The sequence below is a fragment of the Brienomyrus brachyistius genome, unplaced genomic scaffold (genome assembly GCF_023856365.1).
Source record: "Brienomyrus brachyistius isolate T26 unplaced genomic scaffold, BBRACH_0.4 scaffold67, whole genome shotgun sequence".
NCBI lineage: Eukaryota > Metazoa > Chordata > Actinopteri > Osteoglossiformes > Mormyridae > Brienomyrus > Brienomyrus brachyistius.
Genome location: NW_026042342.1, coordinates 1,173,304 through 1,294,702, shown reverse-complemented (window position 1 = coordinate 1,294,702; position 121,399 = coordinate 1,173,304). Strand labels below are relative to the sequence as shown.

Sequence of the window (121,399 nt, the reverse complement as noted above, 5' to 3'; positions counted from 1 at the left end):
TAACACCATCAATCTTAACGTCAAATGCTTTCGGTTGAATTATGCACATATACCTTTGAGTTGCAATAATATTTTCATTGGCATGTCATTGCTGCAGAACTACAGCCTACAAGTTTACAAAATTTAAACAAAATAAGTTTCACTTGGTTTTGCTTTGGGTCAGTGCTTTGAGTAGAGAAAATAGCTGCAGTTACGTCCCTAATTCATTATCAGGTGATGGTACTGCTTTTGTTATTCTGTACCATAAAGTGAAAAACAAAAAGGAATCAGTATTGTGTACTGGTGGGTATCGGGCATTGCGAGAAGGACGACACTGGTGCGGATCGAGTAAGGAAAAGGGTTTATTTTTCTTCAATCCAGAAAGATCAGAAAAATCCAATTCTTGATCCGAGGGCGTGGTCGTTGGAAAGGCAAAAGTCAGGGCAATTGGCGTTGGCAGTCTTGGAGGTTTCGGAGTCGGTGGACAGGCTGGATGTCAGGCAATGTATGTAGATGATTGGTGGGCTAGACAGAACTTGGTGTCAAAAAGGGCTGAGTCTGGATCTAGAACACAGGCTGACTCAGCAGGCGGGATAAGGGCATTTGGGGGATAACGCTCAAACTCTCAGCAAGTTATGAAGATCTCGCATCTGACGGCCGTACCGAAAACAATTAAATAGGAACGCCAGTTATGTGCTTCATGGCCTTAGCTGGAAAGGGCGAGGCCACCAAAGACAAACACTGGTTAATCAGACTACCGGCAAGCCGGTGCTTCCCCGGGTGGTGCATCCAGACAGCCAGGATTTCCTGGGAGGTGTGGTTGACACGCTGCAGAGAATCTGCCTGACGTCACTCCGGAGCCCCAGGGCGATCCACAACAGGTTTGGGTGTAAAGATGAGTTCCTACAGCAGACTACAGCCATTTTAAGCGAACCCAGCTAACTGATGAAAATGGGGGAATATGAAACCAGATGCTGTAGATGTGGATAGGACTTTTTCTTTTAGTTATACCAACACATACAGATGGTTTCCTGGATATATATATATATATATATATATATATATATATATATATATACACACACACACACACACACACACACACACATATATATATATATATATATATATATATATATATATATATATATATATATAGAGAGAGAGAGAGAGAGACATACAGTATATATATATAGAAATATATATCTAAAGCCTATTTTTGTGATGTGTAAATGTCAAAGGGTTGTATTCATGTATTTCCTGGAGTATTTATCTGCAATTATGATTTTATCTTAATTGTGCAATGCACCGTCTACAGTCATTGCATTTCTGTACTGTTAATGTGCCCAGGCAGCTGATTTTAGAAGCATATATTGACTACCCATGGGCAGTAATGCATTTCTGTTTTGTCTTACAGTTAAAGGATGCTGTCCTGTTTTTCCCAAAATGTATATTTGTGAGGGTGCGCCCTGCGACCGAATGGCATCCCACCCAGACTTTGTCCAGCTTCATGCCCTGAGTTTCTTGGTATTGGCTGTAGATTCATCATGACCCTGCTCAGGGTAAACATACAACGAGAGATAGAAGCATGCGATGATTCACACATGTGAAAGATACTGCGCCACACCTGTCTTGCGCCCTGTGAAAGACTCCAGTCTGACTGTGTCTTGTCACTGTTTATTCAGTATAAACATCAGCGACACTCGCTAAGCTTGGTGCTACTGAATAGCTTTACGAAAAGAAACAGCTCAGGCCTGTATATACATCGGATTTATTGCCAGAAGACTGCAGAGAAGAGCAAAATATCTGCGCGTCGATGTGAAACACAGCTTATCAGGAGTCTTCGAGATATTTAAGATTCACAAACAATCCCCAATCTTTCACAGTTGCAAAGAAACGAAGATTAAAATTACACCGGATTATTCAAAACTATCAATTTACGGACATTCTAGATATTTCTTAAAAATGCTTTTGTTCAGACGTTTCTATGACATTCTTATCTCATTTCTTATATATTTCAGATATATACATCATCAAATATCTCCATTGATAAAGTTCCTAAAATATATACACAAACATAACGTTTTTCAACATAAAACATGCAGTTACATTTTATACTCTGTTCCCTTGTGCTCCGCAAATGCATTTGCGTAAAATGTTGGAATCAACATATAAATCTCTTAAAAGAAATCTTTGCAAGGACGAGACTTTCTATAAAATACATACTATGGTACATTTTCAGTTTGAACCTGGGATTAAATACAAAAGGAGCAACACCAAAAAGCTAAAAGTTCTCTGTTCCGGTGGGAAAAAAATGGCTGCAGAATTTCCTCAAACACCTGTCAGATACCATACAAGTGAGCCGCGAATGTTCACGTAAAGTCTGCTAAACTCCGGGAGATAGTAGGCACCCTGCTTAAAGTTTACCAGGGTAAAGTGCATGACATGCGCCAGCACATAAGTTAATTAGATGTCCTCCAGTCTTCCGGACAATCTCCATACAGCTGGCTGCCGGATTTCACACGAGGTGAAAATACCACACAAGCAGCGCATGACCTAGTAAAGGACACATTTCCGTCTTGAGCCGATCTGTCCCTATACCACAGTCCCACCTCAGGACATAAACTGCGGTTCTGTCACAAGTCCTTGCTGGTGACACAGGTGAGAGAAGGCTGACTTAGTTGCTTTAGTACTAATAGATGCTTTTCAAAGTATAAACACCGTGGGTCAAACCACCCCCCAATACTTCCTCGTTGTCAAAAATACGTTGTTTCCAAAGGATATTACAAATGCATACGAATCTTTATTTTACATGGTTCCTGAATCTGACTGTGCGTTTCAAATGAATCATTCTCAGAAAAAAACTGATCCGTATCAAAATTCTTGCAATGAAAGCAATATTCAGTTTCAGATTTTAAACTGAACAGTCTCAAATTACACTACAGCCACATTGATGAACAAATGTGTTCAACGTAAGCGTCCTTACTTGTAGTAGTAGGCTACTTAGAGTAATTAAAAATATCAGGCCTACTGAAAATCTTTCAGCATCTTAAACAAAGTTGTACACGGTAAACAGCAAAACCTGCATAAGTAATGAAACTAAAACATCATTGGCTTTAACTCGAGTCAATCCTACAATCGTTACATATAGCATGCAGGAAGATCAGGCTTGTTAGTCATTCTGCCATATCCCTATAATTGTTAATATTTATTGAGTGTCCTTATCTAGTATCTCTGAAAAGCCAATTTGCTATATATTTGTGAATAATTGAGCGACCTGATAGAGGTAAATAAAGCGTCTAAATAGAACAAGACGTTTGGATACACTGGCGCATTCCTTAGCCCGTCCTCATGCTGTTGTGCGTACTCCCATCCTTAGAAGAACTTCCTGGTTGCATAACGTCGGCCTAATTGCCGTGTCTCGCTGATATTTAGTCTGACAGTTTATCGTCAGTCATTTCCTTAATTAAATAAACAATAAACAATAAAGTTTAGATTTGCAACCCTTAAACCCACAGGGGCTCGTTGGGCCTGGGAATGGAAAGCCTAGCGATTAAGACGACCTCCTTGAAGTAGGCGTCAGGGGACGCGTACATGTTCAGTATAGCAGAAGAGAGCACGTGGTGATACATCCAATCGGCTCATTGCTGAACATCAGCAGGCCAAAGACCTGCTAGCTATTGCCTCCTTCTGATTTTCCTTTGACGTACCGAGATCAAATATCTCTTTTACTGACTAAAAAAGGCGAGCCACCACAAAATCCGCACAGCTGGTCAATCCAGCAGAACCTACAAGGAAAAAATTATGAGTATCAGTCTGAGGAAAACGGAATAGCAAAAATATACAGATTGTCTATATATGTTTTGATATATACGTTTATATGTACATATATTTATATATAACGAAATTCAGTGCCATATCATACACATAGTATAATCGCGTACTGTCAGTGTTCAGTCCAATTTATTTAAATCCAGCTTATGAACAGCTGCGTCAAAACCGGTGTTCTTCCTGAGCGACACTGTACTACACTGGATTCAAGACAAGTCCGCACGTAAAACAACAGTCCCTCAAAAAAATAAATCTGTTGTGCTTCATACGCACTTATTACGAGTGTCGAAATGCATTGTACACACAACGTAATCCTATTCTACGACAATCCAAAACAATAAAGAAACCTATGGTTAATCCATACAAAACACGTTACTGCACTGACCCCTAACTGGTCTAAATCTAAAATACACATACACTGTTTCGCACAGTGCCATACAAATTAGCTGATCTGAGAGCAGTTTTTGCTTTTATGTTCGTTGTTAAGCCCCATGTTGTCCCCTGTGTTAACAGCAATAATATTAGTTATCCAAGAAATGTCAATGTTCTGGATGAGCTCTAGTAGAGAGAAATTGGATACAGACATCCATCTTCTCTATCTGATTGTCCTATTCAGGGACACGGGGGTCCAGAGCCTATCCTGAAAGTACAGGTGCCAGGCAGGAAATAACCCAGGATGGGGCACCAACCCATAGCAGGGCACGCACACCATTCACACCTACAGGGAATTTAGCAACTCAAATTCACCTATTTTTTGGACTGTGGGGGGGGAAACTGGTGGAAGCCGACGATGACAGAGCGAGAAGATGGAAAAACGCACGCGTGTCTAGCCAGAAGCGTGACGTAACTCTGCTTACCACTGCGCAACCACACTGCCCTCTGGAGGCAAAACAGATGAGTCTGATCCAACTAGTACATTTTATAACTCCTAATTGATTTAATGAAGAATATTAAGTCTTAGGCTAATGTATCGATTTCCGTGGTGATATTGGGGCGCAAAAAGACCAGGTAAATTACGGTATATTTATTTTGGCAATGCCTTTTAACATAAATTATTGCTAACCTCTGTGATTTATAATGACATAAATGGCATGTAGGTTAAAGATTACTTATCAAATGTACACAATGCATGTGTTTGTCAGGTGATATGTGGGATATTGCTCTTGGGTTTGTTTGGCCATATTTTCATGCTGCTCCTGTATAATTTCCCTTCTTAGTTGACAGGACATATTCTGACTTTCGAAATGAATAACATGCTATTAAAACTTGTTCTGGATCAGTTTTGCATTTTGCACGGGGGGAAAATTATTAAGGAATACTTTTTATGTCTCTCCAAGCAAAAGTTAAATTAAGTAATCATGCATGAGAAGCAAATGTATGAATCAAGTGTTTACATTCTATAACAGGAGACCAGAGGGTAATTATTTTAAAAGCAAAAACTACATATCAGCAGAAGGTACTTCTAATTTTTCATTATCAAATGGCAACAATTTTTCAAATATAAAACAATTATTCACAGAAATACTTGCAATTTCTACTGACAGCTTTTACAACATTCCCCAATAATGTGCCAATAATGTAGACAATTCACCAAACATGAATTATATTCCTACATATGCTTTATAACAATACATAATACATATTCTTTCACTAAAAATCATTTAATCCTAAAAACGAGCGAGAGAAAGGAGACCAGCAGTCTAGGAAAATGTGAATCTGAATATTGTACTTTTGCAGTAACGTTCAGTCCCTGGAGCGAGACCTGAAAAAGAAGAGGAATCCAGTTTGAAAGCTAACAGATATTCTGAGTAGTTCTCCAAGCCCCTGCATTGGCGGGGGGGGGGGGGGGGGGGGGGGGGGGGGCAAACACCCATGGACGAGTACTGCCGCTTTCCCCGCACATAAATCCAAATCTTGCTCGACCATAGAGTACCACTCCCGCTGAGATGCTTTTTGATAGATACTAGTTGCCTGGCAGAGATACTAGTTAATGCCTGGCAGCTTGTATTACATCATAGACTTACTCTCCTTTCTGCAGACGTGTTTTGGAAATAGTGGTGCGCCACAATCCAGACTTACAGACAGCAGAGAACCTGGATGCTTGTGAAAACTTCACAAAAGGTAAAAGGGTTATTATACAGGCAGAAACAGAGACGTCACAAGGCATGTCCTACAAATCCGTTGCATAAAAACCTCTGTACAATAAAGTGGCAGTGCGAGACTTAAACTGCAGAGAGATCTCGTCTTTGGGACAGCTTTCAGAGGGGACTGGTTACTTTTTTTTTTTTGGGGGGGGGGGGGAAACAAGCGAGATCAACGACATAAATAGTTTTTAATAAATTAATAAATACTGTGCCTCGTAGCAAGGCAAAGAGAGGAGAGCAAAACCAAAAAGAAAACTACAAATCTAAATTACTGGCCATGACAATTAGTTACAGCCAGGCTACTGGCAAACATTTACAGCCAATGCTGCCCTGTACAGCTGCGCTTTGAACAGCAGCGTTGGTTGCCTCGGAAACCACGACCTGGCTGCCGCCATCCAGCCAGTGTCACGCCATTGCCCAGCATGCACCACCTAACCTGGCTCACCTGCTGCGGCAGCTTAGCTCAGCTGGAAGGCTGCAATGCTGCGGTTACCAGGAAGAGGGCGCCAGAGCTGCTTTAGACACATTGACGCTGTCTAGAAATATTTGTATCAGGTCACCTGTACCTTTCATACTGTCACAAACGTGACCTACTGATAAAACAATGATAATAATAAACCATACTATTGAAAAAGTCACCGTCATCCTGTATATCTTACTCTTCATAATAATCAAGTATTCCATTATGTTCTGACTGAGATTTCCTCAACCGGTTAGCAGCCTACAAAAAAAAAAAAAATCTAAATGCAAAATATAGTTGTGATGATTGCAGTAAGAAAGTTCCATCGATACAAAATTCTAAAATGTTTCAGTCCACATCAAGCAAGAAGTTAGTGGACAAAATGTCATCCTCCTGCGTGGCTTGATTCCTCAGAGACTCCCGTCTCCTGCTGCTGCCATTCTCCTTTCGCCCACCAGGGGGCGTGCCGGACTTCCGCTCATATCGCACCGAGGATTAATCCCAGATCACCTAAAGTAACACAAATAAACACAACAGAAGATCTGCCTTGTCGGGACTTAGATGCGGGCAGGCATATTCCCGGATCGGGGGGGCATGGCTGGAGGAGTGGGCGGCCCGTCCACCTTCAGAGCAGAACCTCGCGACACATCGGCAGGTTGACGAAGATGAAGACGTTGAACTCGATGAGGATGGAGAAGCACAGGAAGACAGCATACATCAGTATGCACATGATGCCCAGTCGACGGTCCAGGGTCCATTTGTTGAGGTGCACACCCAGAACCTGGGCAGAGAAGGGGGGGGGGGTGATGCTCTTCATCCTCCATCACTATCCACTTAATCTTTTTGCAGGCGTGCCATGCTAATTATTCGCTAATACAATCCATAACCATGGTGCTCAAATCTGATTGGTCAGAAGGGGAGCCAGTTATTTGTCTTGGATTGGGGGTGAAGTGTCGGCCAAGTGAGTCAGTCGTAAACCAATGCGCTATCAAAATACTTCATTCTAACTAATGTTAATTAAAATTCCAAATGTAGAACGCAATTTAAAGTTAATGTAAAGTAATCAGAGATGTTTCCTCGTCGGCGGAAGAAAGTAGTTCTACTAATGAATGCGTTTTTAGCTTGTGAACGACTTAAAAAATGGCTTTAGGTCCAAAAGTTTAAGCCAAGTGGGTGGTGACTGTAGTATAAGAGGATTAATGCACTCTGAGCTGTGTGTTATGTTTTAAATGCACTCTGCTGCCTGTGGGGTAGTTCTTCGCCTCTGCAGATATGTGCTTAAGGGCGTATAATGCACGGCTTGGAGTGCATTACCTATTATGCAACTAACAGGTAGAAGGGGGAGTCAGTGAGCTGCATTGTCACTTCACACCAGGCTGGGGGTTTAGTTCCCTGTGTGGGTGGAGCTTGCATGTCCCCCCTGTTTCCTCCCCCAGTCCAAAGACATGCAGTTGGGCTAACTGATGTCTCTTGCTTTTAGTGTTTGGTTGTGTGTGTTTGAAGTTGCTGCCCTGCCATAGAATGGCATCACATCCGGGATAAGCGGTTTTAAGATGGATGGATGTAACTCCATAAGTTACATTGTTTACAGTGGAATCACATGCACTTAGGTAGCTTAACTGCCAGGGTCTCTCTCTTTGCCTTTCCCCCCAACTCCTGGTAAATCGCACTGCGTGGTATGCTGGCCCTGTTCTTAAGCTAACTGAACAGCATTCACCCGCAGAATGCTGCCCCCGACAGCCAGTGTGGGCCCTTTCTGTGCCACGCGGTGTCTATACTCACGGTGAGGAAAACGGAGGCCAGCAGCAGGGCAACAGAGAAGATGAGTCCTTTGCTGTTCAGATGAATCTGCAAGGAATGAAAGGGAGGAATGTGTGCAGGAACGTATGTGTGCATATGATAGTGTTTCCCGATGTGGTACCCGGGGACCTGCAGACAGTCCACGTTTTCGTTCCTACCGGGAGCTGGTAGGGAGCAGTTATGTGGACTGTCTGGCAGGGAGCTGGGAGGGAGCAAAAATGTGGACTGTCTGGTAGGGAGCAAAAATGTGGACTGTCTGGTAGGGAGCTGTGAGGGAGCAAAAATGTCGACTGTCTGGTAGGGAGCAAAAATGTGGACTGTCTGGTAGGGAGCTGGGAGGGAGCAAAAATGTGGACTGTCTGGTAGGGAGCTGGGAGGGAGCAAAAACATGAATCATCTGTAGATCCCAGAGGAGTGGATTGGGAAAAACTGGCATTTAAATACAACCTTTCAGGACCTTTAATTACAACAGTAGGTTAGCCACAGACCTCTGGGTTAGCCACAGACCTCTGGGTTAGCCACACTGACCTAAAACTGATCATTATTCATTTAAATGTTTAGTAAGCAAATAAATGACATTATTAAATTTGGATTTATTGCGCCTTATGCTGCCTGGGATTGGCTCCAGGGCCCTGGTGACCCTGACCTGAATACACAGCTGGAAGGTGGATGGATGGAATTTCCATTCACATTTATTTAATAGCTTTTGGCTCAAGCAACTGGAAACACAAAAACACACACAGAGTAAGTACAGCCTAAGAGAATATTACACACAATCAAAATAAGCAGCATCGCTCCGTGCAGACCACTGGGGACACAGTAAGATCACACAGAGTGACACGCACAGTAATATGGTGGTGTTAGAAATACTGAAACTATGCACACAAGTAGGCTATGAGTACGTTTTTGCTAGCTATTCATTGGGGGGAGAATTCTGATAACAAGAGCCAATTGGTACTGCGTAGATGTCTTTCAGCTCTCTGCTGCCCCCAGTGGGCCAGCAAAGTATTTACATGTCATCAGCACCTGAATTTTGATTAGAACTCTATTTATAAGAATGTTTGTCTGAAATGCATTGCGGGTTTAAAACCGGGACTTTTCGGTGAGATTGCACGGCTTATCTCTCAAGTTCTCTACACAGGAGTCTAATATCTCGAACAATCAACTGCGTAAAGGCACACGGGGTGGCAGCGTCATCAGACACTGTCACAAAGGGCTGGGGCTTGGGATCAAGGAGATGCAAACTGGACTATGCTATCCCCATACAGACTAGCCCAGGTTAGCATGCGATTTAAACGGCCACAGTCAGAAGATATAAGTTTACCCATAATCCTTTTGGGTCCTGAATGAAGCAGTTTAAACGGAACATTAATGTTACATAAAAGACATATGATTTATTATGACATTTATGACATTATCAAAGTAACAAGACAGGCGTAATTTTTTAGACAAAAAAGAATTAATAGGTACCTACCACAAAATAAGAGATGGCTTTAACTATATTTAACTATAAGTTAAGTTAGTAAGGGACAGTTCTATTCATATCCAAGGCCAGAGGTGGGTTGAGTATAATCTGAGTACTTAGCTGGTTGGTTGAAATAAAATCTATGTCTAAACTTTTACTCTGTGGACCTGAACTACCCACCTTTGTCCAAAGCCTAAAGGTTTATCTCTCTCATTTGGATATCGCTTTGCTTAAAAGTGTCCATTAAATAACCATGATCTAATTGTGATCTGTTCCCACAAGAGGGCAGAGTTGAGCCAAGCTGCCATACTGTAGTACTCACATAGGATCCATAGTCAACGGCCAAGGTTTGCAGCGCCCATGGCAAGCCCAGCCCCATCAGGATGTCAAACACGTTGCTGCCAATGGAATTGGAGACGGCCATGTCGCCAAGACCTTGGGGGCAAGGAGGGGGATAGGGTGACCGTGTTAACACAGCACACGTGACTGACAGAGGAGAAAAGTTGCTGTTCAAAAACCAGCTCGTCTTTTAACAGCACTTCCGGAATGAATATTTCATACCCGCGCGACAAAGCGAGCACGAAAAGGTGCAGGTCTGGCACCGCGGCCGCCTGGGGCGGGGCCTTTTCCCCGGAGTCGGTGAGCGACGAGCCTTCAGGCGCTGCGGCTTCCGTCTTCAAAGCCACCCCCGCCCCCCTCCCCGCCCGCTAACACCCAGCAGGCGAGCCACTTTGAAACCTTTGCACACTCTCTGATCGCGACGCCGCGATCGTGGGCGCCAGATAATCGTGGCGCGGTATGAAAGTCGGCTTTGAAAAAAAAGCAACGCAGTGGGGGGAGGCGGGCCCTACCCTGACGCGCCACGATGAGGCTGGCCATGCAGTCGGGGACGCTGGTGCCGGCTGCCAGGAAGGTGATGCCCATGATGACGTCGGGGATGCCCAACGTGTAGCCAATCACAGTCACCTGCGGTGGCACAATATCGCTTAGCCCCGCCCCCCAGAGAACAGCCATCTGTACAACACATCTGCAGCACTCCTTAACCCTAACCAATCACAGTCACTTGTGGTGGTACATCACCGTTTAGCTCCGCCCAGAGAAGAGCCATCTGAACGACACATCATCAGCACACAGCATACATTAAATTAAGCCAGTTGGGCTTTATTGTCATAGCATTGATATACAAGTATAAAGCGGCATGAGATAATGTTACCCCGGGACAGCGGTGCGGCATACAAGCAGCAAGTTACAAATGGAAGGAGGAACAATAGTTTAAAAAGTACAAAAACTCAAGCCTGAGGGCAGAGGTGGTAGCAGGTCCTTCCCTAAATTATATGACATCTGAAGCAGGTTTAAAGGATGGGTGGTGGCCTGCATTAAACAAAAAATGAGGGCAGAGCTGAGGTGGAGAGCTGCAGGACGATGACCCTATTCAACTTGTCCCTGCAGAATCTCTGCAAACGTACATTAATTTATGGAGCAGACACCTTTGTCCACATACAAGTGATGCAAACTTGAGGTCAGAGAACAGGGCCAGTCAGCATCCCAGGAGCAGCTGGGGTTAATGGCCTTGCTGAAGCTATTTGCTCTGCAGGCACATGGGATTGAAACCCATGACCTTCCGGAGACGGGCTCAGAACCCTAACCGAGAGCGACACACTAGCCAGTTATCCAGACGCCTGAGTCACTGCTGAGGGAGTAGAACCTGTGCTCTCAAGGATGGACTCTCATGTGCTCACCATCCACACCATGATGTAGGAAAAGGAGGCGATCCAGATGGTGGAGTTGACGAAGGTCACCATGAACCAGCGCTCCCAGCGCGGTTTGGCGCAGTTGGGCACGGTGAAGAAGAGCAGCAGGCAGAGTGGCCAAGCCGTCACCCACTTCACCTTGTTACAGACCCCGGCTGGAGGCAGAGCAGAGAAATTTTACTAGTGTTGTTTCATTGGTCATGGTCCACAGCTGTATTTGACTTATCCATCTCGGGCTCCACCTGTGTCATGGTAGATTAGATGCCAAAACAGAGTTACCTCGCATCAATGCTTTCCTGTATAAGGTACCATGCTGGCTGTTCATCCATGCGGTATGTCAACAAACTGCCACCCAAGGCTGGTCTTCTTGAAAACCAGAGAGGAACTTACATGGTACATGAAAGGGCTCTAACGGTCCTTCGTTGTCATCTTCCTCCTCCTCCTCTTCCTCCTCCCCGTCGTTCTCGTTGTTCTCGTTGTCCTCGTTCTCCGTGTCGTTGCCGGCCTCCACTCCGCCGCCCTCGTCCTCGCCCTGCCGCTTTCCGTGCCCGTTGAAGCCCCTCTCTGGCCCGCTCAGCCCATTCTCCAGGCCCCGCCTTCCCAGGGCCCTGACCACGCCCTCCGAGTCGCCATTACTGAAGGGCCTGCAGTTGCTCAGTCGCTGTCTCTGTGGTGAGAAAGACGCTCCGTCTGTGAAGATCTACGCGCGTCAGGTGGCACCTTCTCATCAAAGGTTTGCATTCTTATGTGGCACCTTCAGCGAGGTGTTGATCCAAGAACGGGAAGTTTCAGGAAACGTTAAATTCGAATGAGCAAAAACGGCTTGCTACTATAATCTCGTCGTAAATAATAATGGTGTCTTTGGAATGGTTTAGCGCAAAGACTATTCCAGAACGTCAGACCGCCCCCCCCGTTACCTCCATGATGAGCATGCGAGAGGCCATGGTGAGGCGTGTACGGGGGGAGAAGTGGCTGGTGATCATGATGCGCATGCCGGCCTCGGAGAAGGAGAGCTGGTGGGGGTAGGCCGACAGGAGCTCGTCCACCATCAGCACGGAGGGCCTACAGTGGAAATTAGCTGTAGTGGGAGGGGGGGGTATTTATAATTAGCAGCCAGGTATGTCACCATCTCACAACAAAAAATACTTTGGATTCCGAAGCCCCCATTATGGCTGCATTAGTTCGTTTTGCGATGGTAGACCGAAGCGAAGCAGAACTGAACCACCAAAGGCACAAAAAAAAACAACATTAATGAAGGATCCAGCAGCCAGATACAAACAAAGACAACAGAGATGAGTACAGATATCACATATAGACATTTTATTGTGGAAATATCTGTATTTCTACACTCTATTTCTTTTTACTGCTGTCATTTATTGTTACTGTCTGTGTCTAAATGACTTTTAACTGTCTAAATGTATTTCTTATGTGGTTTATGGTAGATGCTGAAATGACCAGCTGAGGTGGCAAGTTCTGAGTACACACTGGGGGGCGTCTGCTTGGATGGGGGTCCCAGAGTGGGGGGGGGGGTGTTACCTTTCTTGAGCAGCACTGCGGTGGCATCACAGCCGGCCTCGTCAATGTCCGGGTTGCTGGTCATCCCGTTGGCCAGGTTCACCGTGCTCCTCTTCCGCCTCTCGAAATAGCGGTGTGCGCGGGAGTTGAACCTGCAACACACACACACACACACACACACACACACACACACGCGCACACACACACACGCGCACACACACACACGCACACACACACACACACACACACACACACACACGCGGACACGCACACACACGCACACGCACACACACGCACACGCACACACACACACACACGCGGACACGCACACACACGCACACACACACACACGCACACACGCGCACACACACGCACGCACACGCGCACACACACGCGCACACACACGCGCACACACACACACACGTGCACACACACACACGCGCACACACACACACGCGCACACACACACGCGCACACACACGCGCACACACACGCGCACACACACGCGCACACACACACACCATACAAACATGCACGCGCACATAAACACACACACACACACACACACACACACACACACGCGCACACACACACGCACACACACACGCGCACACACACGCGCACACACACACGCACACACACACCATACAAACATGCACGCGCACATAAACACACACACACGCACACACACACACACACACATAGGTCAGCAGCAACACAGATGAGAGGTTAGCGAGTCCCCCCACCCCCCCCCCTCACTGGACGGAAATGCAGGTGAAACATCTGTCTAATATTTCCAAATACTGCATGTTCAGCATGTTTACAAACGCGTGGTGTTTGGTATATCTGATACGGTGGGATGGATACTTACTTCATGATCAGAATGTAAACCAGGTACATCACAATCAAGACCAGGGACTCCCACCTGCAACAGCAGACACCCCGCCCCCAGCCCCGGTGAACACCCCTTCTACAGTGTGTGTGACACAGTATGCCAGTCAGCCACGTCCCGGGAGTGAATGGGGGGGGGGGGGCTCATCGTCTTCAGGGACATTGCACACACCCTGGTCTGACAATACGGGACCATCTAGGGAGCCTGGCCTGGGACTGGACTGGCCAACTGGTACACTGGGAGCTTTCCCAGTGGGCCGATGGGTTACAGGGCTGGCAAAATGTATCCTGTCCTGAGTCGAATTTTAATCTCCATCCCTAACCCCCCCGCCCCCCAGAAGCACAGACAAGCAAAGATCATCACTGTTCTCTCCTCAGCAACACGCCACAAGGGAAAGATCAGCTACGTACCAGGAGACCTTCTCATCATGGATGAACTATGGAGGGAGAAAGAGAGAGAGATAGAGAGCGTTTATTACAGTGAAACCCAGCCTAGTTTTTGCTCTTTCGCATCTTAGTCCCCATCCCCCCAAGTCTTTGAGCACGTCATTGATACTGCTCCATAGCAACAAGTGACACCGACAAGAGAAGTTGAGGCAGGTGTGCCAGTCGGGCGGTTCCAGCCCCGCCTCCAGCCCCGCCTCCTGCCCCGCCTCCAGCCCCGCCCTCTGAGGCGACTCCCCACTCAGGCACGTCACTGCCAACTCTGGCATTGACTGGCAAGCTGTGGGCACACGGGGAACGGAGACCAAAAGCAGAAACAGACAGAGGAGGAAGAGTGAAGGATTTCAAGGAAGTGGGATGAGGGCCGATGACGTCAACGTCAACCCCGGGGAATTCTGGGTAAAAAGGAATCCTCCAAAAAAGCAGGGAATACACCAGCTGGTCCAGAGACATGACCTTGCAAAATACCACTATGCATGTTTATTTACTCACTTATTTTTATCCATCCTAAACCTGGCCAGGACTTTTATTCCTGTTATCTGAGTCAACGTCGGCCTATGTTCGGGATCGTCACCTTTTTCTCATTACAGCATTTTCATTCATTGTTTTTTTTTTTTGCATACTGTTACTGGAAGTGAATACCGTCTCACAATTACCGGTCTGCTGTAGGCCAATGCGACCCACGGGACCGCGAAGACTGTAGGGATTCTGCCTTGGCAAGAGCAGCAGAATGATTACAAAAGATGCCTTGATCCAGTCAATGGTTCTCCTGGCTCTTCCAGCTGTCTCTCACTGTCTGTCTTTAACAGTGTATGACTATTTAGCTTCTGCACTCAAGGTATTCCTGAAGATATGTTTTTTTGGCTCCCATAAAGAGGTTGACTGTGCAGTAGTACCAATCTGCCACTAGGGGGCAGAGGTGCACCAGAACTTGCAAATAGCAGCAACTGGAACCAGTTGGGCTTAACCTACATAAAAGGAAAGAGATAGAATAATGATTTCACACAGCCTTTATCGTTGATCTGGAGTTGGGCATAATTCTGTTGTGAAATACCCTAATCAATTTCAGCAGTGTGATGTGATGGAGCAGAGTGACCCCAGACTTGGCAGAATAGTTATATTGATATTGGTCCCCAGAGCAAGGCCCTTAACCCTGCCGGAAACTGCTCCAGGGGCCCCAGATTAATGGCCTGACCCTGTGTTTGTACCCCAGGCTTTGCTCTTACCCAATATTGGGGAGAAACTAGTTACAAGGTGTTACGTAAATAAATTACAACATAATTGTAACTGTAGTCAAGGGAAACAAGATGTAATTAAGTTACAGTCACTAATCAAAATATTAGTGATTACAAAGGGGTTACATCCAAATATATTCTTTTAGGTAAAAAGCTTATATGAATAACATAACATTTATTTTGTTACTTTGTATCTTTTCACTGTTCAGAAATGCCTTCTTTGGCATATTTACAGAAAATGAAGGTCAGCAAAGCCGCTGGGACATTTCCAGCTTTAATGCGTAGTTTAAAACATTTGGGGAAAAGTAATAAAAAAGTATTCAGATGTAATAAGTTACTTTGATGAAGTAATCAAAATTGTTACATCAGTTATTACATGTTTAACCAGGTAACAAGTAACCTATTTGATTTCAAAAGTAACCTTCTTAGCACATGTGTGTGTTTGTATGTTTCAGGCAGAGTAAGATGGGATAAGCGAAGAGAAACATTGTAACGTACCTGTATGTAAACAAATGGCACATAACATATCATTTAATTACTCAGATGTAAGCTACAGTGATCACACATGTTCCTCTGGAATTATAGGGCAATATTTAATCTACGATCAGTCTGATGTGTTTTTATTTCAGCGACTGCAAACTGGATTCTCTGCCACTATGCTGTGCCGTGTTGTGTGCATAGGATCCTGTCATTTGGCCCAGGGACAAACTCACCACTCACACACCTGCTTCAAGATACAGGACCTGCACTGCATCTGTGCTGGATTAGCGTGGGGGCCAAGCGAGAGTCAGCCCCCAGTAACATGCAGAAAGCTGCCCCCCCCCACCCGCCGGTCACCTCATCTGTGTACCAACCCCACCGCAGCTACAGGGACGCATACGACAGCAATTATTGTCAAAATGATAATAGCGACAATAAAAATAATTACAGGACAAGAACCAAGAGTTATCTGTCCTCATTTGCAAAAATCAAATGGAATCCAGGAAGATCATTTGACGGAGACTGTCTATGTTAAACCACTCAGCATGACCCCATAATTATGACATAAAGAGCTACACCGAAGCAACTTCACCACCCCCACCTTCTTTATTTACCTGCTTCTGGAAGTTTCTCTTTGTGACATCACCTGCTTTGGTTGATCATTCACAAATTGCTCTCCAAACGTCATTCATTACTGGGCACCAATTTCACTTAGTTTCACTACGTTATGAAGCGTTTCATTGATGTTCCTTAAGTGTTTGAGGTTTTGGAAGTTTGTCATGCAGCTGGGAGCACGCAGCAATTCCAGTACGTACTACTAGGGGGCGATCTTTAGGCCAAGTCCAGATCTGTGACCCACGGCCACACAAGGGTGGGAACATAAGTGATCTGTGACTGTTTTCTCGGGGAGGCTTATTTTATATATATATCCACTTCCCAAACACTCATCCACTGCAGTGTCACGGTGCATTATTTAATACGTGTTTGTCAGAACGTCCTGGTGCACATCCAGGAAAACTTGGAGAGGGAGAGCTGCTATATTAAACTGTTCTGATGCTATCGTGAAAAGAATGAAGGTTTTCTGGGCTGGTGTTTACAGCTCGGCTAAACAAATGACCATGTAGGGCATGTTAGGGGTAAAACATGTGTCCCTGCATGCAGAAATCCCGACTGAACAAGCCCAGTCAAAGCAGTCCCATCTGATCCAGTGTGTGTGTGTGTGTGTGTGTGTGTGTAAATCTCACACCAGAATATTCTTTGAATTCACTGTTCTCCTGAATGGCTTATTTCAACATTCATATCTTAAGTTTCAAAAGGATATCGATTATATTTTTCTTTTTAAGTTTTCTTTTTGCTTATATATGAACAACTACCTCTATTTTTCTAAAAGGCAATGGAAAAAAGCTTTCTGAACCACAATCAGTTATGATAACTGCAGCAAACCATTTATATTTATATCCATTAATTTGCTATTTTCACGCTTCCATACTCTATCCCAGGGAAAAGTGCGCTCAAACATCATATGTCGATGCGTTTCCATGGGTCCCATAAAAGAGCATAACTTCCTTACACCTCAAACAGGACTGCAGGCGTTTTGTGGGCTCAGGATTTGACGACAGAACCCACCACTTACGAAAGTGAACCACTTTTCTGCACCGAAATTCCACAGGGTGACCAATCAGAATGGGCCGCCAAATCCCCCAGACATACGGTCGGGACTTTCTGTACGGAATGCCTTTGCCAGGGCTGATTAAATGGGCTGATTTAGTGAACGGGTGGCAGGCCCTTATGTGCCCACTCTGCTGATTCGCCGGCCTGAAGAGGCCTCGCACGAGCATCCCAGCCCTCCAGTAATCAGGGAGACAGCCTGGCACAGTTGGCATAGAACCCTGTAAACGGCAGACATCACCGCACTAGGTGCTGACTCTCTCTGCCACCGATATATTCAACTTGAAAACTCGAGTCATAAATCCTAAAATAAAAAGCTTTCCACCACAGTGTACACACTTAACTGCATCACTTGTAAACAGACTGCGAATGACAGCCTTCCACTTTGTTAGCATAATGATGGCAAAAATCCAGATGGATGTCATCCACCAATGAATCCCGAAAATGCTAATGTAACGCTCAGACAATGCAAAGCAAAGCTAATGTGATGCTAAGCTAATCTAATGCTAAGCTAGCGTTTCAAATGTATATCTTTTTTTTGCTATTTTGAATTCTTCGAACCACCTTTGCTGATGGAGCAAAACATGACATGCACTTCCTTTTTAAAAATGTAATTAATCACACAACATACATGCACATTAGATGCCATATTGTCGTGTGATTTGTTCGATGAGAAGATTACAATCAGCCACCAGCTACTTTTCCCCATTCTGGCGATATAGGATACAGGGCTCTGCACATGTTATATGTCTGATTTAGCAACCTCTTAGGCAAGGATAGGCACCTACAGTATCCCAACCCATCACTGGGCAGATATACACATACAGTATTGTGCAAAAGTTCTAGCCAGTCAAAGAATGTTTAAAGCATAGAATTAAACAGCATAGAAAATGTGTATTTTCTCAGAAAAAAATATTAAATTTCACTTTAGAGCATATAAATAGTGCAATAACACAATAAAAATGAATAAGAATTTCTTGTGTTCTCTGAAAGGGCACAGATATCTTGTTGGATGACTGAACGTTGGATAGATGAACACCGCTTTGGTTCCCAAACCTCTCCTCAGGGGCACCTCAGCCGTTCCAACAGCTCAGTTAATTAATCACTGTAATCAGTAAAGTAACTAGATGGAGTATTGGTTAGCCAAACATGGTGTGTTAGTGGTCATCAAATACATGGGTGTATTGTATGGTTGCTGCAAATACTGGGGTGACTTTAGGAGAGGTTTTGTAACGCTTAAGCTGACACACTTTGACAGACATAATATCGTAATTTTACACCAATATCAGGATCATTTAAACATCAATTCCTTTGACTGCCTGAGATGTTTGAAGAGCACTGTACACACTCGTACACTAAGGGCAATTTTGACATATGACTTTGTACTGGATAAAGGGCTGAAAAATGGATGGATTGACGGATGGACTAATGGAGGATGGGAAGGGGTGGGATATCCCCAGCTGGTGAATCAGTGATGGGATGACAGAAAAATGTACCCTCAGCCTCTTCAGGGGAACTTAACAGCGGCAGCTGCACCTTCAGCTCTTTGCCCATGTGACTTACTAGCTCTATATACTGACACAAACACCAATGTGTGGATATAGTCTAGATTTACTGACAGTGAAAGGGCAGTGGTTTTAATTTTAGTTATTGCATTGCAAGATAAGCCCATTGAACAGCACATTGCAACTATAACTCATTCAAGTCAAGGGAATGAGTTTTCAACTTGCGTGAGTTCAGTTATATGTCATACAGACATGTTTCCCAGATTAGCTCCAGGTGTTTGAAAGGGCAACAGATTTCAAATGCCTCAGGTCCTAAAAAAGATAGGATCTAGTGTGTCCGAGGGATGCAGGGCAGGTCCGCAGGGCTAGTGAACAAGAGAGAGATACGCAGTCGGCGAGCAGCAGAGCAAGCACTCACCGCAATGAGGGCCGCCACGGACAGCGTGTAGAAGGCGGAGTCCCTCATCAGCGTCCACTTGGAGAGCCGCACAGCCTGGCGGGGGCCATGGGGGACAAGGAGAGGTCACAAGGTCTTAACAAAAAGAGGCCATCTTACCTCCCCCACCCCCGAGGTTTCCTATGGTGTCTGGACTGCATTTCACTTATAATTTAAAAGGTAGATAAAAAAGACAATGGGTGGCATGTTTTATAATAGAGGTTCACAATAAGCTAAACTTCTAAAATGTACCCCCCCCAAGTCAAATGATTTTACTGCTAATCTTTGCAAAACATGTGTAGAACCACCAAAAATCTTACGAAACATCAATATGGATTTTATGATTCCGTATAACGACACAAGGCCTTTGCATTAGGCTGTCCTGGAGTTCTGGTAATTCTTGGCAAACAGTGAAGACCAGTAACCCCACCATATGATACAGGAAGGTAAAAACATGCTCTCTCTGAACTAATGGATACAAATTCCACCTGCAAGAATCCCCATTAAAACAGGGCGATCTGACATCACACCTGCCCCAGGTAGCTGTAAAACTCTAGACCAGACTCAAAGTGCTGCTTTTGACTGTTAACAAGGCCCTTGGCAGGCATGTTGTAGCGTACCTCAGTAGACCCGCAATCCCCCTGTAACCTTTGGGGTATTTTCAATAAGAAAATTCAGCTTGTTTCCAATTTGAACCTGACAGGACACAGGCATGCTGGAGTTTGGACCGGCATCGATCCTCCAGAGCATGTCTGAAGGTAACTTCTGTTATCAGCTATAAACGACATTGAGTCGCTACGTAAGACATAGCATTAGCATCTGCACTTTTGGTTAGCATTAGCGGCTGGCCGTGCTCCCGCGAATCAAAGCACTTAATAACTAAAGAGAGCTACATTTCCATGCCCCCCCCCCCCCCAGTTTTGCTTACCCAGCACAGGGCTAAATATTACGCCATGCTGTCGCTTATTTGCTGCTGAGATTACAGCGTGCCGCACTTAATAGAGTCTTAAAATTTCCACTTACATGGACCTCTGCTCTAATCCCACCTAATCTTTCTCTCTCTAGCCCATGCCCCCCACCCCCCACTGTGGCATTTCCACCAGGCGGACATCAAGTCAAGAGCCAGATAGCAGCATTCTGTCCAGCATCTGCTGACAGCTGGAATTCCAATCACTCTCGTTTCCTTGGAAACCATCACTGTCTCACCGGCAGCGGTCTGCATCCAAACAAGCGGGTCCGAAGTTTCTGCTGGTCTGCGCAGCCTCGGCCTGGGCTACACCTCCCCAAACGTACGCGATCTCAAAATCTGTATGCGTGTCCACTGAATACCCGCTAAATATCAAGATATTGGCAATGGTCTGATGTGTCAGTCTCGACCGATATTGCCGGCCAATATTTAACTTTAATAATATGAGTTACCACCTAAAGACACGACTACTAATATAACGAAGATGATCGATTAGGACAATGTTACCCCTAAGTTTCACTGCCAGCCCACCACCCTGACTGAAGTCATGGAGTCATGGGCAGGAAACCCCCTTTTTCTCCCCTATGGGCCCCCCGTGTAGAGGAGCTACTTTTAGACAAGCAGCTCACCCCCCCCCCCATCACAGCCCCCTCCTTGTTCCCCCCTGTCCATCATCCTCCTACACCCCAGACTGCGGAGCTCGGTGGGGGTGCCTTCAAATCCCTTCTGCTTTTAATTTCACGCAATCACTTCTGTGTCGCAATCTAGGAAATGCTCTGCACAAATTACCCTCTGAATGCCGTCTGATTGTTTGTAATTGCTGGGGTGATATTTATACAGCTCCGCTTGGAAGCGCGGTGTTTGAGCGCCGTCCCATTGGAGATACGGACTTGGGCTCGGTGCGAGTGCAGTGACACCACTGTGGCCCTAAATCTCCCCTAAGTGCCCAAACAGTTATCAAGGGCCCACTTTCCCCACTCTCAGTTCCCCTGCTATGCAAAGCCTTCTCTGCATTCATGTGACCCGCATTATTATTAATACAACAATAATGGGCTTTTATGGCTCTTAAATAAATCATAAAGAAACCCTAATAGTATTAGAGCAGTTTAATATACTTCTGGCAGGCCCTCAATCCTTACATAATGTGTAATCTGTATTCAATTACTACTTTGAATGCATTTTAGTCAGCTTATCGTTGACTCTCTGCATATGGAATACAGCCTGAGGGATGCCATCCGAGTTATCTTATTTATTCAGAGGCTTGGCCTTCCGTATACTTCGCAAGGATCCTGAGACCCGAGGCCAGTGCAAGCAAAGTGCAGGGAATAAACCAGAACGAAGTAATAATCCAGTGAGGCAGCGTCCCCTGGGAAGATGGAGATGCTCATGGGAGGTTTATATACACACAAATGTTCTGAGGGCAGAAATAAAAATGAGGTGGGTCCAAACAACTGGAGGAGGTGGAACAAACCAATCAGATGTCTTAGTCCCGCCTCCTCTACAATCTGATTGGTTATCTCTCTGAATCAATCATTTTCCTTTCTGCCCTAAGAAAATTTTATTGTAAGTAAAACTCCCACCAGCACTGAAAACACCTGCGTCGATGTTGAGGTTGTGGGGATGCGGGTCACAGCACCCAGATCAGAAAGGACACACCAGTGTGTGTGATCCTTAAAGAGGACCAGTAATCATGGATCTATCCTCCACTATCCCTCCTCCAGACCAGGGAATTTACCAGGCTGGTTCATTGGGTCTGTTTGCTGGCCATCCCACTGTATGCAAACTGCATCTTGCTGGGGATCGGTACACTGAGTTAGGTGCTGCAGGCTAAGTATTAGGACTTGAGTTGTCTAGAGCAGGGGTCTCCAACTCCGGTCCTGGAGGGCTGTCCAGTAGGTTTTCTATCCTACCTGGCATCTGATGAGCCACACATGCTCTCAGGTAAATACCAGGAACAGGTGCGGCTCATCAGAAGCCAGGTACTATAGAAAACCTACTGGACCGGAGTTGGAGACCCCTGCTCTAGAGGGTGCCTGTCCGATCTGACACATGGATTTCGGGTGGGATTTCATAAAATTTGTCCCAGGCAGTATGGGAAGTGTGTCTGTATCAAACCTCCAAATGCCACAATACATGAGAAAATTCAAGCAGGAAGACAAAATAAAGATGTAAAAAAAAGAAGGTATTAAGTTTTGTAATCCAGACTGGCTTAAAGGCAACAATGACAAAGATGCTAAGACCCCACCTCCAATCCTTTTGTCAAGTTGACCCGTCAAGCCCTGCAGCATCCAACGTCTAGTTTTGGGGCAGGGGTCTAAGCTCTGATGAGCAAGCAGTTTGAGAGAGGGAGGAGACAGGATACATCTGACACATCTCTGAGAGAGGTCTCCGATGCCCCCCTTCCAATGCCTCCGGTGAAGAGTGGAGCTACATTCCTGCTACTCCCACTTGGCAATGAATGCAAGGCTTTAGCATGACCGTATAAGCTCGATGTCGAAGATGGCTGTCTTACCTGGCCTGCGAAAATGCCACACACCCCAATGATACAGAGGACGTTGAAGACTGCCGAGCCCACGATGGTTCCCACGCCAACGTCACCCTTGGTGATAAAAACACCTATGGAGAGGACATGAAGGAGGGTTCAAAACCTTGCTGTGCACATGATCTCCCACATGTACAAGAGCAGGACAGCAGACACTTCGTACGGTTTTGGTAAATAAAAACCTGGATTAACAGGAACACATTAGCTTAAAGTGTCTGATTTGCAATGCGGCTTGCTTTGTTGAATTATTCTACAAAGCTGTGAAGAGGTTCAATGTTCTGTAAGCATCATCTTCCTGCCGTATTCGCCTCCGGGAGCGAAGTTTACTGTTCTAATGTCGCTAATGCTAAAGTAGCAGCGGAAGATTGTCACCAATGACGGAGGTGAAGAGCTCGGGGGCGGAGCTGCCGGCGGCCATGAAGGTGGCCCCCGCCACGTCCTCGCTGAGGTGCAGGCGCTGTAGGTGGAAATGTGGGAAGCGTATCAGAGCAGCCGTGTGTGGTCTCAGCGCTACGCTGCGCAGTTGCTAACCGGAATGGATGTCTCTCCAAACGTATGAGAAGATGGTTGCGCTGCAATGAACCCTCACAACACCCAGCTTCAATCCAGACAACCACTTGTGCATGTTGTTCCCCCCCCCTACTCTCAGCTGTTAATTAATTCATGTTGATTGAGCCATTGCTTTAATTAATCCACAATTCCAAACACATTAAACCAACCGAATTTCATTAGTCGACGGCCAGCAGTAATTTTTCTTCCACGTTAAAACAATTTGCCGTCAGCTAAGGAGTGGCCTACCTGCCGTAATGGTGAAATTATGTTTGCTCAAAATAAATTAACGCAAAAATTTATATAGATCGATCCATCTTTGGCTACTTAATTGTTCGTGGGCTGGGAATGATTGTGTGATCGCTGATTAAGTGGAGGAATGAACATTCATCTATCTATATCTTTTCAGTGGAGAAACAAAGCCTCTGGACTTCTTAACGAGCTCGCTGACAGCTGGTGGTTAATTGAAGTGCAGACAGCTGTTCGCTGTAGATTAGCTGTTCCAATGGCACTAGTTCTCCCAGCATGCAACACTTTCCTTTAGCATGGTGATGAAGCAGTTGTACCACAACCCACGACCAGGTAGCAGCAGACCATGAGCCAATCAACCACTTTTGCCCCCCCCCCCCCCCCCCCCCCCCCCCGTTTTTAAGCCACAGTGAGTCGGCCAGCTCAGGGTTCAATTTACCTCGCTGATCTTCTCCAGGGAGGGAACGAAGTAGTCATCGCAGACCAGCGCCAAGGCGTAGAACATGTACATGGCCTGGGGAGGGGGAGAGCAGCGTTGGTGAGCAGCGCACATGGGAAAAGGCATTATGGGTAAGGGGTACATTAGCAAGCGTGAAACATGACAGGCTCGTGGAGATGGGGGTGGAGCCTATGTTAGGATGAGATAAGGGGAGGGATTCAACCCCCACCCAGAAGTTTTTAGATGACAGTCTAACACTCTGAGCCACCATACTGCAATTATACAAAATGTGATATACCTTAAGACTCATATTTTTGCATATTTTATATATAAAATGTTACACACACACAGGTTTGTAATTATATCTTTGTGGGGACTCTCCATTCATTTCTATGGGGAAAACTCTAATCCAAACATGACGACCTTAACCCCTAACTAACCCTAACCTTAACCATAAGTAACCAAACAAAATATGAGACTTTTGGAATTTATACTTTATTGATTGCATTCACAGATCTTTGTGTCTGTTGTCCTTTAACTTTAAATGCACCAGTTAACTGTTTCATCCCATGAAACAGAGCAGTATTTAATGTCCCTTGTGGAAAGAATGTCAAATGTTCTCTGCTGTTATAACTGCTAGAGGAAGTTACTTTGATGAATCAAAGATATGATTCAAGCATTTTCCTGCTAATACAGGTACTGAAATGGTGGACATACTGTAAATTTATTTGTTAGCAAAGAATATTGAGTGTATTTCTGGTAAATGTTAAGTGAGTAACATGCAAATGTAGAAAATCTCAGTGTGTGCAAGGAGCCTATGCTAGTACAAGTAAGCTCAGTATGAAAGAATGTGCACCGGCATTCAGAGATGGCGAGCGGGAAGGAGCAGACTGAGCGCGCTCAGAACATCACGTGGCCTGACGCTCACAAGGAGGTCAGGCTGCACTCTGAGCGCCTCCTGCAGTGACCTACGTTGGCCATCAGTGGGCGCACTGGCTCTGCCGAGCTGGCTGGTCGCTTTGCTCCAGCACCCGTGCTCCTGCGGGAGCCCAGAAACCTCTCACTCAGCTGCCTGGTGCCACATTTCATGTTCCTGAAATACGCCGTTCAATGCGTTTACATAACAAAATGCGTCGCCGTGCCGACCAGAGGAGGGCCTGGTGCACAACAAATGCGGCTGCCTGTCCCTATTAAACAGCCTGCAGAATAAGGTCGGCTTTGAGCCCGGAGAGGAGCGGGACCCAATGAGATAGTGGGATACATCCTTGACCATCTCTAACAGACAACGTGATTGGATCAGGCGTTAGAGAGGCGTATGCTTTCTTTTACAACTTATGTCCCTGCATTCAGGAAATTAGTTTAGACATAATAAAAAAGTAAATATCTTGTATTGTTATTCTGTTGCTTGGCAGACTGAGTAATTTGGACGTGCTGTGATACATAGTGCTGGTACACTAGTAGGGATCCTCACAGCCCTGCAGGCCCCCTTAATGTCCTGGGGCAGCTACAGGCTGCAGGCTGGACAGTCATTCATGCCGTATTATATTATGCTGTAGTTCACGCACGCGCCAAGCTCTTCCATTAATGCTAGCAGAAAATGCAGTCACCTAACTATAGGGGCTAAAGCACTTCACTGAAAGGCACCAAACCCTGCCATACGTTTGTCTGCTTGCATTATCGGGATTCCAGAAAGTTTTCCCCAAATTGTTACCAGCGAAGCTAAATTCTCCCTGGCAGCGCCGAGTCCTAATTCTCTGACATCGGTCAAGGTTTCGTTCCCTTCCGAGTCTTTAACAGCTGGAGATGGTTTGCCCTTGTCACCTTTCGAACCCAGGACTTTTTTTTTATGAAACTTTATTTGCCATTTGCACGAGTACAGGTAGATTTGAATGCTTATTTTCACATCTTGATCTCCATGTGTGAGACAGACATACACACAGACACACAAACACACTCACACACACACATGTTGGGTAAACATATCTTTATGGAGACCCCCCCCCCCTCCACACACACACACACACACACACACACACACACACAGAGCTGAGAGCAAAGCTTGGGGTCCCAGCACAGGGTCAGGCCATTTATTCAGTGCCACTGGAGCATTTTGTGAGGTTAAGGGCGTCGCTCAGGCACCTAACAGACATGTGACCGTTCAGCTGAGGATTTGATTCAAACCGGCAACCTTCTGATCAGAGTCAAAGAGGAAAATGCAGTGACCCAGACACCACCCACAAAGGGAGATGCATGGGTCAGCCAGGAGGTCATAGGTTTTGTCCCAGACCCCCCCAGACCTCACACCCCCCACCCTTATGCCATGTAACCGCTACCCCATGACTCTATTTCAGGAAAATTTACGGAAAATGGAAACATTAAAAAAAAACAACCACTGACAAGGTTTTCGCTGTTTTGTTGTTGAGCACCTGTGTGCTGCTCTATCCTCCCTCCTGTCACTGACTGTCAGGGGGTGTCCTGTCTGCCTCTGTCTGCACAGCAGCGCCCCCTACATCCCACCTCCCCAACTCCGCATGCTGCTTTCTGCTCAACCACCAAGCTCCGCGGCTGTTTACTTAGCGACGGTTGCCAGCAAGCTATGTTTTCTTTACCCTATTAAATTATTTTTATCCTACTGGAAACATAAAACTGTCGAACCCTGCAGAAATTTTACTTTGAATTTCATGATGCATGCAACTAAAATACTGACACTGGGTGTAATCCAAAGGCACTTTAAAAATCACAGTTCTTTTTTAACCTATTAAACAGTTAAGAACTTACAAATGGAGCTAATCAGACAGGAAATATTACATCCTGCACGATTTATGCATATTTGGGTTACAGGCTACATTATTTTTACACTCTTTCTCCTTGAGCTACTTTTTCTATGAGGACCTAAGTATCTGAAGACGAGCACCTTAGCTATCAGCTCCTTATTTTCTCTTCACAAGAGCGACATGAGATTTATTTATTTATTAATACTATAAAGAAATATTCACATATATAAACCCAGGCTAATACTGCGCAACCCACATTGTAATGCGCTCATCGCATGTCATGCCATAATGCTTCTGTGGCAGAAGCTTCCCCAGTTCCACCACTGCAGTCAGTACACTGGGGGTCTCCAACTCCGGTCCCGGAGAGCTACTGTCCAGAAGGTTTTCTATCCTCCCTGGCTTCTGATGAGCCACACATGTTCTCAGGTAAGTATCAGGAACATGTGTGGCTCATCAGAAGCCAAGTGGGGCAGAAAACCTACTGGATAGTAGCTGTCCAGGACCGGAGTTGGAGACCCCTGCAACACACATGTGCAGACTGCACTTTAACTTCCATCCATTTTCTGAAACCATTTGTCATGTTCAGGGTCGCAGAGGGTCTTGAGCCTATGGGTGTAAGGCAGGGAACAACCCAGGATGGGGTGGTAATCCATCGCACGGCACACACACGATTTGGTAACTCCAATTAACCTCACCATGTTCTTGTACTCGGGCAGGGGGCACTAGAATATTTGGGGAAACCCCAGGACGACACGGGGAGAACATGCAGACTCCACACACATGGAGTCATGGCGGGGACTCAAACCCGGGTCCCAGAGGCGTTTCTACTTGTAGATTGCTTGTGTATAATCTATTTATGTTTCTATTTATGTCTTGCATCATCTTTTACCTTGTATGTCTCTTTCTGTTGACACTTGACCAATCAAGATCCTGATTCTAATTCTGATCTCAGCATACGGATCTCTCATTTTCCTATGGTAAAACGTTCACATACGCCTGCATTTCTTGGAGCTTATCCAATGAGAGTCATCATGAGGAGCATCATGTCTGATAAATACAGACGCTCGTAAGGGAGCTGTTTGTGTAACAGGTCCTTTGCGGAATTAGCGATAGCAGGGAACTTGAAATGGTGGCCAGGATGAGTTTGTCATCGTTAGGTGTCATCTAGCTGCTGCTGCCCATACAGATGGCATTTCTCCAGAATGTTCTGTCTCCGGTCTGGGTCTCCAGACACTTCAAAGTCATGCTCTAGATGAGTTTAGACCAGTGCTTCTCAGCCCGATCCTCGGGGTCCCCCAGCCAGTCACAGACACGTACCCATGTAGTAAAATTTATTAGCTACTGATTAGACAGTTAGTTAGGAAAATTACGATTCTGAGCTCTACTCCAATTTTGCATCTGCTCCGCTGGTTCTGGTTAGTGAAATGTAACTAGGGGGAGTCCTGCAACCCCGGTCTGTAAAACAATGAAGAACAGACCAAACAATCAAGAACACTGAATACTTGTTACTGTTGTGCTGGGAGGTGGGAGGGAGCAACAACGTGGGCTGTCTGGGGGCCCCTGAGGACCGGGCTGGGAAACACTGGTTTAGACAAACCAAAGCACTTGAATAATGCAGACAGTAAGATACTTCTCTGGTATTTGTTTCCCTTTCGGACTGCTGGCTGCACCGTCTCTGTGCCGGGAAACCCTTATGGGGTCGTCCTTCTCATGGCCGCCCTGTGTGTGACATGCATGAACAGAGAGAGGTGGGAGGGACGGAAAACTCACACCCAGGACGTGCAATGCCACGGCTCCCTCTGTGCGCTCCTTGTGCGAGAAGAGGTCTGTGGGGAACTCGTGCAGGGCTGCGGGGAGCAATGGAAGACAGAGGACATCAGAAGGAGAACAGGACAGAGGTCACATGTCCAGCTCCCTCTGTCCTGCTTATGCAACAATGTTACGATGTTGTTGTTACAATCGTTACAAGGATTACAATTATGATCTGCGTGGAGGACGTTTCTGTTCTTAGTCATTTTCATGAATTGACATGTGTTTTATTCATTTAAACAGATTATTCAGGCGAATCACATTAAGGGCTGGAAATTCCATGAATTTCAACCTGTTGCATTGACGGGCTAATTACTTAACTTCATCTGCGCACCTGCCGTTTCGGGTTTAATTAGCTGGACCCCACCCGTTCCAGTAAGAACCCAATTTAAATATAGCTACAGCGATCTGGAGGGGGCCTGTAAGTGAAGGCAGGCTATTGCAGAACTGTACTATAGGAGAACTGGGGAACTACCAATATAGGCCCTGGTTTTATAATCGGCTAATAATGTCTTCCACCTTCAAGGCAAAAATGACTACAGGAAAAAATGACCATGGAATAAACTGAGTGTGGGACCTAGTATTATTTAATGTGATACGTTCATTGGCGAATGAAGCGTGTGATTGTTTACGGTTCAACACATCATCAGATGGGAAGGAGAACCAGGATTATTACTGAATCATCGACCTGTGAATCTCACATTATTGCAGTAACTGGGGAGAGTAACTGGGGAGAGTAACTGGGGAGAGTAACTGGGGAGAGTAACTGGGGAGAGTATGTATGCACTGCCAAGCAACATCAGAGCAATTCCTAAGGAGGAGGTCCTGCAGCCACGTCTTCATTTCACTGTATAAGTCACAGTAGCGGCCAGTGTAGTGCGTAGTCACAGCAACAGAAATGCACTGATGCTCGAGGGAGAGCAGATGGAGGAAGCAGGGCCTCTGTCAGAGCAGGGCACTCCAGTCTGCTGGACATGCAGTGAAAATGCAGGCGTGTATACATGCGACGTCTGCATGCGTGCAGGACACAGTGCTCGAGGTAAATGACGAGGTGAGAAGGGAAACAGGGCCAGTGTCCCCGTGGCGGCCTGAGTGTGACCGTGCGAGTGAGTGCAGGCAGGGAGGCCGCTGCTGAGGTTACACAGCAGCCCGGGGCTGGCGAGCGGTCAGCACACATCAGGCAGGCCACAGGAAAAGGAGGGCAGGAACAAAAAAGAAACTGGAGCGGCCTAGTAAGGCTGGAGGGGGTCTGGACTGCAGTGTGTTGAGGGTGGGGTCAGGACTGCAGTGCGAGGGGGGTCTGGACCACCCTGCGGGGGATGAGTTGCTGGACCAAAGTGCAGGGGGGTGGTGTCTGCACCTGTATGAGAAGTCCAGATTGCAGTGCTGGGGTGGGAGGGTCTGGGGTGCAGTGCTGAGGGGGTTTGGACTCAAGTGTAGGGGGGTTCTGGACCATAGTGTGGGGCACATTGCAGGGCGGGGTGGACCAGCTGGAACCCAAAGGAGAAAGGGAAGCCTGGTTATGCTGAGTCTGAAGGAGCAACACTGAGGAGTCAATGGGCCGAAGTCCCCCCCCCACAACAGGGGCTGGTCAGGGGATATACAGTAGACTGAGAAGGTAAAGCTGCGTGCTTTATAGAACCAGCGAGGCAAAGCGAGGGCCGAGTCCATGTCCAACCTGATCCGGCGCTTTGAACTGGATGCCAGCTCTGCAGCTCTCGGTTTCAGACAGGAACTGGAGACACACACCTAGAGCCTTTGATCTGGCAACAGAAGCAGCGCTTCACTCTCCATCCTTTCCTATTACTATCTCTTAGCTTCTGGTAAATGTGAGGATCCCTCGGACGAGTTTTTTAAACGCCCCCTGCAGCTCTCCTGTCGCCGTTTCTGAGGGATCACACTGTTCATTCCTTGAGTGACTTTGACTCACATCAGTTTAATCCTCATTTCTCACGAGAAAACTGCACCAGCGATTTAGCTGCAGGGCCCAGCCAATCGGGAAGCCCACGACAACAACAACAAAACACCAAAAAGAGACCCAGAGGCGGGTGAAAGGGTCAGCTGAAGCTAAGAAGCTCCTTGAACATGGAAGGTCACCAGGAGCAGTTCAGGGTTCCTGTTAGCATGGAACAGCAGGTCCTTATCTGGGAGCCCTCACATGTTTATGCTGCTGGATTGATCCAAATAAACAATTAGACAACAAATTAGCAGTCTGACATACATAGTGGGGCGGAGCATAATGTGTACAGTGGAAGGTCCCACCACGAGCATGCATCTGATTGGCCAGAGCAGAGATGTACTTCCTGAACTACTACTGCCGACGCAGGTGGTAGTGGTGGTGGGGTGACCTAACTAGGGGGCACTAGGGGTTCGGCGGGGGGGGGGGGCTGTTGAAGTACCCTTGTACCATATCAGTTCAAAATAAAGTTGGCGTACCATGGTAAGGCATTGATGTCCTAAGGCATTGATGTTCAAGGCCTTACCTAGAGAGAGAGATATCTAGAGATAGCAAGGACATCGGCAGAGAGAACATTGTGATACCCGTGTTAAAATAACTGTATCCGGCAATTTCGGGCCACCTGTGCACTCCTGGGCAGTCAAGGAGAGTGTGGATACAGGATATGTCTCATATGGTGAGAATTTCACACCAGTACTTATGTGGATCAGAACCTTCTCCAAGTCGGTCACCGTATGCCCCACACATGTGAAACATTAATACGCAGGTACCTGTTATTCAATATATTCATTATAACTGTTTGGTACATGCGATAGGAGCTGTGTAGTACAGACCCAAAAATTAACCAAACCATCTCGGCCCCCCCCTCCCCGGTGCCCACCCAACATCCCCAAATGCCCCCCTCCCCCAGGATAGCACCCTAGTAGCAGCAAGCACTGCTTGCAAACCCGGAATCTGGGTGCGTTTGATATTCCTGGCCTGCGTTGCGTGTGTCCGCCGAAGCATCTCATCCATGTTGATCCCAGTGACACGGAACACGGAATTCTCATGGCGATTAAAAAAAGGGAAAAGCTATTCTTAGACAGCGCGGGAGTGACGTTCCGGGCTGGCAGCCTCGGTGCCTTTCAGACTCACAAACGAGCCCTGCCCTCATTACGGCGCTGTAAGAGCAGGGGGGTGTACAAAGCACGCCCCCCCCCCACCCCACCCTACCCTGATCGCCCAAACACAGCTATTAATAAGTAACAGCCTGCTTCGTCCTGTTATAATTCTGGAAAGACATATTGGCTGCACTACTTCTGCACTTTTATTTGACCCCCGATATCTTTTTAAACCCCTGTTTCAGGCAGGCGCCACCTCCCACACTGCATGTGCAACAACGCCCACTCCTTACGCGCACTCCCCACTGCGAGGCGCTCAGGCAGAGTGCGGCTGGAATCCCCAGGCCCATTAAACCCTCCCCAGTGGAGAGACGGTAATTATTCCCTGCCGCCACAGGACTCCCGCTCACAATCAGCTGGCCAATCAGGTGCCTGCAGTCAGCAGGTCCGGGAACGGCTGCTGCCGCCCAGCCCACAATTGGGATGAACTCTGTCCCTGACTCTGCCTTGAGGACACTTTATAAGTTAAATTCAATGCCAGCTTTCATTATTTGCTGTTGCTAAGTTAAACTTTTAATGGGAATTTACCCATAACTGCTGTTTATTCTTCTACAGGTGTAGTGAATAAACTAGTGGACTGGGGACGATTGTTGAATCGAATCTGGTATCTATTTACTTGTTAACCTGTTTACTTTTAGCGTGACATATTTCATCATCATTAGAGCTGCTGCAAAGAGCCTTTAGCTAGCAGATCCAGGCGTGTTTAGCTGGGCTTCTCTGTTGAAGTGTGTTAAACGTCCGTTCAGCAACTGCAGGGTTGCCAGCTTTCACGCATCTGGTGTGACACTCACACTTTCAGCCTCTCACTCTCACACAAGAAACCTTATGGCAAATCTAAATTTTTTCATGATAAGCCTAAAATTAACCACATCAAAAGCATTGTGGTAGTTCGCAAACTCTACAGACTATTTACCAGGTAATAAAACTCTTACATATATGTATATATGTAAATGCGTGTACAGACTTTCCTCAAATTAAAAATCTCACTCCATCCCGCTGACCATAGCTGGCAACCCTGCAACTAAAATTACTCATCTATCGTCCCTAGTCTCCCCTACTGTGTTTAAGGGACTTGAACCCACAACCTTCAAGACCTTATCTCTATTACATCTCGGTAATATACAAAATGCCTCCTACATCCAGATAAAGAGCTGACCCTTCACTTGACTGCCGTGTTCTTTATCAGGCTCTTTTCCAAGGTGATAATGTAGCCTTCTTATGCCCTCCTTCACAGCATGAAATCCTTTGAAATCTGTGTACCGGCATCCCTCTGAATCGATCCATGGAACTGTCATCCTCTGACCAGTGCTAACCTTCGCACCCAGCTTCCTCCCATCTGATGGGCCTCTTCCTCTGTCGTCCTGCAAACCACAACCCTCCCCCCCCCCCCCCAACCCTGTGATGTCGAGGAAGTCTTTGGTGAGAAACAAGGCTGCAGATCAGCCCGGTGCTGAACCTTCTGAGATGCAAAGCAGAGGTACTTCCTGCCCCCCAGGCCAATCACCTTGCAAGAAATGGAGCGCAGGAAGAAGGGAGACAAGGCAGATGGGGCACCAGGGGTTGGGCAGATGGGGTACCAGGGGATGGGGCAGACAGGGTACAGGGGGTGGGGCACCAGGGGGTGGGGCACCAGGGGGTGGGGCAGACAGGGCACTGGGGCGGGGCGCCAGGGGGCGGGGCAGACAGGGCACAGGGGGCAGGGCACCAGGGGGGCGTGGGCAGACAGGGCACAGGGGGTGAGGCAGCCAGGGGGGCGTGGGCAGACAGGGCACAGGGGGTGGGGCACCAGGGGGGCGTGGGCAGACAGGGCACAGGGGGTGAGGCAGCCAGGGCACCAGGGGGCAGGGCAGACAGGGCACCGGGACGGGGCACCAGGGGGCGGGGCACCAGGGGGCAGGGCAGACAGGGCACAGGGGGTGGGGCACCAGGGGGCAGAGCAGCCAGGGCGCCAGGGGGCGGGGCACCAGGGGGTGGGGCAGGTGGGATACCAGGGGTCAGGTCAAGACAAAGTTCAGTTGTTGCAGTTTAATGTCCCAGGAGAGTCCCTGTTGTACTCCAGGGCAAACACCTGAGTCGTCTAGATGAGTAAAAAGTTAATATGGATAAAAATATCAGCTTCACAGTAAATGTGCTCATTACTCTGACCACACAGGCTGGTGTCAAGAGCTTTCAGCCAAGGCTGTGTAGGAATATTTCATAAAAAAAAAAACTTCTGTGTTGAAGCTACACTATATCTCTTCTATAAAGGCTGAATTTATTAAAATCATTATGTTGTCATTTCTTTAAAAATGTTATTTGAAAAGCATGGTCCACTTTTAGCATCCTCTGCTTTTTCAGAGAACCCTGACAATTCCTGGAAAACACATAATCTATACAGATTATGTGTTTTCACAGAGAGTAGGCAGACGGTAATTTATCCTTCAGTGAGATAATGGAGTTTCTGACACAGCAAAGATGAGCTGACACACAGAACAAAGTCTATCGCTAAGCTATATACATACATGTATTGCTTGCGGGCATGCAGTGATGCTATCACAGCGATAGTGTGCAGTGCCCAGTGTTAAGACGCACAGCGGCTGTCATGTGACTGCAGTGTCCAGTCACTCGCACCCTAAGGCATCATGCCATAGTAACGTGTCGGAATCCTCATGCAACCCTAGTGACAAGGCCGCCCCACACACAGCACCAATGCAGCGGCCACCTCAGCTCAGATGGTCCTCCATGAATCTTGACAGCTCGCAGGCCTTGCAGACAGGGGTGATTTACTCGGAGAGAGGAAGGATGGATGGATGGATGACTGATGGAAGTATAGATGGGTGGATGATGGATGTTGTGGAAATTTCTCATATTCTCTTTCTGCGAGCTGGAGAGTGGGGTGACGGCTGGGTGTGGCAGAGTGTGGAGGAGGGATGGTGAAGCGGGAGGGGGCAGAAAGGGAGGGGCGGGTGGCTGACCTTGTGAGGGGTTCCGGGGAGGGTGAGGCACTGAATCAGGGCCCCGGCCCCATGAGCTGACGCTGAGGGATTAGACTGGAGCAGCTGTGTTCTGTGTCCAGTGTTCCATGTACCCCAGCATGCATGAGAGCACACTAGCACCAGGGCGTCCTAAGCCCCTTACGTAAGGATGCACTGATCAGGCTCCAAGGACGTGAAAATACGTTTGTTAAAGGTACAAAAAGCTGTAGGAGGGAAACACTAACTTCCAAAGAAGAATTCCCCTTTTAAACTTACAATTTCTGTCTTACGTTATAAGTTAATTAGATGCTTAACGGGCCAAGGACAAAGTCATCAAAACCTGTTTCCAGCTTAAAGGGTCTGTGCGGATGATCTCTAACTCTGACGACCAGGAAATCGCTGGTGAAAGCTCTGATCGCTGTACTATTTTAATGGACATGAACTTTCAAGGGCACCAGGCAGGCATCTGCACCCCTGCATCAGCCTGATGCTTCTTCCCAAACATTGTCAGAGCAGTATCACATGACTTCAGTGGGCAAATGATTTATGATGTAGTTGTTCCTTCAGTGTCATACGACACCATTTACACCAGCAGTCTGCCTGCCCTCGTCAAGAGACAAAGGGACAACGGCTTGCAGGGTACGTCCTGTCTGGACACTTAGAAAGGTGAAGGCCAATTGTGAGGGCCACTTCAAAAGGTCACTTAGGTCTCTGTAGACAAAATGGTCTCCTAAATTAATAAAATGTAATATAACCAGCGTGATCTCTGAAGCATAATGGTACTGGGACTTTGTGGTTAGTTTAAGTCACTGAGAAACAGCCACACAGTCCTCACACTGACACTGATCCCGGTGTCAGACAATGAGAAGCAGCTGCACGATCTTCACATTGACACTGATCCCAGTGTCAGTCATTAAGAAAGAGCAGCACAGTCCTCACACTGACACTGATCCCAGTGTCAGACAATGAGAAGCAGCTGCACGATATTCACATTGACACTGATCCTGGTGTCAGTCACTAAGAAAGAGCAGCATTGTCCTCACACTGATACTGATCCCGGTGTCAGACAATGAGAAGCAGCTGCACGATCTTCACATTGACACTGATCCCGGTGTCAGTCACTAAGAAAGAGCAGCACTGTCCTCACACTGACACTGATCCCGGTGTCAGACAATGAGAAGCAGCTGCACGATATTCACATTGACACTGATCCCGGTGTCAGTCACTGAGAAGCAGCTGCACAATCTTCACACTGACACTGATCCTGGGTCAGTCACCTTGGTTGATGCTCCAAACCATAGCCCATCTGCTCTCATTCTGTTCATCGTCTGAGGCTAGCATGGCTAAAGTGTGTCCCTCAAACCTATGTTTCAGTCCAAACACTGGAATCAAAGCTCCACATGGTCTTAGCCAGACGCATTCAGCATTACTGCTGCTTCATAAATTATCAGGAGAACAATATTACAAATTTGAGGTTTTCCATCCATTTCCTGTAATCACTTGTCCTATTCAGGGTCACAGGCACCTGGAGCCTATGGGTGCAAGGCAGGGAACAACCCAGGATGGGGTGCAATTTGGGAACTCCAATACACCTTAGCATGTTTTTAGATGATGTGAGGAAACCAGAGTGCCCAGAGGAAACACCACAATGACACACGGAGAACATGCTAATTCTACACACATGGAGCCTTAGTGGAGACCTGAACCCTGGTCCTAGAGGTGTGAGGCAACAGTGCTAATTCACCATAGGAGCCATTATTTTTCAGGCTAAATGAAAGCCATGGGGTCTGCTGCTCTTCATTCTGTCAGAGATCTCAATTTGTTTCACTCTGTTATGATAATAATCAGGACAGTTGGCTTGTCAGGGATTCTACAAACTTCATTAAGGGGCCCTAAGTGTAATTTATTCACTCCTGTGAGAAACAGGTGACATTGCAAACAACGACACAAATTAATCAATCGAGCGCTTGGCGATAACAGGAGCCCACAGATCCTTTGAGTGTGATTCGCCGCAGCTGATCCGTTTGACAAGTGAATCATTTCTCTGGGCAGCACAGTGACTGACTGTCTCAAGCTTCCAAGGGAGGGGTCTCTAATGCCATCCAGCTGCCAAACACATACCTGGTGTTTATCGCATGAGTGCGTATGTTTCCCCCACATAACATGGGTTCCTGCTTGCAGTCCAGAGCTAAAGCCTTTAAAAATTAAATGGCGTTTTCAGACACTCCCTTATGCTCAGAGACAGATTGAATGAAACCGGTTTCCTTCAAAAAAATCTGATTGCAGATATAGAATCCTAACCGGCAGAGTCATACACTACTGACACAGACGCATGAGTGTCTCTATAGGATTTGAATTGTCTATCTTACAAAGGCCTACCATTTCCTTCAGCGTGTCCCTGTCCATCCCAGGATAGACCCTGCACTGGATGAGCAATTATGGGAAATAAAGAGAAGTCAATAACATTATATAAACAGCACAAATGAAACACGATTTCAGCTGTGACGGGCAAAGGGAATCCAACCTTTAGGCATGAAATCATTTCAGGGGCAGGTTCGAGCTCTGGAAGCAGGCAGTGACATTTCAGTGACATTTTTGGGATAACGTGTTGCTGTGAGGACGAGGGAGAAAAGTGAACACGGTGGAGTGGTACCCTGCTGGCCATGGCTGGTTATCGCTCTCTGTCACACAGTGTTAAGGACACACCCCTTTCAGGCATGATGTCATACAACGCGCTTTTTTTGTAGATAATATTCAAGAAGCCATCTATCCAGAAGTCCTTTGCATTGTCCTTCACTTATAATGTTAGGAGATAAAATTAGAAGAACATCATGCAAAAACATTGGTTAAATGAAAACGTGAATAAAATCTGTAAAAAATGCTGAAACAGTCTCTACTCTTTTTCGCTGTCATATACATCCATCCATCCATTTTCCAAACCGCTTATCCTATTGGGTCGCGGGGGGTCCGGAGCCTATCCCGGAAGCAATGGGCACGAGGCAGGGAACAACCCAGGATGGGGGGCCAGCCCATCGCAGGGCACACTCACGCACCACTCACGCACGCATGCACACCTACGGGAAATTTAGCAAGTCCAATTAGCCTCAGCATGTTTTTGGACTGTGGGGGGAAACCGGAGTACCCGGAGGAAACCCCACGACAACATGGGGAGAACATGCAAACTCCGCACACATGTGACCCAGGCGGAGACTCGAACCCGGGTCCCAGAGGTGTGAGGCGACAGTGCTAACCACTGCACCACCATGCCGCCCCTCTGTCATATACAATACATTTTTATTTATATAGCGCTTTTACATAAACAGATAACACATTATGAATATGGAAGGTTAAATGCCTTCGATACAGACCTTCACACACACGAGGACAGCAGACTAAAATGGAGCAGAATTGTGATCACGAGGCTGTAAGATCAAAAGGCCATTTAGAGGAACCCTGAGAATCACATTTACAGGAACCCTGAGAATCACATTTAGAGGAACCCTGAGAATCACATTTAGAGGAACCCTGAGAATCACATTTAGAGGAACCCTGAGAATCACATTTACAGGAACCCTGAGAATCACATTTACAGGAACCCTGAGAATCACATTTACAGGAACCCTGAGAATCACATTTACAGGAACCCTGAGAATCACATTTAGAGGAACCCTGAGAATCACATTTACAGGAACCCTGAGAATCCCATGCACTCGTATCCCTTTCACTTAAACGCCTTTAGTGAACAAGACAGTTCATTCGATAGATAAGTCTGAGGTTGGTATTTTAATCAACATTCAGTGCATATCTGAATTTAAATATATACTTTAATAACAGACAGTATCTTAGGTGAGACAGTTCATGACAGGATTGGTGCATATTAAATGCAACAATATTTTCTTAGGCATTTATTCGTCATATGAAATGAAAACATTGTATTGTTTTAATTTAAATGGATGCACCACTGTCTGTATAATTAATGCATCCATCTTCCAGCTACGTAGCTAGTCTCAGAGCCTGCAGCTCATCCCAGGCAGCACAGGGCAAGGGAGACAACTGCCAGTCTATTGTAGGGCTCCCACTCATACAATGGTCCATTTAAAGATGCCAGTTTGCCTCAGAGAATGCTTTTGGATCGCCTGAGGGAACACACATGAGCTGGGGGAAACGTGCAATGTCCACACACAGGCGAGAGCCAACAGTGCTCCCTGAAAACAGAGAAATCTGTAGTGTGTGAGATTATTCTCCGAAACGCTGCTCTATTTTGATAGCTGGGTAGTGACTAGAGGGTTAGAAAACTCCGTATAAAACAACCAAAAGAGTATGCACACTGACATCGGTTTCCTGGATAATCCCTAGAGCACCTGGGATTAAGGGCCTTGTTCAGGGGCCTAACAGCGAAATCACTGTGCCGAAACTGGGATTCAGACCAACAACCTCCCGATTACAATCGCAGCTTCCTAACTTGGTGTGCTACACATCAATGCCAAGTTGATTCCAGAGGAGGAGGATCATGAGATCTATATCCCATTTTACAGAGGACTCAGAGGTTTTGGATTAATGGAGTTATTTTCGAGTTTCAATCCTCTTTAATTCCGCCCAGTGACTTCTATACCTCTGTTTCAGAGCCCACAGACTTGTTCGCATTTACGAACACCCTGTTTTTCAGTTAAGTCTAATGACTACAGACAGAGATTGATGTGTGAAGGAGGCTCATGTGTGTGAGTGCCCTGCCTGTGAAGAGTAACGGCTCATTACGCCGTGGATTATTAATCAGCGAGGGCATCGGTGGGCCTCCGAACGGTGTGATTTAGGAGAATAAAGACGACAGGGTGTGAAGTCGCGACTCTGCTCTAAGAAGATGGCTGGAAGGGGGCGCATAGAGCAAGGAAAGTACAAGCAAAAAGATATCTGGGCTCTTTACAGGGATTTGAAATAAATGAGAGAAGGTGGAAATAAACTGAAGCTGAAGCAAGATCCCTAAAAACAGTATGAGGATGAAGTTTTGGTTAGATTCACCTAGCCTAAGGGTACAACAACACACCCCCTCGCTAACAAAGTACCAGTCTAAAGCCATTTGGGGCCCAAGGCTGGCTTCACCACACTGCCTGACACAAAGTGATATTGGCTTGCTAGGTCAGTGCCTCCCCAGAAGATAGTGCTCTAGGTGGCCACCAATGTCGCTCAGCGGGTTGACTGGCCCTGCCATCCCGTGGCTATGAGTCCGAGGCCTTAATCACCAAGGTACTGGCTCCCCACACCACATTTGCTGCATTTTGTACCAGAATAAACAAACGATAAAAGATGCTAATGTAGTAAAACTTGCAGAGGCACGCTTAGCCACAAACAGACCCCTGATACCACGCATGCAGTTAGACCCTGAAAGCAGAGGGAGTTAAATTTCTGCTGGATCGGGGGCTGGATGGAGCGGATCCACCCGCAAGGCAGGAGTGCGGATGCTGCTTACGTAAGGCTCAGATTGTTACATGATCGTTGGAAAGTGACCGGGCCCCTGTTCTACACCATTAAAGGCACAGGAGGGGCTGCTGTTCTCGGGAACACAAGTCGTACCCACTCCCGTGAACACCAGATGGACACTAGCCCACAGCTGGCAGCGTGAAGCACTCTCTCTGAAAGGACAGCGGTAACACACAGCGACAAAGGCATCACACTGACACGCGGACGCAGCCGCTGTCCGCTTTAGCTACCATTATGTCAGGATTATCTGATAATTTAGCTAAAAGAATCCCTACCTAATCCTAACAGTGCTTAGATTAGATAACGTTTGTCTTTGGGGGTACCTGGTTACTGCCTGGAACACATGGTCGCAGAACTTATTACCCATAATTCCTGCAGTTCTGGATCAGCTTCGGTACAAACTAAAGCCAAAATCTTACAGCTATTCTTATCAGGTAAAAGCCCTCCAGTTGTAGCTGGCTTAAAGACCTTAATGTCTGATTTCCACAAGCCTGATTTAGGGTTAAAAGTAAACCAAACAAACAAATAAATAAATCCATACTGGCCTCATATCTTTTTATTTTGATTCCTTGTTCAGATTGTTTCTCCTCCAAGAAAAGGTGCTGAAATCCATGTACTTGTCATTTAATGACTAAGCCCATTCGGATATTATGTGGTGCTAGCCCTTCTCTTGTACATTATACATTTCTTACTCATAAATAATTAATTACCATATTGTTTCGCAAACCGTCTTCTGCGACACCTTACAATGCTCGCCTTTGGTTTGCGTACCTGTGTTGCTCAGAAGCTGTGTGTGACGCCCCCCCCCCCCCCCCCTAATTGGAATTAATCTGTATACAAGACGCAGGAATGCGTCACGATACACCCGTTTATAGAGCCTTGGGGTGACTCTGTTGTGAAAGGCGCTATATAAAGAAAATGAATTACATTATATAAGAAGCAAAAGCCTGAGTTATTATAAAATTGGTTTATATATCCATCCAGGGGGCGGCATGGTGGTGCAGTGGTTAGCACTGTTGCCTCACACCTCTGGGACCCGGGTTTGAGTCTCCGCCTGGGTCACATGTGTGTGGAGTTTGCATGTTCTCCCCATGTCGTCGTGGGGTTTTCCTCCGGGTACTCTGGTTTCCCCCCACAGTCCAAAAACATGCTGAGGCTAATTGGAGTTGCTAAATTGACCGTAGGTGTGCGTGTGTGAGTGATTGGTGTGTGAGTGTGCCCTGTGATGTGCTGGCCCCACCTTCCTGGGTTGTTCCCTGCCCCTAGCTTCCGGGATAGGCTCCGGATATCCATCCATCCGTCCTCCATCTACATGCCATAGACACAGGGACAGGGACCACGCTGATTCCAGGCAGCACCAGATAGGGGAACACATTCAACTGGATGCCCCTCCTTCACAGGGCACACTTTAGAGATGCAGAGCTAGAACTCTCCCATCCGTGGAGCTGTGAGGCCACCACTGCTTATACATAATTACTGTAATCATATTCCTAAGCTACAAACATCCTATCCAAGGCACTGGGAGCCTGTGCAGGACAAAGGGCTATGGAAGATGAATGGATATTTGCAAATTTAATTTCACGTTAAATGTAAAATGTTACTACTCTAATTTAGGACTACTTCATTACTTAAATAATGGATGGATGTTACACAATGGTGCAAAATTGTTGTTTTAATATTCTGTTTTAGTATAATGGTCCAGTTCAGTCCCTTGGTGAAAGTTAGCATAATTAACTAGCAGCCCAAAGGGTGAGAAGGCTGCAGTTTAACACGCCCACTCCACCTTGCCGGTGAGCCCCCCCCTTGGCGCTCTTCCGCCAAGCGCACCGCTGCCCGTGGTGACAGACGACACTCCTCAGCAGCACAGGACTCTTCCTGCCTCCTCAGGGGCACCAGGAACGTATGGTTGGGTTCATTTATTTTCCGTAAGTGACCGCTGGGGGCTCTCTTATTCAAAGTGTCAGGCAATTGCCGAGGGGCGGGGCCATGGTACTTCTCGGCTCCGCCCCCCTTGCCAGTTACATGGAGATGAAGCACTCAGCTGTTAACTTCATCTAAGCAGTCAAACTGTGTTAGTTATGTCAGAGGCCAACACACACATGCACATACGCATATGCACACACACATGCACATACGCATATGCACACACACAAGCAAGACCTGAAACACGGAAAGTTGCAGCTGGTGGGGGGGGAGGCGCTACAGATTTCAGGCTCCATGAAAATATACCATATTGGCCCCCCAACCCAGACCAATTCAATTATGTTTGAATTTTTTTTTAATCGTCCTAACTTTCCCATCTTTTACCACATTTCTGACTACATTAGTACCAGAAGGGTAAAGATGGGTAAGGCCACAGCACCACTGGCCAGTGCTGGAAACTGATTGGCCCCCAGAGTACCCCAGCCTGTTACTCAACGATTCAAAACACATCATTGGTTAATCATAAAGTCGCACCCTATGATGTCCCCCTCCACTTAAAAAAGTCCTAGAATCACCCCTGAGCAGTACCCACAATGCACCATGCTGCCTTTCACAAATACACACAAAAAATACAAAGAAATAAAGAGGAGATCAAATAGAGGAGGGACAAGCTGAGATCATGAAATAGTATGTTTCCAGTAAGGATCGCAATTACTGCCATTTGTGCTGTGGGGGGCGCTGTAGCCCCCCCACCCCCCATACCCGGCACGTGGACTCCCAACATCCGGCTACAGCCTCTGCAATCACACAAGTCGGCACTTCCTTCCAAGCCCCAATCAGCAGCTGCCAATCCTCAGCCCACCTCCTTCCAAGCCCCAATCAGCAGCTGCCAATCCTCAGCCCACCTCCTTCCAAGCCCCAATCAGCAGCTGCCAATCCTCAGCCCACCTCCTTCCAAGCCCCAATCAGCAGCTGCCAATCCTCAGCCGCTTGTTACCCAACCAGCACCCCTTATGGCAGCCCCCCCCATCCCATGTGGGGCTCAGGCCCAGGATCACACACACAGTTCAGGGACAGCACGTTTACCTCATCCCATTATTGGAGGGGGGGGGCACTTCTTCTTCTTCAACAGGGAGAGAGAACCACACTTTGAACACTTATATATGTAACTGATGTTCAAAACGGCCATTTTAATAAAGAAAATATGTTAATCCCTTTCGGGGCTACCTTAAGTAAGGGTTACGCTTCGAAACGCACAGCTGTAGAGGTGACAAACCACCCAGTGCACAGTGTGGAGTGCATTTAAATATCTAATGTAGGGCTTGTAGTACATTATCCTGCTTATAGCAAAGTTACTACACATTTGAACAACACAAAATGACCTAAAGACAAAATTTTCACATTTACGAGCTGAAAATGCATTTAGCAATGGAAGTACTTTCTTTCACCATTTCCGTTTCATCTGTGTTCCTTTTTAATAGTGTTCTACATCTGGAATTTCCCGTAATGTGAGAATTAAAGATTATAATAGCACGTCGTTTTCCTACTGAAATTCCCCAAGGTGGCATTACATGTGTGGTTACAGAAAATTAATCAACACCCTTCTGAGGCCTGTATTCAAAGGCTTCCCTGTTAACTGACAGGTAAATATTCACACAGTGCAAACCTATTGGCAGGGTTGCCAAATTCCACGCATCACGCGTGACACTCACACTTTCAGACTCTCATGCTCATGCAAGAAATCTTACGGCAAATCTATATTACTCCATTATAAACCAAGAATTAGCTACATCAAAATCGCTGGTAGTAGTTTGCAAACCCTACAGACTATTTACAAAGTAATAAAACTCTTACATGTTAGTGCGGGTACAGATTTATCTAGAAAATTTCATGCCAATCGGCTGACCAAAGTTGGCAATCATGCCCATTGACTACAAACTTCTAGAAACTTAGAAGTTAAAAACACATAACTTTCTCAACCTGACGACTTTCTCCAACAATCCCTTCCAAGACATAAAAGCTAACACCAATTTATATAGCTAAGTATAAATACTTTTTTGCATCTACCACCCCAAACTGCTCCCGGCGAAAACTCATATTCAGTGCTGTTTTCATATCGCCGTCATTCCACGATGTACGTCGATTCCGTTATGGTGCATCTTAGCTGACTGAAAGCTGATGAGAAGCTGATGTATGGGGAGTTCATTCCTGGCCACTTTCCCTCCTTCCATTTATAATAGCTGATTATCCAAATAGATCCGCAGCCACATGGATGCTTCCGGATAATTCCTGTGATTTGCAGAGCTGTCATATTCACGACTTATTCTGTCAGATGCTAAGGTCAATCTAAGGTCACGACTTTATCTGAACTGCGCTGTGACATTAGCATATGAGCCAACTGCTAGTAACTAAACACTGGATAGTACTCACTGCACAGTGATGTGAAATATGTGTGCTGTTGCGTACAGCCCAAGAGGGCAAAGCCGGTTCTTAATAATAATTCCAGTTTTCAAGTCCATTGCAAAACATCCATTTGTAGTGAAAGATCAGAAAAACCACACAAGGAGCGAAATCTAGTCAAACTGTGAATTTCCACAGAAATTAAAATTTTAAATACTGAATTTAGCAATCACGCCCCCCCACCCCCCCGGAGAGAGAAACCAAAATATAAAGACGAACACACACACACGAGACACAATGTGACTTTTGCCAAGCCGCTGAAGCGAGTTCGCCTTGTTTTGTCAGTCGACTTGGCTCGGTCTCTCAGAAAGCAGCTCTCTGGTGCAAACTGGGGTCAGGCAGGGAGTCCAGCCTGAACGCTGGTGCTAGGAGAGCGGCGAAATGCACGCTCCACTTAAACGCTCGATGTTATTCTGTATGAGCAATTATAAGCTTCAAAGCAGGCTGGCAGGAAGCGGCCTGGTCCCGTTTAGCTCATTAGCATCTTGCTTTGTTCCAGGCCGGCGCCGTTGATTCAGCCGGTTCATTCATACATCCAGGGTAATTTTTATTGATACGTGAGTTAAAGTCTCAAATTTCTTTGATTGGGCCAGTCACACGTGTGTGAAGCCAAGCAGGAGCGTCAGGACGGCTGGATACTGGCGGAAATCTGCACGAGGGGAACGGGAACACCATCAAGGGACTGTTACACTGCTCTGCCTGTGTTCAGGACGACTGTAGGCTGGTCCTGTCGGGTTCACATATATAGACCAGCTCTGTTGTTTCACACTGTCCTGAAGTGTTTCTGCAATTTAAGTATCGTGAAAACCTCCCTCTGTCCCTTTCTGTCTGTATTTCATATCATGGTCCTGGGTCACACCGCTGTATACCTGTATATGGGTGGTATGACAGTAAAGCCCATTTGACACTTGAGAGATGCTCAGGCTAAGTATCGCTCAAGGGTCCAACAGCAGGACTAAGATGAGAACCAGTCGTACCTGTCAAAATGTTTTGCACGTCACAGCTTTTTACCACTTGTCCTTTTATTTCATAAGCTGCCGATATTATATTCTTGTTACTCATCGGAAAGTTGAGTGAACAACTATAAATGAAAATATAAAACAAGTTCCCTTTATAACATGGGAAGAGTATCTAACAGTGGATGTCTGACACCCTACTACCTGGTTGTGTGGTGGTGGCAGAGTCAAATTCTCAGCTGTCCTTTAACTTTAAATGCACTAGTTAACTGTTTCGTCCGATTAAACAGAGCAGTATTTAATGTCCCTTGTGTAAAGAATGCCTCAAATTGTCTCTGCTGTTATAACTGCTAGAGGAAGTTACTTTGATGAATCAAAGATATGACATTTTCTTGCTGATAATGATATTGAAATGGTGGACATATTGTAAATTTATTTGTTAGCAAAGAATATTGAGTGCATTTCTAATAAATATTATGTGAGTAACATGTAAATGCAGAAAATCTCAGTGTGTGAAAAAACATTTGACTGCTAGTGTATGTTAAATACCATTAGCCAGCAAGTCTTACTTGAAGGTCATATTTGACACTCTAAATGGAGCAGAGAGGCAGTAGGGGCATGCCTAATACAGAGGAGCTATGCTCAACCTGGGGGGGTTAGTTCTGAAGTTACTAACGTGGGGGTGGGCCTTTCTGCAGTCACTTCACGGCCTGATATACTGTGATGCGCGAGGCGAATGCGTGGAAGGTTGCACGCGCTGTGACACGACACCTGCAGCTTATCGCTTGTTAGGCAGGACGCCCCAGCTAAACGTGACCATGCAGTGTGAGCCCTGGGGGGGGCTGGCATCGCTGCACACTCAGACTCCGCCACGACGTGATTGATAGTGCACAAGCACGGCATCTAGGGAAAGGGCAGGACGCCATGTTCTGACGCGTGTGTGTGTTCGTGTAGACGTCAGAATGCAGGTTTATCACATCCAAACATACAGCGGAAGACAAATCAAATCCTCTGGCTGAACAAAAACATAATAGGATTAGAGGTGGAAAGTCCAGATACACAAAGTACAAATCCAGACCAGGGTTTCGTTTCAGCCAAGCAGTTGAGTACTCTGTGACTGTGGCAAAATCTTGGTCTGGATTTGTACACTGAACTTTCCACCTCTGAATAAGATGTCTGTGGGCATTTTACAATGATTAATGATTACGATTTTAATCATGTGTGGATGTCATACCAGCTGGTAACTAGGTGAAAATTAGTTATACTACCAACAAAAACAAACATGTAATCTGCTGTAAAACGTCATCGGGGAACCTGCATCTCGCCGATCACGATGGATGATTGATCCAGCCGTCTGCAGAAAATGGTGGCGTCTGATTCCGCAACTTCCCATGTCGAGCAGCATGGAGGACGAGCTGCGCGATGTTGACACTGGCTCCCAGCAGACACCAGGACTCTGGGGATACCGTCAACCCCAACGCAACACCGCCGGCAAATCATAAATCATGTATGACAGATAAGAGGTCGGCCTCACGGCAGTCTAAGACAAGTGTGTGTGTGGGGGGGGGGGGGGGCTCTCATGCAAAAAACGATCCAGCTGGGGGACGAAGGAAAGGTGACATGAAAATTCTGGCATTTATTTTAAACAGCCAAGAACGGTGAGAGAAAAAAAATCCAGGCCGCTCCTCCAGTGTCATTTAAATGGAGCATGATTCAGGGCTGTGTCCACGTCCGTGATGAGCTCAGTTTGGGGACAAAGACCGCAGAGTGAATTTCGGGGTCCAAGGTCGCTGACGTCAGCATGGCGCCTCGCTCGACACATAGGCACGAGTGACCGAACTTCGTCAGCTTCGCCCAAGGACTCTTCCACAGCTTCATTCTACAACATCCATCCATCCATCCATACTACTTCAGTCTACTTGGAGTCATGTTTAATTTTAAAGACAAACATACACATACTTCACCTACAGCCAATTAGGTTACCCTTCCCTGGAAGCAGAATTCCCTTCACTGGGATTTAGACCGGGGAACCAGTAAATCAGTCGCTCGCTAAACGGTTTCCGTAAATCCCAAAGGCATCTGTGGCGTAAGAGCAGGGTACAGCTGGGGGGCTGGATGCCCCCCATCATCAGTGGCTGAATCCCCACCACAAAGTGGGCTGCCAAGGTCAGGTTCTCAGCCAAAGGCGAGGGGCGCGTTGGTGTCTCCGTGGCCGCAGCCCACATAAAAACAAGCAAGACAGAAATGAGAGCATGTGAGCTCTCAGTCCTGACTGACATGCAGAAGCGGTTTAGTGTCTCCTACCTCTGCCATCCTGGACGGCAGATCGGCTCAGGCTGAGCTTAACAAGCGAGAGTTAAAGGAGCTGAAGAGAGAAAACAGTGCTTCAAAAGCAGGGTGCGTTAAAAATAGGAATCAAATCTCTGCAAGGTCCTCAGGAATCCAGTGACTGCTTACAATTAAGCACCGGACATGTCATGTGACCAACCAGCATCAGCATTAATTGACCCAGTGACGTTTTAAATACTTAATTCTCCAATTAGAATAGACACAAATGTGCACTGGACCCCAAAGATTCAGTATTTCATGTACACAAGTGAGGAAAAAGCTGTACATAATATTGCTAGCCATACAGCTCGAGACCCTGTTGTGGTTCTTATTGGGATCCGTGGTTGGTCACATGACATGCCCGGTGCTTAATTGCAAACACATTTAGGTCGAGGGAATGGAATGCTTGTAAACCTTCCTGGAAGGTCTACACCAAAAAAAAAAAATAATAAAGAGAAAAAGAAGAAAAACAGCCGTGTCTGTATATAATGCGTGAGCTGAGGTGCTTTTATGAATGCTGGGGAAGCCACGTTTATCAGTTTGTACTGAGTTGCGGAGAGGCAGCCTGGCCAGGGGGGCTGGGGACACGTGACAGAGAGTAGGGCACACCAGTTCACCCCTCCCCCGGCCAGTGTTGGAATGTATGAATATGCCCTTTCCCTTGGGGGGGCATCAGTGAGCTCCATATCAGGAAGGCCGCTAGCCAGGCTATGGCTAATGGACTGTGCAGCCCCGATTCCTGCCAGCTACCGGCATCGACCCCTTGGCACGCACTCAGGGTTTGACTCTTCCTGAATATTAATTATATATAAAATGTGCCTCATGCAGCGTTGCGGGGGCTTGAGGAATAGCATATCTGTCTCACGCCTCCAGGGTTGTGGGTTCGACTCCCTCTTCTCACTTCTGCCCGAATTGGCATGTTCCAAAAGCATGGTGATTCTGAGCTACCCATAGCGTGTGCATTATAATAAGCTGCTCTCCTGTTCTGAGTGGGATCCTGTGCATTATTGCGGGATGGGCACAGAGGCTCCTCGCGACCCACGATCCCCTGCTGGCAGAGCCGGTATAGCTGCCATTTTCACGTGATACGTCCTGCGCTGGTGGACTCTCATCCCTCTAGGATACGATAAACTCATCTATTTAGAAACGAAGGATAAAAGGGGCGCAAAGAAAATGTGTCTTTGGGGACTGGAGCAAACGACGGAATGTCTCATCCATCCACATACTGCGCGGTTTAAATATAGTTCACGTCATCATTAGTCTCCGCCTGGCGGGACGAGCGGTAATCTCCCTCCACATGGATGGCGGGAGAAAAGAACCCGATACAACTTGAATATTTCAGCCGTTAATCAAAACTAATTCATCAACTCGTGGCAAAACCCGCTAATGGCACCAAGTTCGCTTTCCGTAACGCGCCGCGAAATCGGAAGGCACCGCGAGTACCATCGCTCTTTCAAATGGAGCCGTCTTCCATTACCGTAAATCACAGGCGGTAGCGGATGCGACGCACTTCAGACGGCTTCAGTGCAGGCAAACGGGAAACTTTAGTTTGAGTATGATCATGTAGCACATCACTAAGATGCAACTGTCAGGTGTCACCGTAGTAATCCTGGTGATTAAATAGTTACGTGGAGGGTGTAGGGTGACCCGAGTGTACAGTTTCGCTTTCCTTTCAGCTTGAGAAGCCCGACTTACACTCACGTACTAAAGATGCCGCCCTGCTCCCACCTGTTTTGTTACGAAGTTTTGTTGAGTGCATTATTTCCAGTGAGTCACCACAGTCCCAGATAGCTACAGAATTGTCTGGATTTTATATCAAGGATCTTAGGTTGAAGGAGTCACTGGTAGCTACAGCTACGTTCTCAGGATATAGAAAATTGCTATTATAACTGCTAATTAGCGTGCAGCTCCATATGTTGCTAAGTCATTTGACTATTTAGATTTTCATGAGTTGTAATTTTGATTTTAAAGATCATGAGTATGATTTTGGTTACTGCCTCAAAATGGGAAATATTAGAAAAGATTAGAAAATACTGACTTACTGTACATTTTCCGAATATAAACATTTAACAACAAAGTGCAGAAATACAGAACTTCATAGGTGCAGTTGTTTCTAATAAATAAGTAATCTTAAGGCCTTCATACTTAATGATGGATAGTAAGTCGCTCTGTCACGAACATGGAAGGCAGCTGTGTGAACATGTGACCCTCCCCCCCCCCCCCCACACACACACACACACACACACGTGGTTTAATCAGCTCAAACAAGCTGTGTCTCGCATATGTATATGAAATATTTCCTTGCTATGTAATACAGAAAAGTTTCTTACAGTTTCTGGTTTGAAGTCATTTTTTAAGAGGACAGCGAATGTACACCACCAGTCAAAAGTTTTTGCACACACTGAGATTTTAAACATTTGCATGTTATTCACATAATGTTTACTAGAAATGAACTCAAAAGTCTTTGCTAACAAATACATTTACAATATGTCCACCATTTCAGTACCATTAGCAGCAAGAAAATGTCGTATCTTTCATTCATCAAAGTAACCAACTCTAGCAGTTATAGCAGCAGAGAAAATTTGAGACATTCTTTCCAGAAGGGACATTAAATACTGCTCTGTGTTCATGGGATGAAACAGTTAACTAGTGCATTTAAAGTTAATGGACAGCCGAGAACAACCACACAACCAGTTAGTAGGATGTCAGACATGCACTGTTAGATACTCTTTCCATGTTATAAAGGAAACTTATTTTATTTGACTTACATTCTCATTTATAGTTGTTCACTCAACTTTCCGATGCTTAACAAGAATAAAATAATCTGCAGTTTATGAAATAAATGGAACAGTGGTAAAATCCTGTGGTGTGCTAAAACCTTCGACTGGACATGATGTCCATCTAGAGGATCAGTCCATATCAACAAAAACAGACCACTCTCCCAAGGCGTCACCAAATACCACCAGAAGAGCCGTTTACCAGACTAAGGTATGGTGGCCAAGAAGGGACAAAATGACAGCAGTTACACCCTGAGCTGAAAACACCCAGGATGTTCGTGTAGTAGAAAGCTGAAACGGACACATCCTTCAAAGCAGCGACTCTCTTTACCGACCTGGTAATTAAAAGCTCTCAAACACTCACAGTTAATTAGAAAGTGGGTTATCTTATTTATTTATCCTGTTGTAGTTCTTACTAAATCATGGAGGCGGGTATCTGTCTAAAAGGGACGAGCTCTGCTGCCAGAGTAGCACACCCTCAGTCACCGAGACGCTGCATAAACATTCAGTCGCTCGGCTGCTTGTTTTTATCTGGAGCATATAAACACAAAGGATCTATTTCTGTTCTTGCCCGCCAACCCCTACATTCAAGAATTCACTGTAATTAAATCCATGTTGCAACCCACTGATAACTTTCCCGGAAATTCTCATTAAATGATGTTACTGTCTTTGTTTACTCAATTCCATTTAAACTGGGAAGTCGGAATTTCCGAGATCCTGCTTGGAAATTTCACCTGGAACACCCCCCTGAAGTCAGGGTCCCGCCTCGGAAAGTCGGAGGAACTTCTACAACGCCGACCTCAGAATTCAACATGGCTGTTATATACGTTCATTAACACTTATGTCTTATTTGTGACTCATCACATCGATCGTACACACTGTACTATCCAGCATTTATCTGTGGATGTGTTGCTACGATGTTCTCATGCGCAAAATATCACGTGATGCCTTGTTATCAACTTGTATTGCTAGCAGTGGCTAACAATGAACTTAGCTAGAACTGGCGCTGCTAATGACTAAGCTGGCTATTTGTACTGCAAAGTGGTTAACTCAGGTGTGATGTCATTCCCAGTAACCACTTCTGAAGTATATGACACGTAGCATAAAAGGGAGGCTCCATGGGAAACACCCCACGGGAGTTTTACTTACACAAAAATGTTCAGAGAGCAGAAAGAAAAACGATTGGTTCAGAGAGATAACCAATCAGATTGTAGAGGAGGTGTGAGTAAAACTCCCAAGAGCAGACGCGTTCTCCCTGTGTTTCCTATCTAGATGCTGTAGCTTCTACCCATATCCACAGACATACAGTCAAGCCAACCGCTATCTCTAAATTGCCCGCTGGATGTGTAAGAGTGATACGGCAATACTCAGAGGTGGAAAGTTCAGGTTCAGGAAACACAAATCCAGACCAAGGTTTTGTTTCTACCAACCAGTTGAGAACTCTGTGACTGTGACTCTTTATACTCAACTGGTTGGTTGAAACAAAATCGTGGTCTGGATTTGTACTCTCTTAACCTGAACTTTCCATGTCTGGTAATATTTGCCCATCCATCTCCATACTGGCAATACTGCAATTCTCGGCATTTCTTTCAGTAATATGCATTTCAGCAAAAATATTTAATATGGAAGTGATCAAATGTCAGTTATAAAAATTACATATTCACATATCTGATCCACTCCCACAGGTTACGCATGTTGGCAGAAAGAATTAATTTAATGAATTAAATTATGAATGGATAAACTGAAGCAGTAATGAAGTGGTAGACAGAGAAATCTGAAACAATTTAACCAGCATTATGCAGGTGATGCGCTGTTCCATGCGACAACTCAGCCACATGCACTTTGTGGAAGAAACACTGGCGGCGATGTCATGCTCTGCCAGGTTGTCGTGGAAACGAACATGGTCACAAAGTTGACTGACGTCAATCAAAGAAAGAAGTGAATGCGAGCTGAGGTGGAAGTAACAACTAGGTTTCAAACCCTTGATGTGTGTCATGGAAGCAATGCAGTTCAATGTAAGCCTGATCCGGCCGGTACACAGAGAAACTAATGTACAAACAGTAAGTAGTTCCTCGTACTGTTTTGATTTTTCTGAGCGGCAGGGTAAAGATTACAGCAGAACATTTAACGCTCTAATGCTTGATAAAATGGCAGAAAATTCTTTTCTTTGGATAGTTTTTTTCTGCAATAACACAAGACTAATTTTACTGCCCACTCTATGTTCCAGTTAACTTTAACTCCTGTCTTCCTACAAAATTATTCTTTTTCTTCACTGTTCAAACAGGCCAGGTATGAAGCATATTAGTGAGAATCTACTGTTTTTAGCTTTCATTTTTTTTGCCTCATATGTAAACAAAATGTGCATGCATCAGTGATGTGTGTGAGTGTGCCCTATGATGGGTTATTCCCTGCTTTGCGCCCATAGCCTCCGGAGATAGACTCCAGACCCCCTGCGATCCTGAATAGGATAAACGGTTGCAGGAAATGGATGGATGGATGGATGGATGGAAACAAAATTGGTTTATAAAAGAGAAGAGGGACAGTGTACTGTGACCTGCGGAGGATGAAATCGCAGGACTTTTTTTAGACCGAGCTTAAAGCAAAGAGGCTGACATAACCTTCTTGTTTTATTCCTCATGTTTCATTCATAGGGCTGTGTGGAATGAGGTGAGGGGCATTCACAGGGACAGTCAGGCATTCACAGGGACAGTCAGGCATTCACAGGGACAGTCAGGCATTCACAGGGACAGTCTGCATTCACATGGACAGTCAGGCATTCACAGGGACAGTCAGGCATTCACAGGGACAGTCTGCATTCACAGGAGCAGTCAGGCACTCTGATCGCCATCCACAACAATGAATGACCCCCAGTGCATTTAGTTACCTCTACAATAAGAAACTAAAGGTTCCAAAATGTTTTAGTGGGAGGGGCAGCTGTATTAAACCATGACTGATTTCCCAAAGATACAAATTATATAATATTCTGAACTATCAGTGGCTGACATCTTTTTGTTAATTTTCTGTCTATCAAGAATTTTTTTCAAAAACAAATAATTGGTATTTATTCTGTCGCATTTTTCCTTTATAAGTACTACAGTGCTTGCCTGATACTGCTTCACCATAGAGAGAAAGGAGATTACAATGCCTCTGTAGCTGGTCAACTCCCCTGTGTAAACCGTGTTAATTCTTGCAGTAATTCAGGTCCATCAGGGAGCCCACAACGCTGTTTAAATTTCTGTCGTTTTGCTTACATACCTTCCTCTCCTTTGCTCAGTCGTCCACAATTAAACACAGTACGGACACGGCGGTTATCTGATACGTACATCTCACAACGCATTTGTTCTCCGTGGTTTTACAAGTGATATCGCAGTACCAAAATAGCGGCTCCAAGACGGCTAATTAAACCCTGATCAAATTAAGTTTTCTATGTTGAATAGCATTTTCTGTGTGTGTGACTAACGGTTGAAAATGAATTGCAGTTAGTCAGTGTACATCTTACATAAACTTACTACCTGTTTCGTTGTCGATTTATGAGGAAATAGCATCCTCGTAACGTGGAATTTAAGTGAAGTCGACCCATTTTAGACTGTACTGTTCCTGCACTCTGTATTTTGTTTGTTTCCAGATGATGGCTCTGCTGCCCTAGATTGAAGCCAGATAGACGTCTGTATCTAATAGCTATATTATAAAGAGACTGCCCGTCAATTATATATGTATAAATATTCAATAGGAATGGCCACGCTTGTTCATTTTGGGATTCGTGCTACAGGCAGGGGCGTCGGAGAGACTTGGGTACCCTGACAGATTCTGGGGGCCAAGAATGTCTAGCTACTCCGCTGGGTACAGGGATATTTTGGGTTATAGGATTTTTTGTTGCAACTGAATGAAACAAATAGAAAGCAGATCGCTTTCATTTTGGTTAGTTACTGGAAGAACACTGTCCCACAGTTTACTGGGCATACTCCCCAGTATATGCAATGTTCGACTTTTATAATATGCAACACAGCCATATACAGCTCCATGATCAACTTACTATTTATGTTCTGTTCCTTGGATGCTTAATACCCGACGAAGCTTCTCTGTATGTGTAGCAACAAACACTTGGACCGGTTTCGGGTAACTAATGGTCAGAGATAATAAAAAACAGTCAATCTGTTTTGACTGACAATCAGCAGTAAAGCGTATTGCTGTTTTACTCCGGTCTGTTAGAGACTCGCCTCTGTTGCCTCATGCGTTAGCGACAAAAGAGTATGTCATACTGCGCTGGAAATGGCGATAATGGCGTTTAGGTGGTAAAGACGCCGTAGACGGGTAAAGGGGTCTCACGTTGACCCAGACTTAGGACGGCGATACGGTGGTAAAGCAGCTGTCCTGCAGGAAGGCATTATTGGACACTCGGGACCCGTTCAGCTTTGATATATTACAACACTAGATACTTCACACAGCAGACTCGCTATAATAAATTCACTGCAAAATAGCTCAGGAAACATGGCGATATAGATCTCTTTCCAGTAAGCGCATGATTATTTGATACTGATCCAATTGTTTAGAAAAGTAAATGCGCATTAATTTTACATCTTACTCTCCATTTTAATTACACTCAGTAGGAGAGGTTTATACTGTTCTCAGATAATGGAATGTCTGCAAACTTCATTAAACGCAAACAAAAAAGCTGTGTAATTTGATTGTTTGATTTTAAATAAACAGAGTAGAAAAATTATATGTATGCTTTTAACCAATGCCCTTACAAACTAATAAAATGGAAATAAAATAAAAAAAACGAAAAAGCTATTAGATTCATTCAGAAAGCTAGGCTATATTACCAAATAATATAAAATAATCTAGTATTCCGAAAAGCTGTCACAAAGTCAAATAGATTTCGATTTTTTAAGTCAATAGGATAACATGAAGAATGCTATTTCCCACCAAAAGCCATTTCAGCAGCGATCTATGACGTTCTGAGGAATCTCTGATTTGATTCTCGCGCCCTGACTCAGTTTTTGTCAAGTCAGTCAGAGGAAAGCCTGAACTTCACCGATAACTCCTGCATGTTTTCAGATTAATTTGATTACTGTGAATTTACAGGCGCTGTACTTGCATTCTTGTTGACAAATTATATGGCATATAATTTTCTGAAACCTGAAAACGTTAACTGCCTGCCATAGGTTTTTAAATGCCATTTACTTGATAATTCTGTAAGTGCAAATACTAAAATATCAAACAGAGATGAACACATTTTACTTATAACACTTAATAAAAACAATGCTCAAAATAGTTAACGCATTCTCTTGAAATCACCCAGCGGTCTTAACAATATTCATCCTTTCTCTGTGGCCACACTCAGTTTAATATCCAAAATGAAAACAGTCCCCCTTTAAAAGCCCTTCTTGCCAGAACCCTGCAGAAATCAACATTTTTCCCTTCGCTGAGCCTGCCAAAATGCAGTTTTGGTATGTGGTGCCAGAATGCGCCATTAAAACTAATAATTTCCCCCGTTTTACTTATATATTTTTTGTAAATAGTTATGCGATAAGTAACAGAGCATTTGATCGATCGACGCGGTGAGTCCGCCTGACTCCGTTGCGATGCGTTTTGCGAATAGCCCGGGGCACATTGATCATCCCTACAACGCAGAAGGCACATTAAAGCCTGCAGTCGCTAATACCGCGGCCTTAAACCGCAGGAAATGTCAAATTGCTGCCATCCAAGTTGCCAGATGGTATTACAGCTAATTTTATTTCACTGCCATTTTCGAAATCTTATTAAAAGACCTGCTGTAAAGGGGTAGATGACAGGTAAAGGCAGTATTAATAAACCGGCTGTAAAAACGGCATTTGCTTTTACAGTCTTGTATCGGAATAGGGGACTCCGGGATGCCTACGCCTGGTTATATATCCCGACTATACAGAGATATCTAAATTCACACGGCTTCCTTTACTGCCCGAATCTTACAGCAGTAACACATGACATGCCCGAGTCAGTACATTTAAGACCCTATCAGCCTAATGCGGGAAGCCCCCTGTGATCGGTGCGTTCTTTGTGTTTTTTACGAAAACAGGCGCAGAATATCTTACAGTTAACAGAGAAGTACCAACGCTCCAGCAAACAAGAACTCCAAATACGGTCAGTATGCATGCTGCGATTTGCCTCAGTCTCTATATTTTATTATATTACCACAGTCACACTGATTAACCCGATTATCCTTCTAAAACAAGGTAATACATTCTGAGAGCCGAAAGGACACGCAAATGGGGATAAATATTAAGACGATGGAGTTAGTAAGATCGGAAAAACAGCAGCAACGAGCCGAAGGCGAGACCCCAACTGCGACAACGGGGGCGTCCACACTAGGAGCCACCGCAGCAAAAATCTATGCAAAACGGCGGCGTGAGTCAGCTGAGCATTCATCACACTTAAACAAAATCAATGCCTTTTCCTCAATGCACTAGTTTTGTTAGCTTAGAAACAGTAATACTCAACTTATTGCCAACTAATACCCTAACTCACGATTAACTAGATATGATGTTGGATTATAATATGAACATGTACTGTGGAATTATCTTTACAGAATAGTAAAATAAATAGCAACAACATTTCTTTCATTTTGAGATCATAAACAATCTGTTATTTACCATAATATGTGTTTAACATTTTGTATGTGTGTGTGTCTGTGTGTGTGTGTGTGTGTGTGGGGGGGGGGGTGTATACATTACATTGTGAGGACCAAATGTCCTGTTATTTTGATCTAATGGAGACCATTTTTTTCAACCCCCCCCCCCACAAGGGAAACTCTTAAGGGAAAATTTTATAAAAAGCTGTGACTGCAATCAAAAACACTACAATAGCCAAAAGTCTTGTATTTTGTGTGGTTACTTATGGTTAAGGTTAGGACTGGGTGGGGGTTAAGGGTGTTGTTGTTGGGATTAATGTTTTGCCCATACTGTATGCATGAATTGACAGTCCCCACAAGGATATGAATACAAATGTGTGTGTGTGCGTGTGTATGTTTTTGTGTGTGTGTTTTTGTGTGTGTGTGTGTATGTCTGTGTGTGTGTGTGTGTATGTCTGTGTGTGTTTGTGTGTCTGTGTATGTCTGTGTGTGTGTGTGTGTGTGTGTGTGTGTGTGTGTGTGTCTGTGTGCGTATCTCCCTTTCACTCATTATGCTGCCCCTGTACAGGATAAGCCACTGGAAAATGGATGGATGGATTAGCAATAAAAAGTAATCAATATTAATATAAGACTAACCATCATGTCCTAACCCTCAGAGCGGTTCAGCCATGTGGACGCGTCTCCAGAAAGCCCTGGGCTGTGTCATTCGAGGGCTCCCAGCGGCACAGCAAATTGACTTCGCTCCACTACAAAGAGGGAGGGAATTGGCCTGCATCCATTCCACCGGCTGCCCGCAGCACGCAGCTTCATTAAGCCAGCCAGGTGCCTGTAAGTCAGCGGCTGCCGGCGGTGACGGCCACCGTGCTCCTGCGGCTGCCCACTCCAAGCCGGACACGGTGCCCGCTAACCGGGGCCGCTGAAGGAGTACAGGCTGGACATGGACTCCAATCAGAGGAGCTCCACGCAGCTCCCTTCCGCTCCTCGCTCAGTGACAGTCTGCAGACATGCTGAGGTAGGAGAGGAGCAACAGCAGGAGCTACACTAAAAGAAGGGATTCCGTGCATCAAACTTCTGTGATTGCAGATCAATTACAGAGTCTCAGTGAGCCTGGAGCCTACCGGGAAAAGTACAGGGCATGAAGAATGGGACACCCTGGAGGAGATGCCTGTCCTGCATGCACACATACATGCACACAGACACAGACACACACACACACACACACACTCTATGCACCCACTGGATGTCTTTTGACGGTGGGAGAAAATGGTTCATGGGAGTTTTACTTATACAACGATGTTTTAAGGGCAGAATGAAAATTGATTGGCTGAGAGAGATAACCAATCAGATTGTACAGGAGCTGGGTCCAAGCAGCTAGAGGAGGTGGGACCAACCAATCAGATGGAGTTACTAGAGAAAACCTGCACAAATCTGAATAGAACATGCAGACTCCACACATGCAGAGAACTGAGGGTATGACCCTATATCCCACTAAGCCATCCTGAAAAGGACAAGCAAACAGATATAAATAACACAGCGACCCATCCTTGCTCTGACTGCTTATCCTGGTCGGGGTCACAGACAGGTTGAAGCACATCCCAAGCAGAAGAGGGTCCAAGGCTGGGAATCAGCCTGCACAGGACAGCAGTAGAGCACAGAGCACCTGCATGGACGCAAATGGAGTAACATCACTTGTATGAAAAGAAAAGAGTTTTTACATGTGTAGCCCAAATACATTCAAGCCAAAACATGTCAGGGAGGTTGTGGAAAGGGCAGAAGATAAGAAAGGACAGCTATTCAAGGGATTAGGTCAGAGGTATTCATTTGTATTGCACTGACCTTGGTGTCATATAATGACAGGCATATTATGTGTTCAAAAGATTTGTAATATAAGGTTGCAATTTTGAAATAGATCTGTCGCCACCTCACACCACCCACACAGTTCTCTTTTTTTTTCTTTCACTTGTCCCCTCCTCCTCACTGGGGGGGGGCGTGCCTCACAGTTTGGATAATGATCCAGCAGCATGAATCCTGTCAGATGGGACTGAAGACCCAAATCCTTATACAGCTCTATTCTGAATGGATTACTATAGATAGCATGGCTAGGCCTGGAACTTTTAACTCATCAAATGGTGGGAGAATTTTTACATCCTTCAGTGTTTCCCAGTCTGATCCTCAGGGGTCCACGATTTTGCTCCCTACCAGGTAGTTCACATTTTTATGAGCTGGCAGGGAGCAAAAACGATAGGAAGCACTGCTTAATGTGACTTGTTTTTCGTGAAAACAGCACTGTGTGAACGTGCCCAGGATATCAGACAGGAACATGACAATACTTGTCAGTCTGAACACCATGCTCAGCAGTCAATCTCATAAAGTCTGGCCTTCCAGAGTGTTCTGCAGCGGTCGGGATTCCCCCTGATTCCCAAAGCTGCTGGCACTGTAACTGTGGTGAGTGACATGACATTTAAGATGTCCTTCATCCCACATGGCTGTCATGGATTTTGTCACACTTAACTAGCACAAGTAACCCATGGCTGGCCCAAGAGCTTGTGGGTACACGCCCAGCAGACATTTCCTTATCATCTCCAGAAAACCCAGCCTAAACTTTTTGGGATTAAATACTCAAAAGTATTTTTTATTTATTTGGCAAAGGTTCGTGTCCTAAGCGTCCCGGGAAATAATAAAATACTAAATACTATATAATAAACATACAATGAACTAAAAATGCTTTGACAGAAAGAGACTGTAGAGTCATCTCTTTGGGATACAGAGCCCAGTTAATATTCTTGTAGTCTTTAGATCTCCAGATTTTGGCATTAACACATAGACAAACAGAGCATATCAGTCCTTTGGGTTCACTCATCAATATCTGGGAATAGGTATGTGTTCAAAGATATGTATTTATCATACAGCATTATCATTCTGTACAGAAAAAAAGACCCTTGATAGCTCCAGGGATTGACTGACCCTGCTTCTGCAATTGAAGTTAGAATGAAGTTAGAGTGTGTAGCCAATAAAATGGCCTGAGCTAAGGAATCGCAGTCTCTCTTGGGATTGACTCGTAGGATCCCCAAACCTTGGGCGGACGGCCCGCCCTTCCTGCTGTCTGTCTGGGGTGCTAAGAATCTTTGCCGAACCATTTGTGTGGACTTGTTTGCTGCAAGTGCGCCAAATGCAGTGACGAGTAGAGTACTACTCAGTAGAGTAGAGTAGAGTACTTGTGACTAGAGCGGTGGTTCCCGCTCCAGTCCTCGGGGACCCGCAGACAGACCACGTTTTTGCTCTCTCTCAGCTCCCTAAAATGAGGACTGTCTGGCAGTGAGCTGGGAGGGAGCAAAAACGTGGACTGTCTGCAGGTCCCTGAGGACCGGATTGGGAAACACTGGCCTAGAACATCACGGGGAGCCCAGGAGCTCGTCTGCTGGCACAGTGGGTTTCCTGCCGGTTCCTAAGGAAACAAGTTGCCGTGGACACCCACCAAGAAAACAAGACGACGAATATGCAAATGGTCTCTAATGCGTGTCCGTGAATAACAATATCAAATATACACTCCTTTTATTTTTCCTGGAAATACTACAGGATATAAATAACTGTTTTCCCCCTTAAATAAAGAAGGTCTCCCTCCTTAAAATCAAACATTACCAATCTAGCAAACAGGTTTCACCTGAGGGTGTCGGTACCGATAGGATAGTATACAGAATGAATAACTGTAATGCTTTAGTATTTCTGCACGATGCAGGAGCTGAAGCACGGTGGAGTGTTGGATGGTACAGGAGGGAAACCAGGCCATTGTGTGCTGCCCTCCGACTCGCATAACGAGGATCGGGGTTTCTCTGTTAGTGGGGGGTTAAGCTAAAATGTTACGGTTCCTTCTAGCTTGATTATAATGATAACTCGTGTGGCTAAAATAATTCCAATGTAACGCATGCAAACAAATAACTATATATTTAACCATACTAGGAATTTTTTTCTACTTTTCCCTGGAAGCAGCACAAGGTGTCCTGATTAAAGAGACGGCCTAGTAACTGCAAGATGGAACATCCTCAGAAAATATGCAGCTGGAGAAAAAAAAACTGACAAAATGTTTAAGACTTACCTTTTACCTTTATAACCTGCTCTGGATATTAGCTTAAACTAAGTGAGCAAATACTCTGTGTCCTAAATATTTATTCCCAGAGCTGGAAATAAATAGTTTTAAATATGATAAATCAATCCCTCTGATAAAAGCTTTTCCAAACAGAGTTTTAGACATCCATAGCCAATCCCAGAATGCACTAGGAGCAGGTAAAGTGAACGTTGGATTGGTGTATCACACATACAGTCACACACTAAGGTAGAGTTACCACTTAATCCATGTGAGGGGGACGCTTTGAGCTAAGACGGGATTTGTAAACTTCTATTTCAATCTAAAGGACCTGGATTTCACTTAAGCACTGAGATCTTGCTGCATGCTGATTGGTCGGCCTCCTACAATCATGCACGTGTCACTAATTTTAATGTGAAACACCTGAATGTGTCTTTCAACGAAGGAAACAAACCAGTAAAGGTAGAAAAAAGAAAGAACTGAACTATTTAGCTAAGCACAGGAGCTTTTCAGTTTTAAAACCTGAAGTAGCTCAAAGTGTCCTGTCTGACATGGATTACCTGGTCAGCCTACAATTTGGAAACATCAGTTCACCCACAATGCATGTGCCTTTTAAAATGCACACACCTTTCAGAAGTTCACGAGCCCTGGAGGTGTGAGACTGCAGTGCTCCCTGTGGGCTCTCTCTGTAGCTGTATGCCTGTATGCACTGTGTGTGTGTGTGTGGCATTTAGACCTGCTCTTATTAAGCTAATTCTGGGTTTTTTTCTGCTTTGTTATGTCTGCAACAGAAGTGTAAAAAGAGCAGCACGGCTGCATGCTTCTGGGTAAAATATGAATCGCAGTTTTATTCCACTCAGAATCGAGTATCGTGTTTTTCTGCCATAGTTCTTCAGCAAGATTCTTCTATCTTTATTATTATTTTTGTAGTGCATACTGCCTTTATGAAGATGAAACAAACCATATGTAGAGATGCGAGATATGTTGGTTAACATACAGATATCGCAGGCTGATAGGCCCAGGGCCGTTACGCAAAGCAAATTTGTGAGTAAACACCTTTTCAAAAACCACATTAAAGACATAAAAACACAATGCAGATATTTCCTGCAACGGAGATGTGAGTCGTGAATGTCATGGCATGGCAACTCGTTGATGACGTGTAGAGTTATCGGTAGAAGACGGAAATGATGAGTGATGGAGGAGGGGATTAAGAGATGCGATCTGATGGAGGAAACTCGCTCATTGGGCAGATTACCCTGGGAATGATGAGGGAGGAGGGCCGGGGATTAAGAGATGCGATCGGATGGAAGAAGCTCGCTCATTGGCCAGATTACCCTGACTGCAAGTTCATTGCAAGTCTAATGACATGTTATTTACAATGTAGTCATGTTATTGGGTGAGTGAATAATTACTTTATATGTTACCTAAACTGATTGACACAACACCACTGGGTAAGGCCTGCTTAAAGTTTATCAATATACTAAATTATCAGCACCAGAGCTACTACATTAATGGAGATTACTGCCCTGGATGATCACTCATTGTCCAGATTGGAAGACAAGACTACAAAATGCTGTATGATAAATACATTCCTAAGAGCACATTCCTGTTCCCAGGTACGGTATGTGTTGCAGGACTGGGAGACGACTACCCTCCAGGCGCTCCTGGTATCCCCGTCATAAATGCATAGCAAAATGTTTCTAACAACAGGGAAGTAGGCAGAGCAAACAAAAACAACCATCGCTCTTGACTAAGACACTGCAGGGGCCGAGTGGCACCCGGCTTGCTATAACCCTTCAGAGAAGGGATCCTTCAGACGAGCTTACGCTCACCTGCGTTTTGGCTCAGAGGGCTATATCTCAGTGCTGGTGAACTGATTGAATCCCATGCTGGACAAAATCGCCATTACGCACTTGGGCAAGCACCCAAAAGTGTTCCAGGGTTGCTGGTCCTTATGTGTTAAAATGGAGAGCAAGATTACATGTATAAAAACTAACACATCACAATGTACTTGTGTAAACTAGGTTTAATTTATATATCCTGTAAATATGTTGAAATGAGACAAGCGAATGAGAAGAGAGATATCTGACTTGGATATCTGGACACACTACAAGATATCTGACTTTTGGATAAAGGGACCTGTTAATCTACAGCAACAAAAGCTGTTAGCGATCAGATTGACCCATTTGGGCCCTTGATGAATGCTTTTCCTACAAAGGTAATGGAGGAAGTTCAGAGCACCTCTGAGTTATTGTTTGCAGTAAACTTGGTCTCTATGTCGGGCTTTCCCGTGCTCCAGTTCCCCTCCAGCAATGGTTTATGGGGGGGGGGGGGCATACTGTTCGTTTTATGCAAGCAAGATCTTGGCCTTCAGGAGCTCAGAGGATCAAAACCCATCAAACTCCTATATAGCCTGGACCTCAGTTGGATCTGCATGTTTCTCCTGGGTTTGGCTAACTTTCGGCAGCTCTGTTTCCTTGAAACCTCTCTCTCTTTCAAAAAAAAAAGTTGTAAAAAATAAATGGTACAACACAAAAGCCGCCAGCAAGGTGGTGGGTGGTGATGAGGTACGGGAAAGGAGTTTTAGAAGCGGCTTTAAATTTTACCATCTCAAAGACATCATCTGAGGCCGGCGTTCTGGAGAAACCTCAACAGGCAGCTACATGAGCTGATTAAGACAACAGTAACAGCCCGCAATCTTTATGCTCCAGGAGGAAAATGGCCTGGAAAATATGCAATAATTCATGGCTGCTTTGTGAATTCTTATGACATGCAGTGTTTTATGGATATAGATGATACATACGTATGAAAGTGTGTCAGACCGAACAGAAGCAGGACAAAGACAATGCCTGTGATTCTGCCTCCAGTTAACTGCGACGTAACGTGCGGCAGCTGGAAGGCAGAAATGAGAACTTCTCAAACTATTTTGGAAGCAAAAAACTAAACCAAACAACCGAGATACACAAAATTCAGATGCTAGTGTTTCAACAGGGCAGACTATTATGTTTATTTGTTTGCCAGGATAAAGTTAGTGGCCAGTGATGGACAAAAGGAGGATAAAAGTATGTCCGTGTGAAGCTGTGCTGTGTTACATGTAGATACAGCTCTGTGATCCTTATTCTGTCAGTCGCTGTACTAGAGACTTTAGGGGTTTGCTCAAACTGTCACATGTACTTGTGATCAAGAACAGGTCGAAGATGCACTGCATTGCTTAAGGTGGCCTTGTGTTTAAGTGGACGGCTGTGATGTAAGCACTCTGAAACAGAGATCTGAGCCTCTCTTTTGAGACAGGATAGAGATACTTTATTACCTCAGGGGGAAATGGTCTTTTTGCCAACTGCATCTTGCCCTCCATGAGTTACAGATATATATTACAGCTTGATTGGGGGTCACAGCACAGGGTCAGTCAGTGTCAAGTAAAGTGTAAACAACTGGCACTTGTTCAAGGACTCAACATTGTCATATGTCCGTTGGCCCTGGGATCTGAACCTGCAACCTTCCGAACCCAGGAACATAATTCGAACCTGCTGAAGTACAACCCAACCCCCCAAAAAAAGACTGGCATGCCTCAGGCTTTTGGGAAACAAATGAATAACCTTGCTGCACTCAGTTGTCCTGCGCCACTGGATATGGACCAAATATCCACTGGATATGCTCCCCTGTTTTTCATTTACTTTTAAAATCATGAAAATTCCTAGGGTGAATAACACTGCTTTAAGTTAATGCAGTGCAAACATCTTTGCTGCACTATGGAGATAAAACATCAGTTTGTTACCCCTACAAGAAAGAACTTTTAATCATCTTCTCCCAGGACATCATTGATTTGGGGTCCCTGAGGTATATGTTTGCAACAGATGAAAACATTAAAGCAAACAGAGAAGCCAAGGCAAGATCTACAGTGTGTATCGCTGATTAATTATCGAAAGACGTGTTTTAAGGATTCGTCCTGACAGCTCCTGCAAATGTTCCTCAGAAACGGCCTCTAAAATATTTAACAATTTGCTTGTACGAGCAGAGCACATCAAAAAAACGCTTTCCAAAGCGAATTTCGGTAATTGGTCAAGGATGAAAGGACGTAAGCTCACCCCGTACTACATGGGTGTGAGCTTCCTTATTTTTGACCTTAAAACATTCCATTTTCTGTAAATGCTCCTCTCGCATTCGTACTGGCTCAGGGGCCATTGCGGTCCACTCCCTTCGTTTGGAAATTAGGAGATGGCGAATAAGGAGAGAGAGGTATGCATTGGCTTTTGATGTGTTCATTAGGCGCCTGCTGTGTCGACTCGCCTGCTTTCCCCGTGTTTCCCAGAGGTGCCTGACAGGCTACTTCCTACGCACCACCCCTAACACGCCTCCCCGAATCCCCTCTTTAATTAACCACCAATCCCTCGATGACAACACCCACCCACTTGGCACCCTCCAATATCAATGCAACCCAACCCAAATAAGTACAATAAAGCACACAGGCCTAGTGCCATCTGATGATAGCAGATTCACTGATGTACCACGATCGATGCCGGGCTGTTCCCTCACGGCTGAGCTTGAGGATGAATAAATGAAGTCGATGAATTAATAATGCGAGTGCGGGGGGAACCGGAATGGGGGGTTTGAAAATATTCCTTGGCACTGCTCTGACCAAACAATAGCTCTGATGCTCATATTCCAGAACCTGTGACCTTTGGGTCTGTTACTTTCTCACTGGTATCCTTCCAACCCTGTAACAACACATTATGTAATAAATGCTGCATTATGTAATGACTCGACAAAATGTAACAAGTTTTCATCTCGTAATGCGGTGTTATTACATAATGCAGTGTTATTACATAATGCAGTGTTACATGATGTGTAACACACTATGCAGTAACGCATTATGTAATAACTCGACGAAATGTAATTACTTTATAGACTACATTATGATTTTATATTCTAACATTACCCTATTATTATTATCATTCAGTTCAATACATTTTGCAGAGTTATTACATGATGTGATGTTATTACGTAATATGTTGTTACAAAACTTCAATTTTTCCTTTAAACAGAGATGGAGAGAAGAAAACCACATCAAGACAAGCAGAAAGCAGAGGAATGAACATTTTTACTTTTCCATTCAAGCGGTCAACACAAAGGATCTAGCAGTCAAGCCTGTGCTTGACAGAGCTACCCTGAAGAACTTAGAAAGAAAGCTCAATGAATTAAGATCAAAAATGCCTGGGATACAGTATTTCCTGTGGCTCTCCTTGGATGTGAAAGCCGGATCATGGCAAAGCAGGACAATAAGAGTACTGACATTGTTGTTATTTCAGAATAGTGTGAACTACAAAGAAAACAAGGACGCGGATCTTTTCGTGGCATCTAACAAACCCCATCATCATAGGAGCGAGATTAAAGGCAGTTATAAACAGAACGTCGGCTTTTTTAATGACCCACAAGTAAGCAAAAGCAAATCTCCCAAAATTCACCAACAAGCAACAATAGATCTCGCTATTCAAACACAGCTTCTACTATGGGGAAGTCATGGGGACAGTCACATCTCACACACATGCTACGCAAACATAGGGATGGATAGGATATGGAGGTATGAACTGCAGGTACAGTGAAATCCCTAAAGCAGACACATCTAACCACATGCAGGGTGGGAGGAACGGCTCACCGGGAGTCAACCCATACAAACATGGACAGAACATGCAAGATCCAGACACAGTAACAGCGGTGGGATTCAAACCCAACCCAGCAGGACAGGAGACCTCCATGCGAACCCTCAGCATCAAACACACGTGTCATTCATCAATGCTGTATTTATGTGGTAAATTAACAGAGATTCAGGGTAAGTATTACACAGGTGCCACTTACAAGGTAACACTTACAAGTAGCTTAGTAACACAGCTACTACTCAAGTACAAATCATGGGCAAAAGCAGTAAATGCATGAAATACATGAACCAGTACTATTGATTAATGATGAACAAACGAGGGATCAGTATGTAACAATCACTTAGTTTCTGATTAATTAATCCATTAAGTAAGAGCACTACTACATTATCTATGCCCCTTCAATGGTGTCACTAGAGTTCTTTTTGTTTGAGGACATTATCTCCTTAGTGTGTTGTTTTCTAACAAACCTAGTAAAGAAATAAAGGAATAAAGAAAATGAAATAATAGAGAAGCCTAGTCCCCGCGACCCAGTAGGATAAGCGGTTTGGAAAATGGATGGATGGATGGAGAAGCCTAGCGTGTGGCCATGGTCACTGTATAGCTTCCATTCATACTCTGAGGCATCCTTTAATTCCACATGTCATTCTGAGCAATACCTGCCTACCTGCAGCTACTCAAAGAACCCAGAACAAGCAGAGTCGTTTCTTTTTAAGAGGCAGAAAATGATCAGACAGGGAGCGTGGGTGTCCCCTCCGCTTAATGGGAGAGCAGGGCAAGCTGGTGGACGGGGGCGGGGGTGATTTCATGTGCCGTGCTCGGTGTTCGCGGAGAGCGGAGAAACGATGTCGTTCTCCAAGGCGGATTGTAACCGGGACTCACCACTGATTAAATCGTCAGATGGCGCGCATTCCGTCGCAGGGGAGCGGCGATGCACACGTCAGCCTTGGGCTGTCCGCGAGTCCCCCTCCCGGCCCCTCTGTGTCTGTGGCACTACTCCAAAGGTCACGTACTGTGTGTGTCACTGTCTGCCCGCCTCTTTGAGTGAATCTCAAATACCGTAAGTGGGTGGGCTGCCTTTTAAGGGTAGGAACTGGATGGGCACCTGGGAGGGGGCTGGGGGTTCCAAGGCAGAAAAGAGAACATCGAAAACTCATTAAAGGGAAGCTACAAAAGCATGCGGAAAATGGTAACACGGGAGGACAGGAAGAGGAGGCACATCCTTCAAGGCAAAGAATCGCACCTCCTGAATGACGAGTGTGACCTCAGCAGACCAGGGAATGCGTCAGTCCACCATCATGCCAGTCATTGAGTTCCTATGTCTTCTCAGTTGGAATTGTATTCATAGACTTTGGTTTGTGTTCATTGACCTTGTGTCACCAGTCCTGTGCTTCTATCTTCCCTGTTTGTGGATTATGGGATGTCTGAATTTCTACGTGACTAGTGCAACACCACATAGACACTGACAAATATGACAGCACAGTAAATAAATGTTAATATTTCATTGACAATTTAATCTTCAACTGCGGCACATTGGTCACATTACCCTGGAATGTCACATGACACGTGCATGATCTAAGCCACGAACTGCTGTACCGTTTTACATGTTAATTCAGGCATAAAGGAAACCGGCAAATGCAACCGTATTGAGCAGTAATTCCACAGGTTTATGACTGTTTGCGCATTAAGGTCTTGGCTGTGAACTGCTCTGATCTCGATTCACTCCGATTTATGCACACATCCCCCACGGTGTCACGTGGAACAGGTAGCAGCACACATACAATGTCAGTCAAAAATCTGGACACATCTACCGAAATTCATGTATTTTCCCCAAAACCATATCGAGCTGGTTTGAGATGAGTTGGATCGAAGAGTAAGAGCCAGGTAGCTAACTTGTGCCCGGATCTTGTGGAAACTCCTTCAGGATTGTTGGAGAAGCATTCCAGGTGGCTACATCTGGAAGCAAACGGGTTATTTTGAGATGTCTAAAATTAGAACAAAAATTGACATATTGAAAACTTCTTTTGTTAATGCAATATTTGACATATATTACTTCATTACCTCAAGGTCTTTTACAGTAAGTTGAATAACATAGCTGAAAAAGACGGGTGCATTAAAAGCAGGTGTATCCAAACTTTTGACTTGTACTCTATCGGCGCCTGATTTTTCACCTCGGAGTAACATGGCTGCAATGGGGATTTGCTGGGAATTATGTTCTCAGTAACCGTATAGCAACACCTATGCGGAGGTGCCCAATTAAGGTCAAAATCCTGACCATTTGGCTTCAAAAGAAAAATGCAAATGGTTGGACAGAGAGGTGAAAAGTAGTGATGAGCAGGAACAGGCGGAGGGAGCGTTAAGAGACGAAGTACAGAAGGAACCGTCAGGCACTCCGCTGTGCAAAACAGCAATAATAATCCCAATTAAAATAATTACAGCATTTTGGCATGGAAAGCATAATTAAGGAGAAACAAGCCATTAAGTATTTATTTCTAAATATAACTTATTTAACATTTACATGAATCAAATATAAAGCATTATGTTTACAGGGAACCGTGACTGTGCTGTACTAAACAGGCCAGTTAAAATTACTCAGGGGTCTTTTTAACAAACCAACAATCTAAAAGGAAGAGAGGAAGATGATCCAGAATTATGGGCGAATTCTGGAACAGCCTCGGGGTAATGCAAGACACGGTTACAAAAAACACGGTTACAAGCGATTCACGATTACAAAAGGGGCTTATTATGCTATTTCGTGATCCGTTGCCATGGAGTTTCTATATGGTGTCCATGGCGAAGACGGCTGTCATGCAGAATTCCGCAAGAGAGCCCATGTGTCGGTGGGCAGAAAGGAAGAGGAAGGTAAAACCAGAACTTTTGAGAAATCAAATGGGTATACCTCAGTGCCGTAAAGCTTCTTATAGGGGAGACCGCCAAAATGAACACTAATAACCCTACAGGTAGCACAGTGATGAACAGGTGCCCCTCCCAGCCTGCAGGATGAACATCAGTAGTACGGGGCCACTTTCCAAGGAGCCATCAACCTCCTCTGTCCTACCCAGAATTCATCATTAGGACTCATAAAGAGCTGGGTAAATGTCACCAGGTGCAAACAGATGGTCACTTTTTAGAAGCAGCACAGCAGGTCTACGTCACATGGTTGGAGAAGCTTGGACATCATGTGACAGGACTGAGTCATGTGACGAGTGCCAGGTTGCAGAAAATACAGCACAGACTTGAGTTTCATTTCACAGTCCCAAGAACACCCCCCCCCCAAGACCCCACACCATTTTATTCTCCTGTTGTTCTCCTTTTCGGAAAAGTTAAACTGCTCTCTTTTTTCCGTTGCTCTCCGTAATTTCCTTACATCTTCACCCAAACACAACCTCTCTCCCAACCAAGGAAAAATAAAATCTGGCATAAATTCATGTCACATTAGATGTCACAGCATCCATTTTCCAAACCGCTCATCCTTCTGGGTTGGGGGTCCGGAGCCTATCCCGGAAGCAATGGGCACGAGGCAGGGAACAACCCAGGATGGGGGGCCAGCCCATCGCAGGGCACACACTCACACACCATTCACTCACACATGCACACCTACGGGCAATTTAGTAACTCCAATTAGCCTCAGCATGTCTTTGGACTGTGGGGGGAAACCGGAGTACCCGGAGGAAACCCCACGAGGACATGGGGAGAACATGCAAACTCCACACACATGTGACCACTGCACCACCATGCCGCCCCATGTCACAACATGTAAAATTGTATTTAATTTAATTGAGAAATGTCACAAATACTCAAAGGATCACTGACTAATACCAAGTGAAACACGGCTCCGTATGTGTATGTGTATATATATATATATCATGGGGCATTCAGCCCAGTGTGTCAAACAGCAATCAGGATACAATCAAATGCTTACAATAAAGCACTCTGTAGTTACATTACTAATTCAGCATCAGCCCCCAGCCTGACCCTTTCACCTGTTCCCCCATGTAGAGTCCTCTTATCTGTGAGTCTTTTCATAGCAGTGACACTGTCTTGTGTGACCTGTACAGTAACTTCAAAGGAAGGACGCAGAACAAAGGAATCTACTGAAACAGCATTATCTGAAGGCAAGGCAGACCTTGCCTCTGGTCTGTATTTCAGGTGATGCATTAATACCATAAGCAATCCCTCAGAAGGAAAGTCTTACACCATGATGCAGGTTTTGGCTGAACAGGTGTTGCCTTCACATAATACATGTCAATTTGCCCCCGTCTAACATAAAGATGCTCTTCACTTTACGATGATTCGACTTACGATATTTCGACATCATGATGATGCGATAGTGATGCACATACAGTAGTCAACTTTGAATCATAATCTGTTCCTGGGGTGGCAACATACTGTACGTTACAAGCCACTGACGCCGGACGACGGCAGCATCCACGCTTCCAGTCTCTGTAGCAATCGTGAGTATAAACATGTAATAACAGCGTATTGTACTGTGTTGTATTTTGTATTTAACCAAATAAATGTGTATTACATTTTATTTACAAATCAATTACTTAGTGTTAGTGAAGGTAAACGGCGTATCGGTATTAACTGGGGTCCCTCATCAATGCCTGTGAGATGTCTGGACGGGTAGGAACTCTACGCTCCTCTGAGGAGTCTCAGTGAGCCCCGGTACATTTATAACAGTGTCTCTCTGACTCCAGTCTCTCCACCTTTGGATGCTCTGCCATCTGGTCACCGTTTGTATCCCGGCAACAGCAGCCGAACCCATGTCAGCACATGCCTCCAGACAGCCAAACAGAGCGGCTAACCAATGAGCGGGGAGAGAGTGGGTGAGGTCCCAGTGCCTGTCCTCATCTTGGACCTGCATGCCAGCTCCCAGGCTGATTCTCAGGGTGTTTGGATACCCCCCCCCCGGGTACGGGAGAACATTGAGTAGCTTTTCGATCCTGCGTCTGCGAGTCCAATGAGCACCATGTCAATAATCACAGCAGCATCCCCTCAAGATGTCTGTCAGATCGACGCGTTGGCCAAGCCAGGTCTGCCTGACAGAACCCAACGCCAACATCGATTCTGCTCAAGTGAGACTTTGACACTTTTATTTTCAAAAAACAAAATAAAATCACCACAAGCTACAGACGGGTCTCATGTTTAGGGTGGTGAGATGACCACAGTACAATGCCGCCCCTGAGCTGTGGACAGGAGGCTGCTTGCCTACCGGGCTCTGTGCAGTTTTTAGAGTGCCCCCACTCCTCCGTGACGTTGCTGTCCAGCTCCTGCAGTAGCCTCCGTCTCCCCCATAGGTGGCGCTCTTCAGAGGCGTGACCAGACACGAGGAAACCTGTGGGATAGACAGCCGTGCACTCATTAAAGGACGCAACGTCCTCTCAAACGGCGCTTCCATTTTCTTCTGTGTGATGATGACTTTTCTACTAAACTTATACATGCACCCTCGCCATCCACACCTACTTTCAGTCCAGCTGGAGTAAAACTGAGAGAGTTATTAGCTAAGCAGGCACGTCACACTGTTATCTTTTATCTTTCCTGCTAAAACCCATGATGCACAAACTGTGATGAATCCATTATGGACCAAGACGTTTCAATCAAAGGCCAACATCGGTACACAATCCAAAAATACTCCTTTCTGGCCACCATCAATTCCACCACACCACAACCAAGCAATGTGATCCTACAGGTCGCACTAACGGTGAACAGCGAGGGAGTGTGACGTTGAGGTGTGCTCTCCCCCTGATCCCAGTTACTCAGACAGCTGTATAACTGTATCTCCTCCGCCTCACTGGAATCTTATCCAGTCCATGAAAGCACTGCTGTCTGGACTCTCTCCTCTAACAGGAATAATTACAGTGAGCATGTTCCACAAACAATAAAATCAACACAGAGAATGTCACAAAACTGATGTCTCTATTTCCCTTTCGCTTGGTCAGTTCAAGAATAAATTTTCTCCTCCATATGTGGGGGTGGTGAGCGTCTCTGTGTTTGTGAGCTGGAGGTCCCTGGTTTAAAACCAAAGCCCTGGAGGAATGATTGCATGTGCGTGCATCTTTGAGCAAGGCCTCTGTGGGCAGTGGTAGTTTAATGGTTAGGGAAGTGCACTTGTGATTGAAATCACCCAACCTGCAAGGCAACACTGAGGTACCCTGAGCAAGGTACTGCTCCCCGGGCGCTGAATTAGCTGCCCCCTGCTATATCACAATGTCACATATAGGTTAAATGCAGAGGATACATTTCATTGTTGTGTGCTGTCGTGTGTCAACAATGACCACTGATCACTTACTTCTAAAGTTCTTCACTTTTTCCATTCATAAATGCCTACTGTCTTCTCTTTCTTGTGACTAGGCTTCTAATCTATTTAGAATTGTCTTCTGATTTAGATTTCCATCTCCTTCATTATTTACTCAGCGACTGAATCATTAGCGTAGCTATTTGTTTTCTAGATTAGAGACTCCCCAGACCCGGATTTAAAACACCGATAACTGGTGCAGTGTGTCCCCTGTCTTTACAAAGCAAGGTTCTGTGGAAGTAACCGCAGTGCCACTGAGACTGACATTAAAACACACTGTCTCTTTTGTGCCTGTCTACCCACATCATGTGCCTACATGAGGGACAGTGTCCTCCGGTTCTTGACTAAGGCGCTCTTTTTGTCTGGATGTGTTTCTGAACTTCAAAGCCCAGGACAATAACGCTGAGAACTCACAAAGTGCTGAGCCTAAAACAGAACTGTCCTTCTTAAACAAATATCAATGAAAAATCACAACAATTAAACACAACAAAATGTATAAACAGAAGACAGAAGTCGGCGGAGGAAAAAAATGGTCTGTACAGGACACTTTATTCCTGAACTGGAGAGAACACACATGAAAGTCCGTTTGTTCCGGAGTGCCTAAAGTCTGTAGGCTTCCACATATAAAGAAGCGTACAAAACACTTAACGACTCGGTAGCTGGGTGGCTTCGAATGTGTCTGAAATTCCGTTCTCAGCTGTGACAAAGTGTTGCCACGCAAAGCAATTCCGGCACACAATTAAAATTCCCATAAACAGGCAGTAGAATATTATTCGCTTTTTTCTTCCAGAACTGTAGCAATATTTCAGCATTTCCCTTTTTAAAGGGGCATTAGCAACTGTGCAGATTATGCTGTTACGGCATTTAATCCATCTTCGGGCTGCTAATCCGGGCTGGAGTCACAGGGAGCTTGGAGCTAATCCCAGGCAGCAAGGGGCACAAGGCCGGGGTACCACCCGATTGGGATGCCAGCCTATCGCAGGGCACAAACAATTAGAGATGCCGATGAGCATGAGTGCAAGTCTTTGAACGGCGGGAGGAAACTGGCACGGGGAGAACGTCCAAACTCCACACACCCAGAGCGTAGGAAGGATTTCAGTCCCCAGTCCTAGAAGTACCAGGCAACAGCCCTACCCAGTGAATCACAACACCGCCTTACAGCCTTTAATACTAAACTAAATGACAACACAAAGTGCCGTTCAGCGAGGCTCTTCTGTTTAACAAAGACCGGCTGTAAACACTGTTGTTTCCCTGGGACACGGGGACGCGTTGTTAAGTCACTAAATCAGAATGAGCATACTGGGTGTTCCATGGTTACTATGGAGATGTGGCGTAAGTGCAGATATTAGGGTTAGCATTCACAGAGAGAAAAACACACTGTAAATAGCATGTCCGCCTTCCTTATTCCGTCAAATGTATTCATTTTCCAGCCTCTATCCTGCTGAGGTACTTTTACAGCAAAGTGAGCTGGGTTCTTGAGCGTAACCTTTACCTGAGTGGGATGGGATATCTAGGAAATAGAGGTACTTACTGTACTTTACTGCTGTGACTGTAAACACATCTCTCCTCAGACCACTGAAATAAAACGTACGATGCAAAACATGTGGTGTGTGTCTCAGTGGGGTGGGTCTCCGTACCCGCGATTGAGGTCCAGACATGCTCCAATGGTGGCAGGTAAATATCCTGCCCTGATACCAGTCTTCAAGTATCAATCTCAACTGTATTTGTGTGTCTTAAAGGTAAGCAAGTTGAGAATGTGGGGGGGAGGGGAAAGCACATATAAGCTTATGTAAATGTCTTATATTTGTTATGCGATCTGTGAATGATACATTGCACTAGTACTGTTGTGCAATGTTTTGTCTTGGAAATGAAAATTTAAATGGCGGAGTACTTCATGTTTGCGTCACAAGGACATTGTGGACCTTCTGTTAAAAACCTGCTAAAAAGTTGACGAAGCTCATAGAGCAATAATAAAGGCAACACAATTCATTCAACTACTTCCCAAATCCTTTTCAGACCTAGCGATATTCTGATCAAAGCAGAAGCGAAAAAGGAACAACAACAACAACAACAACAACAACAATAATAATAATAATAATAATAATAATAATAATTCTGAGATTTACTCAGGGTTACTGCATAATCAGCTGCTTAGTGCCAAGACATGAGACTCTCTGAGGGAGTATCGCTGCAATAAACGGTTTCGCTGCCGGACAATGCGCCTTTCATAAGCGCCTGACACCGATGCGACCGTGGCGGGGGTTCCGGCGCTCGGAATGCGCCCCCCACTCCGCTTCGCAGCGAGTAACGGACGGCGAGGTGTCCGACCCGAATCTGCCCGCGGTGGCCGATTTCTCATGGCAGAATAGAAGGAGCGAGCATCCCACCTGATCTCCGCCCAACGTGCCAGCCGTATTAAGTAGCCTGACCCCATAATGCCACTGCGTTATATTTAAAGCTCACATCTGTGTTGCGCTTAATAACACATTTGTCTTTGTTGTCAGTACAGGTGTAAAGTTAGGCCACGTAAATTTGCTGGGGCACTTGTGCGCCTGTTTTGGAGCAGAAGCCAGAGTAGTATGACGTTACTGTCAACTATCAGGGCGTCATTTCTGCAAAAAAAGAAATCACCGAATGACTAAAATAACTTAATAAAAAACGGAATGTGGCTTGCTACCGCAAAATGGATGTACTGAGAGAAATGAATTTTTAAGGTAACATTTTCATACTTGGTTTGAGCCAGCAGTGGATGAAACAGTGTAGTCAGCAAAACAGATGAGGGGATATTCTACTGAGCGCTAAAAGTCAGCCGTAACCCACCTGATATCTCAACACAGTAAAAAACGTCATTTCAGGTTTGTCACAATAGCAAAAAGAAAAAATAAAACATTAAACATGCGCAACAGTCAATGCGTCTTCTCTTACAGCTGGTCCCTGTGTTTCAGTATAAATCCAGCAGCAGAAAGGCTGCTCACTGCTGATGGAGATTGTGCTGGGCCAGTAATCCCGATCTGCTGCCTCTGCTACATATTAGGGTTTGCGCATTATCTGACATTTAACCCTCATGCCCCCCCAGCTGTCGTTTTAAGTGACACACTCTTCTGAACATGACATGTTCAGTCTAGACGTGAAGAATCTCTCGCTCACACCAGCCCCTCCGTGTACTTTGGGGGCCAAAAATTCCCTAACCATACAGTACTGGGGTTTCCAGGAAAAGCGGCGCCCAGAAATATTTATATTTTAATCAAGAAGCACCTGAGAGGAGAACGACTGGAAAACATGGCCACAGTTAATTAGCCTACAGCGCAGTTGTAATGCGTTAGATAGCCACCTGACCTTTACATCCATTTATCCTGCAGTTAAAAGAGCAAAACTGATTAAATAAAAAAAAAAATCATATGCATAGTTAAATATGACACTGCGGCTGTGTCTCGCAATAACGGATGGAAATGCGTATAAGTCCGCACGTCATAAATAATCTGACACATTAAAAATCACACTGCCTATGAGTTTTTCGGGACCTGAATTTCCTAAAGAGGAGGCAGGTACGGAGATCGATGGAGCATTATTAGAGACTGCAGCCTCTTGCCTGCTGTCTTCGCTGGTGATCAGCGTGCTGTGGGACGCCGACAGGCAGCCCGGGAGCACACGGAAGCCACGATGCTGCACTCCCCTATGCGGAAATAGCGGGTAATAGCTTAGGATATCCCCAGGCGACGCTCAGCAGCTTTCTAATTGCAGCCACATCGGTAGTAATTGAGCGGGCTCAGGTGAAGAGAGATCTGGCTGGGTAGGGGGCAGCTGATGTCATCGTTAGCTGGTCACCCGCCCCCCTCCGTGGCTCAGTGGCCGCGGGACTCATGTTCCGACTGCCCGAAACAGCTCCCAGGGGAGAGTGTGTCAGGCAGATCTAACGGGGATTTTGCGGACCATTAGGCATTCTGTTTGAACATTAATATTAGTGTGGGAAACCTTGAGCGTCATCCCAACTGAGTGTGCCATCAGTCTAATTATCCTTACAAATTAAACTGACATTAACGTGCCTGCGTTTTAACTTTAGTAAAGGTTTTAAAGTGAATTTTGAAAAAGAGCTGGGGGAGATATCATAACATGTTTTTTTAATGCAAAGGTCAAGGTGTTTTAAAACAATTTTAAGTCTCCAGGGATGCTGTAATGTCATACAACAGAATTCAATCCACATGTATTGTCTCCTACAATAGTGCTATAAGGGGATTTAAACGGCTTCTTTCACCACAGACTCACTGAGCAAGTGAAAAAAAGTACCCAAAAAGGGCGCTAGACATTCCAGCTACAGTCTCTAGCTCACTAAACACAAGTTTGACCTGGGTTTTTGGATGCTAGAGTATCTTGGCAAATAGAGATTGTCTGATCTCTGGGAATATCACAACAAGACCCTCCTGTTTCATAAAAAATGAACTGCAGTTTGAAGCATAAATTTGAAACAGTATTAATGTAAAAATATACAGTACGTGCATAGCAGATCAATGATCTTGGTGATATGAAGGTACAGTAAAATTATGCATTGCAATAATTTCTCACATTTTTAAAAGACATCAAAATATCTTACTACCCAATTATACCACTGAAACAATCGATTTCACATGTCAAGTGTTATGGCGAGTGTAGGCGAGAAAGCAAGCAGGCAATGGAACCCGTAAATGCGGGCAAAAAGGGTTTATTCACCGGACAAAGACTTCGCTAACAGACAATGTTAATGACAGACCTAGGGAAACGTACTCCGACGCGGACTGAAATACACAGGACAAGCCGGAAATAACACCAAACTGCTGGGAACAATCAGGGTTTCACACGAGGTTAATGAGGGGGCGTGGCACACAGGAGGATCGTACGAGCAGGTCGTGACATCAAGAGGCAGGAGTGCATGCTGAACACATAATGGTATGTTTTAACCCCACCAAGACTAATTAGAACCACCTCCTTTAAATACACCCACAAAACTTAACATTAGCATTAAACGTAGCACTGTAAAGTTTCACGAACCACAGTCAGGCAAATAAAACTTGTATTTATAATAAGAATGTCTTTAAACATTCACATGTTCGGGTTGCCACAGATACATTTCTGTGTTATGAAGATACCTGATACTGGTAAAGACACCAACACAATCTAAAACGTGTGTGTTCATTTTGGGAGTGTTGGGCATTTCAGGTCCAGAAGCTACCAATCCAGACCAAGCTTTTGTTTCTACCCACCAGGTGAGGACCCTGTAATGGTGACTTTATGCTCGGTGGGTTGGTAGAAACAAAATCCTGGTCTGGATTTGTAACATATGGACTTCAAGCACCCTGCACTGCATTTTGGTCAATGTCACACAAGCAGACCAGTGCAAACCTGAGAACTGGTTCCAGATCACCACAGGGGGGTGTCTAAACCAGGGAGAAACAGATCACTGACAGCCAGCAGCGAAAGCTGTGGAGATGTCTCACCAGCAAGCTGTGATAAATGCCACATTCCCCTTTGAGCTTTCCTCCATGCTCTACAGCACTAGACGGCCTCTAGTCGAGGCATCGACGTCAGAGCTAGGGTCTGCAGCGACGAGGAATACCGACAGTTACGGGACCCCATCAATGGTCTGCTTACCACATCCCAGCAGGGTATGTTTACCTCAGTCAGAGGCAAGACAAAAGACCTGCATTATTTCTCAGCATGAGACAGGCAAAAAGCTCTCCATGTGAATTACTCGTCCTCGTTGCAGGTTCTAGGAACCGGAGGCCTCTGCTCGGAACCTCGGCTTTTCTTCCACAGATGTGCGTAGGTCTGGAACCTGTTCCCCTCTCGCTCCATCCAAAGGGGCCTCATCCCTTTTTGGCCCCAAAAGTGGGCCTTGGGATTTATTTACAGTTTTGGTTTGACCAGCTTTCAAACAGCATGTGGTCTTAAAAATCATGTTTCTGCAAACAATTGCAAATATTTTAAGCATGTGAAGTCAAGCGAGCATGGTACTGTGATAAAAACATTCCAAATCTCCTACAAATACAGAACAAATGCTCATCCTTGGATCCCTAGAGGCAGGGACAGAATTAAAATCAGTACTTACTTAATTCATTTTATACTGTATATACTTTTTCTGTCTAAAAATTGAACTCACTTTCTTTTTTTAACCATCCCCTAAAATGTGCAAAAAACAAGTGGGCAGTTACGTAATAGGACTTATCGACCATTCACAGCCAGGCTCTGTATACATTTACATTTTCATGCGGCCGCCCATAACGACCCCGTCATGAAATTTCTCCAAAGCTGCTACAAAATACAATTCTGGGGCACTTCCAAGGCAGTCACGTGTCCCTGTGTGAAGGACCGATCATTTCATCTGTCGGCTGGTTGACGGGAAATAGAAGTAGGAGTACGGAATGTAAAGGCAGTCTGTACTGTAAAGACTCCCGTTCCTGCAGACACCAGCCTTCATCTGTCCGGCTTTGGCTTCCCTGCCATCGGCAGTCTTGCTTTGGAGAAATTCTCCTCCACATTGCATTTGACATTTGCTAAAAAAAATTAAAGAAAATTCACGGGACACGTGAGAGTACATTTGCCTGAGATACAACTATCAGAAAAATTGAATAAAGCAAATCGTGTCCTTTGATTTACATAAAAAAAATACAGGATTTAAAGGAGGACTCAGATAACAAAAGTGCTAACATTAATTGACCAATTGATGTTATTTTAGTCGCAGGATTTTGATTTCACTGCTCTAAGTAAGCCTTTTGAGGAGAAGTAGACCCTTGGAGAACCTGTTGGGGCTGATTTTCTAAACAGTCTTATAGTTTTGCGAAAATCTACTCCTAATGAGTTACCGTGGAGAAATGCAACAATAAAGCCAGTAGACTGCAACCTTCACTGTTTCACGACAGACGTGCTACTGGGGTCTGATAAAGGTGCGCCAGATTTCGGGATCTACATTGCGAGGTGCTGACGCTGAGAGCTTCCAACTTTAGGAGACCGATAGGAGACTGCAAATGGGAAATATTAAGCGGGTAATTGAAAGAGACTCGCTTTACATTCTCACGCCATTCGCCATGATTATTTAACGCTTATTTATTATTTAACATTATCGATTATTTAACATTTGCTCATCTAAGGATGCATGAAATATGAAAATTCTTTCGAAACGTTTATGTACGTAGAAACAAACCAAAAAGAAGATTCCACTTTCATGTGGGTACGTAGCAGCCTATATTATCTTCAACAGCACCAACCTCTAAGCAAGAGAATACTCTTTAAATGCACATACGGGATTACTATTTAATTTCTTACATGTTTGTAGTGAAGTACAACAGAGCAGCCATTAAAGTTCATAAACTGAATTCTTTCTGATCCTGTTATTTCAACGGGTACGATTAATTACTTTTATCACATAGATGAAGATTGCGGTGAGTAAATCAAATTCGGGCATTTCTCTTCTGTTCGGCATCATACGAAAATCCGAGTAGCCTATATTTCAGCAGGGGTCTGTCGTTAAAGAAACATAAAAATCAAATGAAGACATTCCTCTGCGAAGCAGGGATTCGGCACATATGGACTCTAACTATAATAGTTACACGTCATAACCATATTGAATCATTAAAAGCACATTTGGTCAGCTTTGCTCCAGTAAAGCCAATTACTTTAAAGATTGCGTAATTCCCGGCGTGATAAGTGTTACATTCCCAGTGAAATATCCACATAAATCTATATACAGTACAGGTCAGCGATGTTAATAGTAATATATCAACAAATGCAAGCTTTAATAAACATGAATAAGCGCTGATCGAAGGTGTAGAATTAAACGGAATACCCAGCGCAAAAAAACATGAAAATTATATTTAACGCGCTGAAAATCCCTGTGTACGATGTATACTGCATGAGAAACTATGGATGTTATTTCTGTAGAAATAAAATATACTATCCACAGTTGGGTCCGCAAACAGCATATTACAACTACGGGGGACTTTCTAAGCAGTCCCGGGAGCTCACCTGTGTTTTCCGCCAGGCAGGACAAACCCGTTACAACCAGAAGCAACCCCCCCAGAAAGCACATCTGTATGAAAAACAACTCCTTTCGCTTTCTCCTTCTCGTTTTGGTCTTGCTCCGGCCGATCATGACACGCAGCGGCCGACTTGGTGCTCGGACAGCTGGGGACATCACACCGGCGACCACTCCATCCATATAGGTCTTGGGCAAGAATGCAATCTTTGGGGGAAAAAATATATGAACGGAAAGAGACAAAACACGGTGGTGGGAGCGGGTAAACGAGGGCTGGGAAAGTTTCAAAACAGAGTCATTTGGAATGCGTCGACGCGTGAAATAAAGACTCGATTCCCTTCGCTGCCGTAGACGTTTCCCCCTTATATCATTTTAACGATAATATTGAGAAGGGGCGCTGGGAGCGGAAATGGTGCGCCATGGATGCGGCAAAGTCGGTGCCAGCCCTCGCTCGACACGGTCTGCCGTGGAGTTGTGGATGCTGATGTGGTACAGGGGGAAAGGAGAGGGAGATAGAGGGTGAGAGAGAGATCAAACTGATGCGGAGCAGCTGTTTGACGGCGGAGAGGTGAGAGAGCGACTCTGAGGCGAAGCGTGGAAATGCGAGCGTATCACCGCCCTCTTCTGGAGAGTCTGGTGTGCGACCGGGATGTGGAATTACCCATTGATCCCTTATTGTCTTGGGACTTAAGACTTAAATAGTTCACGGAGGTTGTGTGCAGCCAAATGATAAGACAAATACCAAGAACAAAGCGAGCTTCCTTCTAATCCATCAGGTACTGCCGACATTAGTTTTACTCCTTTGTAGCTTTTCGGCAGTCTGGAATCTCCTTTAATTTATTAAGCCAGGTTCCACTGGTTCAAGTAACATTTTGATGAAATATTTCTGACCAATGAGTCAGAGTAATATAAGACAGTGATGCAGGGCTATGCCATGCTGTGGTGGAAAGTCCTTACTTCTGCTTTCATCCCAGTGAAATGTGTGGAGCAGAGAAACCAAAATTGCAGAGGAAGTTCATCAAGAGTAGAAGCCAAATATTCATAGCATAATATAATAATATATAGGCCTATCATTTATTCCCAAGTATTTTAACTGAAGAACAATGCAAGTAACAAAGATTCCCATTAAAGCTTTGATCTTTTTTTTTTTTTTTTACCTATGGAGTATGTCCCTTTAGTACATTTCCTCATTGTTCCAAACACAAACGCCTTTAATTGCAAAAGGAAAAGCATGCAGGTATATTTGCGGGCTTCCTGACACATGTTGACAGATTGGACCTAATATGTGCTTGGTGCTTAGCAAAATCGTCTATTTGGAATGCCAAAATAAATTAATATATAAACAATTAAACTAATACATAGTCGGAGCAGTAGGATTACCGTGAAAAGCCCATCGATCTAAGAATTGTCCTTGACCTGTGTACATGCAGAACTCTGAGCTGCCTCAAACAGCTGGAAAGCTATGTCATTGTCTAATGCAGTGTCTCCCAGTCCAGTCCTCGAAAGCCCGCAGCCAGTCCAAGTTTTTGCTTCCTCTGAGCTCCCTGCCAGACAGTCCACATTTTTGCTGCCTTCCAGCTCCCATGGCTCAAACACAGGTACTTCATACCAGTGAGTACCGACCCACTTCAGGCTCTGATTCAAACACAGGTACTGCGTACCAGTGAGTACCGACCCACTTCAGGCTCTGATTCAAACACAGGTACTGCGTACCAGTGAGTACCGACCCACTTCAGGCTCTGACTCAAACACAGGTACTGCGTACCAGTGAGTACCGACCCACTTCAGGCTCTGATTCAAACACAGGTGCTGCGTACCAGTGAGTACCGACCCACTTCAGGCTCTGATTCAAACACAGGTACTGCGTACCCGTGAGTACCGACCCACTTCAGGCTCTGATTCAAACACAGGTACTGCGTACCCGTGAGTACCGACCCACTTCAGGCTCTGATTCAAACACAGGTACTGCGTACCCGTGAGTACCGACCCACTTCAGGCTCTGATTCAAACACAGGTACTGCGTACCAGTGAGTACAGACCCACTTCAGGCTCTGACTCAAAAACTGGTCACAGGCAGAAAACTAATATGGTAAAAGTAATATGGGTGCGACATAGAATATAATCTGAAATGGAAAGACACTGTACTGCAGGAGTCTGACCTCATTTCTCTCTGACAGCAAACCCATTAGTTGAGATCGTGAGCTTGGGGCATCTTCTCTGCAGATGTTTCATTCCTCTGCTTCTCTAAATATGAAATTCTGCCCGGTGCTGCTCACCTGCTAATCTGCAGACGACTATAACGCTAGTCCACGTCAGCCTTGAAATATATGCTTGTAGCCACTTTGCCGTTCAATGACTGTGTCTTCACCTTCGTTGACACCCCCCCCCCCCCCTGACAAACAGCAGATTCATGCAATTTTGTGTGCTATTCCACAGATTTTGTCAGCGAAGTACCTGCTAATCACATAGGGGAGTGTATTCCCATCTTAATGTCTTAAATCGGCCTCTGCATGCATCCATCTTGGGTGAGCGCACCATAGACACGGTGAAGCCTGTTTACAGACACGTGGCAGCAAAGGCATGGCTGGGCCAGCTGAAAATTCAGTTCAATTCACTTGGAGACTAAATCACTCTACAGAATCAACTACTATTTTTAAAATCAGTTTTTAAATGACCTGTGGGATTACTTAGACCAAATGAACAAAGACAAAGAAAAATCGATTTGCCTACCCGATACCTAATCTCGTGCACAGGCACCTGCCAGACAAAATCATTTTATTGTACCATATCACTCACCGTGAATGCTGAATGGGGGGCCCTGGGGGGGGGGGGGGGGGGACAGGACCACCAGAGATGTATATATTTCAGATTCTTGCTGGGGGACAACCTAGGGACAGATATACATGTAAATTGTGTCTATAGTTATTTTTACTGGCAATGAACTCAGCCAATATAAAACTATTGACTACAACTTAATCCAGTCCTCAGGGGCCCCAGACAGCCCACATTTTTGCTCCATCCCAGGTTCCAACACACCTGTACCAGGTACTTGGTGATCTTGATTGTTTGTTTTAGGTGAGTTTGGAGGGAGCGAAAATGTGGGCTGGCTGTGGGTCCCCAAGGACAACCCAAGGAGATAGGTTGTTATAGACCTTGCATCAGATTAGAGTTGTACACGGGTGGGGAAACATGTTGGTCTTGCGAAGATTATTGGCATAGTGTTCTCTGTCAGTCATGTGATTTATTTCTGTTCTCCTCATTGGTGTAACCCAGAACACGCTGCCGTTTAAAGTGCCGCGATCCAGTTTTGGTCCAGCTTTGTCCAAGAGTGCCTTCCTTGTAGGGGCGGTTCCAGAATAAGACCATCTTTCCCTTTGATCAGTTCAGAGGGCTGTTTGTTTACAGAGCGAGGAAGGATTTCACCGCCACGATCCCTGGCATGTCATCCGCCATTAAAATGTTAATAAACAGCTGTGGTATTCCTCGAGCTGCTTCGGGCACGCTTCCAGAACCAGCCGTGGGCCTTCTGCTTTTTTACTTTTGCAACAAAAAAAAAGACATTGCAAAGAAGACGATCAGTGATGCTGCTTACCATCACTTTCAGTGATAGCAAGGTGGCTACAAGTCATTTTCATTGACAAACAAATTGAAGCCATTTGTTGTAACAATTTACAGAGCATCCTGCTTGGATAATCAATCGTGATTTAAGCAGGAAGCCTCAATGAAACGCTTTAACGGATACACATAACGATGGCACGTCAAAAGCTGAGAAAGATTGCATTTTGATATTCCTAGTAAGGAGACTTCCATTTACTTTTATCGAGCTACCGTTTTGGTGAGAACAATCGAACATTCATATCAATCAAACATGAGAAAGTCACCGGGGACACGTACGCCTGCGAGAAGCTGGCCGATTCTCTCTTTATCGGGAACCCGCAGCCGGCGGCGTCTCGTGGGTTTCCCCGCTGCTCGCTGACGACATCGCGTTTTCATATCGCCCGGCTGACAGGCAGCGCTGATTGCCAGCCCTAAGTGTTCTTATAAATAGCCCTGGAAATTTTCCAGCAAGAATGGAAAAAGCCGCTCTGCTCTAGGCAACGCGCCCGCAGTTAGCCTTTAACTCTTTCATGCAGCTATTCCTTACAGAGAGGAGGGGGTGTAGTTGAGCATGGATCTGACGTACAGCAAGTCTTAGGCAAGTACATATTTGCTCAGAACAAAAACCCCTATTTAACATTATAGCATAGGCAAATTAAGAGCAACACAATAAAAGCTGACAATATATTTCTTTCCGTTCTCCGAAAGATCGCTGATACCTTGCTGGATGGCTATATGAACACCACTTCAGCTCCCAAACCTCTCCTCAGGGGCACTTCAGCCATTCCATGGACTCCTTAAATTTCACCACCAGTTCAATTAATCCATCCATCCATTTTCCAAACCGCTTATCCTACTGGGTTGCGGGGGGTCCGGAGCCTATCCCGGAAGCAATGGGCACGAGGCAGGGAACAACCCAGGATGGGGGGCCAGCCCATCACAGGGCACACTCACACACCAGTCACTCACACACGCACACCTACGGGCAATTTAGCAAGTCCAATTAGCCTCAGCATGTTTTTGGACTGTGGGGGGAAACCGGAGTACCTGGAGGAAACCCCAAGACGACATGGGGAGAACATGCAAACTCCGCACACATGTGACCCAGGCGGAGACTCGAACCCGGGTCCTAGAGGTGTGAGGCAACAGTGCTAATCACTGCACCACCATGCCGCCCCAGTTCAATTAATCAATTACATTAATTACTTAAATAACTCAATGAGATATTGATTACCCCCATAACATAGTATGCTAGTGGTCGAGTGAAGAAAAAAATAACGTTGATGTATTAGATGCTTGTTGTAAATACTGTGATGATTTCAAGAGAGGTTTTGAATTGGCTAAGCCGACACACTTTGACAAACATTACATCATAGTTTTAAACCAACATGAAGATCATTTAAAGATCATTTCCTTGACTGCCTAAGACTTTTGCACAGAACACTTTATTCACACGTCAGGGAGGAACAATAGGAGAACACTTACATTGTACTAAAACAGTACATTGTAATTTACTGTTAATTGATTACACAGCTGCTCCAATCAACAATCAAAATAGACAAAATAGACAAAACAACATGTTAGCCTAATATTAATCTTCAATTAGTAAAGTTTTGCTTTCAGGAATAAGCATTGTTTTCAGCTAAAAAAGCCACACCAAATGAATAGTCACAGCAGAGGTGTCATTAGGTCTACTTTAGCTCCTCTAAAATGCTCTTTAGCCTCCCCCAAATAAATGTACACTAATTAGTTTAAATAATGTAGGCCGTTTGCATCAGACCCCCATAATAAAGGCTTAGCCCCCTCCTTTCATAAATCTCTTGCAATGCTCCTGAGTCACAGTATAGTACAGTTTGCTGCCTGGTGATTCTCATAAATAATGAAATATATTAAATACATAGGATACAATTATCCTCCTGTTATCCAACTCTTGCCATCTGAATACTCAAAATAGTGACTTGCAAAGATTACACCCACAATCTGCTGTCGGAAACTCAGAATAACAAGAAAAATTGCTCGGCAGCAAAATCGTTTGGGTTTGTGAGCGCAGGCGACAGGATGCAGAGTATCTTGCGGTCTTAACTCTGCCGTAGATTCAATAGGATTGCATATCCGATTAACTTCATGCGTGATAAAATCAAATAACAGTCAGCAAATTTATGTGCCTTTGTGCCTTTAACATGATTCCATTGTTTATCTGCATATACAGTGAGGGAAATAATTATTTGACCCCCTGCTGAATTCTTAAGTTGACCCATTAATAAAAAAAATTAGAAGTCTGTAATTTCACTGGTATGTTTATTTAAACAGCAAAAGATAGATTATTAACAAAACAAGAAAGAAAAAAATCATTATGTAACAGTTACAAACCAATTTGTCATTTATCTAGGGAAATAAGTATTTGATCCCTTAGAACACATTCTTTAGTACTTGGTGGAATAACCATTGTTTGCAAGCACAGCTGTCTGACGTTTCTTGTAGTTGGTCACCAGGATTGTGTGCAGATCATCAGGAATTCTCATCCACTCCTCTTTGCAGACCTCCTTCAAATCTTTAAGGTTTTTAAAGCTGTCACTTGGGTAGATGAAGCTTGAATTCCCTCCATAGGTTTTCTATGGGATTAAGGTCCGGAGACTGGCTAGGGCCCCCCATGACCATAATGTGCTTCTTCTTGAATCACTCCTTTGTTACCTTAGCCGTATGTCTAGGGTCGTTGTCTTACTGGAAGACCCACCCGCTGAAGGGGTGGCTGAAGGGAGGAGGTTCTCATCCAAGATTTTACGATACATGGCCCCGTCCATCTTTCCTTCGATGCGGTGAAGCCGTCCTGAACCCTTGGCAGGAAAACACCCCCAAAGCATAATGCTTCCACCTCTGTGTTTGACAGTAGGGATGCTGTTCCTGGGGTTATAGTCACCATTCTTTTCCCTCCAAACACAGCGAGTAGAGTTGATGCCAAACATCAGCTTGATTTTGGTCTCATCTGACCACATAACATTCTTTCAAGCCTCATTGGAATTATTCAGGTGTTCACTGGCATACTTCAGATGGGCCTGAACATGGGCCCTCTTGAGCAGGGGTACTTAGTAAGCACTGCAGGATTTCAAACCGTAACGGTAGGATGTGTCACCGATGGTTTGCTTGGTGACTGTGGTCCCTGCTGCTTTGGAATCATTAACGAGCTCCTCCCATGTATATCTGAGGTTAGCCCTCACCATTCTTAATATCAGTGATGCTGCATGAGATAAAATCTTCCTTGAGGGAGATTGACAGTTATTTTGTCTTTCTTCCATTTGCGAATAATTCCACCAACAGTTGTCTCTTCCTCACCAGGTTGTTTGCTGATGGTAATGCAGCCGATTCCACCTTTGTGAAGGTCAACAATCTCTTCTCTGGTGTCCTTAGACGTCTCTTTGGTATTTCCCAGAGTGATAAGGTTGAAGATGCAGACAGGTTAGTGACCCAGGAAGACTATTTAACAAAGCAATACCATTAAATGACAATGATGGCTTGGTATCTGTTAATTCCAAGTAAGTACTACTTGTGTTGTGTTAGTGCACATGTACTTGACCTAATTTCTTGCTGGCTTGTAGGGGATCAAATACTTATTTCCCTATATAAATGACAAAATGCTTTGTGACTGTTACATAATGATTTTTTCTTGCTTGTTTTGTTCATAATCTATCTTTTGCTGTTTAAATAAACATACCAGTGAAATTACAGACTTCTCATTTTTTTATTAATGGGTCAACTTAAGAATTCAGCAGGGGGTCAAATAATTATTTCCCTCACCGTATGGTCATTATAGTGCAAAGGGAAAACATAATTCCTATTCAGGACTGAATACTATCGTACACAAACACCAACTGATGAGTCCATTTGGTGCTAAATAAGTTTCCAATATTTTTTTTTAATCCTTTATATCATGCATAAATCCTTGTGACAGAGGTGTTTGAGATCCTATTTGTGATATATAGGGAAATGGGTTGAGGTTTTGGGATGGACTGGAAATGCATTGCTGTTTTTCCTATTAATAGAAGTGGGATTATTGACTCCAAATACCTGAAACTTCCTGAAAACAGTTTCAGGAACAGATTAGATTCAGATAAAGAAGCACGTCTGTACTTGATATGCATAGGTTCATGGAACAGTCCAATCAGTCACCTTATCCAGAGTCTGTTAGCTTAGCTTCCCCTGCTCTGGGAAGGCTGCACTCACCATGTTGAAACAGAATGAGATGGATTCTCAGCAGTTTCAAAGGCTCACAAAAGGAAAGAGAGAAGGAAAAAAAAACACAACAAATTAAGTCCAGCTAAATTGTTTTTCCATAGCCAGTGGGCTTGGCAAAGGGAGTGGGCATACACACACACACACACACACACACACACACAAGATGCAAGGCAGAGTGGCAGAAAAGACGGACCCAGAGCTTAAGAGAAAATAAACTGGACCCTGGGAACGTCACCCAGTCCAGTCCAGAGAAAAATCTCAGAAAGATTCAGAAGACAAAACTCCTTACGGCATTAAAAACACGTGTTGGTGTCGTGATGCTTTTGAATTCTGCATCTCTTTACTTCACCTTATCCAGGTCCAAGACTGAGGCTGAAGATACTGTCTCTACTGTCGCTCCTGCAATACTTAAAAGGTAGTGAGACAGAGCTGTGACGGTCCTCCTAAAAGCTTGCATGCCAACACGGCTCATTGGCTGCCTCTTGTAATTAACTCGCATGGATTGGTGCAATGTTTCAAGGCCTGCCCCCTTTTAATGAGTGTCATAATACTAACTGATCCAATTATTTCACTTATATATCCTCTTCCATCCAATGGTAATTTAAGATAAGGATGGTTGTGTCCAATACAATTACAGTGTTGTCCAGAAAATGTTGCAGATAATTATTACTCAGGAAACAGATCTTAACTAGGAGCAAGACAGATTTTTATTCTTAATTGTACATTTTGGGCAATTCCTGATTCCTGCTGTCATGATGGTCCTTGAAACCGAAACCATTTTCTGTCAGCTGAACTGCAGGGCTTCTCTGATAGATGGTGGGGTGTGTTGGGTCTGCTTTGCGTACTGACTGCAGCTGTCTTATTAAGCTAACATTGGGGAGGGAGGGGCGGGGTCATGTGAGCACAGGCACATTTTCACAGTATCCACTCAAAAACTGAAGGGCTGAATTCCCAGGCACCAAGGTAAGAATTCTGCAGCCTGTATTAAATATGGCAGCTGAGCTTGTGTAGGATAGATTCGGTGGGGGGGCAGCACTTTACAGGGGCCTCTGAAAATAATAAAAAAATATATTTATACACTTGGGAAACACTAACTCTCCTCTCAATTATTGAATGTGGCATCTCTTGCAGGGGGCCCAAAGTGACATTTTATCAGGGGGGAGGGGGGCTAATTCCTAGCCATTCCCCAGTGTATCCATTATGGGAATGTATGGAGAGAGAGTGAATACCCCCATTCCCCAGTATATCCATTATGGGAATGTATGGAGAGAGAGCGAATACCTCCATTCCCCAGTATATCCATTATGGGAATGTATGGAGAGAGAGTGAATACCTCCATTCCCCAGTATATCCATTATGGGAATGTATGGAGAGAGAGCGAATACCTCCATTCCCCAGTATATCCATTATGGGAATGTATGGAGAGAGAGCGAATACCTCCATTCCCCAGTATATCCATTATGGGAATGTATGGAGAGAGAGCGAATACCTCCATTCCCCAGTATATCCATTATGGGAATGTATGGAGAGAGAGCGAATACCTCCATTCCCCAGTATATCCATTATGGGAATGTATGGAGAGAGAGCGAATACCTCCATTCCCCAGTATATCCATTATGGGAATGTATGGAGAGAGAGCGAATACCTCCATTCCCCAGTATATCCATTATGGGAATGTATGGAGAGAGAGCGAATACCCCCATTCCCTCCCCGACATGCAGCCTCTCAGAGGCCATCAGCAGTGGCTCCACATCACACGCCTGCGTCTCGTTATGTTACAATGCAGCCAGTGGCGGCGGGCACAAAATCCCCCCCCCCCGCCCCCACCCAGGAAAGGCAGGAATGTGACGCCGTCAGCTGTTCCGGAACGAGTGGAATTCCACCCCACTTACTGCTTGTAATTCTCTGCAGGACACGGATCCCTTAACAGGTACTTTAAGTAAAACCTCCATTCATTCATCTGTTCCACTTCAATAATCAGTTGTTACCCTCTGGCATATTGCATGGGGCTCCGACCCCCAAATCTGCTGCTCAGTCTTCGAAACTCCCCCCCCCCCCCCCGCCAGATAAACACACATACACCGGAATCACAACTGCGTATCTCTAGCTTGCTGAAGAGAAGCAGGAGACTTTGCAATCTTTGCAAACACAGGCCGCATCCGGGGGGGGGGGGGGGGGGGGGGGGGGGGAGATGCTGTGGTCCAGGCTTGTCGCTGAACTGATGCCCTTGTGCACACTGAGGACCGTTTCCGGTACAGCAGTACTGATGGTAGGTTGCGTGAAGAGCAGGTCCCCTCTCTCCAGCGTTCGGGGACGAGGCACAGTGACGTCCAGGTCACACGAGGGGGGAGGAGGGCCGCATACGAAAATGGCCTACTTAGCTGCACCTGTGTCTCTGCGGCCTTTCCACTGGGCTCTCACTCCAGTGCTGTGGCCTGGGCACCGCTCAGTGCATCCCTCTGCCCGCCAGTGGCACCAATTACACTCAGCTCGCACGTTAACTTCGCCATTGTTCGACATTTACAGGGGGTACATGCGGATGGCTGCCTAAGTTCCCAATCGGGTTGCCTGTTCGCTCCTTTGCAAAACCACAACACAGTAAAATCAAAATGTGTGTGTGTGGGATCTCTGCCCCATTGGGGGAACAATAAGTAACAGAGAAAAACGGCGCGAATGCAGCAGGCAACTCTAGCAAAGGCAAGCTGGCAGAACACGAGCGAGACGGAGGAGCCGATCTGACATCCCGATTACTCTGATCTTGAGACAAGAGTGGCAATGCCAGCCTTTATTCCTGTTCTCATTGTGGTTCTAGCCACTAGCTATGAATATAACGCTCTACTATTCACAGATCTACACTGTGCGGTCAAGCTTCATGAATACATTTAACTGTACAGTAAAGAGTTTTCAGGTCAGTAAAACGGATAAAGAGATGATGTAATAAATACGACATGATTAAGTTGCATAAACCTCACTCACGTCGCTTTACTGGTGCAATGGCAGCCCGGGAATTACATCATTCAGGCAGAAAAAAGAGTGCGCTAGCTAGAAAAGTGAAGTGACAACATGAGAGTACCGCATGAGTACAGTGTGAGTATGATGCGAGTAGAGTGTGAGTACTGCGTGCATCCATCCGAGCTCTGGCTCACTGCACTTTTGGAAAAAAATCAGATAAAGGGATTTCCAGTGAGCCCCACTGGATGAGAAGTGCTGACTGGGAGAGATACCTGCAAAGCCAGTGTTTTGTTTGATTGTTTTGTGTCACCCCAGAATGTGGTGAAAGGAAAAGAAACAAAAAGTATATACTACTATGGGTATTAACCTGCTACAAGTTAGACTGCTATTGTTTTAACCTGTTAGGTAATTTTAGATTTTTTTTAATAGAATTATGGTCTGAATGCCCTGCTCTGAGGGGCGGCATGGTGGTGCAGTGGTTAGCACTGTTGCCTCACACCTCTGGGACCCGGGTTCGAGTCTCCGCCTGGGTCACATGTGTGCGGAGTTTGCATGTTCTCCCCATGTCGTCGTGGGGTTTCCTCCGGGTACTCCGGTTTCCCCCCACAATCCAAAAACATGCTGAGGCTAATTGGAGTCGCTAAATTGCCCATAGGTGTGCATGTGTGAGTGAATGATGTGTGAGTGTGCCCTGCGATGGGCTGGCCCCCCATCCTGGGTTGTTCCTTGCCTCGTGCCCATTGCTTCCGGGATAGGCTCCGGACCCCCCGCGACCCAATAGGATAAGCGGTTTGGAAAATGGATGGATGGATGGATGCCCTGCTCTGCCAAACATGTCTGTTTTACCATGAGGGGCTCTACAAATGGGCCCCTCATATTGATCGATTTCTTTACCTTCCTGATAGACATTTTTGATATGAAATAGAAAATATAAATATCAGTTTTCACAAAATTGCATGTGAATGTCAATTAATAATAAAGTATCTATTTACATTTATAAGACCTTCTATATTTCTAAAGAAAAAAAAAAGATATGAAAGAAGGATATTATAATCTTTTTCTGTGTTTTGTAGTGTCTGCATTGATATTTTTACTTGTTGGTGCCGTCAAAGAAAATACAGTTTTTGAATGACACCTATTTGCCAGAATGAACTTTGGCAAAAGAGCTAAAAACACAGTTTTATTCTTCCTGGAATGACGATGAGCTTCTTATAACAAAGACCATATACTTCAGATCTGCACACAGTTCTTGGAAAAGTCCTCTGGAACTACCTGCCGTGACCTTCTGCACTCACGAGTTCCCCCGTCATGCCTAACTGAGAGTAAAGATGGTGCCCACAACAATAACACAAACTGCAATGCCGCACTCACCGTAGGAACAGGACAAAAGATGGCCTCCTGGGGGAAGGCTCATAGATCTGCGGAGCGTTCTAGAATCCTGCACACCAGACGTCCTGATCCACGCCATTAATTGGTTCTGGGATACTTCAGCTGTGTCTTATTGCTGTGGAAGTCTTGGGGATCGTTTTTTTTTTTTTTTTGGTTAAAAAAAACCCACCGCATTCTTTCCACATGGACAGCAAGGATGGTGGCCAAGCTATTCACAAGAACCACAAGTGCAAGACATACATCCCATCCTATCCACTTTCCAAAGATTTGGAGCCCTCTTCCGATCGACTAGCCAGCCTGCTCTTCCATTAATGCAGATATTACAGGCACCTGTTAAAGAAGCTCATGGGAGTTTCATTTAAAGAAAAATGATCTGAAGGCAGAAGGAAAATGGATTGGTTTAGAGAGATAACCTATCAGATTATAGAGGAGGTGGGTCCATGCAACTGGAGGAGGTCTTGGCCCCACCCACTCTACAATCTGATTGGTTATTGATTGGCTAGACCAATCAATTTTCCTTCTGCCCTCGGAACATTTTTATGAAAGTAAAACTCCCGAAGCTGTTAAAGAAAGCATGAAAAACTGTATCAATAGAAACTGGGAGACTGGTTTTTGGTGATTTATGTAGTCCTTCAGTCATGTGATTTATGGGGTTCTTTTCTCCTGGAGAACTGCAATTCAGCTTGTAAAGAGCTGTACTACAATCCACTTAAGTTTGCTGGGCAAATACATGATTATATATTCCAACCTCTTGTTCTAGCTGTTTACTGCCGACCCCTTCAAGGCGAGTGATATTTTCAAGAACTGCCGAAATGCGTAACCAAGTGTGGTGGACATCTTTTTGAGACAAGCCTACTATGAACGGTACCAGTGATGTAAGGCAAGGAAAGTGAAACGTCACTGAATTAAACCCGATCTGCTTTACGAGAAGGATGCAGGTAGAGGTTTTGGATTCATTTCTGGCTTCAGATGCACAATAGATGGTTTGTTAACACTGATGAGCAGGAACCTGGTAGCTCTGAGGCATGAGGCAGGAAGACCTAGATAAACTGAACCGAGGGAGTCCTACATTAAAACCACCCAGCTTACACAATGCATTACATCACAAGGACACAGAGGCGCAGGGGTTTATGCAAACATCTCCCTCTGACGCACTGTCTTTGTGGGCACATGGAAAGTGACTTCTAATTCCTACTCATCAGTGGCAAAAGACAGCTGCCCCAGTTGCAGAGGTTCCTGCAAAGGGGGTATCTCCATCTGCATACCTACGATCTCAAGGATTTCCTACCATACAGGAGTCTGCCTCAACAGCTTCGGGGTTCGATTGCGTCACTCAGTGGATTTGGGTTTGTGAGAGGTTTGCTTCCTAACACAAGATGCCAACACATGTAAATGTGGTTTGTCATTGGCCTCAATGATACCTGATATCTAGATATTACTTTCACCAGACATTGAACACAAAATATGTAGAGTATAATGCATAAATAAAACGAGTTGCTCCTTGAATTTTGATTTAAGTACCACCCCCTAAGGGTAATGGGGTCCCTGGCAGGAATTTAACAACTGAAAGAAAAACATGAGGCCCTTCTCAAGATCTGAAATGTGCCCGATTGTTACCGACGCACTTAATGCAAGAAAACCAAACGATAACTTGAGCTGCATTTATTACCTTAAATTAAGCCAACAAAAATATAAAATAAGTGTGTACAGGACACGGAAAAAGGAAGTGAAAATGTGCAGTAGCTTTAGGGTTGTTGAAGAGAAGCTATTTAGAGGTAAGTATGCTAATGCAACACCAATGGTCTGAAAAGAAAGTAGGTTAGTGTTCAATGTTACGCTCCAAAACAGGTAGACAGAAGGCAGGGCGAAGGTAGGGCATGCATGCTTCTTGGTGGCATGTGATGTCAACCATCACAAGTGGACAGGGTGGCAGCGACTCATGGGGAGGCCAGCTTTATACTCAATGTCACTCCCTCAGCTTGTTGTGCTGCTAAGGTGCCTAGCATAGGGTTAAATCGGAGGGGGCCTGTTCGTCTGTCTGCCAGGGGGCCATGCAACCCAGATTTTGTATCCCCCCTCTGCAATTGCCTATCACTAACAGAAAATAAGTTAAATTTACATGCAAAAAAGGCCTATATCACAAAAGGGATCAAGGGATCCACATTTACTACACCATACGCACAGAGGCTATATCACAAAAGGGATCAAGGGACCCACATTTACTACACCATACGCACAGAGGCTATATCACAAAAGGGATCAAGGGACCCACATTTACTACACCATACGCACAGAGGCTATATCACAAAAGGGATCAAGGGACCCACATTCACTACACCATACACACAGAGGCTATATCACAAAAGGGATCACAGAAAAGGGATCCACATGTACTATACCATACGCAGAGGCTATATCACAAAAAGATCAAAGGAAAGGGATCCACATTTACTACACCATACACACAGAGGCTATATCACAAAAAGATCAAAGGAAAGGGATCCACATTTACTACACCATACGCACAGAGGCTATATCACAAAAGGGATCACAGAAAAGGGATCCACATTTACTACACCATACGCACAGAGGCTATATCACAAAAGGGATCACAGAAAAGGGATCCACATTTACTACACCATACGCACAGAGGCTGTATCACAAAAAGGATAAAGGGAAAGGGATCCATATTTATTACACCATACGCACAGAGGCTATATCACAAAGAATTTAAGGAAAAGGGATCCATTACTGATTGTCAGGCTTTGAACTTCTAGTGTGAAGTTTACTAGCACATTTTTTCAATTTTCAGTACATACTTTCCAGAATGAGGAACGTAATTAGCGAACAGTATGATGTGTATTTAGTATGCACACATGTATAGTAAATAATGCTAACTAATAATACCTGTAGGTCACACAGTAAACTACACACAGGCAATTTTATGTGATAAATAACTGATTCAGAAGCTTTTATTTTTGTGCTGAAAAATCAGAAGAGAGCATTTGATTGGAAAAGGAGCAAAGCTGGTCCCAGGTCTTACCGCCCTCCAGAGTTACAGTCCCCCAGTGGCCCAGACAGACCTACTCAACTTCATGCACAAACACAGAAGGCTTCACTACACACTGCAGGGCGTCACAACACAAAGAAGCACCATGTGTGTCTAAGCCAGTAGGCGCAAGATCCTACATCATAGGCAATGCTTAAAGAGAGCCGCCACGTCCCTCCCAGGCAGCAGGGGGCAGTTGGGGGGGGGGGGGGGGGGGGGGAGTACAGCTTAACCTAGAAACCACTGAGCATGTCTGTGTGTTTCTCGGTCCTTTGAGCCAGTGTAAGGCTTCCTGAGTTGGGAATTAGGCTCGATCTCACACACATGCACACAGAGCAAACAGAATACAGCCCATAGTAAGACAACTACATAGTTGCACATGATGAGAGCTTCCTATGAAAACAACTCAATGCTTTTCAGTATAAACAAAACCCCTTCGTAAATGTGGGAAATGGGCAGGTGACCTGTCAGTTTAGCCATCTGAACTGAAGCGTGCTTAGCATGGACTGGACTGTTCTGTGCTTTTTGGTGATGTAAATTTTAGATGTTGTAATAAATCAGAAATTAAGGATCATTATAAGAATCACTTTTTGAAATATGCAGGTTGGCTGAGAAATCAAAGTATAGTTAGAAATGAATGCCATACCAAAGACCTTAAAAATATTGATTTGGTCAGTATTGTAACATAAGCAATTGCCCTAATAATAAATTTTAATGATAGGAACAGTCAATATTCCTGCCAGACATTAGTAATATTTTCTAATTATTATCTAGTCTACCACATGGAAATTCAGTGTTATTCATGGCTGCCAGTAGCATAACCGAGACAGAATGTTCTCAGGTCTCAAACTGCCCATTTTACAAGAGCCAACATAACATCAATTAACAAACAAAAACCAGGACCTAAATAAGGGGCAAAAAATACACAGCTGTTCCCTAATAAGCTTCCCTTGGTTTGCTTTGGCTGCCATAATTCCACATTTTCAGGTCGATTCTTAATTTAATTTTTGCTGTGTCTGCCTACATCCCCCTTGACGAGGAAGAGCAAGAGCAGGACGGTACCCTGTGGCCTCCTGGCATGGCGTGATCCCCAGAGAGTGATGTTCCGAAGGGATAAATAAATAAATACGTAAAATCAAAAGTAAGATGGCCGTCACAGAGGGTGACAGCCCTGCAGAGCATTCTGGGTACTTCAGTAGTCCCAACAAAGCCGCCGTCTGTAAAGAAAGAACAAAACAGAAAGCCACCATCATCATCATCATCATCACCACCACCACCACTATCGTCATTGCAGTTTATGGGAATTCACAGCTAATGTTACAATGTGCAAGCTTAGCCTGAGAAAGGAAACACACAAGAACTGCAATTCTGTGATTACGAATGAAACATTTTAATAACACCTAAATCGACGAAGGGTTCCTATTTACATTCTGCCTGCCTCTACCAGGAATTATTTAGAAAATACTAGGCTGGGGCAGTATTACTATATATCGTCGTAGCACTTTGGCTATAGCATGAAATTTTGTGTGTACTGTGGTATTGTGGTTTGCCAAAATGCATTGTGGGGACCCCCCCCCACTCAGTGAATTTTATCGGCAAGGAATTCATAACACTGAGACTGCCCTGTTTTGAAAATACAGTCACAATAGCAAAAACCGCGGTATAACACCTGGGCAGCATAACGGTATGAAAAAGGATAACGCTTACGGGATTTTGTTTGCTGTGGATGTGCACACACACGAGAAGCTTAGACACAGAAATTCTGAGGCTCATAGAATGCACTGATATTTCGGGCACATTATGCACTCCTGCCTGAGCAGGAGGATTAGAGCGACAGGCGTAAGGAGCGTGAAGCAGGAGATGCAGTTATCAGAGAGAAGAAGACAGTTAGTAAGTCTGCAGCAGCTGGCGCGGTTTGGCCACCTCCCTCTCGGAGCACCGCATGCATTTCCCGGTGTTTTTTTTCTCAGGCAATTGTTTATGTCAAAAATAGGACCCAAAAACATAACCAGACCTCAGTAATCCACACGGATGTGAGTGATTGTGTAAGGACCTGCTTGGCCTTCTGCTCGCGCTTGAGCAAAGACAGACCCGTCCCACCTATCGCCAGTGATGACCTCCCCTCTTTCGTTTCAAGCGGGCCACATCTCACGGTCCAAAAAGAGATGCGCTACGTTGTCTAACCGCGTTGTAGAGTCGAGCCATAGAGCACAGATGACCACCTAACATCTGAATCTATTTAGATGCATAAATACGGCTGGACACGTCCTCACACAGAAAAGCAACAGCTGTCAACCGGCCGAAGCAAGCGTCGAGTCCAGCCATCTGTGATTAGAAATACTCAGTTGGTCGCAAGAGACCGACCAGCAGGGCGGCGACACACGGCCGACTCACCCCACCCCATGCTCACCGGGGTGGTGCCTACGGTTCCCTCTCAGAGGACACGTCTCCCTCTGCCCCACTGCTAGCGCTGGGGTCCACCTTCGGCCGTGAGGCTGCCTTCTCCCTCCCCGACTCGGACGGCGGCTTCGGGCGCGTCTTCTCCTTCCTCTGCTGCTGCTTCTCTTGCTTGGCCAGCTGCCATAATGACATAAGGAGACAAGAACAAAAAAAAGCTGCATTAACAGAGAAAACGGTGAAAAAGGCGGAAAAGCAGAGCTAGCCAATGACGACGGGTGTGGAATTACGAGACCAAAACATGAAATAAATCAAGAAAAGCAGCCCCCTGCATCCATCCTCCAGCTGTTTACCCAGCACCAGGTCACGGGGGGGGGGGGAGGGAGGGAGGGCAGGAGGCATCATAGGGCCCAAGGCTGGAGAACAACATGAACGGGACACCAGTCCACCAGCAGACAGACAGACAGACACACGCACACACACTCTGAGGGCAATGGAGAGCCAGTTAACCAGCCTGCATGTCTCTGGACTGCTGAGACGACCAAAGGACGAAGATGGATGTGCACGAGACAGTGAGAGCGTGCAAAATCCACACACGCAGAGCAGAGGATAAACCAGCATGGTGAGGTCTGCCTGTCCAGTACGGACATGCTAAGCAAAAGGACGACTCTCAGGCAGGGTCAGACTCTGCTCATCATACACTAGCTACGATCATTGGTCTACTTTTGTCATTACTTTTTACTTTTTGCGTTTGTAAATGTAAGCAACGAACACGTGATCTCTACACAGGCAAAAAATTAAATTATAGCACAGAATGTTCTAGAAACGGTTTCTTCTCTGGGAGACTGCAGTGAGATGTTGATAAATATCTGCTGTCCTCGAAAGGGTAGTGAGGACAAACTGCTTATTAGAAGCTGCACAGATTAGCTAGAAGGCCAGCGCAGACTGCAAAAGCTAGGCCCAGAAGCCTACATTAAGTCTACTACACAACATGGAGGTCTTCAGAAGCGTTGCCTCTAGAGTTCATCTCTGGAGCAGAGAGGAAAGTAATTTCAAACTCGGACAGAACCGTGACCGTAGGTTACCCTGTGGCGTGCCCACTTGCCCATGCCAACCAGGTCAGACAGTAAGGCATCTTCATACGAGCCACCAAAACTGCTTGTGCTGCGAAGAAGCACTTTCTGATGTTGCAGGCCAGGGTAATATTCCAGGGAGCAGAGAGATGGCCGCATCACAGAGGTCCCCATGTGTTTGTCACGGAGGAGACTTTGATCCTTTTGAAATTTCACTGGAATTCAAGCCAGCAGGATGCAAAGCGATGATTTCCTCTCTTTGAAACAAATCTGTCACCAATGATCGTGTAACGGATCCCGGACAGTTTTGCACAGAATTATACTGGTAAAGGAGCACTGGGAAGAATGTGGAAAAAGCGGCATGTCAAGTTTAAACACCCAAAAACATTTTCACTTTCCCTGTACCGCTTACTTCATGCAAGAGCCATCCATCTGTTTTCAGTCTCCGTTTACCCAATTAGGATCTCAGTGATTTGCAGCCTGTCCTTCTGGAAGGAGACCTACGGTACTCTGGGTTTCTCACAGACACACGTTCCTCCTCCATATGACCACGTCTTTGAACTATAGGTGCAAACGGGAAACCTGACCCCAAAAAAACTACACAGTGACGTTCACGCCCAGTGCACGAAAACTCTGCACTGACTGCATCGGGTCCTTTATGAACACAACAGCCAAGGTGACCTGGCCCCTAGACTTCTCAAGTGGTCAAGAGCGAGTCCTAGTTTCCAGCATGGGCAGAGGAAAGCATACTGAGCCCCTTCTCGATCCGAATCAGGTCCTCTGCAAGTGAATAACTCTGTAAGGAAAATTAAGAATGCTCTGCTGCGGCCAGGTGTGAGGTGGGAGAAAAAAAGCCAGAAGGGCTAAACTGGGCTTGAAGGAAGCCACCAGCTTTCTGTGACCTTTAGAAACCTTCAGTAAAACAGAGGAACCGTGAGGATGCAGGCAAAACCACAAGAGCACAAGCCTTTGGGGAAGGTTCGAGAACTTCGGCGAATGCCAAGGAAATTTTACGGATTAAGAGTTATATTTAAGACATAACTACTCCTTTGGAAGACCATGCGTTTTGGGACAAAATATAATGAATCCAGATTCGATTTACAACAATGAAACTAGATGACAATAACATTAAGTGCATGAAACCACTGCAAACCCTAGAAAGTAAATAAAAGTACCTGACAGTAAACAAAAGGATGTAGAAGAAGTACTAGGCTTGCTCTAGTAAAATGGGGATATGCATACAAAAGGAATAATGAACTTTTGAACTTAAAAATAGACGTTTCAACATGCGTGCGCGTACTTTTATGCACGGAACGAGTCCAAAATGCAATGGCGCACATGTGCGCGTGTACGCATTAGGTTTGGAATTCATTGGGGACTTTTATTTTAAAACATGCAGGAACTTCAAGGTCAGCGGCAGGCTGGCCTACTTAATGTTTTGCATGCACTTGCTTTTTTTTGCAAGTTGTCCATTCAAGCAGAGTCACAGTTAGTCCTTTGGAAGTAGGCTGATGTGCAGACGGGGAGGAGGATGGGTACTGAGAGAGGGGGACCGGTGGCTGGCCAGCGAGCAGGCAGGCGCGCTGGGACTCGCCCCTCGGGGAAAACAGCAAAGGATTCTATTAAATTCTGTGTCAAAACAGGCCACAGAACATCCACTGAAATCTTCATTCAATGCCTCCACAAAAAAAAACGAAAAAAAAAACACCTTATCAATAAGAAAACAGCTGCTGGCTGATTCTGCAGAGAGACTCATCTCTGCTGTTAAACTCTCCTCTTCACCAAGCTCCTGCGTTCATGGGTCTGAACCTGCGTGACTCAGGCTTCTCCAGGCTTGGTGTCCTGACTAGAGAGGCCTCAATTAAACAGTAAATCCAGTGGAGCATCAGCAGAAAATGCCACCGGGAAGAGGGTGGAGTAACAAATTGAAAGTTTCAAACGGTACAGCAAGTATAACACTAGTCAAGCATGTCAGAAGCTGAGAGACTCAACTGATTGGATCTCGGGGATAAGGGCCCAGCTCAGTCTGCCAGTCCGGGGTTCGAACCAATGACCCTCTGATTACGGGCGAAACCCACTGCCCCCCTGATCGAATATGGCGACACTTAAAACCATTTAGGTTTGAAAAAGTTTTTTGATCAAAGAATTAATCCAAACACAGACTTTGCCAACTACAGGTCCATCCACAGTGCCTCCATGTCTGTGTAGCTTGATTCTCAGAGAGGGCCAAATCCCAGCATCCCTGGCGGCCGACCGATTGCGTAACCGGGAACGACGTCACCGATATTTAGAGCGGCCTCAAAACACGAGCTGGTCTCCACGGAAACGGAGTGGGCGTGTAAGAGGGGACCTTCGATCACCCTGGACTCCTGCTGGGCCGGAGGGGCGGTCGGGCCATGGGCAGCAGGACCGGATCCAGCGCCGCTGATTACATGCTACCTTCACGAGTCGCCTCGGCTGGAGCTCTGCATTTCGACCTCGAAAACAGCGACATAAGAGCAGTGGGTAGGTAAGGCAGCGGCAAAGTGATCAAGGAGGGTGGGGGCCAGAATGAGCATTATATTCAGCCACAGACCAGGGAACTTAGTGGGGGCTGCGCTTAAAGCCGGCCAGCCGCGATATGACCATAAACCAAGGGAAATCTTCAAAAATACAGTGCAATGTGGAGGCTTTAAGCCAAGAGGTCGATTCAATTAGGAACAGAGATGTCTCAATCAATAATAAACCGAGGTCTGTCACACAGATGGGATGAGTCTTTAGTGAGCTCAGAAATCCACAGGAAATCCATTTCACGGCCTCAAGACACGCACATGGACACGCAGACCTCATGGGGAAACCAGGAGACCCAACCGGCATGTAGGAAATTAAAATTTGTCTTCAGTGTGTTCTCTTGCCATGAGCCATGACAGAGGTATATCTACAGTGTGGCAATCTGATAACGTGGGACCGCTTCAGCAGATGGAGGCAAGGACGATAGCACCACCTACTGTATAACTGTGGTACCTGCACTTCAAAAAAAACTAATACAGTGGTACCTTGGTTTGCAAGTATAATTCGTTCCAGAAACGTGCTTGTAATCCAAAGCACTCATATATCAAAGCGATTTTCCCATTAAAAATAATAGAAACTCATATGATTCATTCTCAACTCAAAAATATTTATAGAAAAATTATTAATACAAAACATACAGTGAAAAAAACATAAAAATTAACCTGCACTTTACCTTTGAAAAGAATCGTGGATGATGTGAGGGAGATGAGAGAAAGGAGAAGAGGAGGGTTATTTTGTAGGACGACTCACTATAACTAACGGAATCACTGCTATCTGTTGGTTCACTGGAATCTTTTTCTTTTCGTGCGACTTTAACAAGGAACCTATCCAATGGGAGCTGCTTTTGCCTTCTTTTCGACTGTGTGGAAATGTGGACATTGCATTGTCATTAAACAGATTCATCGCTTGCACTGCTAGGACCTTATTCGGGTGGTGCTTTTTTGCTAAATTTTGACTATACGAGTGAAGCACACCAACTGTGACCGAGCATGGGAAACGATTACCCACAATCCCGTAGCGAGAGAGAGAGAGAGAACCACCAGCTCAGTTCTGATTACGTGACACTAGGCAGACAAAGCATATGCATAATACTCGCATTGTAAAATCTCGCTCATTTATCAAGTTAAAATTTATTTTAAAATTTCTACTCATCTTGCAAAACACTCGCAGACCAAGTTACTCGCAATCCAAGGTTTTACTGTATTTGTTGTATATTGCATCTCTGTATAACTCAGAGCATTAAAACAACAAACTAGTTTTCCCTAAACAAAAGTTTCTATTGTACTTGAATGCAACACAGTCTCTTGAAATGTCAATATTTGAAGCGTTTGCAAAGAGAGGTAGACAGTTGCGCTGCTAAAACCGGAGGAGATTTTCACCTGAGTGACTCCCAAAATCAGACCAGTACCTGTTTGGAGTCCATGGGTCCGGTGGGAGACTCCAGCTCGATGGTGACGGGTCCATCGTTCTGGATGTGCACCTGCATGTACGCTCCGAACTGACCATCTGGCAGACAAGAATAAGTCAGAGAGCGAGTCAGATGTGGCGATTTGATAGGACAGGACAAAACTGTCACACTGAAAATACAGACTTCAGAGCAAGGACACAAAAAGCTTGATCCTTTAACATCAAGTACGAGGAAACTCACGAACAAACCACATCCCACGAGGCGATCAGCTGACATGCATGTCACCTGTTTGATCGATGCCGGTAGCAATAGCTGCTTTGCACAATCGGTGAAATGCAAATTAGCTCAACGAACTCACATTTTCGTGATCTACAGCCTGAGATGCACACGTGTTTCCGTGTTTGTTATGTTTTTGGAATTGAAAAAACATTATGAAATTTATCAGTGCAGGTTTAACAAGCTAAACAACCTCAGGAACAAAACTGCCACTGTGGTGCGTCTTTCTTACAAAAAGAATCAGCGAATTCCCCATTTTTCTGAGAAAGGACCAATACGGATACCCTCCTACCTAAAAAGCTGCCTTCGTTCTGATAAACATATTCATCATCACCGTCATCATAACAGTCAGACATACAGCCCAGTTCTCCATCAAACCTGAAAGTGTGATTGAAAATACGGCTTTTCTAGGCTAGGCCCTCGGAATAAAGTGCAGCCTCATCACATTTTCTGTGCGGGCCGCCACCTTCCCCATCACGCAGACGGCGTGCCCCGCACGCTCGCTCTCTCGTGAGCTGGCCCACTTTCTGTCTTGGCGCATTCCTTGCAGCCTGACCTATCACAGCACGCCGGAGGGCCATGCAAACCCGGCATGGCACGCTGAGGTCCAAGGCAGGAGTCCCTGGGGGACCGGGTCAATACCAAGGCTGCAAAAACGGACATGTAACTGCAACTACAGGGGGAAAAAAAAAAACAGGACCGAGAGTAGCTAGGGGCTGCCCTACATAAGGGAAGGAAATGTGGGAATGCATCCCCTCAGTGAGGAAGCTGTATGGCAAAGTACCTTCAGCAAGCATCTGATTAAACGTCTTAATGTCAGTGTGGCACCTGCAGGATTGTGGCTCAGCGGGTAATAATATTCCCCGACGCAGGGAGGCGGCTCTGCGAGTCGAGCCTTGGCAGACAGGGATATAAACACTTCGCAGACTGGGGGAACGATTCTCCAGTCATTAGCTCACAAGATGTTATGTAGGGCGTGGTGAGGATCCATAATCTTCGAGTAAATGCTGGATAAAAGCACCCCACTGCTATGGACCCACCATGTCCTCGAAGAATATTGGTGACGTGTGGCTCAGCAGGGTATACAGTACGTCACTGGTTCAAATCCCAGGGTCAGCTGGTTGGCAGATTGATTTCATAGTTGGGCTCCTGAACAAGACAACCTCCAATTGCTCCAGTTGCCTCGCATAAAACTGTCATGCTAAATAAATAAAAACCTCATTAGTTAATTAAATTAAAATGTAAATATAACCACTGCTTGTTTAGAGACGGAGTTCTGCTCCAACAACCAGGGGTACATTTCTCAAAAGTTCCCACAGTTGGAACTTTTTTTTTTTTACCAACTCTGCTTTTTGGAAACATACCCCGGCTCATTATGCAAAATGGTCTCCAAGTGAAATTTCCGCTAGCCTAGACGTGACCTCAACTTATGACTTTACTTCAGCCTTTCATACTCGTGTCATGTATCCTTCAAAAAGTGGACATTTTCAATGTCATTTTGTACATCCTACTTTAAAGATCTCGCTCACTCCAGCGTACCTTGTTGTCACGTGCATGGAATTTGGTCATCGACATGCGCATTGGTCGCAATATATATACATTTTTTAAATCGCCGTTGCATTTGCGATTGCTCGCTGACCTACGTAGTCGCTAAACGAGAGGTGGCTACAAAGAGGTCCAGACTGAGGAAGCGGTCACCGTAGCTGTATCCTTCACTGGCAGGGTGCTGATTGACCTACCAGGCTGCATCTGTCCCTCACCTGCACACGGCCTAAGCTCCATGCTCCCGTTTTCAGATATGGGATTAGCCAGGTGACCGACGTCCACGCCTGTGCGACAGATTCACAACCTGAACTCCTACGTCGTCTGCAAGACCACCATGTCTTCCTGTCAGAATAACCCTCCGAGTCCCCCATAGCCCTCCATCGCTGCGGTTGGTGACTTAATTACACCAACCGGCCCCTGTTAAATCCCACCTCAACCCGTGACGGTTCTTAATCAGGTTCCTGAGGAGCTTGTCTCGCGCTAAGCTAGGGGATCTAATAAGGAAGGAAGCACCTTCCTATAATTGTCCCCGTCACAAGCAGACAAGCTATACTTCATCCCGAGAAGACATTCTAATTATTGAGGTGAAAGTACACGGAGTGACAATGTAAGCACACGGAGCTTGCATGTAAGTACGCGGTAGACAAGAGCAGAGATCTTAGGCCAGCGCGTAGCAGCAGGGTGACAGAAGACGACAGGCGTACCTTTGATGAGTTCGGGCCGGTAAGTGCTCCTCATCTGCTCCAGCATGCTGGTGTAAAATGGCTGTGCCAGTTCAGCCGGCATGGCTGAATGGAAGTCCGGCTTGTTACCCTTTAGGTAGCACTGGAGCGTGAACTGACTGATACACAGCACCTCCAGCTCCCGGTCCATGACGCTGCGACTCCAGGCTCGTCCATTCTCATCTTCGAAGAGCCGTATGTTCAGGATTTTCCGCACCCTGAGCTCAGAGGGAGAAGGGAGAGGGAGACGGAGCTACGGTGAAGAGATTGGGGTCACCTGACGGGCAGCCGCACTGCGTGGGGGAATCCACTCACATGTACTCGACGTCCCTCTGCGTGTCCTCCACCGAGATGCCCAACAGGACGCAGAGGCCGCGGCCGATGGTGCTGACCTGCTCATCTCCAACTGCAATGCCACCAACAAACCAGCAAAACCAGTCATGGGACATACCTCTTTCAGGACGCCTATTCACCAGAAATAAGGATTGATCCTCACCACAACTAAGCAAAAATGTAAACATTATGAATTACTTTGTTTGCTAATTATGTTTTCTTTCCAGTTCTCATTTATGGTGGGGGGGTACCTTTAGCTAAAACCATGATAAATAGTTAGCACTCAACAAGCTAAGTTAATCCTACATCATTTTAATGTCCATATAATTTAAACACACATTTGAATAGTATGTTAATATATAATACAGCAGTGGATTAAACGTATTACTGCAAGTCACTTAACATTTCAAACTCAATTACACAAATATGATCCCGCTCCAGCAAAGGATGCATACCCTCCACCCAGGGTAATGGTACACCACCCAGCCCCACCCCTGTAAAGGAGTCCCCCCAACATCGCCGAGCCTTCCGGCCGGCCGAGTGCGCCCCCTAAAGGCGTATCCGGGCAAAGCACCAAGCCGGTCCGATCTTAACTCGAAACACACGCGCTTGGAGACTATGGCGAAGCGCCGCAGCCTGGACAACCAGTAACATGCCAAATAACGAGGGATCCAATTATATTCTATTAAAAGTCAACTAAGCAGCTGACCCATATATATGTCATTACTGTACCAACACACACCCCAATAGGATACAGAAAGGCAGCTGATAAGAATGTGAATCGCGGAGTTATATTATACGTATATAGATAGTTAAAAAGCCGTCATGTTTTGCTTCCAGTTTACCTAGTCTGGCCCGGTATTGACACCGGGCAATAAAGTGAAGCGACGCTGCCTGGTCTGACACTAACATTTCAATGCATGTGAAACAGTTTTTAAAAATCCGCCAGTTTAGGCTCTAAACTGCGGGGACCGCAGGCTGGAGAGCCGGTATTAAAGTAAACCCGGCGAGAACCGGCCCGGCTGCCCATTGTGCAGGATGCGCCGCCGGATGAGCGCTACACCGCCGGCGTTTAAGCAGCCCTGGAGCTGCCGGCCACGCGCAACCTTTGCGGAGCCGCGCACGTAAATAAGGAGTGAAGTGCATTACCAACCCGTCACGCTCGCTTTCCAAACCCTCTGAATGATCGCTTTCATGATTTGGATATTTAACCTTCCTTCTTACCCACACGACAGCAGGCTACAGATTACGTTTCCGCCCAGCACGGCTTTCTTGGCCAAGGCGCTCTGCAGGGAGCTGGAATAGACACTCCCCCGACTCCTGCGCAGGCCTGCCGGCGCGGCGCGCCGCCATGACGGGGGTGCCGGCTGATTACACGCCACCTATTTACTGCGATATAAATACCGTATGGCAGGGCTGCCAACTTTGCTCAACTGGTTGGAGTAAGTTTGCACACACATTTACATATATGTAGCAATTATAGTATGTATGGTTTGCAAACTACCCCGGCGCTTTTGATGTAGCTAATTTTAGGTTTACAATGGAAAAATATAGATTTGCTGTAAGATTTTTTGCGTGTACGTCAGAGTCTGAAAGCCGACTCTAGATGCGCGTTTGGAAACCCTAGCTGATACCGCAGAATATGAATTCACATTAATTTATAATGTCTGACCATTGAATGAAAGGAAATTAATGTTTTTCTGACTAATCATAGCAAAAAATGTAATGGCAAGATGAACATATCTGATCTTATCCCTATGACCCTGACAAGCAGTAGCAACTGGAAGACGGACGTATGGATAATACATCATTGTTACCTCGTGTTTAATAATTTTTCTTTTTTGTCCTTGTTGTATTTTTCTATAATTTAGTAATATTCAGCAAAGAATGCGTTATTTCCTGGTCAAACAGGGGTTATTGTCCTTTTGGCGACTATACACATTCAGCCACCTGTACTGCACACTGTGATTTAGAGGCACGCTATATTTAAAATACAGGTGAGTCTGGACGACGTGGTGATTCAGGGGTCATGCTGACCGCTTCCAGAGTTTGCTCAGCTCAGTTTGAAGCTGTGTAGGCTCTCCATGTCACATGGTTTTCCATCCACGTTCACATACATTTATACCAGTTATTCTTTGAATGTACGTGAGTCGCAAGCTGACTATACATTTCCTTCATTCCATTCTAGTCCGTGACAGTTTTAAGATTGTTTAAAAACGGATTGCTTAACTCTTGAATGCCAATCGGTAACAACACGCAACTATTTATACAAGTATCTAATAAGAGAACTATTGCTTTGTGAGAAAATGCCACGTACTCTGTAATTTGCATATCCATTTCTACCAACATATTCATATTTTATAGGAAGTTGAGAACATCACACGTTATTTCTAGGTCATGTTCACATGCTGCATGTATTTTAGTAACTTATGGAGATTTATTAAAAATAACCAAATCCTCTCCGTCATTATGTGCCATTTTGTATTACAATGAATGTAGATTTCTGTTGTCTTTCTTAGACATGGTTAAAATGCATGTAAACATGCATGAACTGTTTTACAAGAAGTAAGTGAATATAAGGATGTGACAAAGAATGACTCACACAAAGTAGCCTAAACAAATGTACATTTGAGAGGCCACCTAAAAACCTATCTATCTATCTATCTATCTATCTATCTATCTATCTATCTATCAAAAAGAATCAAGTCAATAAAAAATGAAATTATATATAATTTTTATGAGCTTCATTCTTTTCACTCCTTAACTCAGAATAATGTTTTAACACTTACATTCATATTACTATAGTCTCATACCTACAGGGATGTGGGTGTGGCTGGCCCCTTGCATATGTATGTCTTCCATGTGAGTTTCCTCCCAACAGCTGTACATTTGCATCCCAACGTGAATTGGGTTTTCAAAGTTCCCTTAGAATATATAATTGTATATCCTGGGACAGACATATCCCATCCAGGGTGTGCCCTGCCTTGTACCCTCTGCTTTCTGGAATAGACTCCAAGCTGGCTGCTACCCTGCGATATGACATGTGGTTCAGAAGGACAGGACCCTGTACCCATCATTGGAAAGTCGTCGACTGGAAGCCTGTGGTTAAAATGATTTCACCATTGGGTTCTTGGTCAGGATCCTTAATCCCCAGTTGCTACAGGAACTGTCTGACCCTGATTTTTGAAAAATGTATATCACTTTGAATAAGTGTCCAATAAATATAAAATACACCCTGATACATGATTTTTGTAGACCACTCGCATAAAAGAAGTCATGCACACATGTTCAAGTTTAAAGTTTCTCATTGTATTACAGCAATTTAAGTTGTTAAAAGAATTATAAACACCTTTATATTCTTAAACTACACAATGTTCTCGTTAAAAGAAATGATAGGAAGACCCTTACTGAATGGAAAGAACAATTAAATTTAGACCTCAAACCCATCTTTGTACGTGTCCAGCCTCCAGTGTCTGATGATCTAGATGACTTAAGCCACGAAGCATAAAAGTCTCAAAGATCATACTGCCGTTCCACAATGATGGCTGAACCTTCAGCATGCACTCTGTCCGTGATCTCCAAGTAGTAGCTCATGGTGTCTGTGTAGGTGATCTGGATGTCTTAAAACTCAAAGACGTGCCAAATCACTTTTCATTTGTTTGGCTTTCTGGTGCATTTGTTTCACTTCCAACAAAAGATTTAAGAAAACGGATAGCTCTTGTAGAGTAAGGAATAAAGTTTTCCCTGTAAACAATAGTGTTTCTAACAAATGGTTCTTTTGATTTCTTGTCTTCTTTAACAGTGTCAGAACAGTGTTCTGTTGCATAATCCTTCAGTTCCTCCTCACGCGCAGCTAATTCTGAAAATGCAACACATGTTAATACTTCAGACAATGCATCACAACACACAAAATGGTATATGAGGATTTGAAAATTAAAGTATAATCTGGTGCACGAGGAAGTCAGACATAAAACTTATATGAGACAGTACATTTCCAAAATTAAAGTGTAGCGAAAAACTGGTAATTACCATTGGTGTTTTGCGGCTCGTCCTTTTTACGTGGCCATACATACATATGGTAATACGCGTAAGTGCCAAACATGGTCCAAATGCCCACGGCGTACAACAGCGACACACGGGCGTTCCACCTCGTCAGATCTTGCGGCTTCATATTACTTAATGTATCACAGATGGCAATACAGCACCACTATTTGAATCGTCACTTAAATTGAAGCAGTTGAAATCAAGGGCGTAATGACCGACATCATTCCGCTTTATTGATGGACGCTGCCATCTTGAATGTAATGACGCTCATTCTCATTGGTCAGCCGGAACAGCTCTGCGGATCACGTGGGCCTATGTGGGCCTATACAGACAGCCCCCCACTTACGACAGGGTTCAGTTTCGACAGACAGGTCGTATGTCGAAATTGACGCATGGCACAAAATGGCGTGAGAATGAAATCGGGAGATTCGTGAGATGATAAAAATAAAAATAATAATATAAATAAAATATCTTGTGTACCAGTCGTTGGAAGTCAGGAGGACAGGCTATTTATGTATCGAAACACGAAAAATATGAAAATAAAACCTGAAGTCATATTGCATTTAATTCGCCCACGAATCTACACCTCGAACGTTATACTATGATACCTAAAAATGAGACTCTGTCAGTTGCTCAAAACCCGTCCTTGATTGAACTATTCATATCCAGGCCGGCTACAACGATCCCACGAGTTAAATCGAGACACACCTACTTATAAAGCATAGTTAACATTTAAAAATGTTATCTTAAACCAGTAGTGTTACTTGATGGAAATGCAGATAAAAAAAAACAATGGAAATACAAAAGCCACAACACAGTGGTTGAATGAGAAGAACTAATTCCTCACATCTCCAACATGGGAGGCTCAGCCCTGTTTCAGCTTTTTGCGCTGAATCATAATTCCTAAGTATCCCGGAGACATTACCTTCTGGGAAACACAGACTAGAGGCCTCAGTGGCAAGATTATCACTCACTCTGCTGCTGTAATGAAACCACAACAACCCGTCTTAATATGAATATCAGCAGTCCTCATCGGTGCTGCTGTGTGCTGACCTGCTATTCATATAGTGCCAGACACAAAAGGATGAGGAACAATGAGTAGGTGTTTCAATGAGTATTTGGATTGCCGATCAGCTCTAAGCATTTTGTTATAATTAAAAGTGAACACAAAGACACCGTCAATTACTATACTTTTTAATCCATAGTTCTATTTAAATAATGCATTTATCAAGGTAGAATACAAGAGATCATAACTTTTATAGTATTAACACAAAAAACAAAGTATTAAACATACATTAATTTCAAATAGTTTTTTGAAAGACATGACAACACTGGTATTTCTACATTTAAATCATTTCCTTCTCTGCTTTCATAAAATACCATCGAGAAATGACAATATCACAGTTTCCTTCCACATACATTAGTTTTAGCATAACATTAAAATGCCAAAAGTCAACTGCTCAAATTCTCTCTTTGAACAAAGTTAGGAAATTAGATATCTAAAGGCTATAGTGGAATGTTAAAAGCATAGTCCTTTAAAAGAATCATTCCCACAAGTTATATTGAGACAACTTGTTTTACAGCAGAGGTCATAGGTCTCGTCAACACTGTAAAGCATTAAGGATTTGAAATGTCAATGAGTTCGAGGGACTGGAAGACGGCTCCTCCTGTTCAGAAATCCTTCCATTTGGTATTACGCTGCACTGGACACAGCCAGCTTCTTCAGGTGATCCATGAACACTTGAAGGCTGACATCATCCGTGAGAATGGGTGCTCCAGATTCCTGCTAACAAGAAGAAAGTCAGGTATTTGGGTAGACTATTCACCCCTGCTTGTCTGGTAGAGGGGTGGAGAGAGATGAACTAGCCCAAGCTGAAAGCTGACTGGCCCCAGGAGTGTACCCTCCAATCACTCACTAATTCAAAACATAGTTGGCTAATAAGGTTTGACCCTCTATGAATTATGCCCCCCCCCCCACCTTAAAAAAAAAATCCCAAAAGTCCTTTGAGAACCATCTGTAAAGCCCAGGAGAACAACACATGATCAACTGACCTGGCCCCAGGCGTAGAGGTTGTTGTGAGTCTGGGATGGGTTGACCTTTGACAGCAGGAACCGGGCCTGGGATCCGCCGTGCTCGGTGTCGATGTAACGGGGCATGGGGAACCGCGTCTGCAAGATCTCCTGGGCGTCATCCAGGGGAGCGTGCAGCAGCTGTTTGAAGTTCTCATACTCGGGCATGTCCTGGTACCCAGCTTTGCGCCACTGAGCGATGGTCTGAATGGAAGGCATCACGTTATCGGTAAGTGCCAGAAAGGCCGCAAAGATTCATTACCTCATAACACGTCAAGGCAACCAAACAATGTTGGTGTGTGTTACTGATTTATACCTCGCCATGGTAGATGACAAGCTGAAAAAAGGTGTCCATCAGCAGAATACGATCTGCCAGGATACTGCTGCTGTCCAGGAGCACCGGCTATGACAAAAAAATAAAAAACAAATATCAAGCCATGTTGCCGGGGTGACACTTGTGGAGTTGGTATCCAACCAGCAATGGAATAATCAAAAAAAAAGTGAGGCAGAAAGTTCACCTCAGGAGGTCCGTAGAAGGAGTATGAATAGAGGATCGGCTGGATCATGATGAGCGACTGTGTCAGGTCCTGCCTCATGAAATGATGCCTGTAGTATGACGATTCGTCAGGGCTGTTGTTGAACACCTGGAGGAACGGTGACCTCCGCAAATGAAACATGAACTGGAAGACAAAGCGGCAGAGGGGACGCGTCAGACGCTGAATTCATTCATTCTTTCTGAAAACATGAATCTTAATCTTTTGACTCTGATGCATCTGTGAACAGCTGGTACCTGTGGGTACAGGGAGAGGGACTCGGAAAGCCGGAAGGAGTTGGGGTCATCCTTGTTGAACTGTCCAAATTTCTGGCACTGTTTAAAAAGAAAAATTTCAGCATTAAGTATTTTGCACAGCCGTTTTCATGCTGGCTGATGTTTTAGTCCAGGGAGATGTGGTTTAAACTCCACTGAGATGGCTGATCCTAGTGTCAGCGCAGTGGATGTCTTAGTGTCAGCTGTGAACTGCAGGGTGACCAGGAGTGCTCACCAGCCGAATGAGCTGCCTGTCCAGCCAGCGTAATACGTCTGGCCCTTCCTCAGACTCCGCACGGAACACACCCAGCCGGGCCATCAGCACTGCTGATGCCTCCTGGTCGAACGACGCCTCAATGTGCTGGATCTGTGACTGTGCGTCTGCCCAGCTGGAAGTACGCAAACAGGAGAAACATCAGTTCAATACAAGAGGCACCAACTCAGGGATACAATGGCATGGAAACTTTCCATGTGAATTAATGGGAACTTTCCACGAATTTTACAGACCTAGTTAAATAGGGCGCAAAATTGTTTGAAAAGAACTAGCTTGCCAAATCCCTGCTTAAGATCTAGAAACAAAGTCATGATGTGCGGCTTCTGAGAAACTCACTTCCTGGCGATAGTGGTGACGCGGATCCTCCTCTGTGTGTTGGAGTGCTGGTATTGCGTGACGAACTGAATTGCTCCTCTACCCCCCTGAGGAATCGGAGCGTTGTGCTGAAACAGGGAGAGGAGAGTGAGGCACTGGATTCTGAAGTGCCTGGGGCCCCCCAGTCAGAGTACGTAACGAGCCGCTGCCCCTACCTGATTCACAACCTCAAAGTAGAGAGCCAGTGTGGTGGAGGGGTTCATGCCACAGATCTTCCACTGGCTGGTGCCACCGATGCCCATTTCCTGCAAAATAGGGACCAAGTCACCATCCGGACACCAACTACCAGTCCATAGTAGTTGTATTTTGACTGTCTACAGGTTAAGAACATACAGATAATGGAAAACTTACATTCTCCGACACGCAAGGACCCTTGCTGTTCAGCGAGACACAAGGACCGATGGCTCCAGACACTTTCAGCTCCCTTGAAGTCTGGGAAGAAGAAACACACACACATATATAGCTTTGAAATGGAAGGGATTGAACCACATGGCAGTCCATGGTAAAGCGAACAAAATCCCCCTGGGGACTGACGACTAGCGCTCCCCTTACCTTCACTTCCATGGTGGCGCCGAAGGCCAGGCGGAACTCGTTGTTGAAATCCTTACTGAAGACTCGTTGAAAGGTCTGCTTGAAAAGCGAGGTGTTGAAGGAGTCTCCCATTACAATGTGCCCCCTAAGACAGAGGACAGACAGGGTGAGCATATCAGACTGGGTGACATTAAGTCATTTGCCTAAATGAACCAAAATCGAATGCCCCCCAGATACAAGCATTGGGCACCTGGAACTAGGAAATTACAAAGAGGGACTCACCCAGTGAGATTGGAGCAGCACTTCATCTCTAGAAGGCCTGTCTGGTCGAGGGAGCAGGCGTATATATCGATGCAGTGTCCATTCACTGCCGCACGGTTTGCCAGGGCTTCGTAGTACTGTGGATCACAATCAGAGCGTCACACGCCAGCATGAACGCACCCTATCTGAAGATGGTTCTCCACTGAAGAACATGTGTACGTTATCAGACCCAAGAGCACCGTAACAAACCTTGGTGGCCTTCTTCAGGTGGCGGGCGTTGTCCTTTTGGATGTCGTGCCAGGAGCGGATGGGGGTTTTCAGCTCGTCCCCTACTACCATCCCCGGGCCCTGAGTTGGGGGGCCCCCTGTGAAGAGCATCACACGGGCCCCTGTGTTGGGGAATGTGCCCTGGTGATGGGAAGAAAGCTCTGGTCAATGGGGTGATCATACAACATATTTCCTAGCATAGAACCACATCATTGTGTCTTGAACTTTTCAAAATATTACAGTAAGAGCCTCATTAGTATACATTAGGCTGTATTAACGTCAAGGAGGTGTGATTGATGCAACTGGTGCAAAACTGACCAACAAATTATAGAGACCACACACAAACAGCAAGTTCAATCATGGGATCCATTTATCCCAGTAAGTGCCAAGTGATGTAACAGAGGTTGCTGTACCTCCAGCAGTCCCACGGCGATAGACAGAGCGATGCCTGTGGATCGCAGCGGCCTCTTGCCCTGAGCAACGGGCCAGGGGTCCCTCTGCAGCTCCCCGAGAAGGTCTGTCAGGTTCATGTCCACCTTCTGCACAGGCTGAAGGAATCTGCCCAAGATAAGGTGCAGAGAAACAAACCGATAAATGCCAAAAAAATTGCACCTAATGCTTGAGAAAGTGGAAGCGCTTGGTCTGAACGGAGCTGCAGACCTGTACTCACTGATACTGTACATCTAATCCCCAAATAATTCAACCGAAGGCAGATGGTTAAAAAAAAACAAACACACGCCCTGCATCATACCTGCAGCTGGTATGTGCATCTTGAGGTACCACTGGATGTCCCTGCGGTCCTGCTACCGTCGGTTTGATCAGACCCAGCATTTCCTGCAAGAAAAACAAAAATCAGGCATGAAAATTAGCAATGGATACCTGCCTCTGGAAACTACATATTCTGGAACACAGCAATTGGCCTAATTAGCAAAATCGTTTTTAAATTTAACCCAGTTTTCCCTCACTACCATAGGGTGTTTTATAATTATTAGATCAGATCTAGCTGAAAGACTAGTACCTGCCTCATCTGGATCACACAGATCTGTAGTATGAATTTCACCAAAGCCATATCAGTATATTAAAAAGGTTTAGGGCTTTTTAGGGCTTATCTGCACACTTCCGAAGCAAAACTGCTAACCTGGATCTGCTTGGCGGAAAGGTCCTTGGTTCCCCTGAAGACATAGCTCTTGGAGATGCCCTCGCAGCTGAGCTCGTGCACCTGCACCATGCGGCCGAAGGTGATGAGGCCCACTAGGGCGTTGGGGGGCAGCAGGCTGAGGGACATCTGCAGTGACTCCTTCAGCGCCTGGAGGTCCTCCTCTTCCAGACAGATATCCACGACGTACAGGAAGATCAAGGGTGTCGGAGGCCCTCGCTGCGAGAACCGGAAAAGCAACTAGCATTTACAATCACTTCAAATGAAAAAAAACCTTCATGATCAGCAGATAAGGACGACACACACAATCTACTGGTCTTTACCATGGCTTTAATTAGCAAGTGGAACAATTAATAATACGACAACCACCAATGTGTTACCGGACTACCTTAATGGAATACTCAACAGGCACATGCATATTCACCTGTACTATGTACTCAATTGTTGAGAACTGTGGCATTAGTTCCGCAGGCTGATTCACATCCGAGATGCCTGCATACGTGGGTGGAAACTGAAAGATGAAATAAAAGATGTTGGTAAGAACCCAGTGGATCGTGGGTATTAGTTATACAACACGCGTTGCAGAAATACCTACCGGGTTTCTCTGGAAGCAGAAGTTGCATGCCCAGATCTTAGCCCTGAAGTCAACTTGACTACAAAATGAGACAAGAACTAAAGTCAAGACCAAAAAAAATAAAACCAGAACCGTCAGATAAGAACATCCATTATAGCCAAGCTAAACTGTTTTTATTACAGACAAGCATTCTGGAAATTCGGCAATGACAAAAAAGAAAGAAAACCCACAAAGGAAAGTGCAAGATGGATGAAGAAATATGCAAGAGTGTAGGTCCTACCAGAGAGGGTTGAGGACAGCCCTGCAGGTGGCACGGCCGCAAAGGACAGGCTCATACTGGACGGGAGGCAGGTCTAGGCGCTCCTTCAAGGGGGTGAACAGGCAAGACACTGGAACCACCAGCCGGGTGGCCTCCAGTCGGCTGGAAGGCCATAGGTTCCAGCTGAAGCGAACTCCATCCCGGTCCTCATTCTGCTGAATGAACTCTTGATATGTTGCCATGAAAAGATTCACCGGTCACACCTAAGAAAGAGAATGGAAAGTTGCAGAAAGTTAAACATCATGAGGAAGAAAACTCTGGATAAAAACACAACTCATACCTATCATATTAGTAAAAACAACAAATACCACTTGATTACTGTGGACTTGCTTGGACAACCTGGCTCTCTGAACTAGGTGATGTAGAGGTGAAGGAGAATATTCCACTGCAGCGCATCTGAAGAGTTTGTAATATATAGCAAAGCAGACTACGTCAAATGAACCGGTCCTGCAAGTTTTAACGACTATTTTTAGGCGAAGTGCGCAAAGACGCAGTTACACCCTTGCCACGACTTCGAACGTAGGCAAATATTTGCTTTGTCAATCAGTCAACCATGGTGATTCACTGTCTTCAAACATGCCATTCATGCACAATTCACTCTACATCAGTACGGACTGTGCCACTCCTCTGAGAGCGAACTGTGCATTTCAGGCGCCCCAGTCAGCAAGTCTCAGTCTGACACCTGAATCACCTTCTGGAGACGAAGCATAGCTGGATAACTGAAATAATAACGGCCCAATCGACTAAAGGAAAGGTCAGGTTTCCTGAGATCAGATTTCACCGACTGCCAACAGGTAAATATGTATAACACAAGGAAGGGGAAAATCCCCCAAATATAAGTCAAGTCCTTATTTCCCAAATCCTCAATCACTTTTCTGTACCTATAATCGGCGATCACCTCAATAAATGATGAAACGATAGCAAAAGCAAGAACGAGATACAGTGAAACCGGCAGCTACAGTTTCACTGTGGCAAAAAAAAAACACTTTGCTAAGAAGCATCAGTCGCCGCTTCACAATCGAATTAAAATACGCTTAACCATGTCTGATTAACGTTTAAACTTACAACACAGGATACACTCCCAGTTAAGCAACTATTTTATGAACGTCGACGGACAGAAAGCTTTTCGACTACAGCCGGAGCTTTACCAGGATGTCCAACGTCTACTCACGAAAAACCATAGCGGCCTACTACTGAGTGTTACGCAAAACCAGTCACCTACCTTGCGCGCTTCAATCGGATGTAAATAAGGTGAATCAGTAATAAAAGTTCCGCGATCTCCACGAAAGATTGTGTGCTACTAAAAAGAAGACGACAAAAAAGTGGTAAAGACGATCCTAGGAGGCCACCCAAGGAAAGCCGACTTTTAGGGACGCGCCGGTTCCTCTACTCTGCGGCGATGACGTGTGTCGACTCATTTGGCAGTTTTCTATTGGCTGGCGACAGTCTCGACGTCACCGGAAGCGAGAGATTGCCAGATTTCAGAAGGGGAACATGTGAGGAGCATGAGAAGAGCGTGAGGGGACAGAAATGCGAGGAATGTTAAAATGAAAGAACGAACGAAAGGAAGAGATAGAAAGGTCTGTCAACGAGGCAATACTGACGGAGTGATGCGTCACGTCTTCATAGTTTACATTTCTATTTCTTATTGATGTTGACATTACTGGCGAAAAAGTAAATAGAAACATAGACTTCAACGTCAAAGGTATATGCGTAGCATTTTAAACTGCTTAATGGCTGCTGTTGACAGCGACCAACTTTGTTGACGACCTATGTTCTAGGAAAATATTTAATGCTATCGTTATTTATTATGTAGAATATAGTTTGCAATATATTAATGGTTATCACCTTATAAATTATTACTATAGAATGGCTTCAACTCACACCCACATACAATACTGAGCAGATTTTAATGGACATTGACTACACACTTAAAATATGTTAACAGTGAAAGTGCTGCGTGTATTGATTTGCTCAGATTGGCTATTTAGTGAATAATCCGCGTTGAACAGCCAAGCTGCATTAAAATTTCTCGTTCACTTGTGAAATTTCTGAACATCTATAACAACTACATTTCGCTTCTGTTGCTCTCCATTCTCAGTGATGAATCTCTTTTTATTTATTTTTTGTTTATTAGTTTTACAAGTAGCAGGTCTGACCAAGTGACCACACTCCCCATGCAATACACTTGCTCCTTAGACTTGCAGCTATTATCTTTCACTGGTGTCCAATGACTTTATATAACTATAACAATAACCGCCTAATGTCATCAACAGTTAGTGACAGCAATTATCTTTTATAAATTTTTTATGTAATTCTCATTATGTTATCACCACGCTGTGGTCCTGCGTTATTAAGAATAGAGAAAACACTGCCGCGAGCATGGAAATGAGTTAAAGCCAACCTCCATTCAAGACATGTTTTACATACCAGTTTGAAATTGTATCTGACGTATGTGGGTTTGTGACGAAGTTTGAAATTTGTCATGCCGTGCCTCTGAGACACCTACTCTATGTTCCGGCCATCTGACAGTTGTCCCTGCATGAGCTGCAGAACCTGTCCAAATTCAGCACTAGTGCTGTGGACAGTAGACCCCGTGCGCTGCCTTTAACCGTCCACAGCTGACAGCTGCTGATGAAGCCAGGGACTGCCAAGTCAGATAAGACTGCCAGACATAAACAACAGCAGTCTAGCAGTGAAGAGGTCACCGGACCGACCGGCAGGCTTTGACAAGCTGCTAGCTGGAAACACAGCAATGACACGTGCAGCAATGTTAGGTTGTCCTCATTCCCACTAATACTGTTTTTTTTCTGTCCTGTCATGTCACAGATGAACCCAGTACAAATCAGAGAACCCAGGCCAAACCTGTACACGTCCAGACTGCCCCAACACCACCAGAGCAACCTCACCATACCCTAACCCCCCTCCCTTTTAGCAAGCTTTGGTGTCTTAAAACATCTTATGAAACTCTCCAGTGCTTGTATGTGTTTATGCTGACATCTTGCCACAGAGCAGACACTCTAAGACTGTTTTTTTTTTCACATTTTCAATAAGCTAACCAAATTAAAACACAGAAGACACAATTTTAATACATGCTTGGGCATGCATAATTTTAGGACAGCTAAAGGTCCCCAAATGATATTAATTTCAGATTTATTTATATAGCACATTTTTCACAATATTACATTATCCCCGCCCAAAGCCTTCGGAGATCAAGCCAGAGGCGACAGTGGCAACGGAAAACTCCCCAGAAGGAAGAAACCTTGGGAGGAACCAGACCCAAAGGGGTAGCCCAGGGTCCTAGGGCCAGCAAAGAAATTCCAAAATAGCTAAATCCCAGTTTATGATGTAAAATTGTTTATAGCACAGTTATAAATGCAGAAGCTCCAGCTGATGTCAGGACAGGCAGGAGAGAAGCTGTTTCCTTTGTCAGGATGGAGGGGTGATGCAGTCCAACACCAAGCAGGGGAGGACAGGAGATGTGTGGTTAGGCTGGGGGGCCAGACAGGGAACTGCCCGCCATTAGGTGCTTCAGGATCTTATTATAAGATAAGGAGGAAACTTTAATTTAACCCCTTCTGATCTCCATCTGATGGCTGTTTTCAATGATGAATGATGAAACAATACAATATGA

The 121,399-nt window shown here is 45.1% G+C and overlaps 3 protein-coding genes across 4 annotated transcripts; all 3 read right to left on the bottom strand.

Annotated features, from left to right (window-relative positions):
• Window positions 1-5,651: 5,651 nt before the first annotated feature.
• On the bottom strand, window positions 5,652-82,054 carry LOC125725461 (sodium/potassium/calcium exchanger 3-like). The gene is made up of 17 exons (XM_049002391.1): window positions 81,556-82,054; window positions 72,481-72,603; window positions 28,895-28,971; window positions 24,351-24,425; window positions 23,486-23,570; window positions 23,084-23,187; window positions 19,587-19,661; window positions 14,248-14,273; window positions 13,817-13,870; window positions 12,967-13,097; window positions 12,348-12,508; window positions 11,821-12,097; window positions 11,419-11,585; window positions 10,531-10,645; window positions 10,002-10,114; window positions 8,197-8,262; window positions 5,652-7,195 (listed from the first exon to the last, which is right to left on the bottom strand). Exons 1-17 carry the CDS (start codon window positions 81,746-81,748, stop codon window positions 7,040-7,042), a joined length of 1,998 nt encoding a protein of 665 aa, XP_048858348.1. The 5' UTR covers window positions 81,749-82,054; the 3' UTR covers window positions 5,652-7,039.
• Window positions 82,055-96,281: 14,227 nt separating this feature from the next.
• Window positions 96,282-110,244, bottom strand: dtd1 (D-aminoacyl-tRNA deacylase 1). Of its 2 annotated transcripts, none has more exons than XM_049002397.1 (6): window positions 108,240-110,244; window positions 107,069-107,159; window positions 106,736-106,971; window positions 104,211-104,308; window positions 99,193-99,359; window positions 96,282-97,999 (listed from the first exon to the last, which is right to left on the bottom strand). In XM_049002397.1, exons 1-5 carry the CDS (start codon window positions 108,280-108,282, stop codon window positions 99,204-99,206), a joined length of 624 nt encoding a protein of 207 aa, XP_048858354.1. In that variant the 5' UTR covers window positions 108,283-110,244; the 3' UTR covers window positions 96,282-97,999; window positions 99,193-99,203. The 2 variants fall into 2 exon arrangements, with proteins under 2 accessions (XP_048858354.1, XP_048858353.1); XM_049002396.1 differs by lacking the exon at window positions 108,240-110,244 and adding an exon at window positions 107,932-108,162.
• Window positions 110,245-112,308: 2,064 nt separating this feature from the next.
• Window positions 112,309-119,183, bottom strand: sec23b (SEC23 homolog B, coat complex II component). Its single transcript, XM_049002390.1, has 19 exons — window positions 118,988-119,183; window positions 117,727-117,968; window positions 117,468-117,525; window positions 117,297-117,383; window positions 116,855-117,091; window positions 116,468-116,550; window positions 116,130-116,274; window positions 115,699-115,857; window positions 115,471-115,586; window positions 115,210-115,333; window positions 115,009-115,089; window positions 114,813-114,902; window positions 114,619-114,725; window positions 114,244-114,397; window positions 113,991-114,068; window positions 113,719-113,880; window positions 113,517-113,603; window positions 113,183-113,404; window positions 112,309-112,913 (listed from the first exon to the last, which is right to left on the bottom strand). Exons 2-19 carry the CDS (start codon window positions 117,945-117,947, stop codon window positions 112,824-112,826), a joined length of 2,301 nt encoding a protein of 766 aa, XP_048858347.1. The 5' UTR covers window positions 117,948-117,968; window positions 118,988-119,183; the 3' UTR covers window positions 112,309-112,823.
• Window positions 119,184-121,399: the final 2,216 nt, after the last annotated feature.

Excerpts from the sequence above, each read along its gene's own strand:
- LOC125725461 (XM_049002391.1), bottom strand. The coding sequence starts at position 81,748 with ATGGATGGAGTGGTCGCCGGTGTGATGTCCCCAGCTGTCCGAGCACCA. Across the intron at positions 12,509-12,966 it reads CGCAGTGCTGCTCAAGAAAG|CTAATTTCCACTGTAGGCCC; the intron begins GTAACACCCCCC and ends CTCCCACTACAG. Across the intron at positions 12,098-12,347 it reads CTCGCATGCTCATCATGGAG|AGACAGCGACTGAGCAACTG; the intron begins GTAACGGGGGGG and ends TTCTCACCACAG.
- dtd1 (XM_049002396.1), bottom strand. The coding sequence starts at position 107,998 with ATGTTAGTGTCAGACCAGGCAGCGTCGCTTCACTTTATTGCCCGGTGT. Across the intron at positions 106,972-107,068 it reads CAGAGGGACGTCGAGTACAT|GGTGCGGAAAATCCTGAACA; the intron begins GTGAGTGGATTC and ends CTCTGAGCTCAG. Across the intron at positions 99,360-104,210 it reads GACCCATGGACTCCAAACAG|CTGGCCAAGCAAGAGAAGCA; the intron begins GTACTGGTCTGA and ends TCATTATGGCAG.
- sec23b (XM_049002390.1), bottom strand. The coding sequence starts at position 117,947 with ATGGCAACATATCAAGAGTTCATTCAGCAGAATGAGGACCGGGATGGA. Across the intron at positions 116,275-116,467 it reads GATGCACATACCAGCTGCAG|ATTCCTTCAGCCTGTGCAGA; the intron begins GTATGATGCAGG and ends TATCTTGGGCAG. Across the intron at positions 113,405-113,516 it reads TTGTCATCTACCATGGCGAG|ACCATCGCTCAGTGGCGCAA; the intron begins GTATAAATCAGT and ends CCTTCCATTCAG.